A 136,491-nucleotide genomic window follows, 5' to 3' on the forward strand; every position below is an offset into this window, starting at 1 on the left:
AACCACCCACAAGACTCCGCATCACTTTTTCAAGTATTTCAGAGCATAAACTCCAGTAGCACTGCCAATATTAAAGCATTCCTAGCTCTGTGTTGTTAAGAAGCTTTGGTTTGGAATACGAACTTAAATTTGTGAGAGGCAAATTTGGGAGTCTCACCAACATCAGGAGTATTTTTTATTTTTTAGCAAATCAACCCCACCTACAAGCCTTGGACCATCTTGGGTCCCAAATGCTGAGAAGAGATGGGCTGGAGCCTGAGGAGCAGCTCCCTGAGACCTTCTCAGGTGATTCTGTATCCCCACACAAGGGAGCTGGCTGAGATCTGCTTCCCCAGGCAAAGGCTGCAGCAATGGCGGGTTGAGTGGATCTGTGAGCAGGGAGAATGCCCACCCCACAAAACCAGAATTCTCCATTTATGTGGCTGAGCCAGCCTGCAGGAACCAGCTGGTCTTGTCCATTCCTGGGATGAAATGATGAATCACCATCAGCTGAGGCAACCAGTGAAATTTCTGTTCCATCCCCATTTGTCAAATTCTGGTCATCAGTGTCCTGGAAATCTGAGTGTGGAAGGAGCTACTCAGTCATCCACCAGCTGGTGGTAATTTTCACCAACATTGGGAGATGGGCACAGCCTAACAGACTGATACCTCTTGGGACATGGACAAGTGAATTTGGAACCTCTCATTTGGCTTTAGATGCACAGGAAAAGCAGGGATCCCCACCAGCATTCAAATATCAATGGCAAATGAGATGGGACATGACGCAGGCAGCTGAGGCATCATCCTATTTTGACTGCTGCACATCCTCAATTAGCAACTGAGCAGTCTTGATTAAAAAGTCATACTAAAAACTCTTCAACAGGAGGAATTCTTGGTTTAGCAGCTAATATGAGACAGTGAAGATCTGCCAAATGATCGGGAGTTTGAAATGCACTAGGCACAACTTTGCAAAGGCAAAAGAAAGCTTCTTTCTCAGCCTGTCAAAAGATACAATCTTAAACTCTTTGTATGAGTCAGCTGGGATGAAGTGCTTCCAACAGACAACACTTCTTACAGTGTAGTCATTCTACCTCTGATCTCCCAGCCCTGATTCTAAAAGAAAACCCTATAATACATTTTTCAGGTAAATCTGGGATCTGTATCTCATCACTTTCCTGAATATTAATATTTTTGAATGAGTTTCCAACCTCCTCTCTGCACATTTTCCAATAATCAATCTCTCAGTGCTCTACGTCATGCTGCTATTATTCTACAGATTACCTGCACGTCTTTTCCCCTTAGGAAATAACTACCAATATTGTCTTTATATTCCAGAGGTGCTGTCAGATGTCTAGCTCAGGCACAGGTCTAATTAAACCCAGAACAATTGTTCCCCATGTGCAGTTAGGTTTGAAATTCACCTCACCTTTCCTAAGGAGCATACATGCCCCAAACCTCATCCGCTTTCTCCAGCTATATTAGTTGGCTTCATAAAATTTATTGAACCTGCTTAAAGATCTTTAAACCTTTGGCTCTAGCAATACTGCCACACCAAAAGGCTTCACAGACTGCAAATAGAAGGGACAGCATGCAACTGCATCTGGTTCGTTAAAAATAAAGGTGTAACACTATGACATGCTTCACAGATCTTAAATTCTGTTTCACAGGACACAGAGGGGTTTTAGTACAAGTTTAAAATTGGTGTTCATCTTTGACTAGCAACACTGATCCATGGCTACAAACTTGTGTGCAGCTCAGCCTTCCCTTCACTCCTTCAACCCCTGCCTGGAAGAAACACCTCTTCACTTCTTCATAAGGCTCATCTTCATAAGGGAAGCAGTATCCAAGCTGATCCTCAGTTTCGCATCTGTAGAGGTAATGGTCTTCCTCGGTCCTGGAAGACAGGTTCAGTCTTAGCCACTCCAGGCTGCTGTCCCTCCCCCCTGCTTATCCACTGCTCCTCATGTTTGCTCCTGACCATGGCCACTCTCTCTCCAGAGAGCCACCTGCACTGCTCTCCCCCAGAGGTTTGTACAGCATCTCACTGCCAACTTCCTGCATAAGAAGGACCAATACATCCCAGGGCTGCTGCATAATAAGTCTATTGCACATTTCCACAGCAGGAGAGGACTTGAGTCTCTTCCCCTTGAAGCCATGCATCCTGACTGGGAGCTTCAAAGATGGCTTACCCCATGTTTGCAAAGCCTTCGTGCTTCTGTGGCAGCAGCTGCCACAGCAGATCCCATGGAGAAGGAGCACTGCTTATGGAAGGTAGCGGGCAGGGCAGAGGCTGAGGGACTCCCCAGAGTGTGGGCCAAGCCAGTGCTGTAGCACTGTCCCCATGGGAAGTGCTGACTGTGTGGGGCTGGGCGGTGCAGAGGAGCAAGGAGCTCTGGGACCAGTGGGCACCCAGCCTGCAGTGTCACCACAGTACGTATTCATCCCATTTAAAGAACCATCAGAGGAGTAAACTTTGACTGTGGCCAAGTTTTTAAGAAAGCATGGAGACCAGCTGAGGTTTTTCCTCATATCTGGAGTCTTTTAAGCATCTCCTCTCAGGTTGCTCTGTTAGGTCCAAAGGGCTGGGTATATACATCTCCTGCACTCTCTTACTGGATCTCTAGCAGGATCTCTTTCCTCAATTGGACGTCTAATTTCCATATATTTATGGCAGTATAGTAGCTTTAGGATTTAGCTGAGACTGGTGGATGGTTTCAAAAGCTAGGGAGGGAACAACTGTCAAGTAGACACACACCTACACAGACAGCATGACCCCAGGGGCCTCCTTCCCATAGAAAAACAAGCTAAATGCTATGTAGTCATGACATTCAAGGCTCTATTATAATGCTGAAACACAGAAATACAGAAATAATGGTGCTTGAGCAGCCTACATTTTGGCCTCTTTTGTTTGGCTACTTGAGTTTGCAATTTTAGTGACTCTTTCAAGGAAGCATTTTTATATACAATGCAGCACTTCGTGCAAAGGCACATTAACTTTGAGGGACTGTGTTTAGGTGGGGGAAGATCCCTTTTAAATTTCTGGTGATTTTCACCTTATTTGCATTTTCCACACACACACACACACACTTGCCCATTAAGAGTAGATTCACAAACCCATTCAAAAATACACAGAGGATCTGCAGTGCAAAAGCTGTCCACTTCTTTGTCCTGTGCCACAGATGACGGGAGGCCAATGAGTCTGATCCTCGAGCCTTGCACAGACAGGCCTATTGAACTTGACAGCACCACTTGTGTGCAGAGAGATGACTCACTTGAGCAGAGGCTGTGGGATCTGCCTGCCCCCAGTTGTGGAGATGCTTTCTTAGCAAATTTGCTGTTCTGTAGCAAATACTGGCTGTTCAAACAACGCTCATGTTTCTATTTTGGGTCACTGTTTGTAAGTACAGGCGAACGACAGTAGAAGAACGGAAATCTGCTATCAGCCAGGGGTCTCCCAGTGCTCTCAAAAGCAGTTGACAGAAGCTACATTATTGGAGAGGGTCAGAATGGACAGTTGCTTAAAACACCTCAAAAAAGATGCAATTAGCTACCAGAGATATCACATTTCCTAAGAAGAAGGTATCTGGCACTTTCTCTAGCAAGTTAGAGCAGTAATTAAATTAGTGCAGAGATTTAGACACCGACTCTTATCTTTGACAGGTTGCCAAGGATTTCTGAGACTAGGGAAGTATCACATGTTTTCAAAATACCAGCAAATTTTCTAGTGAAGAGCTGCACAGTTATGGGTGCTTAACTGAAGCACCTCTTAATGGCTGTCAGAAATAATTTGCACTGTCTCTCAGCAGAGGCAATGTTTAATATCCAGGCCTTTTGTTCTGAACAGACATGTCAGCTAAACACACATTGGGCTCAAAGGAAATTGCTATCCATTCTTTTTACATTTGCTTCTCTTGGTGTGAAATCTCCTGGTACTCCAACAGGCAAAGTCCCTCATCAAAACCGCAACGGTGGTTCAATCAACAGTGTTTTACAGGAGAGAAAATCACTTGGTCCACAAGTACTTAAAATGGAGTTCATGCCAAACTTACAACTCATCAAAGCATAAGGGCATTTTACATGACCTGCCTTGATCTTCAAATGTTGAGTTTTACTGAGTAGTCATCTTAATGATTTTATGTCGTCCATCTTTCTAATATAGCAGTGGACTCCTTTTCTAAAGGATTCTGTATGCCTAGAAAACCCAAGATGTGCTGCCAGAAAAAGCATGGTTGTACGTCACTGAGATCAGAATAAAAAGATAATAAAAAGCGAATGACAGAAATTTAATCTCAGGTCTGCTACTCATCTCTCCACATGGAAAGAAAATCCTTAAATATTTCCCTTTTTCAACTTCAACCATCTACATGTTGAAAAGTATTGCACAGTTGTTAATGTCATATTGATATTTTAGATTATTGATGACAGAAAATCCTGTCTGAGCCGAAAGAAAGACTCAAAGTCAGTCAAATGAGATTTAAGTGGAAGAAAAATCAGACTTAATTATTCTTAGCACGGTCAGAAAGATGCCTTCTCTCTCACCCCAGAAGTTCTCTATGTGAACAAAGAAAGTTCAGGTAATGTAACCATCATGCTGTTAGGGAGTTATTATTGCCTAGCATAACATGCCAGCAAGTGAGGATAAAGCCTATGGCTGACTTCAAGTCATCACTGTCTCCACTCCTGATCAAAAGGGTTAGGATCTTCAGTGGCAGTCAAGGCCATCAGAGGTGCTGGTGATGCACAGCAGGGACAGCAAAATGAGTGAGAAGCTCAGCTGGGGACAGAGTTGTTCTTTGGTGTTTTTTTATGAGATGGCTGAGTCAGAGTCAGCAACGATAACAAATCTATAACAGCAAATCAGTAAATTAGAGGCAGGAGTGTTGAAGGCTCATAAATGTGATGGCTCATATTGAACTGTTCCTGAAAGGATTATGTTCCTTTTGTTCTCTAAGAAACAACTAGCTAATGTGCCATGCAGACATGAACCAGATCCATGGGGCAAGGCAAGGCAGACAGAGAGAGAATATTCTTTCTCAAAGGACAGCATAGAAAAGCAAGACTGTTAATTTGCTGCGGGATTCTGAGCCCCAGACTAAGGAAGGGCAGATTAGGCAAATGCTCTAATAATAAGAAACCAAAAGGACAACATTACATGTGTTTGATGTAGCACTGGTGCTGCAGTACAGAAAAGGGTTTTAAGAAGGTGTATGGATAAGAATAAGAACATAATGGTAAGGCCCTGAAAAAGCTATAACAACCAGAAAGGTTATTAAGTGAGGAAAACTATGCCTGCTAAAAAGAAGAGCATCTAAGTAACGTGGTAAAATGAGGACAGGAGCTTGAATTCACAGAACAACAAGAGCTGCTGTAAGCCAAAGGGTGAAAGGAAGAAAGGTCTTGCGAGCCATAAGAGCAGGGAGAAGTCATGGGATGAGGTTTACAAAGCTAGTGAAAATACTGCAGGCTTGGAAGGGAAATCTCAGTGCAGTCAGAAATGGCCTATTGTTATTTAAGTTTTTTCTTCTGGTAACTTTAAGAAAGAGTTCAGCATTCAGCTTTGTCACATAAAACTTCAATAACTCAACCTCAGGAGTATATGAAGCGAAGAGTTGACCTGACCACATCAGGACTCCAGAAATGACACTTGCATGTGAAACAGTGTCTGAGCTTCTGGAGGGTGGTGGGTGTATCCTACAAGCTGCAAGTGCTAATACGGGGGCTGCTGTTGCCAAATGCTCGGTCTCCAGAAGAAATTGTTCTCAGTGATAAGCCTGCAGTTTTCAGCAAGAAGCAGACTATGAGGAAATGGCCACTGATAACAAATAATCCCAGAAACATTGCATTTCTTTCTCCAAGCCCCATGTGTCATTTGCCAGAAGATAAAATGAAGCAACGTGAGGCCATCAGGGTTGGCTGCGGTCTCTGCCCCTCTCTGCCCCTGCAATCTCTGCTGGGTCTCTGCCCTAACCATTTGACACATGTTCTCATTGGATCTTCTTGTCCCCACTGGTCTTATTTTCTGTTTTCCTTGGTTCCTTTTCTGCTTATTTTCCTCCCACTGGCTGAAATGCCATTTCTTTTTTTTTTTTTTTCCCCCCCATATTTAACTCATAATAATTATCTGGAAGGCAAAATTTCAGACCTTGTTTAACCTCATCCATCAACAGAAATCCAGTAAAATGTGATCCAATTGTAGGTCTGTAACACTTTCTACTCATTCCAGTTTATTCATTTCCATCTACTGGGAAAGCCCTTCTTTGTGGCAAACAGAATGTACTTTGCTCTGGACTGTAGTAGCACTGTTAGCTTATGAAGTGAGGAGACAAACCACTCTCACATAATCATATTTATTAGATCCTTATCACTGTTTTAGAGAAGTGCCAACAATCAGCACATAGGGAAAAAAAGAGAGCTGACGGCAAAGGCCATTAGGTGGAAAGGTTTTGGAAAGAACCTGCAGGCAGTACACAGCAGTAATGAAGCAGACCTGTCTGAGTCTCCAGTTAATTATCTCATTGAGAGCTTGTTGTGAGGCTCTTCTGTGGCTGAGCTGCAACCAGGTGCAACGGTGAGATAACAGGTTGATGTACACACAATCTCACAATTATATACACCTGCCTATGCTTTCAGCCATGGGCAGCTGCAGGAGGTTGCCAGCCAGTCAGTCTTATATGTGTTCAACCAGTGTGACCCCCTTACAGCAGGCTGGCTGGCGTCCCAGCAGAAGTGTCCTGTTTTTCCTTAGTAGCCATGTAGATTTGTTCTTCTGGTCACTAATGTTGTTTTTGCTCAGCTGAGTCACACAACCTTCTCCTAGTCTCATTGGGAAGCCCCCTCTGCAAATCAATAGTCCGTTAGGAGATAACATATGACAGTAACATACTTTGTGCATTGTCTATACCTACATAATAATGAGAATATCAGTGGCATATAATCAAGTCTGTTTAATCATAACACAAGGGAAATAAATCCATTGCAAACAAATTTTTTTTTGGTAGCTGAGCAGAAAATGCCTTGCTCTTCAACAAGTAATTTGTGGATTCAACAAGTCCCAGAGACAAATGACTGTAGATACCACTGACCTTTTGTGCTGAAGTAGTACAACAACAGACAAAAGAATCAGAAAGAAAGGTAAAGGAGTGGATGACTGGAGAACAGGTAGCACTGAGTTCTATATAACATCTACACACCTACAGTAAAAAGGCACTTTAGAAAGCAACAAGTTGTTCAGGGTTCATATTATCTTTGTACAGTTACTGTGTTGAAAATGTTGTGTGCTTTAAAATCTTTCTTGAGGGACACTGGTGAAAAATACTAGATAATATGTTTTTATGCAGAGAGAGGCAAAAGGTAGCTTGAGTTAAAGAGATAATGTCAATTTTATGGTCACTTTTTAAGAAATTATTTTAAATGAGGTTCAACAAGTATCTCTGAAATTCTCTGACAAGTGTTTTCTTCCTTTTAAAAAATGCAGCTGCATCTTTCAATTCCCTCTTCTTTTTTTTTTTTTTAAATTTTCCTTGATATGGTGAAAATCCAAACAAACTAGAGGCCAAGGTGCCTACAGACAAATTCATTGTACACCATTAGTGTGATGGAAGACATGGTATGGGTGAAACTGTAAGCAAGTTGCAATGCCACTACCCTGAAAACTAAGTGTTCTCCTATGCATAGCATAGATGAATATGTGTGTCTGTAAACATATAGAAAGAATTAAAATTATTAATCAATGAATGAAGACTGCTCTCTGTTCAGAACTGGGGGTTTGTGTTCTGTTTTCAGGCAGAAATGCCATGTTTAAGATTTCATACTGCCTAGCATTGCACTGAAATGGGAGATCTGCCACAATCTTGAAGCTTTCTCACCCTCTGCCACAGAATAGCTTGGGGTGAACAAGTCTGTTATTAATGTGTTGCTTGAAAGCAGTTTGAAAACACAATGACTACAACATATATTTTGGCCTTAAAGAGACACTGAGAATCCTTTGCTGCCTCAGGAAATAGATATGCAGGCTGGCCTGTGCCCTGTTTTGGGAATAAACAATACAGACTTTCTTTTCTCCTGTTCCAGAATAAATGATCATGATCTCCCCGGATGTTTTTTGCCTCTCTGCAGATTATTTCCTGTCTTTTTTCCATCTTACACAGACCACCTGCAATGCAGGCAAGCAAATGATACATCATGTGTGAAGACAGCAAAAGTCTGCTTTCTGCTTATTCTGGCAGTTGAAGCACTAATGGTAGTTATGAGATTTAATTCTTGCACCTCTGCATCTTTGCTGGCTGAAAAATCACATATTCAGGCTGCAGGAGAGATCCTTCCTGGCCAGCAGAGCTCTGCTGATGCTGTGTGGAACTTGTAACAGAGTAGGACAAGCAGCTCTGTAACAATCTCACTCCATTAGTTTTCCTCTTCCAAAGTGAGTTCCCTGCTCACCTTAATTTGTTAATGAGAAGGCTGGCTGACAGGAATGACATCAGAGCATTAGCTGACAGTATAATAGTCTTCCTGGCTCGGTGCTCCCAAATCAAAGTCAGCTTCTGCAAGAACTTCCCTCTGCGCCTGGCAACAGAACTCAGCTCTAACTCCAGACCCAAATAATTTGACCCTGTGGATGCCCAGCACAGCTCCTGTGAACACAGCTGAACTCAGGAACCCTCCAGGTGTGGGCAGCACTCAGCTGTCCTCCAGCATCTGGACCTGTTAGAAAACTAACTGAGGGTGTTACCTCATCCACAGAGAAGAGGAGAGGTGAAACCAGATTTCTGCAGCATCAGTCTTTACTGTGAAAAGCCTTCTTGAAACACGAGAACCAAGAGATGAGGTACGATCACATACCTACCAGGAATCACTTGCAAATGCTGAGGGCTCCCATCACATATGAAGTGTGCCTTAAGGAGGTGGTGATCCTGCAACTTGCTCAGTGCCAGCAGCCAGAAAAGGAGACGGGTGGTCCAGCTGTTCCCTGGGAGACCTGCTCTGAGGAGGAGTGAGAAATCACCAAAGCAAGGTCTTCTAGCTGCATGAATCTAAGTGAACACTTCAGTTTCATATACCGAAGCATCTGGGCTATCTAAGCACATCATCTGGGTTGGGAGACGGCCAAGCTGCATCTGGCCACAGGAAGGAAGTTGTGGCCCCTGGCTTTTAGGGAGCCCAGTTTTTTGGGCTAGTCAGGTGGCCATCCTTATGTGTCTCCAGCCACTCAAAACATTGTGATGGGATGGAGGCTTGCTGGCCATGGCCCAATGCCTTTCACAGGAGGGGGAGACTGTGGCCCAGTGGTGTGGTTTATCTTGCTGGGAGAGCCCATGGCTGGACTCCTGTTGCACATCTGGACTCTGAGTTCCAGAGCAGCAAAACTGTTGCAGCAATTCAAGGTAGGAAGAGGCTTTCATGTGTGTCATGTGATTTCACAGGACCATAGCTAGGAGCTGCAGTCCCTCTCCTCTTTGCCTGTGCCAGACACACTTCACCTTCTCATCCACCATGTGGAAAGTAATAGACAGGGTGTGTGCAAATGCATGGTGGCAGAGCAGTGAAAAGGAGCCAGTCAGCTGTAACTCTATTTTTCTGTCACTCAGGGCAATATCTTCTCTGTTGTCATGCATGTATGAAAATTTTGTTCCTCTCGTTTAGATTCCATGCGCTCTGCCTTTCTTAGAAACTGAAACACAAGTTGGGATCCACCTGCTTGATATAATTCAGTGCTTGTAGTTTAGTGTGATTAGAGTTGATTTGTTTAATCTGGTGTACAAAGCTGTTTGTTGTCTGCTACTCTATCTGAATTACAACGTTTGGGGACATCTGCACAGAGTGCAAAACAGACCTCTGTGTTGCATTAGCTTATAATACATTAATTATTTTGTGCCCTATTTAATTTCTTTTCTACACCAACTGCTTCACTTCCCCAGGTTTTTCTCTGCACCAGGAAAAATATGTTAAAAGTGTAGTTTTCATCAAGACCTCCGATGTTTCCAAAACAGCATCATCCCATAATTTCTTCCTGACAGGCAGGGAATAAGAACTGCTTTGAAGTGCTGTGTGCAATTTTGGGCACCACAAGAGAAAAAAGACATTAAGCTATTAGAGCGCGTCCAAAGGAGGGTCACAAGGATGGTGAAGAGGCCTGGGAGGGAAGCCGTATGAGCAGTGGCTGAGGTCACTTGGTCTGTTTAGACTGGAGGAGACGGAGGGGAGACCTCATTGCAGCCTTCAACATCCTCACAAGGGAAAGCAGAGGGGTAAGTAACAATCTCTTCTCTCTGGTGACCAGTGACAGGACTCGAGGAAACAGCATGAAGCTGAGTTGGGGGATGTTTAGGTTGGATATCAGGAATAAGTTTTTCACCCACAGGGTGGTTGGGCACTGGAACAGGCTCCCCAGGGAAGTGGTCACAGCACCAAGCCTGTCTGAGTTCAAGAAGTGTTTGGACAATGCTCTCAGGCAGAGGGTGTGACTCTTGGGATGTCCCAGTCTGGGCCAAGAGTTGGGCTTTATGATCCTGATGGGTCCCTTCCAACTCAGCATATTCTATGATTCTGTGATTCTATGAATCATCTTGCAACGAAAACCAGTGAAGCTGGAGCAAAGGAATCCTGACCTCTTCAAGAGCTGTCTTTGCGGAGGTTCCTGTTTGGTGCTGTTAAGGGGGCTCAGGAAAAGAAAGTCTCCAGGGGTTGCTGCCCAGCTCTCTACCTGTATATGCAGGTCTCCTTTACTCCAGTGGGAACCATTGAGTCACAAAGCAGTGACCAGCGTGTGTATGAGTGTTGTCCCTGGTTACACCCCTGGGAAGTTGAGCTGAACAGACTTTTCAGGTGTCCTGCTTTAGTGCTATCTAGCAATAAAGCAGTCTTTGTCCACAGAGGATACAGTTGAATGGTTTGAGCACCCTCTCATGAAAAAAACCCAGCAGGTTTTCCCCCTCACCTAAAAGCTCCATTTTATTGCTAAGAAGTGTTTTCAGTGGATCTTGTTTGATGGTGTCCATCTTGGACATCTTATATGGGACTACCAGCTTCCAGAAGCACATCTCCCCTCATTCTTGCCAGGCTTTGAGGAAAGTATATGAGTTCCCCTTGGCAAAGCTCCTGTCAGCTTCAACGGGACAGCATCAGACCTTTCGCCTCCTCTGCCGTGCTGGTTTTCACCCAGCACCATCAGACTGCAGTAATTAGCCCAGTCCTAAAACTGATGAAGAGAAACTTTGTCAGCGATGCTGACAATGTTGCAGACTCTTCATCTCACCTCACTGGACAAGGGGAATAAAAGGAGAGAAAGGTTGTGCAAGCCTGAATTTGGCCACCTCTTTCCTCAGGCACAACATCTGTTTCAATATATGCAAGAAGAAAATGGTTGATTAACACACCGCTCTGCTGCTCAGCAGCTGGTCCCTGGATCCTCCTCCATGGCACTAAATGTGTCCCTGGCAAACACAAGGTTGAGATTTCAAATGAGGAATTAATGAAAATGCACTCTTTTCGTGCTTGTTGTCCCTTTAAATTCAGTTTCCATAGAAACAAGTACGGAAAGGCTGCCTGGAGAGAGCCAGGAGAGATCTCTGCCTGGCCGCCTTCCTCTCTGGGTTGCCAGCTGAGCCACCCCAATTGCCAGGCTTTTACAGAGGTTTTTGCTACTGTCTTTTCTGCCTGGAATATGAATGATGACTCCTCATGAATTCCTTCTCCAAGGAGTCCCGAGGTGGCCAGCCATGCTCCTGTCTTCTGCCACTGGGCTGCTTGCAAGTGGAGCTCCTCTTCTTCCAAGGCACATCTGGTGGAGCACAGGTTCATCTGTACCCCTGTGACTTCGCTTTGCTGTAAATGTCACTCCTGCTAGAAACATCTACTCCACTGTTTTTTCTTTTTTGAAAAGTGGTGGCGGGTGTGATCTGAGCACACAGACTGAGCTGGGAGTGGTGGCAGAGGGACAACTGTTGTTAATTCAATGCTTTTCCTGGGGGAATATTTGAGATCCCACCTGGGGTACCGCATCCTGCTCTGGGGTTCCCAGCACAAGACACACACAGACCTGTTGGAGCTGGTCCAGAAGAAGGATACTCAAATGGTTAGAGGGATGGAGCACCTCCCCTATGAAGACAGGCTGAGAGAGCTGGGGGCCTGGAGAAGCTTTAGGGAGATCTTATCATGACCTTTCAGTACCTAAAAAGGGCCTACAAGACAGATGGAAAGACTTTTCACCCAGGGCCTGTAGTGAAAGGTGCAAAGAGGGTACGTTTAGATTGGACATAAGAAAGAAATGTTTTTAAATGAGGGTAGTCAGACTTTGGAACAAGCTGTCCAGAGAAGCAGTGGATGCCCCATCCCTAGAAGTGTTCAAGGCCTGGTTGGATGGAGCCATGTGCAACCTGGTCTAGTGGAAAGTTTCCCTGTGCAGGGCAGGGGATTTTGAACTAGATGATTTTTAAGGTTCCTTCTAACTCAAACTATTCTATGATTCTATGAGTAGGACCCAAAGCAGACTGCAAAATAATGGTGTTTGTCTGTGTAGATCCATCCTGTTTCTAGGTGAACAAAACCTAAGGGCCTTAGACCTACAATATTTGGAAGTGGCACAGTCCTAGGAATCATAGCTGGGTTTACAACTGTTGAGATGCATCTCCTTCTATTTTTCTTAGCATTTGAGGAGATGTACCTGCTGTGTCTGTGAAAGGTTGTCTTAATGAAATCTGAATTTCTAGTGAAAGCTGACTAACAGTATAAGCTCTACCCACCCACCCGGGTGAGTTCTGCAGACAAATACAGTTCCAATGTAAAAACAAAAGTCATTTTTAATTGTAATTAATCCTAATCAGAATAGTTCAGTGTTAGCTGTTATTTCTTCAGATATACATATAAGCATTGCCCTCCTTGGTTACCTAGATGCTTGCCTACAATTAGAAAGGCAGACTATCATATCTGAGATGTAATACTGAGATCGTTTTCTGCGAGCTAGATGAGCAATTTGTTGCATATTGTACCAGAAAAACTCTCTGCTTGCTGCTGGTACAGCCTCAGATGGAGTACAATCTTCATATTGAGCAACCAGACTTCAAGGAGGATGTAAACCTGTACCGGGGGGATTTCAGAGAGCAGTGGGCATGATCAGAGGTCTAGAAAATATGATCTATGAGGCAGAGTTGAACAAACTGGGGTTTTTTACTATAAGAGGAAACAAAGCAAAGGGAAACATCTCAGTGAAGGGATAAAGTAAAACTGCAGAGAGGAAGGCAATAAAATGCTTTCTATGCCATAAAATCAGAGGATCATAAAGTGATTTTGGTTGGAAGGCACCTTAAAGATCATTTAGTTCCAACCTCTCTGACATGGGAAGGGATGCCACCCACTAGACCAAGTTGCTCAGGGCCGTGTCCAACCTGGCCTTGAACACTGCCAGGGATGCTGCATCCACAGCTTCTCTGGGCAACCTGAGAACCAATAGGTCTATGCCTTTCTTGTGTCCACAATGGATAGGAAAGAAATAACAAGTTTAAATTGCAAAGAGGCAAACCTTCCCCAGGCATAGAGACAGAGTCACAAAATAAGAACTTCAAGAGGTTTATCTAAGCCAAATACCTCCCACCTCAAAGCAGGATGGGCAGGCACTTGCTCTCTCCGGACAGAACATTTTCCATGTCCAAGACACCATCTCACCTTCAAACGGCCTGTTACAACACTTTCCCATGAGTTCCCTTTGTGGAAAGCTAAGCTTAATTCTTTACTTTTTATCCATGTAAAGCAATTCATTAATTGTGTTTTCCTCACTTTTGTGACCTTTGGGCACACCATGATGCTCTGAGCCCTTTTCCGGGAGCCGCTCCTCTACCGGCCATTTCCCTTCCCCACAGAAGAGTACTGCCATGGCGATGCCTCCTCTCTCTAGGTTCCTCCAGTTCCCTAGATCATTTTGCATGCTGCTGTCATTCTTCAGTGTGCTGGGATAACTTATCCCATACAGGGAGAGAATAACTTCCGACTCCACCCTGTGATGGTACAGCCTTATCTTTAATCTGGGTGGAGTTTTGGGCACCGCAAGAACAGTATAAAGCTACTAGAGAATGTCCAAAGGAGGGCTACTGAGGGCCTAGAGGGGAAGCCATACCAGGAGCGGCTGAGGGCACTTTGTTCAGCCTGGAGAAGGGGAGACCTCACTGCAGTCTGCAACTTCCTGACGAGAGGAAGTGGAGGGGCAGGCACTGATCTCTTCTCTGTGGTGAGCTCTAATAGGACCAGAGGGAATGGCCTGAAGCTGAGTCTGCAGGGCTTTGGGTTGGATACTGGGACAAGGTTTTTCAGCCAGAAGGTGGTTGGGCACTGGAACAGGCTCCCCAGGGAAGTGATAGCAACACCAATACTGAGAGAGTTCAAGAAGCATTTGCACAACACTCTCAGGCACATGGTGGGATTCTTGGGGATGCCCTGTGCAGAACCAAGAGAGATCCTTGTGGGTCCGTCCCAGCTCAGAATGCGATTGCATCATTCTGCAACTTTCTGCAGCCACCACCTGAAGGACCCGGCCCCGCCCGCGGCCCCGCCAGGGCGGGGACTCGAACCCGCGGCCCGTAAGCAGTGAGGGCCCGCCCCGCCGCGCAGTGCGAGCGGAGGAGGTTTGTCCGCCGCGGGCCGCCGTGTGCCGGGTGTGCTGTGCTGCCGCCGCTGTCGCCGCCCGATCGGGCTGTGCCGCGCCCGCCCGGCCCCGCCATGAGCGACCGGGCCGAGCTGGACCTCACCGGCGCCAAGCAGAACACGGGCATGTGGCTGGTGAAGGTGAGGAGCCGCCGGCGCGCCCGCGGGCCCGGCCCAGCGCGGCCTGTGGCGGTCGGGCCCTTCCGCTCGCCCCCTCCCCGCCGTGCCCGGGGCGGCCGCCGGTGGGTCCCGCGGCCTGAAGCCGGGGCTGCCCACCCCAGGTCTGCTCTGTACCCCGGGGCAGCCACCGCCCCTCTGCCCCCTCTCGGAGGCAGCGCGGGGCTGGGCCCGGATACCTGCTGAGTGAAGGAAGCACCCCAGGGAAAGTTGGGTACCGGGGGTTGTCGTAGAATCGTGGAATGTGAAGGGGTTGGAATGGGCCTTAACGATAATCTGGCCCAAATCCCTCTCCCCCATCCCCCCCTCCCGCCATGGGTAGGAACATCTGTCTCTATACGAGGTTGCTGAGGGCCAGGTCGAGCCTGGCCTTGAACACTTCCAGGGATGGGACGGTCACAACCCTTCCTGGGCAACCTGTGCCAGCGTGTCACCGCCCTCACAGTAAAAAAATCTCGTCCTTGTCCTTGGCTGGTGCTTTGTTACAAGTAACAAGCATGGCAGCGTAAGTTTGTATCCCCAAAACTCTGAGGCCTGAGGAGAGTTTGAGTGTGCCAAGATTCACATCTTCATTTAAAAAAACCCAAACAAACAAAAATAAAAAAATCAAAAACCAGTAAGGAAAGTGAATGCCAGTATCTTGTCACTTCTGTTCCCTTTGGTGCTAGACAAGTACAGCTGTAGTGGAGGGGCTATGAGGACACTGAGATTGTCTGATGCAGGGCCACACTTACATCTGGCACTTCCTCTCCTTCCTCCTTTAGGAACAGGCTCACACCATCCACTTCAGAGGAACTGTGGGAACAGGGTGGTACCCAAATACTGATCCTGGGTGGTGAGGGGGGCGTGATGTCATCATACTTCAGCTACCAAAACATATTATTACTATGGCCCTTAAAAATTATGGGGGATTTCAGGCTTGATTTGCTGTGCAGAATTGTTGGTGGGCAGATCGCTGCCTCTGCCAGCCTCTTTCGTAATGACACCTGAGTGTCTGGTGTGCCTTATACTGGCATCTGAGTGTCATGAAACCACAAGGAATGCTGCATAGTGCCCTAATTGTAGTAGGTTGTCCAAGGCAGTATCAAGGAAAGCTGACAGCAGAAAGCTGCAAAAGTATATCATGATACTCCGAGTGATGGGATGATGGGATGAAAGAATGGCAGATAGAGCTGAAAAATCTAATCCGACGTGCATGGAGAAACTTTATCCTAGTTATACGGACACGGCAGTTTGGTCTCTGCTGGTTGTTGTCATTCAAAAAGAGATGTAGGTTTTCAGTATATGTGGGTAACTCTGTAAGGATGTCATGTCAAATGAGCAGAGTCAACACTGGACGTGATTACAAAGGATACAGAAAACCAAAGAGAAAATATTATTGCACCATCATGTTACCTCTGTGCGGAATGCTCTGTGTAGTTGTGGTCTCATCCTCCCTGCTGGGGAAAGTGTACAGTGACCTAGAAACAGTACAGAGGAGAGCACCAGGGATGGTCTCGGGAACAAGTAATGATGGCTGTGGAGGGACCTCCTAAATATGTTATTACCTTTCGGCTGGTAAGAGGACTAGATCTGAAGTAACAAGTAATGTCATGTGTGGATAACGAAGAAGCGAATAGGCAAAGAGTAATTTTGAACACAAGAATTAGAGGTGTGTCAGATTAATTCGTCCAATGGGGTTTGGAGCAAACAAAGCAGATGCCATTTTGCACAATATGTAGTTAAATTTTAGAACTTGTTGCAGTAAGAAGTTGTGAATTTCAAAATTGCAGAAGCTCAAACACCATTAGTCAAGTTCAGGCAAAAAAATTCAATTGAGGGATTAAAGATGAATATGCTGCCATAACCCAAGTCTGCTAAAGCATCCTAGAAATTAAAAGAGCATGCTGGGGAAATATCTTTTCTTCACATTTTCTCCTGTTTTTCCTGAAGTATTTGCTGTTGGCTGCGTTTGGAGACAGGACGCTGAACTTGCTTGTCCTCTAGTCCGATACAGTTTGGTGTTTCCAAAAGCAAGCCAGGAATTTTCAGGCACATGCCTGCTTACAGTTGGTGCCACTCTGTGAGTAGAGAGTGCTGCTTGGTTTAATGAGAAAATGGGACTAAAAGGAATGCTTGAGTATTACTCTTCCGAGTAAGTGTTGATGTAATCCTTTGTGTTCTGAACTTATAATTTGTGTCTTCTTGTATAATAGAGATGATAATAAAAAATATTAAAAAGCTAATGGGCCATACCAAGGGACATGCAGGATTTTATCCTTTGATTTCCTTCAGACTTGGAAACAATCATCCTTGTTAGTAGGACTTCTGAAACACTCAGAGGCACAGTACCTGTACCTTTTCACTAGCTGCAATAATGAGGCTGAATTTATCCTTCCTTTGGGGGAGGGAGCAATCAGTTCTGATGGAATAAAAAACCTGGCTTATTTGATTTCCTTTTAGCATGCATTGTGCTAGTATGGGAATTATTCCAGGGAGACTACTTAACAGGCAATAAAAATGCATTGATGAGTGTTTTAGAAACATGAACAGTAAAAGGAGGTACCATAAAGAGAGTGAGTTGCTTTAGTACAAGAAAGGAACTGGATTTTTTTTCTGTGTTTTCAGTGAAAGCTAATAAAGAGAAATACTATAAGAACTTTTGGTTATGTACTTGTGATAAAGTGAAGCCTAATTAGTGTTAGAATTGCTAATTTTTTATTCCCTGTGTGTTGGTCAGGTTTTTTTATTTAATCTGCTGCACTTACCTACAGTTAGAAAGATGATATCTTTATGTAATTATTTTCATATGTTCAAAGGAAAATTAAAACATAGAACTTGACATCAGCCTTACTCAGTTTCTGATGTACACACTGCATATGGATTGCTATATAGAGAAAGAGCTAATTTAGTTTCTTACAGAAAAGTGGAAGTAGTTTGTTACAGATAGGGGCTACTTTTGTATTTTCTCTTGAAGGTTGATAGGAAGCTGTAATAAGCTGAAAGATGTGTGAAGTAGGTGCCCTGATGTCATACACTACCTGCAGGGTGCATTGTGTACTGGAGCCTGGGTGTGTTTGTGCAATGTGAGTAGCAAGAGGAAAGCAGCAGTGTGAAGAGGTCTTGAAGTGATGCTCCTTAGTACGTCAGATTTGTTCTAGTGATTAAATTCTGTATTTTTTTGAGAGAAGAGTATCCTTTCCTACAAACCCCAGAATAAAGGCCTCTTGTCTTGAAAACGTTTAGTAGCCTTAATCCTATTGTGGGATCTTTGAAAATCCTGCTCTGTAAAAGCAGTCTGCTCTTGTTTTCCGTATGCTCTTTCAGGGAGTGTTAAGAGTTTGAAAACTGACTCTTCTTCATAAGTTAAACTTTTATTATGCTGAAGTTAAAAAAAAGGGGCAAAATAAGATGTCTACAGCATGTAAGGCTTTATTTAGTCTTTCCTGTGATTGTTTACGTCATCAGCGTGGTACTCCAGAGTTTAGTATGTGGTTTTGTGAGTACCGTCTGGTTTTATCTGAAATATCTACGGATAGCTACAAGTAATCCTTTGATCACAGTCCTTCATAACCCTTTGTCTTTCTCTGCGTAGCCCTTGATTGCAGGTAGGCCAGCAGAAAGATGATTAAATGCACTCTTTGAGGTTGTTTACCATGCAGCTTAAAGAAGCATGATTGATCTGCCGCCTCTTAATCTGAATAAATTTGCTGTCTGAATATATTGCATAGCAAGTCAGTGATTTTAACAGCATGAATGTCCTTCACTCCTTGTCCACTCATGCTGAATATGCATCTACCTTGTTACCTGGTAGTATGACTTAAATACAGTACATAACCACATTTCTTTTGAGTCAGCTGGAACACATGTCATAGCATTCATCTTGGCCTTAGAAAGAGAATTATATCTGATCTGGCATGGAATCTGCTGTAGGAAATTACCACTTTGAAAACTGTGGAAAAATATATATATTAATAGATGGTACCAGTTCATGGCTCTCTATTGTGCTTTTGTGGTATTTCTGACCCAGTGTCTGAACTTTATGGGGACCTGGACTGACATTTAGTTAGTCTGAACAGCTGGAGGACATCTGGATTTTCTAGCTATTCCACAGTACTTCATGGAGTGCTTTGAATCTAAAGGAAAGTGCTAAACATCAGTTCCAGGATATCTCCTGAAGCTTTTGAAGAACAGGTAAATGCAAAGTTAGTGTTAAATTAATTTGAGCTTTAGGAAGTTAGCAGGTTTCTTTTTGTCAACATGTTCTTGGAACATCATCCTTGCCTGCTCAGCTCTGTAGTGAGGCTTGGCTTAGTTTTGTTCTATGCAAGACCAAAGTCAGACTTCCGAGTGCTTCTTTGCTGCTTGAAACAGAAAATGCCATAGACATAGCTTAGTGTGGTTCTCATTGGCTGTGCCTCACACCATTTTTCTACATGGGCACAGATGTTTTCAGTAGCTGTGGGCTGTGTGAGCCACAATAAGCTTTGCTGTACCAATAAAGAACATTGCTCAAAGTTCTGAAGAACACGCTGCTTCCCAGAGGCCTTTATTGTCCATTATGAGCCCAGGTCACCTGATGCTGCAGATACCAAAATCTTTGTAACTGAAGGAATTTGTGTGGGTGAGTTAACATCACTGGAATAGCTTTTAATCCTTGGATGTGCCACATAAAGCATGCCTCCTTGTTCCTGTTCCTGCACTGACCTCTAATTTGTGTAGCTGTTTGGGAAAAGGGGTTGGGGAGCTCATTTGGTTGTTGAACCCACTGAATACAAAATCCACACAGCTAAAACATAGGAGTCTCCCACACTTCCCACCCAGATCAGTCTGTTTTCTGTATAATGACTAACTGCACACAGACTTTTCCCCATACAGTGGAGGTGTGGGAATAAGTGATGGGAGGTAGATTTGCCTCAGGTAGTTCTGCTATTGGAGAAATGGACATCTGGTACAGTAGGGCTGTGATCTGCTGCTCTGCATTTCTGAGGTTTCCAAACTCTAAGCCTTCCCTTCAGAGGCACCTTTTGGTCTCTGAGTTGTAATTCTCTAAATTCTTGTAACTGTGATTGTTTGGTTCATGTTTTTATTTTTTTTTTCCCGGAGAGATTATAAGTTCTAATAAATATTTAAAAGTATAGTTTTACCTGATAAAATATTGAGACTGCTTAGTTTAAGAATATCATGCTGATCTTTTTCTGCCTTTCATGATTGGATAATAGTATTTGAGACTCAAGTTACTATAAGATTTTTCCCTCATTTGGGACTCTATGTCAGCCTTATTTTTGTGCTACATTGTGCCCTTTGGTCTCCCTAGGAGATCATATCATATGTATACATAACTGCTTGGGAAGTGTGCGCATGTGAACCTCATGAAGTTCAACAAGGCCAAGTGCAAGGCCTGGGTTAGGTGAATCTCTGGCATCAGTACAAGCTGAAGCATTGAAGGGATTGAGAGCAGCTGTACAGAGAAGAACTTTGGGATGTTGGTGAATAAAGGGCTGGACATGACCCAGCAATGTGTGCTTGCAGTCCAGAAAGCCAACTGTATCCTGGGCTGCATCAAAAGCAGAATTGCCAGCAGAGCAAGGGAGGTGATTGTGCCCCTCTACTCCGGTGAAATCCCACCTGGAGCTCTGTGTTCTCCATCATAAGAAGGATGTGGACCTGTTGGATCAAGTACAGAGAAGTGCCACTAGAATAATTAGAGGACTGGAGCACCTCTTCTGTGAAGAAGGGGTGGGGGAGCTGGAGTTGTTCAGCCTGGAGAAGAGAAGGCTCCAGGGAGACCTTATAGCAGCCTTCTGCTACCTGAAGTGGGCTGGTAAGACAGATAGGGACAGACTTTTTAATAGTGCCTGTGGCAATTGGACAAGGAATACTGGTTTTAAGTGAAAGGAGGGTAGATTTAGACTAGATGTAAGGAAGAAATATTTTGTGATGTGATGAGGCTAGTGAAACACTGGCACAGGTTGCCCAGAGAAGTTGTGGAAACATTCAGGGTCAGGTTGGACGAGGCTTTGAGCAACCTGATGTGGTTGCAGATGTCCCTGCTCATTGCAAGAAGATTGGATTTAGATGACTATTAAGGCCCCTTCCAACCCAAACCTGAAGTGGTCACGGTAAAAGCATTTTAAGTATATGCACATAGACAATTAATATAGAATTTTAAAATCTGCTTTTTGTGAAATCTGTCTTCTTTGCTTAGGTCCCCAAATACTTGTCACAACAGTGGAATAAAGCTTCAGGAAGAGGTGAAGTGGGAAAACTAAGGATTGTCAAGTAAGCCTTTAGTATACCTTTACTAGTTGCCTAGTTTACCAGTTACCTGCAGTAAAATAGTTGCAGTTATTGTAATACATAATCAGGTTTCTTGCCAAAAATGTACATATTTCTCTGATACCTGAATGATACTTGCTTGTATATGATTAGGAATATAAATTGTACAGAATTATGCTAGTATCCCATTACATGATGTTTGATTTCTTAAACCTAAGAAATGTAACTGGAGAATTTTCTTTAACTTACATGTGCTATTTTGCTGCTTCTGTTCTCATGTGCTGACTTTTCTCGTGTATTCTTGGGCACCAGAATAACAAAAAATGAGCAGCTGGAATTTGAATTTTCTTTTTTATCAGGAAAGCTAAACTTGAGGAATTAGATTATGGAAACTTTGTTACATATTGTAAATATTTAAATATAAACATACTTATTAAATATTTAAACATTAAATATTTTCTTTTGCAGAAATCAAGGAAGAACGGAAGTAAGTATTTACTAATTAAAAAGACTATGAATGTTTATATTTTGAATTCTAAAAATTCTTTAGAACATGCTGGTTTCTAATGTCATGTATTTTTTGTTACACCTGTACCACAGAATCAGGAGAAGAGAACTACTAGATTCTGCTAGTAGTTCTGCCTGTAGACTTACTGTGGGACTTACATCTACTCTGCCTGTTCCCTCAGTTTGTTTGCCCATCTGTAAGCAGCAATCGTAGTGGTGACTTTTTTTCTAAACATTTTGAGATGAATTAGTGCAAGATTAATGTAGGACTCTCATCCCACTTTTTATGTTTTTGAAATGGAAATATGCTACACTAGTTGTGTTTTCTCTCTTTTTGTTTCCCCGTAACTAGTAAAACAGTGTAATTGAGTCTGTTTAGTAACACTGTGGCAATTGTGACTGTTAGGTGTCATTTACTTTGAATGAAGAGCTTGCAAGCATCAGTGATATTGGAGGGAAACCTGCTTCAGTCAGTGCACCAAGAGAACATCCATTTCTTTTGCAAAGTGTGGGAGGACAGACCTTAACTGTGTTCACAGAAACTCCAGTAGGTAAGTTAGAATTAAAGTTATTTTTTATGATTCCATTATTTATGATTTCAATAAACTTAATACTGTAAAAGAAGAAGACGTGGAAGTAAGGTTTTGGCTCTGTTTTGTTGCTATCTGCATACAGAGCAGTGTTGTAATTTTTGTGTCTGCTGTCTCTTTTCTTCATGTGATTGAGCAACTGATTTACATTCTCCACAAAGGGTTATCATGTACAGTTCAGCTGTGGGTCTGCTGAAGAGAACAGAGAGTGTGGAGTGCAATACAGAGTGCAGTACATTGTGTACATTCCCATTTGGGGTTTTCACTGCAAAAATATTTCTGTGTTCCCATGTGTTTTTGGGATGAACTAGTATTGGTTTTTCTCCTTGAGTTGGTCTCTGCTGTGAATACAGTTTTATAAGTATGTTGATTTTTCCTCTATCAAGTTGAACAGATGCATTTGAACAACAAATTCAGCACATTTTCTGAAAGTATATACATGGTTTAAGTGTATTCAAGCTTCATAAGGTCATAATAACCAAACAGTGCAGCAGTGAGGTTACAGTTTTTCTTTCATTTCAGATGCCTGCCTTAATTTCAGATCAGTAGCTGTATGAGTAATTGAGTAATTAGGATATTCAAGATTGTATGCCCTAAACTGCCTGTTAGACTTAAGGGAGGTGGTAGTGTTATACTGTACAATAAATTCAGCAGACTGCCTTGTATGTAAGTCCCTTATGCTGTAAGGTTTTCTGCTGGAATTACATGAGCAAGTTCTGGATGTTAGAGCGAGAAGGCAGGTGTCTGCAGAAGGTATCCCAGTTTCAGGCATATAGGTTTCGGTGTCCCCAGAAGTCAAATATATTAGTACTGTTTGTTACCTCTGTCTTCTGCAGGGCAAACTACAGTGTGATCAGCTTCTGATTTTTTTGATATTCATAGGCTGGCAAGTAATTGCTGTGATGTCAGTGTGATAAATAAATGAAGGAAGGAGAATTGTAACTCATGGGACAGACTTAGAATACTTAGTAGGTTTGACCACCTCCTTTTTAAAATCTATTTTAAAGCTTTAATGACTGAGCAGTGAGATATTAAGGTACAAGTAGCTTGGCTGTCTCAGTGGGTTTAGAAATAAAAGCACTTATGCTACAACTCAGGGGCTTTTCATTTGTTATCCCTTTCTCTGAAACTAATGTGATAGTGTTATTGGTTTTTCACTTTAAAGAATTTATATTTTTGTGTGTGTGACTTGCAACTTTTTAAAAATGCTGGAGTTTGTAGTTCATAGTTTACAAATGTGGAAAGAGACAGGAAGTAAGTTTTCAAGAATGTTGCAAGCATTTTAATAGACCTCGTTGTTTTTCATTTCTCTGTGCCCCAACCTTAGAATGCTTGACAAAAGAAAGAGATTTTAGGTTTGGAGGTGTGTTTAGAATATCCATGTGGTGACTTTTACCTGTTTGCTGCGAATCCCAAGACACTTTTGATACAAAATATTGCTTCAGAAACCTCTAACAGTAACTTAAGCTGCAGTGAGTGCTGATGCTTACCTGGAATGTGGAATATTTGTCATCATTTGGAATGAAAGTCGTTATGTGGTAGTTAGAAGATGTGCCTTTATTTCTATTTTATCATCTGTTGCTTCCAGTGTCTCAAAACTTTTAGATATTCAGAACCTGTCCATTTTTTTATTTAATCAATTAAAAATTTTGCATTTCTTAGCAACCAGAAAATGTTATTCAAGGACCATGGATCTACTGAGTAGAAATTATTATTTTAATTGGGAGCAAAGGGTAGTTAGTGACATGAGAAATGTTTGGAATGAAGCACTAAGTAAGCATAGACCCTGTCAAAATTGTTTTTGCTTGAGATTAGCAAGCCTAACGTACAGTCAGTGAGTTTTCATGGAACTGGTTTGGATGTGAAATGGCTAAAATCTGTTGCTGTTGTGTTTAAGTTGGTGTTGAGAGTGCAATCAAACATAAACTTTATTGTGCTTTTCTTGTCTGACTTCTTTTGCCTGTAATAATGAATGTGACACAAATATTCCAAATTCCATTCAGATTTCTTGCTGGCACCGTCTTTCTGCAGCCATACCTGTGTGTTTAAATATGTATCACCAATATGTTTTGAGCTCCATGGCCGATTTCAGCGAATTTCGTAGTGAGTGATGGCTAGTGTGAAAACAGGTGTCTGAAGAGTGGACTGAAACTGTATGGATATCCCAGATGAAAGAAAGGCTGCTACCCTGTTTCATGCAACATGGAAAAACCCACTATATTTATATCAACCATGGAAAAACACTCCAAAAAAGTTACACATCTTTGCACATCAGTCAATACACAGTAAGAGACTGTCATAGGAAACTGAAATTCATTAATTTGTAGGTTCACAGACCTGGTATTTGCCTTCATATTATAATTAGCACCTTTTTTCTGAAAAGCATTGGTGATCCTGTTCCTCTTCTTTTGTGAAGTGTACCACGTAACAGAAGCAATATGCTAGTTTGAGCCATGGGCCAAAGATTAAGCTGGTATGGAACTGCAGATGTTATGCATATGGAAGGATGCATCTTGGGAGTTATGCAAATGAAATATGAATAAAAAAGTGCTCAGTGCACTATTGCTCTCAGTCCTTCTTGAGGACTGAATTTACCTAAAATGGAGCAAATGGCATAAAGCAGATTGTTTTATTTTGTAAAGGATGGGGTTTGTTTGATTGTGCATTTGTGTTTTATTCCCCCCCCCTTTTTTTTTTAAGCACATTGAATGCCTTAAGATCTATTCTGTGTGCAGTCCTTTAATTCTGTGATCCTTATGTTGTAGTGTCTTTCTTATGGTCTTTCTGAAGTATGTTGTAATTTTGGAAGATGCTGCAGGGAGTTCATATACCCTGGATAATTCAGCACTTCACATTGACTCATCAGGTCATTTAGAGCAAGCAAAAAAGATCAGATTTGACAAGTAATTTAATATTTTCTGCATGATGTAATTTCTAGACTTCCAAATGGATTTTCTATGGGTTTTGCTTTGCTTTGTGTTAACTGAGCTTGCTTCTAATACCTGTTTTACTGGAACAAATCCTTTAGTTCTTTTATTGTAAACTTCTGCATCTCTGGGTGTCCTGTATTAGTTAATGGACATCAGCAGGCTTTTCTGAGGTGCAATTTGTTATGTCCAACTTTTAATGAATTGCAGTTTCCTGTTCTTCTGCAGTGTATGTAGTAGATCTGAGATAATATAAAGCTGGATGAAGTGGCTCCCATCCCAGATACTATTAAAAATGTGGTCTAATCTCACATGCTGCGCGTTCTGTTTGGACTAACTCTGGGGTTTTCTCCTGTTTCTTTTCTTTTCCTGTTTCTGTATTTTGAAATAGCTCTAGTGAGTAATGCAGAGTAGTACAATGTACTCTGAAAGTAGTAGTTGCAAAATACCTCCCTACTACCTTTGCAAGGCTGTTTGCATATCTGAGACACTGCATTGTCTTCATTGCTGGGCAGATCGCTAAGGCCTGTGGGTGGTGTTCCTGAGCATCGGTGTAGCAAAGCTGGCGGGAAGTGTGGCTTCTGTCGTGTCTGCACAGGGATCTGAAGCACAGTTGTCTCTTGCTGTCTAGGTCTTGCTGTCTAGGCTGGTTTCGGTATTATTTCTGCATTAAATATGAACTACATTCTGTTCCATAAACATGACCATATGTACATCAACGGTTGCTATGCAACAATGCTATTTGTGCTTCTAGTCGTTTAATTTTTTCTTTGTCATCAGCTATCATAGCTGTAATTTTTGGGGTGGGTGGAAAGGAGAGCATCGTGCACATATTTTAATGTATTGAATAAAATGAATCTTTCTTATGTATAGCTACAAAGGGGCAATCTAGGGACAATTCATGGGTCTGGTATATAGGGTATATTTAGGTTAAAATTGTTTTCTGAGCTTCCTACTGGCAGACACCCTAACATAAGATAGTGCTATAATCTAACAATTTCTTTCTTGGTTGAAGGAATAGGAAGACTCCTTTGTTAAACATTGGACAGCAAACTTTTCTGATTGTGACTTTAAAATAGTTCCCTTACTGCTTTAATTGCCTGATGCTTAATTTTTCTGCCATCACGTAGTTTAGGTTTGCTGGATCTAAATATAAATGAAAAATGCAGTTTTGTTAGAGAAAATGATGTTTCTTACTGAGCTGCTTTTTTAGAAAAATGCACTACTAATGTGAGTTGGGAAAACACAGACCTTGGCAAGCAATTGCATCCCAAACTGTAAAGGACTGATGGGTGGAGAAGAAGATTTTACACTGTAGACACAAATAAAGTATAAGATAATTCTGTGAAGTTGGATGATGATGATTCATTTTGTTGAAATTTTGAATATATCTTCACAACTCCCCCTTCATAAGTTGGATTGCCTTAATGTCTATTTTTGTGTCTTTAAAGTCTTTCATGCTCTTTCAATCTTACTGAAAGTAAAACATGTTCAGAGAATTCCATTGACAGAATACCTGCCAGAGCTTTGCTTCTGAGTAGCATTCGTGCATGGATTGTCTCACTGCTTCATGCTTCACAGAACATTTCTGTCTCTTAGCATTGTGTTTTTCTCCTGTTTTCCAAGTCTTCTCTTTCAGAAACTCAATTCATGGCATTCAATTATTTCTTTTGTTCTTCTTGTTCAGTAAAGCACGTAACTCTGCCTATATACTTTAGAACAGCTTCTTTATTCCCACATTCCTTGAAAATTCTCCCATTGTTTTGAATTGTTGGTTTTTTCCCCTTTATGCAGCTTCTCATATACAAAAGGACCTTTTCTGAGTTTGTACATGAATCACACCTGCCATGTAACGTACAATGCGCAATTGTATTCCAGCGAAAACGAATATCTAGAGGTTTTTATTCTGTATTTTGTATGTATGTATTTTTACGCATTGGGTATATCCAGCCATTAAAGTAATGTGAAGGGAAGAAGCACTAACTGAAATCTTCCGTTCAAGCAGCTACTTCTTTAATTACACTGAATTATTTTCAGTAAAATACATAGTGCTCAGAATCTTGATGCCTTGTAATACTACTTCCAATCTTATTAGATAAATATTTGAATTCTGAAGTTCCTCATCAAACTGTTACTTAGGAAATAAACACCCTCACTGTTCCGCCATCTTAACACAGCCTGCTGAGGAGTTTTGACGTTTACCTGCCTGCTATAACAGTACTTCCCAATTGTGTCTGTTCAGGCTGTCACTTAACCACATAATTCCAGTCTGCAAAACACTTTGGGGTCTTAATGCTTCTTTGTGCCGTTATGTACTTTAGTCTTTCATGGACTATTAGCAGAAACAGAAAACCTATCAGCAGCCTCATGATCAAAAGAAACAGAAACAACAGCAGCCTTTCAGATCTCTGGTATTTATACAAATTTCCAGATATTTTTGAGGATCATAAAGATGAAACCTGTGGTCAGAAGAGCAGAATGTGTGACTCAAGCTAGTCTTATTACAGACATCATTTTGATGGCTCAAGATCTTGTGTGTGTTATTGTGTCATAAATTCCATTTAGAAAACAATTGCAATTTCTTACATCATTCCCCTTATCCATGTAAAAAAAATGGAAATTATATTTATTTAATTACTTTATATGCATGTTGGATGATTAAAAAACTACTGAAAATAAGGCTCAGCTGTTTGGTAGGGATAAGCTAATTTTATTTTCATTTCTATTATTAAAACTACAGACTGTTAATTCCTAACAAATTAAAACAATTGAGGATATAACACACAAATTATATGGTATGTTAGAATGAGCTCAGTGTGATGAGAATAGTCTTTCTGCCTACTTTATTGACTTAAAATATCTTTGTTTTTTTTCAGTCTCACTGATGTGTGTGTAAAAACCAATATCCCAACACCCTGTCACCACAACAACAGCAAAAAACCCCAACAAAACCAAAAAACCCCAACTAACCAACCCAACCTGTTGACCTTTATCTGTGACTCTTACCTGTTGTAGAGGAGACTGAGCAGCTGTAGTCTGCATTAATAAAATACATTAAGTAGATGTAGTACAACTTTTTTTACCTTCCTCATGATATTAGTACTGAGAAGATTTTTAAAGCAGAGACTTGTGAACTAATCATAACAAAACTGAGTTGTCTAATGATGAACAAAAAAGGCCACTTTTCTGCAAGGCTTGAATTTTATGTCTTGTTTTGTCTCTGCTGTTGACTGCAGATTCTGTTGATACATACAAATAAGTACCCTTCCCCTGTAGACATAATATCCATTTATTGTTATTTGAATCAAAGATGCTATTAGCAATGTTTAAGTGCGATGTCTTTGGCAATAGTTCTGATTAGGTGGCTGGTCTTCCATTGAAACAGAGTTAGAAATAAAACAGCTTTAAATCCAGCAGCATCTCACATCTCAGTCCAGACAGGCGTGCATATCTTGGTATTGTTCTTATATTCTTCATAAAGTCCTCTTTGCATCTTGTGTGTGTACTGAATGTTTCCTTAAGTAAGTTACAACTGAGTTAGGATATTGTTTGGGTAATAACATTATGATGTAAATGTGCTAAATACACACAAAAAAATAGTGTCAACAAGAAAACACAGGGTTTTCTGCAAAAAGGCTATCCTGAATGTATGTCTGAAAGTTTACTCACTTCCTGAAGGCTCGTAGCTCAGAAGAGACTATGTAGTGATGGTTTCTAATCGAAAAAGCAGGTGCCTTCAGTCACTGAGACTAAGGACAGCCACCTGGTATAAAGAAAGAAAGATTGGTGGGAGACTGATTTTTAGATTTGTATTAGCCTTCAGGCTGTCAACAATCTCAGTGAGAAAAGAGGGACATCAGCCTTGAAAGTCAGCAAGAATTGGTGGCAAGAAAAAGATTTTCCAAAATATTTCTTGTTTTCAATTCTGTTAGTATTCAGCCTGTAAGTGGCAGAAATGATCAACCTAACTGAACTCAAAAATTACTCTCCGGGTTAGAGCAGTAATTCAGTTTTGCCTGTAAGTAAATAGCTGTGACTTGTTTGAGTTGAAAGCCAAGGACAAGTATATTTTACCATTTTTAACTGTATTTCAGGTGGGTGAAAATGTTCTTTATATCCTCTGCCTTAGAAGATATGTAAAAGAGAAATATAGGAGGAACAGTCAAATATAAGATTGACAAGTTTATGTAGGGGTTTAATTTCATAGGACTGTGTAAGTGTTAGAACTCATTTCACCAAAATACATCTACCGTCTGCCATTTCTTGAAATGTGGGATTGGAATTTCTTGCAGAAAACTGTTTCTGAATCTGACTTTGCTATTCACCTGAGTGATAATTTTTTGGCAAGTCACTCTGCAGCACTGTGTCTGTTTCTCCTTCTTACATATCTAAGATTCTCTGCTCTGTGGAAGAGGTGATGTTTTAGGTTATGTGTATTTGGTGTGCTTGACAAGTACAAATATTTGGCAAACAGATAAAATGGGCTATAATATAGTACCATTTGAGGACAAATGTTACAGTTTTGAAAAGAGAAACCCCCTTCATTGTTTGCCGTGGAGCCACCATCACTCACGTGGCTGTGAACAGTTGTTGAGCCTCCGGGAACAGCCTGTGGAGAGCCCCTGACTGTCACGAGGAGCCACAGCAGCCGCCACCTGGGGAAGTAGGACTTGGTTCTGAAAGTTTTGGTTGCCCCACTGTTGCTTATTTGGGTTTGTTATATATATGTTAATAAAGAGATGTTATTTTCCTTTACCACACCTTTCACCTGAAGGCTCTTAATTTCAAAGTTATAATAACTTGGAGGAGTTTGTTGGTTTTTTTTTTTTTCCCCCCAACCCACCCTCCTTAGCAAGCATTTGTGTCTTTTTAAAATAAGACAACAAACGACCAGAAAGGAAAAAAGTTGAAGAAATAAATTTTTGCGTGGTCTGTAGGAAGGGTTGAGAAGAGGTTGATCGAGTTCAGAAATCTACCTAATGTCTATTAAGGGCATTCTTTTGCAAACCGTGATTATTTTTTTAATATACAAAACCTCTATTTGTTTTGTCTAGGCTGACCAGTGAGATAGATTAATAATGTACCTTGCTTAAGCATAATCTTACTACTAATTTTGCATAAATGTGTAGCTTCATTCTTGCAGACCTCAGTCAGAGGTGTTCTGGAGTTCTCTCATTTCTCTCATTTTGAGTTTGGGCACTAAAGGACTTCTTTTGTTGCTCCCGGTGGCAAATTATTCTTCAGAAGGTAAATTTGTAAATGTTAATCTAAGTCCATCGATTGTGATTTTGTCATAATTTATCATTCTTTGCTTTGCAACTCACTTTTCAGATGTAATTTTGAAAAATCAACATAGGAACATTGATTCCTTTTTTGTTTATTTTTTTCCCAGAGAGCCAATCAGAGGAAAAATCGGAAAGTGGCAGTGCTGGTGAGTATGGACACTTTCTTTGAAGCACTTAAAAAATTACTTGGGACTACAGCTTTTCAGTTTTACTTAAAAAAAAATTGGTAGATTAGGGAAAAAAAAGTGTCTTTTTTTTGGTAATAACTAGTTGAATACCATAAAATTGAAAAATAACTTCATAAACTGTTTATCTGCTGTGACCAAAAGCTTAAATTATCAACATCTTTTATTTAAATGAAGGGGAATAAAATGAGGAGGGAGAGGTTTAGAAATGTTCTTTGGTTTGTTTTATTTATTTCTCAAATCTTTTACTTAGGTTCATTGTGAGTATTTTTTACTTTGAATTCTTTCTTTTTGATTGGAAAGTTTGTAGCAAACTTCCAGATGTTTTGTTATTCTATTTCAATTGCATAAACTAACCAGTCATAACAGCAATCCATAAAGACTAGGTTTTATCTCTGATGCACACATATTAAATAGTATTGGGAGTGGGATGGCACTCGTAAGTGCTAATGGCACAGACAGGAGATGGGTGGGAAGAATCTCACACCCCCTACCTTTCTTAAAAGCAATTCCTAAACATAAGACTAATGCTAGTGGGTGTTCAAAATGTCTTCTTGAAAGTACTGTTTTGGACACTTTAACATGGAAACGTCTGTTTTTTCTAATATTTGACTTCTTTTGAATTGTGTTTCAGCATCAAATGTCGCAAGTGTATACTTTGTGTCTGGCTAGAAGTAGGGTTTGGGTTTTGTTTTCTGTTACACGGAATTCTTTGTAAAATTGAGATGCCTTTTATTAAACTGGCTCAAGCATGTCAAAAGACTAGTATTAGAAATGTTAAAGGCTGCAAACTTGTACTGAATCCAAGGTGTTTTTTATAGCTTGCAATTTTTCTCAATTACTTGGTAAAACCTGTTCATTCTGATTCTGTGTTAATTGTTGTGTGGTTTTAAGGTCACAAAGGGCTACTTTCTAAAAATCAGTGCTTTATACCACTTGAAAACTGAGGCTTACTGCTGTGTAATGACTCAGGTAAAATAGATCTTGAAAGTTTAACTGCTAAAATGAATCAGAATGTTGATACTTAAAATTGGTTGTTTTATAGTTTTAGGAATGCACCCTTGGTTTTGCTTGGGTCTTGTGGTTTATTTATTCTGTTTCGGTTTGTTTTTGAATTATTGAATTGTCTGCTCTTTACTCTTGGTTTCTCCTCCTTGTTCTGTGAATATTGTGTAAGATGGCCTCGTGTTTAGTTGTTTGTTTTTTTGCTTCAGCCAGAAGAATGAATTACTCTGTGCTGTGGGCTGTTTAAATATGCTGACAAGATGAGTGCTAAACCCGTTTGATGGAATCAAGCTGGCTGTGGATTCAGTTTCTGAGTGATGGTAGTGGGTTACCCTGGGGCGTGTAAAGGATTCACAACCATCAATTGTGCTTATTTGCTTATTCACTTTTTTCCTGAGAATTGTTGTGGAACTCAAATGACCTTTACCAAACTACCTCTCAAGTAATTCAGATTATTGAGTACTCCATTTTTCTGTTAATCTACTTCATCCTGGCCTACAACAAGTACTTCTGAGGCAAAGATGATGTCTTTCATGTATTTGTGTAGCATTTTATTATATACTGTATATATAATTTATTGTTATTCATATTGTATATTGTATGTATGTAAACATTAACATTAAACATTAAATTTGTATACAGTATATAATAAATCATTATATAAATACATAAAAGACAACAATATGATACATTAATATTATATGATACATTTATTTAATATTGTTAGTAACAAAACTCTTTTGGGTATTACTGTAATAAAACTATGTAAGGTTTATTTGTAGCTAGAAAGTGAAGGAGGTAAATGAGATAAATAACATTCAGAAATTGTTTGATTTATATCCTTAAAAAAATTTCTCCGCATTTTTAGATTGGTAGGGTACTGTTAAACTTATGTCATAAATTATTAGTATTATGTATGGCATTTTAAATCACATTTATTATTGGCATGGTTGTAAACCACTTATAAAAGGCAAGATAGTACCAGTGTTGCTACCCTACTTGATAAACATTTGGAGAGAGACAATGCAATACTGGGTCAGACCAAAGATCATCGAAGAGGGTGTCCTGTCCTCAGTGGTGGTCAATAGCAGATGCCTTGAGATGAGTGTAAGAACAGTGCAAAAGCGTAGTGATACCTCCTCAAAATACTTATTATGGAATAATTGAACAGTTTGGTTTGTAATGGACCTTGTCAAGCCCACCTAGACCCTGCAGTGAGCAGAGTCATCTTCAGCTAGTTCAGGTTGCTCAGATCCATGTCCAACCTGACCTTAAATGTTTCCAGGGATGAGGCATCTTACCACCTCTCTGGGCAATATGTTCCAGCTTCTTCCAGCCTTTAATGATTCATAGTTCAGAGAGAAGCAGAGCTGGGGGTGACAGTGCACTATTTAACAGGATCTCATGGATTTTCCCTCTGTGAAGTGTCCCTCTTGGTTGAGCCCATGTAAATTTTAGTATCCATAATATCTCGAATGATGCTATGGTTACAGTCAAAATATTCAAGAATCAAGATGTATGTGTAACGAGTTTACTTAAACTAAATTTGAACTCTTTTTGCATATTATTATTTTAGATCACTTTTCCATACCGAAATCGTATTTGTTTAGTGCTTGTGATAAACAGTGCTTGGTGATTCAGCCAGTGTTGTTTAGTGCCTGAAGGCTGGTTTATGTTAAATGTGAAAGGAATGTAGCAAACTACACACGCAGCTAAACGAAAAGAGAAATGAGAATTGGCTTTGCTTGGTCATGTATGATGATGAGCAAGTGATTTTAAATCCAAATATATGTATGTAGCTCTTGTTTGTTTATGGCGTTGCTTGCACCTACCTGTAAGTGCTGTCGGTGGTGACAGAAGCTGTGAAAACCAAGCATTTGTGCCAATATAAAGTGTGACCTGCTCCCTACCCCCAATAAAAATACCCAAAAGCTGTTGCTCTGAGCCTGTACGGTCTGTTAAGAATGATACAGTAAAGAAATGCATTCTCACGTAAGAGGAAATGTAAAGAGGTGTTGTCCTTGTGGAAGTGTGTTAAATGGAAGTTGCATGTGCAGCAACCGAGTGTATAGTGTTGCCTAAGCTTTGAACACGTAGACAGACAGTATAGTGTGAACTTATTTATTTACTTATTTATAATAACTTATTTATAGTAATCTATTTATTTATAATGAATTATTTGTATTCACAATTTTACCAGTTGTGAATGTACTTGTTTGACTACAGACACAGATATACAACATTTGAATTGTCTGTAGATCACACTTACTTCATTTTTTGATATTGCAAAAAAAGATTCATGTGTTGGTTATACATGTATTGGAATATATGAAATTCAATGTACACACTATGATAAAACACTAAACTTCCTGTGATAAAATCAGCAATTTTTTGTTAAAGGCACAGAGTTCTTATGTTAGAACATGGGGCTGTATAAAGCTGCTCAGTGCACATTGGAGTTTATCCTCTTTGAAGCAGTTAACATATATTAATAATACTTCAAAAGTGAAACAGTAACTGAAAACTGATTGTCAAGAGGAGTAAAACAGTAATTCTTAAATTAAATACTAGCTTGAAATTCAGTGTTGAAGATAACTTAGATATGGGTTCTGCCATTTTTAAGCCACAGGAACTGGAAATATAACTGATTTTGTTGGAACGTAAATATAACAAAACTTAAAATACAAGCTTTCCAGTACTTTTCCAGGAGTTGTAATCAGTGAGACTCCATTCGTAGCTGTTGAAACACAGTGAAGCAACAATTCCTGGTTTAAGGTATCTCATACCGGTTATAATAAATGTTATGGAGGAACAGGGAAGGTGCACTAATAGAACAGCAAAAAGGGTATGGATTTAATTAAGTTCAGCACTAACTGAAGTTAAATTTTGTAACAACTTGCATAGAAACCCTTGGTGTCCTTAGGGTCTGGCTAATTGTTTCAGTATATTGTATGACTATTCCAACATTTATGCTTGTCTGAGCGAACTGATGTATTTGTTGTCATACAGTTGCCATCCTGAGAACAGGACCTGATACAAAACAGTGGGGGTTAATCCCACAGTGCTGTTCTGTCCTTCAGTGATGTCCAAGTAGAGCTTGTTGAAGTACTGAAGTAAGCAGAAGTGTGCTTTTGGCTCATATCAGAGTTTTCACTTACGGCTATTGAGAAATCCCAGGAATGTCAGCCATGCCTGGCACTGCAGATTGTGACTTCACAAATTGTGTTTGTGTTCTGTGAGGGATTTTGCTGATCACTGCAGTTCCCCCACCTATCAGCATGATCACATTTGACAGGTTCAGACCTTTGCAGGGTTGCAAATTAGAGCCCTGAATGATGGATCAAAGGGGCAGAGGAACAAGACTGACGAGTAGCAGTTGTCTCCTAGCAGGAGGCAGTTTCAAAGTAAATAAAATGAGGTGGTTCTGCATGCAGAATGTAATTGAGCAATTGAATTTCTTGCCAGAAGATGTGGACATGAAGGTGGTATTTGCTAAAGCTGTACACAACCTTAGAGGAGACGAAAAGATGTGCAAAAGAAGATCATAGAATGATAGAATGGTTTGAGTTGGAAGGAACCTTAAAGATCATCAAGTTCCAACTCCCCTGTTAGGGGCAGGTGCAGGGACACCTTCCAGTAGTCGAGTTTGCTTAAAACCTTGTCCAACCTGGTATGGAACACTTCCAGGGTTGTGGCATTCGCAGCTTCTCTGGGCAACCTGTCCCAGTGTGTCATCTCCTTCAGCCCGTCTTCACAGAAGAGGGCTGCAGCTCTCTAATCATTTTAGTGGCCCTTTGCTGGACCTGCTCCAAGAGGTCTATGTCCTTCTTATGGTGGGGCCACCAGGGCTGGAAGCAGTATTCCATCTGGTGTTTCAAGAGAGTGGAGAGGGGCAGAATTACCTCCCTTGACCTACTGATCGCTCCTCTTTTGTTGCAGTTCAGGATATTATTGGCTTTCTGGGCTGCGGGTGCACCTTGCTGGGTTACACTGAGCTTGAGTCAATCAAAATGGCACTAAGATTGAGAGGACATCAGATTTAAGAGACCCCAAAACACAAAAGCCAGGTGGACACTGGGATGCATACCCAGTAGATGAATCATACATGGCTGCACTTTTTGTGGATATTCAGCTGTGACCACTGTACTGCTGGAGTTATGATGCTGAGCAAAGCAGCAGACATTTAGTGTGATCCAGTTCTCTTACTCTCAGGCTCTCTTACTCTCTTGTCCCGTTCCTGCCTCTCTCCCCCACCAAATTCTGTTCTGTTGTTACTCAAGTTCCATCATGGATAGTCAGTTTCTTCTTTTTAGCCATGGAAGTAGCTTTTTTGGGGGAAGGCAATGAAGGCAAGGGCAAGAACAGCTCTTCGAAGAGTCAATTATTTCTGCCTTTGCTGACTGCAGCTACAAGAACACTGTAGGCTGTAGTGGTGTAGGGCCTGAGCTTTCTGTATGCTTGAGTCTGGACACAGTCTATCAGAGCACATTTGATGCTCTTCCTGAGCTTACAAGGCTTTTCCAGGCCCAGTATCTTGCCAATATCAGTGGTGGTACCAGAGCAGGAACAGTTTGTAGCTGTGTTACAGCGTATTGTCTTACTCATGCGCGTTGTCTTGCCCTGTACTCTCTTGGCAAACTTAGAAATCATAATCTCTGCATGGCAGAAAAGTCTTATGGAGGTGGACTCTTAGCATCATATTAGAAGGCATAAAATAGCCTGCATGTTACATTTCTTCCTGTTGGGAAAGAACTTTATTTGCTGTTCATTTTAGAAAATGTGTTGGAAATGTCACAAGATGTGGCAATGCTGCAGTCTGTAGATAACATTAGTATTGATAAGACTCCTAACTTGAGAGTACCTTTTTCTCTGTTCAGCTGATTCTTATCAACCTGCCTGGCAGGACCTTTAATTTGTCTCCTCTGAGATTACCAGTTTCAGCATTGAGAAAATGTACTGTTTTATCCCTAATACTTGCCAAAGGCTTTATTTAAGTAGTAGAAAGGCAATAAATGACTGGGTTTGGCATTAACAGTTGTTTGTTCTGTTTACGTTTTTTGATGCTTAGCCTGTTCATTGCTAGGTTGTGTGCTTAATTTTTCTTCCTAATTAAGAAAGTCGGTCCCCTCCTCTGATCTGGTTTTTTTTTTTTTTTTTACTTCATCTGTTCCCTATAGTACAAAATCAAGAACCTCCTATGAGCTAACAAGCAGCCTTCTATGGAGTGCAGCAGTAGATTTGTAGCTCAAAGTTTTGTATTAACAAATTTTTAAGAGTTAATTCCTCTGACATCTGTTACAATATAGAAAATTGCCTCTTTGAAACCTGATATATGAAAAGCCAAAAGAGAATTTTTTAAAAACTTTTTTTCCCCATATTTTATTTATTAATTTCAGGATTATTAGACCTTACTTGTACAACCTCAGTGTTGCACTGTGTGGGCATCTGCCTTCTCCATAAACCCAAGACCCTCAGGTAACACCAATTCCCTTCTACTTCATCTAATAGTGCCCAGGTGTCGTAGGCTCTCTCACCACACTGGTCCCTCCCCATCCTCTCATCTCAGGGAGTCCAGCACTGCAGACTTCCTTGAGCATCAGACTCCAGACTCTAGCAAGCCTCTTGGACCTCATCTTCCTGGGGTGTTTCCCCAGCAAGAAGCCTTGGGTTTTTTAATTAGAATTCTCATCTCCTTGTTGGGCTTCTGCGACTGGTGAAGTGCCACCCCCCTACATACGGTGCCAAATCTCTCTTCAGGAGATGTGAGCAAGAAAACCTTGTGCTGCCTTTTGGCTAGGCTTTCCATACCTGGTACAAAGCTGCTGCTGAAAGCTTGGGGTGGGGTAGTGGCAAAGGCAAAAAAAAAAAGATATATCCTGGAAAAGCATAGAGATCTAGCTTTTCACATAACTGAAATAATGCTTGAGGTGGAACTAGTGGAATCCCCCTTTAGTGATCACAAAGATGACGGCTTTCCTGAACTCTCTGTAAACCAAGATTGTGTCCCCTAAAGTCACACCACTGGTAAGCAAGGCAATATTGTTGTAAATTTTGGCATTACCAGGAGAAGTTTACAGATATTCAGAATGACTCAATTTATAACAGTCGTCTTCTAACTACTTGGTTTTGAAATCTTAACGTCTTGAACTTGCATATTATTGTGTCATAATAGTATTTTAAATTAGTAGATGCTGTTTACAGTTGTAATTGTTGTACCAGCTTTGTGAACAGTTTTGTTTCTGAACTGCCAGAGCAGTACTCTTTTCTGAAGCTTAAAATGAACAAACATGGTATTAAGTGATAATGGTAATGATGTTCATCTGTTACCGGCGCCGATAGAAACAGCTTCTTGGGAGGCTGTTACATTAGCTGTGTGTGGTACTCCTACTATACACGTTTTTAGGAAAAGCAATCAACTGTCTAGTTCTACAGAATATTATGCAATTTCTTGCAGAAAGAAAGGCAACTGCAGTTTCTTTTTCCGAGTGCTTGCTCATCCGCATTCCTCAGGTATCATCATACATCTTCCTCCTGCCTTCCCCTGTCCTTGCCACGCGGCTTGTTTTCTGGCATTTTATTGTGAATGATGATGATTTGCAGAGACAGTGTTTTGAGACAATGTTCTCTGTGATATGCCACCACATAGGAGTTACAGAGGTCTATTTCAAAAGTAAATAAACCCCATAACGATGTTTTTCTGAGCCTAAATTTCTTGTGCCTCATTTATTGATTTTGTTTCAATCTAGTAGATTATGCAAACCTCTCTCTTCATATAAAAATTCCTTCAGGTTTTTAACTAGTAGTCACTTTCCTGTGAATCTCCCCTGTGTTGCAGGGCAGGAGATAAAATTAGGATTATGTAATAGTTATTTAGCAAAGATGATCTAGCCTAGGAAAATAACATTTATTTTGTTACATACCCAAGTTAACATGTCCTCTTCATCCCCAATCCTGATTCTTGAATCAACAGAGTAAGGGCAACATGACCCTTCTACCCAAAATAAATGAGACACTGCTCTTATTAAATTTTATTATTTATTGTCTGCCATTATTCTGCTTGTATACAAATGGGGAGCAGAGGAGGAAGATAATTTTCTCAAGCTGTTCTCGTCTTACTGAATGGAAACCTTGCAATGCTTTTAAAAGGTAAAAATAATAATGCCAGTGATTGCTGCAAAAGATGATGTAATTTTTTTCTCCTTTATGATCTAGAGGGGCATTACCCACTGTAGAAAAGAAGAGACCAATTGTCACTTAAAGAGCTGTAATAGGTACAAATAGAAAAAGGGAAAAAGAAGGCATGAGTGTTTAAAAATGTCAATAGTGCAATTATGGTGCTATGAAACTCTGGTCAGTGGGTGAGGCAGTACTGAAGGTGCAGAGTTGGAGCTGCAATTAAACTTTTTGCTGCCTGTGTATTTCACAGCATCAAGGCTCGTGCTAGAAACCGAATCTGACTCTGGAAGTCATTGGGCAGTAAGTGGTTGGAGACTGAGGAAATACTTCGAGGGGGCATAGTATATGTTTTTTCTAGTTTTCTGTTCTTTCCTAGGCATCCCTAGGAATGGCCTGGTGAAAGAAAAATGAGAAGTAGTTGTATGATGGGAGGAGAGAACAAGGGAAAGAATATGAGGGTCAAAGGATCAAAAATGGGGATTCTGCCCAGGGATGGGAAGGCTCAGGGGTTAGAGACAGTTCACAGTGACCAGGGGACAGCAGACTAAACAGACCTTAGTCTGGTGTAGTACAGCCTCGTAGCTTTGTCCTCATATAGAAATCCATGCAGTGGGTACCTATGCCAGTGTATTGTCAAGTGTGATGAAGAGTCCTTGGCTTCTCCTCTACCAATGCGGAAAGATGGGCATCCAAGTGTCAGTAGTTTGGTCAATTTGGCAACTATTTATATTTTTCCATGAGCAGTCATTCAAGGAAGTAATAAGGGCAAGGATATCCTTTTTGTAGTGTATAGGGCTCAGTCCTACCTTCAACTGCCTCTGTCCTTTCTGCTTAGTGGCCCTTTTTCTCACCCAAGAAAATGGACAGGAGGCAAGTGGAGCTGACCAAGCCTGGGAGCAGGTTAAGTGCCTCCTTGGGGAGAGGGGAGGAAGTTCCTTTTTACTCATACCCAAGCAGTTGAAGATCATTTGAGAAATTATGGTAATTGTAATTCCTTCCTCATACTTGCAGGAGAGTTCTGGTAAGTTCATTGTGATCCAGGTCTTAATGACAGAAAGAAAAATAGAAATACTTTGCATGCACATTGTGTCCTAAAGGACGTTGTTAGAACAACTGTTGGTATTTCTGACTTAAGCACTTGATTTTGCAGCTTTCCTACTGTCATGGTAGTTATTGATTTTGAAATTTCCAACCTTAAAGAAAAGAAGAGATAGCTGATGTATAACTGGTTAACCTTTTCTGGCACACCCTACTGTGGTGGAACACAAGTATCCACCTGACTGACACAACATATGCAAAATATATTTAAGTTTTATTTAATATCTTTATGGAGTAAAAAGGAAACATTATTCACAGTATGGAGATTTTATGTGATCATTTTATTCATATATCAGAGCAAGACATGCCTCCACCCTAGTTTGAAAAATTACTCAAGTTTATAACTACTTTGAAGCGTTTGTAGCTGATATGGCAGCTGATGTATTCAATATCCTTGTTTATTTGTTCAATGTGAACAGGGATGAGAATGAATTTTTTACCCTATGTTCCTTTCTGCTGTGTAATTCAAAGAGCTGAGTGAGGTGCCTTTGATCAGAGATGGTGTGTAAAAATGTCAAGCCCTGACACTTGCAGAAATGCATGAGTGCTCATGAAAATGGGAAAGGAAGACAGCATTGAAGTTAGTGTTGCGGCAGTTGACTTCACGTGTATGCCACAGATGCCAGTGTTATTTACACAGAAATATAAAGCCACTTAAAAGTGTGTAAGGTAATGAATCATTGAATTAAAAAAAAAATAAGGCAACAAACGAACCAAACAACACAGGTGTTTATTTTTACTAATGATTAGAGATGTACATTTTTCACTTAAAAGGGTTTCAAGTTCTCTTTTATAGGTTAAGAGGGCAGTAGGTACTCTGAACCGAAACCCCTGACAAATAAAGGCTTTCTGTAAATCTTTTATGATAGAATATTCTGTAGAATATTCTTAGAAGATGCTTCAGATGGTTTGCATTTTACCTGTGATTACCAGTTTATGAATAACTTTAATTCCAAAAGTATTTTCTACAACAAATGCAGACCCATCAAATTCTCTACTGGTTTTTCATGAGTGAAGTCATGCTCTGATAAAATTCTGGTACTGCTTTCTGATATACTAAAGTGCTAACGATTGATTCCTTGATGTTTGGCACCCTAAGAGCCCAACTGAAAGGCAAGCAACCACAACGTATTTTAATTAACATATATTAATTGTTTGAAATCAAAATTGATTTTGGCTTTTTTTCTTTTCAACTGCAATGACATTTTAAAACTCAGTCAAAGATCCATTACAAACGAAGGTTATAACCACAAGCATTTAAGTGAAAATGGATGATTTGACATCCTAGGAGCAACAGCCTCCTCCACTTTGTGCTGATGCAGGCTGTGTATTTGACAGCACTGAGAGCATGCTGCTTTAAAACTTCTAGATTCGTTATGGAGCTTTTTTAGACTGTCATGTCACTTTTTCTTGCTCACGCAGAGAATTGTGTCTACAAAGGCCTTTTAGTGTAATTGTTCTGGGTGATGGTGATGGTGTTTCTTGTTCTTGTCCTTGAAGATCAGCAGGATTTTGGATTTCTTTTAGGGGAGGTTTCACATTTATTTTCACAGTAGTTCTACAGATTCTTATATGCATAAGATTAGTGGTTAATGAGTCTTTTTTTTTTTTTAAATACATCAATTTGAAATGAACTTGGAGGGGAAGGAGAGATGACACGCTGATGGCATATGTAAAGAATAGTATTTTACTACATTATACCTCTTGTTTGTACATAGTTAATGCATTTGGACAAATTCAGAAAAGTTTTGGGATACATGGACAGTTCTTCAGCTTGTATATCTGAAATGTAGAGGGATCTGATTTTTAGACAGTTGAGTTTGGAAAAGTTCCACTTAGAACCGCATCTTTTATGAACTGTAAGTCTGTAACGTGGGGACAGTGGATTCATTCTGAGAGAGTATTCTGGAGAGGTTGAATTTCCCCATTTGATAAAATCATGTTGGAATATGGTTCAGTCACTGCTGCCTGGTCTAGAGTTGTGGAGTCCCTGTCATAATTCATGTCTGGCAAGGAACCTAGTTAGCAGCACCTGTTGTATGTTACAAGTGAAACAGCTTCATGTTGAAGGATAAATGGACCTTGCATTTATATTCATAATCCCTACTACTAAGAATTGATTTGTTCCCTCTAAAATCCAAACCAAAACTGTTCTCAACCTGTCTTGTGTTTGCTGTTTTCCTTGGTTGTCACTTCTGCTATGGATTGTACTGCATTTTGTTGACATTCTTAGTATTTTTTTCTTTACAAAATTGATGTTTTGGGAAAACTGCTTTGTTGGGGTTTTTTTAATTTATTAGCATTTTACCTGAATTCTCAGTTCATATGAGCTGTGACTGATGGTTGTGTTCAGTGACAAACAAAGCTTAAATTTAGATTTAGTGAAGCTTCTTTTTACCTTTTGTGATGAATTTTCAGTTTGCTTTTGTGAAGTGACTGGTTTGTAATGCCTGTGGTTAAATTAGTTACAGTTGCTCTGTAGAAGCTATTACAACTTTGTTTAAAATATAAATGAAAATATTTGATAAATAGTGGAGATGAGGAGAATGAAGGTTTATTCACTCTATTACTTAGATTGAATAATCTTAAATGCCAGCAGGTGGTCTATTCAAAATTGATAGTACTATTTGCATTTAGTAAGCCATTGTGCAAAGCAAGGGTTCTGGTAATTGCCCGTCCTTAAGAGCACAAATGATTGCTAGGAAATAGAGACTGTAGCATTGTAGGATGTCAGTACTGGAAACCTGTTACATTTAACTTTATGTCAAATATTTTTATTAGCCATTTGATATGTATGTATATTAGAAAATGTAACATTCTGTGCAGATTTAACTAGTTTCCCATAATAGAATGAATCTCCCCCAGCATTATTTTGTTGGTTTACATCTTTTTGGCATTTGTTATTAGTGTGGTAACACAGTATAAATTTGGCTGTCAGTTGAGAAATCATTTAACTTTAAAATCAAGTTGATTAATAATTTTGAACTCTGTTGCAATCTTGTTTTTTTGCAAATGCAGTACAATAGATTAGCATAAACACTAATGAACAGTCAAAATCATTTATTCCAGTTAAAATCAATTCTGAATTTGTTATAAGCAAAACATATTTTAAGCCTGTTTATTATGTGAAAATACTGTCACTGCTGTTCAGCAGAGCAGTTAAGTCATGTTAGTCACACAGGTACACAAAAATTCAGCTAGACTCTCTGCTTGAAAGACAGCATTGAGAAAACATATTACAAAGAGCACAAAGCATACAATCTGTGTTTACAGTGTTAACAGGTAATTTTTATTAAATTCAGGCATAAAATTTTCATTCAGCTTAAGTAAGCCAGAGATAGATGTCATTATGAGATTTACATACCATTAGCTCACATCAGTTGATTAGCAGCTGAGCTCTGTGGTACCAGGTTAGTTAGGTATATTATTTGTGATGCCAGGAGCCTGCAGCTCAAGGAGGTTTAGAGGCTGCATGCTTGTTTCCTTTGCCTTTGTGATTACTTGATAAAATGCAGTGCATCACTGTGAACAATTGACCCTTTAGAGCAATCCAGACTGGTCAGCAGTCTAAATCCACATTTTAAAGCTGTCATTATAGCCTCAAACTTAAGAGTTTCCAGGGTGCAGACAAAGGTGTTATCCTCCTTCAGTACCAGTCTTGTACCATTTTCAGACTTTATGAAGTACTTGAATTGAATAATATTTGAAGACACTGAAAACTCTTCTGGAAATCCATCCAGCCTGCTTTTGGACACCAGTACAATTCTGGATTTTATTTTTGCAATGAAATCAGGAGCATTACAAAAGATTCTGAGTCCTTGTGAACGGTCGTGGCTGTCAGTTATTTCCAGGAAAGTAGTCTCTCGAGATGCTAGCTGTTCCTTCTCCCACCTTGATTTCACTGCATCTGAGAGTACCTTAAGCTGGAAAAATTCAGCTTCTTGTGCCAAAAGTTGATTTTCTCGAAACCCCTCCGGTAGAAGAAGTTCTCCATTTCGTAGGAAGTTGAGTATGTGTCTGAAAAGGAGTCCATCTCTGTCTATGAAGTAATGACCGTCTGCATCGAATGGGCACATTATTCTTCCATTTATGATCCCTTCCAGAAAAGAATCTGGATACTTGGTTAGTGTCTGTTTTTGTGTGATATATAGATAACCACCAACATTCAGAGTAACCAGAGACGTTTTATACTCCTTTTCTTGCTCAGAGCCTTCAGAGTTGCTGTTTTTTTCTTCGCATTCATTTTCTCTTCTGCTTGCTTTTCTCTCCATTATTGAAACTGAGACAGAAAGCCAGCTATCCTGCTTTGTTCTTCTCAGCTTGTAAAGGGGATGTTTCTTTTTAAAAAGCACCTTTATTCAGCTCCGGAACGATGTTGGAATGGAAATGCTGCTAGCATTGCTCCGACTGTCAGCTTGGGTTTGCAGTAGGTGGCGTATCAGCTGTGTATGCAGGGAGATAGCAGGAATATGACTGTAAAGGAGAATTTGCATTTAACTGTATAAGGGAAGAAGGGTATAACAGCTGTTTGTCTCCTCCTTTCCTTTAAGTCTTAAGAAGTTTATGTAGCTTCGGGGGTTATCCACAGAAATACATACTACTGTTCTAAATGACACCTTATCTTTAATACTTGAGGATGTATTTGTAGTATCAGCTAGCCAAATCATATTTAGTGCTTAAGGTGTTAAACAGATAGCTTCATTTATGTTTCAAGGATTTTAATTTTCACAAGGCTTCTTTTCACATTGTTTTTGGTACTGAGTATAGTACTTGATGCATGCAGCAGGACAGTAGTGAAAGGACAGGTGTCCCTGTCTGTACAAGGGGGCTGTCATCTCTGGAGGGTGCGCCCATGTGTGACACTCATTTATTGGACATGTGCACAGCAGTAAGATGTTTCCACAGAAGATACTCTGGAAGTGATGCTTAAGGCTTGTTGGTCTGCCTGTTTTAAGTTTGTGGTGAAAGCTGTCATTTGCAGTCGCAGGGAATATCCTCACCAATGCAGGAGCTGCAGCCTGACTAGGTTTTGCTTACTGCCTGTGTGCCACAGACAAGAACTGTTTTAGAGGGGATATTTACTGTTTATATTGGTGATTGCCTTTAAGTCACCAAGACTGTCTAGCATCAGTTTGTTGTTTTTCGATAGAAGAACTGAGCTGCCGTGTGGAACAAAGGGTTATTGTGCCTAGAGATAGCTGTGAACATCACATAATATTATAGCTTAGCAACACTTGGGTATGGGGAGGCAGAAACATCGTCGGAATCAAATGGCTGTCTTCCCTCCTGTGCTTTCAGCCTCTCTCTCAGTTGCCTCTTAAAAAAAGGTTTCCCCTTTAAACATTTGCAGCTTGGAGCAGGAAAGGGAAGGCTCTCCACGCATCTCTGTGTGTCTTTCCTTGGGGAAGCGGATAGATGGGAGCCACAGCATGCATTCCCCAGCACGGGTGGAAGCTTGGGCTAGACCTGGAGAGGAGGTCCCATCTTTCTCAATATGTATTTTTTACTTTACAGGTAGATCTGTCCTACTTTGCCCGAATAGCAGTGGAAAGGCAATTATTCTTATGTAAATTCTTCTGCTCTATTTCTAAACATTTTATTTGTACTGCTTCCACTGTCTCTGAGGCTGTTTATTGATACAGTAGGGTAATCACTGTCGTATTTTATTAATTGATAACTGAATCTAGTGCAAATAAATGCACTTTTTTTTTTCCTCACTATTCTTCTTGCCAGGGTATCTCTAGCACTTACACACTAAATTTTTCTGCTGTTGTATGGGATATATTAAGCAGATATTATTCATTAGGTTTGATTTATCAGGAATTAGTCATGGTTTTGTTTTTAACTCTTTGATACCATGGATATGTTCAACATAACTTCAGTCGAAGGGATTTCAACTAGTTTCTAACTTTTGAACATTTGACTTTTTTCAAAATTAACTCCTTTCATAGTTATTGAATTAATAATTGAGACAGTGAAAGAGCCAGTTAGTTTCAAGTATGATTTTTTTTTTTTCTGTTACAGGAGACATCCATTCAAATTTAGTTTATTGTCAAGTGATGGAAAATTTACTTAATGGGCTTAGATCAGGCATAGCTACAATACTGAACCACCTTATTGTCTGTTAAACTCTAAGAGAATGAATTCTGTGGCACTTGCATCTTACACATTGAACTTGAAATACTCTGAAGCTGAACTAGCAGTGTCCTGGCATAGGTGAGCAGGAATTTCCTAGGAGAGCAGGGATTTGTAAAAAAGAAATTTTCCATGGCCAGTTAAGCTGTCTGCATTTTAAGAGACAGAAGTTACAGAACAGTATCTGCTCAAATCATCATCTTCTGCAATGTTCTAACACTTGCAGATGAAATTTTCCACTTCGGTGAACAAGTAAGTATTCTTTGAAAGATCATGCAAAATCGTTCTAGTAGTTTGTATGATAAGATATTCAAAATGGATTTGATGTGGAAAATATACTCTGTGGAGTTCATGAATATTTACATTTAAACCTTTGAGACTTGAAAAATTTAGAGCTGCTGTAAAATTTTCATCACCACAAACCCATGTAACTTTATTTCACTTCAGCTGACAGTCATCTGTGATACAAAACTAAAGCCTGGCATTTCTTGGTGAAAATTTTCCATTTTCTGTGCCGTAGTACTAGACTTTTCAAAAAAACTCTGGTTCTTCCTGTGCACTCAGTGATATATATGGTATTGTTATGCATGTAGTTTTAGTGGGGTGGTTTCATATAGCTCACTGTTTTTTGAAGGTGTAGCTATGCTGGATTTCCTTTTTTCTGTCTTTTTGTCCATGCACTGGAAGATCATCCAGAAGCTCATTTTGGCAAAGATATGGATGTATTTCTTGCAATCAAGTTCAAGACTTTGACCATTTTTGTGCTCTGAGAGTCTTTTTTTGTTGTGTACTGGTGTGACAATTGAGATGTGCTAAGTGCATGTCAGATATTCTTGCTTGCAGCTTGGATTGAGACAGAGTAACTTGTTGCTGGGTGCATTCCCTTGCTGTGAGCGAACTGTTTCTGCCCTATCCAGCTGGTGTGTCCCACTTGCCAATGGTGGGTAGTTAGCAATCCTAAAGTGACGGCTGCTTCACAGATTATCAGTGTCAGCTGTATGCTGGGATTGGCCAGCATTCAGGTAAGGAATAGTGCTGGAATCCAGCAATTGAAAGGACATTGTTTTGGTTCCAGATTAAACCAGAAAATATACGAAGCACCCTTGCACACACTTAGGAGAGTGGCTGTAGAAGTTTCCAAGTTAGTCCCCCTTTGGGTTGCACTAAAGGGCAATCCACAGAGCTTTTCCAGTTTCTTCTCAGTCAAACAAGCCATCCTGGAGACAGTGAAAATGCAGTATTATTCACCTAACAGAAAAACAAAACCAAGGAGGAAAAGGCTAGGCATCTGCCCTTCATTCTGCCCTACAAGTTTCCTTTTGGAAAATGACCTCAGTCCTACTGAATTTCTGCCCTCTTCCCGAACCTCCTGGTCTGGAAGCTTGAGCGTGCTGTGGAACTGAGAATTCAGGACCAGAGCACACTACAGAAAAGCTACCAATCGTTCAGCTTACCTATCCAAAGAATATCAACCTCACTGACAGTCTGCTGTCAGTGAAAATAACCTGGATTACAGAAAACAGCTACTTTTATTTTTTACAGTACAAGAGGATATGAGGAGAAAACTCGACTATAAGAGGGAGAGAATTTTAGAAATGTATTAGGAAACCATGCTAATGAAATCCATTTGGTTGTTGAGTCAGCTTATTTTCCTTACGACATTAAATTGTCGTAACACAGAAAATTGGCCATGTTGTTGGACAGTTAAACCATTCAGTAGCTCCTGTCTCATGATGTTGATAGCATAGACATTCTCATTCCAATAATATCTCCAGATGTTGATTAACAGCCATTGAAGCTGTTACATAGTAACAGCTCTACATAGTAATTAAAATTGAAGATTTTCAAATCAGCAAGTCTGAAAAATTTGCATTCAGGAATTTTCAAAGGGCTATCTAAGAAACTATTCAAGATGCTGTTGATATTTTTAATAATTTTTGAGCACTGCAATGCTACAAGGCTGGAAAAGCAAATGCTGTGCCAGTATTTGAAGGGTGAATTGGATGACATGGGTATTTAAATATGAAAAAGTACTGTATGAAAATCAGTAAAACATCTGACTTGGAAATCAATCGGTTAAAAATTAAGGGATAATAGTATAATACTAATCAATATGGGTGGAAAGAAAATGGGTGGAGCCAAATTTTTTTGCCCCTTTTTTTAATTACAATTTGTTCAGAAAAGCAGGTGATGTTTTTTCTGTTAAATCTTTCAGTATGTTTCATTTGTCATTTTGTATTAGAATGTATACCATATTAGTTTTCCTGTCATTTCACTATACAAAAATTGTCGGCAGGCTTCAAACTGGCAAATGTTAAGCAGAGAATTATCACTCAAATGTTCCCGTGGTTTGGTTCTTGGTCCTGTTTTCTTTTAGTGGGTGATCAAGAAAGAGATAGTTACTCGTGATTTTGGAGATGATACTGATGAGAGTGTACTCAATAAGGCAATACATTGCTGATGCAAAACCATTGGGATCGTTGGTTAGGATAACATTTTAACATCACCAGATATGAAGGAATGCACCCTAGACAGGGCTTGCAGTGTATATGTTTGCAGGAGAGTTAGGGCAGAGGCTCTAATCTGTGTTTGATACATCACTGGCAACTGAGCATAAGGTCACTGGTTCTGTGCAGTGGTCAGTAAAAATATGTAGGATGTATCCTTGGATGCCTAAGTAAAGGAATGCCAAGTGAAGACTGGGTGGTCCTCTGCTCTAGTTGCATAGCTACTGGGGAAGGGTGGTTTGAGAAGGGCACCAGCTTTGAGGCTGCCCTTTGAACGCAAGAGAGGTGCTGTAAAATGCCTTTAGTCTGCAAGAGCAGAGCTGAGGTCTAGTGCAGGAGAGGGCTGTTCCATGTCCAGCCAACACATGTAATAGCTGCACAGCAGTTTAAGTGAGCAGAGTGGGCTACCAGGGCTTCCAACTTCGATGCTGGTGTGCTGGTTTTGGCTGGGGTAGAGTTAACTTTCTTCGCAGTGGCTGTTATGGGGCTGTGGTTTGGATTTGTGCTGAACACAGGGTTGATAATATAGAGGGTTGGTTTTTTTTTTATTGCTGAGCAGGGCTTACACAGAGCCAAGGCCTTTTCTGCTCTTCATACTACCACGCTGGCAAGGAAATTAGGGGTGCATGTGAGTCTGGGAGGAGACACAGCCGGGATGGGCAACCCAAACTGACCAAGGGGATATTCCAGACCATATGACATCACACTTATGTATATAAACTGTGGGAAAGAAGGAGGAAAGGGGGGACATTTGGAGTGATGGTGTTTATCTTGCCAAGTAACTGTTATGTGTGATGGGGCCCTGCTCTCTTGAGGATGGCTAAACACCTGCCTGCACATGGGAAGCAGCAAATTAGTTCCTTGTTTCACTCTGCTTGTATGTGCAGCTCTTGCTTTCCCTATGAAATTATTTTTACCTCAACCCACAAGTTTCCTAGCTTTTACCCCTCCAATTCTCTCCCTAATCCTGCTGGTGGGGGAGTGAGTGAGTGGCTGTGTGGGGCCTGGTTGCTGGCTGGGGTTAAACCATGGCAGTCTTTTTTGGTGCCTAATGTGAGGCTCAAAGGGTTTGAGATAATGACAAATTTGACAGGAATGTGCTAGACTGAATTTATGGCTATTAGTGGTGTTCAGCTGGAAATGAGCAGGGTCCTGCTCAGTCCATGGGGCTTGGTTGCTGACAGGTTAAACCATGACAGCTGGGAAGCAACAGCGCAACTTCTATCAGTCAAGGAGCTGGAGGCACAAATGCCCTTAGCCTGTCCTTACTGCACTTTCATCTGCTTTTTACTGCTGCCTGAGAACTGTGCATACTGAGAAAGGTATTCATCTCCTTCTTTGTTGGCACTGCTCACAAAGTGGAGGAGTTGCTAAAGGACCAGATCCAGTGCCTGGAAATTGGAGCTGAGTGCAGTCAAATAGAAGACTGATAAATAAAAATCTTCAAGTCAGTCCATCTCTCTCCAAACTTCAACAATCCAAACCCTATCAGACCATATTCTGCACAATTTCAGTAAATTTCTCTCATGCCTGTTTGTGGAAATTGCCTTAAATGCTTTTACCACATTCTGTTAATTTGATAATGACAGTCAGCAGGACTTGAAAGTGGAATCGGCATCTCCCCAGCATCTCTCTCGATCATCTCACTGAGACAACAGTTGAAATTACTTTATGAATTAGCACCAGGGCGTTTGGGCAGGGAGGTCAGGGTGAGCGTGCATTTGGCAGCTAATAATAATAATGGCCAGTCTTTGCGAGCGAAGATCCGGGGAAGGTCTTTACACCTTCCAGCCTGCGCATTGGATTTTTTAGGTGAGACACAGTGTGCGCGGAACTGAGCCCACCCTTTAATCCTAAGGTTCATCTGCTGGGGCCAAGCGAGCTTGGACGGTGGCAGCAAGGTCCTCAGGACGTAGGTGGGTTGCCTTTTTAAGGGCTAACGAGCCCCACCTGCCCGGGAGTGGCCCTGACCGGGAATCGAACCCGGGTCTTGGCGGTGGCAGCGCCGCGCCTTACCACTAAACCACCAGGGGCTCCATTTGGCAGCTAATGATGAAGCTATGGGTAATATAGACTAGCCTGTTGGGAGCCACACTTACTGTGTATTTGTACCTGCCACCCCATTTAGGGCAACTGAGAGCTTAAGACACTTGGGAAGATGTTTTATTTTCCCTTCTCATCATTGATCGTAGCTAGTCTTCCAGAGCTGTTTATTTATCTTGTACTATCTGCATTAATTTGAGTAGGGAATTGCCTTTTCCCTAACAGGGAATTACCACTTTCATGCCTTATTCATCCGTTTCCTTCTAGGCTGATGTGACTATGGAAATACCAAGGCAGATGTGTAGCACTTTGGATATCTTTTCAGTACAGCTCTGGTCCTGCAACAGGAGAAGACAGACCCAAGTCTCTGAATTTGAGTTTGGTGAATGAGGGATAATTGCGCTTTAAAGAGAGTAAAAACTGTATCCTCCACTACAGTCTTGTATCAAGGGGTTTGCATGTGTCTTTGCAGATTTATTCTGCTAGACTCTCTGGGTGTGTTAAAATCCCTGAGAGGGTCCAGGGAAAATGGGACATAAACCTTGGCTTTTGCACAGTGGATGAGCCTAAACAGCAGACAAGTTTTAGCTGCAAGGCAGTGTTCTTGGAGACTGGACAGCCTTGTACTGTGAGGCAATTGGAACATTTTGTCTGGATTTGACTGAAGTAGTCAATCTGGATCAGTGGTAATTAAAAGAGAGTATTAGCCAAGACATCAAAGATAAGATATCTCGAGAAGCTGTGGATGCCTCATCCCTGACAGCGTTCAAGGTCAGATTGGATGTGGCTTTGAGCAACCCAGTCTAGTGGAAGGTGTCCCAGCCTATGACATTGGGGTTGGAACTAAGTGATTTTTAAGGTCCGTTCCAACCTAAACCATTCTGTGATTCTATGATAATACTGAGGATAAGCATGCTTAATTGGCAGGTTCATTTCCTAAACAGTTGGTATGAGGGAGCTCTCAGCTTTACCTATCCTAATCCTTAAAACTTAAAAATAATTTGAAAATTTTGCAAGATGCGGGGAGATTGATGGTGACATGTCAGTGTTTGGGCAGCTGGATGGCTCAGATGAATATAGGTTAGTGAGCCTTGAACCTGTACCACAGAAACTAGTGGAAAAATTGTTACAGAGTTCAAGAGATAGATAAGATTGGAAATATGACAAATGCTAGCAAACATGGCTTTGTGCAAAGGTTTTCTGTTCAAACAAACTGAATTTTGTTTATTTGTTTATTTTGAAGATTGTGAGTTTAAAGTAACAGCATGTCTGCAGCCTGCTTAGCATTTCATATTGCACATAGAATCTTGTGACATTCCGGTTTATGTATAAAAAAAATTAGCAAGCACAGAACAAGATTAAAAACTGACAGTTTTCAGAAAGTAATTATGAATAGGAAGCCACTGGAGTTGTAGTTTGAAGGGCTTCCTGCAGGATTAGCAAGGAAAACAGTAGTAGTAAGTGAGAATCACTGCTTTATAAAATGTCATGATTGACACAAATGCTGGTCAGACAGTGAATAACTATGACAGGACTGTCATGGTGTGACTGGGATCGTGTAATTCACAGAATCTGTTTATAGACAATGCATTTTAACCAAGCAAAAGGCAATTATACACCTAGGAACTGAGGACGCAGAGCACATAGATAAAATGTGAGTTTAGAAAATACTCAAAACAGTTGTGTTAGTAATATAATAGCCAGTCAGCTCCATGAACGCTCAGATCTTGATTTTTAGAGACAAATTGATCTTAACAGAGTTTAGCCATCTAAACATGAAGTGGTCATGGGACACAGACAGCAATGTCCTGCCCACCCCCCCTTGAAGCCCCCACCTCCCCAAAACCAAACCCCTAAAAAAACACAACAAAAAAATCCAGCGCAAGGCAGATAACTGAATTCTAAAAGAGGTGGGACCAATTTTCTTTCAGCAGTCCCTTCCTACCTCTCTCAGCTGAATTCAGAGATTGAATTGAGATGTCTGAAGTGAGGTGAGAGAAATTCTAGCTCCTGTATCTGTTATTTAACCTCCATGTATGTTTTTTGTAAGATCAGTACAATAGTATTATGTCTGGTTTCTGGTCTCTGTATTTAACTTCATTTCAAGATTGAACAAGACACAAATAAGAAACCCAAAATTGATTTAAGTGTGCCACAAATGCCTTATGATGAGATAATGCATGGGCTTAAATTACTTCATTTATTGAAAAGATGGTTGAGAAGTGACTTGATTACTGTGTATAAGTACTTTCAAAGGGAGAAAACACCAGGTACTGAAAGGCTCTTTACAATAGTATAGAATCATAAGAAGAACCAACTGCTAAAAGCTGGAGTCAAATTCTTATTAGAAATTAAACAGTAGTATTAGTACCACTAGCCACAAATAAGTTGCTAGGTTCTATAGAAAAGAAAGACAATAGAATTTTTCTATATGTAACATATAGGAAGTCAGGCAAATTTGCCAAGTTGTCTCTCCTGAATGTAAACCTAGAAATCTGCAAAACCAGAAGTGTTTTAGTACAAATTTTCTTTGCTTCATGTAAAACTATCTGAAAAAAATATGGCATTCTTATTCCCTTCAAGGATTACCAAAAAATTTTAGATTAAATCATTTTAAAATACATGATGTTGAAGTAATTGCTCTCTGCATTATTCAGGGAGAGCAGACTTAGATTTGCAGATGTAGTAATATTTTAGTCTATAAGGCAATAGAAAAGTCAGAGGCGTGTCAGAGTGCCTTGTGTTGCTTGGCATCAGTACTTCTAAGCATTCCTGTTATCGTCTGTGTTGCCAGCTGAAGGTGACAATGGCAGTGTGGTGCCCCACCCCAATAGCAAAGACTTTGTTGGAAAGACATTTTAAATAGTGAGAGCTAATCAAGCCATTAAAGCTCATCGTTTGTTGTTTGGCAAGGCTGTTCCAGAGGTGTTTGTTTTACACATATTGCACTGACGATGTCCAAAAGGGATGAACAAATTGACAGGCTCCCCCTTCCCTCCCCTCCCCTCCCACATTATGCAATAGAACATTGTAGTAGAAATGCAGGTGTTTGCCCATCATAACTTCTCTCTTCCTTTCTATATCAAGTTACCTTTAATTTTTGGGCTTCCCTACCTTTATGGAGTCGGCTGTTACTGCTCTGTTGGTCATCATTGCTTTAGGCAAAAAGGTGGTCGCATTGGATAACAGTGACTGTCACAGAGGTGAATGTAGAGAGACGAGTATCAACTAAAATACATGTATGTTATGTCCCAGGTTATTAACTGAAAGTTTTTATTTCTTTTCCCTGAGTGTTAGCATATGTTGTATTATTACTTTATTGCATCGTGTTCCTTTAGTGAACTTCTTTTTAATATTGTAATAAGATGAAAAACTCTTTTCCTGAGGATAGGAGTAAAATTAACTTTCATTTTGCTGTCCACTAATTTTGGATACTTGATAATTGGTTCTTTTTGTACATTATGTTCTTTATAGTCACCGACTGTATTCATTGCACATTTCCAGAAAATGGTTCCTAGATAATCAGAGTGCAACATCTAGAGAAAGGCGTTGCCACCTTTTACTTCAAATTTGATCTTTGTGATTCGTTCTTAATATATAAAACATCTGAAGGCAAAATAAGGAAGTCTAGGGTATACCAGCTGTGCAAACATGTTTTTCCTGCTTATCTCTTTGGTGTCTAAATAACAGAGATTTTAGAACTTTATTTGAGAACTTATAATTACATTTTATTTAGTAGATTCTTAGTTAGTGAAAAATAATTCAAATGCTGACCATGTTGGTGGCTTTCATTTTAATGTCCAGTTTTGCTTTTCGTTCTAGATAAACTTGCTTTGGAAGGAATAGTGGTGCAACGTGCTGAATGCAGACCTGCAGCTAGTGAAAATTATATGAAGCTGAAAAGGTAGGAGTGCTTCATTACAAATGAAAATGTGATATCTGACTTTGATGATTTTATTATTGCTTTACTAGGGGTGGATGACTTCAGTATTATCATGGTCTTACACCACATTTATACAGGATTGAAACTGGTCTTACTTTTGGGATGGATTTAAAGTAGGGAGGAAATGAAGGCTGGCATACCTTGCTCTGGTTTTGTCTGGGGGGGATGATGCAGACCTCTCTGACCTATCATAGGCAAAGCTCTTACTAGAGCACATGCTGTGCCTCTTCATGCCTGAACATATGAGTGTATGACTATATTCAAATATGATTGAAGCTGAATTTCCTGAAGACTTAAAAGGTTTACAATGGTCCGTTCAGGACACACTTCTCGAGTATGGGTTTCACTGTGGATCATCCAAGTTTAATTCCACTTAATACTGTGCCATGTTAGACAAAAAGGACCTCTGAAAAGATATTTAAAATGTCCAAAATAGGAAAGAATTTGTAGAGAAGTGCTGGGCATAAACTGGCATGCTTGCTAGAAAAGGTAATGACTGAAAGTATCAGAAGTGGCATGGAAACCACAACACATACATTTAAAAAAATCATTTAGTGACTACTGAAAAGTTCAGCAGCTATGTCTGGAATTTACCATGTGATTCATGTATCTTATGGATAATTAACTTTATGATGTTCCCTAGTAATAAATCAGATTTGGGATTGAAATGTGCATTATATTAAGGGCATCCTTATATATAATAAGCATGTGAGTTTTCATTAAATCACTCTTTATACTGTGAGTTTGTTGTAAATAGAGAAATTCAAAGCAGGACATTTCAGGAAGAGAATCATCTGTAACTAGTTTTAGAATTGTCAAAAGAAATGCAGAAAAGGCAAAGTGATGTTTTTCTCTAATTCCCAATTTGTTTTCTATGTATCATATACATTTTCAGTATCTTATGTTTTATTAACCTTCTCTGTCATCTGAATTGCTCCAGTATTTCCTTACTGCTTTCATTCATTTTAGAGACTTGATGTTCTAGCTGTTCGCAAGTCAGTACCATAAGTTTGTTCCTGTGCAGTGAACTATTTTATTTCAGACTGAGTTTTGTGATTGCTATCACGGTTTTTGTCATCAGGGAGAAATGGAGTATGAGGCGAATGTGATGGTGGCAGAAAAGGACTCATTGCAATCTGGCAATTTTAAATATACATGAATATAGTCTGTGGGATGTATTTGCTTCATAATTGTTCTAATTACAGGTTTCCCAATCCAACTGCTTTTTTGCATTTTGCACATAGTTGATCTGATAAGCTGCTTCTGGTAAGGCCGCAGCAGGAGACTGAAACAGAACTGATAGCTTTAATTATGTACTACCCAAACTTTGAATTTTTCAGCATTCTGCTTTCTGTCTCACATGCATGCAGCCCCTCCTGGTCTTCAATTTTGTCATGTTCAACTCCTATAGGAGCAACACAGGCACAAACGTGAAGGCAGATTTTGTGTTTGCTAACAGTGACAGGTGAAAACAATGGTACTGTTGTTTTTTCTTTCCTGTAGAAAAATTGTCAGGCTCTGTATGCCTACTTTCCATGTTTTTGAAGATTTTTTTGCCTTTTACCAAGAAGATTTAAAAAAAGTAATCTGATCTGTTGGGAATCAGCATGAGATTTAGCAGATCTAGCAGTCACAGCTTCAGAAGAAATTGGGTTTTGTCCAAATACTGTCTGGTATTTGAGTAGTAGAATCAAACTTTTTCACTCCCTTTACGCTCTCCCACCCTCAACATGCTGCAGTCTGTATTTGTGCATAAAAAAGGGTGACAGTATTAAAGATAAAACACATAAGTTATACAACCATGTTATATTAAACCATTTATTCATTTTTCTGTTTACTGTTGTGCTTTATATGAGACAGACTCTCCAAAGATGAGCTTTATAATACTGACAGAATAGCAAGTCTATTGTGTGGGCTTTAAGTGTTACAATTGAGTTGGGAAGGAAATAAAATTAAAAGATAAATACAGTTGCTTCAAACTTTTAAGATCTAGAGAATGAAATTAAGCTTCACGCTCTCAACAGCTGTAATCATTTGTTTTCTGAGAGCTGGCAATGACCAAAAGGGATTATATATCTCCTGGTATTAAATGCAGATATGGATCCTGTCTATTTTACCATCTGTATCTGGGTCAACAAGATCAGCTGATGGATGCGTGGTATTTGATTTCCCTGCTGCTCAGAAGAGTTTCAGTGAGAGGACAAAACGATGGTCTTGTGATGCAGTTGCCAGCAGTTAGGTGGGAGATAAGTGTGACATGTGGGTTTGAGGATGAATAATGAAAGCACAGAGATTGGTGACACGTGAGTGAAAGTGTTATCAAGTGTAGTAGCTGGGAGAGGTTTTTCCCCAAGAAGCAGCTTTTGCTTTGATTACAGGAAGGGTGTAGATGGCTGATTTTCATAACTCTTTGAATACAAGGTACAAATGTGTGTCTAGGGATAACTTGTTGGAAAGGTAAAATAAAGGTTGTGTGACCTTCACTTGGTATTTTCTATTTTGAAAGTTTTGTTGTTGGTAGGTTTATTTAAATTTTTTCAATTTTCCTGAACTTCAGGTTCTAGAAGGGTAACAAATACCATGAAACTCCTGCTATCCTGCACTAGTAAAGCTTTGTGCTATTGAATTTCCTAGAAAATTTTTATTAGCAATGTATTTGTTCTTTGTAACAACTTAATGATTAGTTGTACATTTGCAATTACCGCTGGTGATGCTATTGAGTCTAGCTGGAAAATAATGTGTGGTTTCCAAGCACCTGTCCTGATTTCTGTCTTGTGGGAGTGGATCTCATGATCCCATTTAAAATATTTTAACTGTGTGGGTTAAAAACCGAGCAGTCTATTCCCAGCTGCAGACAGTTTTACTGTGCAGTGGTCACAGAAAATACTGTGCCTACACTATACTTACTGTTTGATAGTTCCCCGCTTTACATCTTCCCCAGCCAGTCCCACCCACCTAGACTATTTTCTTCATCTTACTGCAGTTGGCTTTCCACCATGAAGATGCGTTATATGTACCTTTATTTTGTCTTTCTGAGGCACAAGAGATTTTTGCTTCCATCACATTAATTTCATGATCCTAATGTTTGACCACCTTGGGGTTAATGGCTCCTCAGAAAGAGAGATCTCCCAAGAGGCTTTTTTGCACTGGGAAATATGGGGCACAGGGAGAGAGGAGTCTCCCAGGCATTCAGGATGGCTTAAGGCTCCAGATGACTTGAGAGGAGATGAGAATAAGATTTTTGATACTCACAAGGGGCTTTTGCTGTTTGCAGAAGAAGGGAAATGGGGGACTGGGATGCACCCCATCTCAGATCCTTTCTGACAAATTACCTGTTTCTATCCTTCACTGGTTCTCATGTGCATTCCCTTCATCCCTCTGATCATAACAAACTCCCTTCTTCCCCAATTCTTTCTCTGTCCCCCTTTCCCATTTTTGTTTGCTTCTGTTTCTCCATTTCCTCACAGGAAAAAAAAATCAAAAATATTTGGAACACATTGCTACAATATACACTCAAACTACATTTCATTTTGAGGTAAACTTGAGAAGCAAAAAAAAATCTGAGAGCGACTTCTGCAAAGCTCCAATTCAAACTGATATTGCCAAGTTCAGTAGCTACAGAAAGCTCTCCAGGACTGCTCAGGTCCTCTACAATGGGATGGCCAGGCACCAGACTCAAAATTCTCAAGCAGGTTTTGAAGGTGCATGCAAAGTGCAGCTCAGGCAGTTGTCGAATGCACTGTTTGATAGCGCTTCCACAACAGCAGAGGATGGCAGGCAAAAACTGAAACAAAATCAAAGCCCTTGTTTCATTCTCAAATGTGCTGCTGAAGTACTGGTCACCTTTCAAAATGGATTTTGGAAGACTCTGATTCAGTGATACCTAATCTGAACTACCAAACTATCACAAGCTGTACAAAATGAAAAAAAAAGAGTCCCAGGATTACCTAACACCTGCAAGAGCCAACATTTAACACTGCAGTGAGGCTGGTAATGCCTGTAGTTCTCTTAAGTAACTTAAAAATACATCCTAAAGTATGGTTAGTCTAAAGTGGTGATTACCTATATGGCAGCTTGTAACAGGATTGCAAGAATTCTGTATATCTTATTGCTTTTTCCTACAAGAGTTTTATACAAAGAGTATGATGAAAGTCCTTAGAAAGAGCTACTGGAAGAAACATGCACGATAGGGTTTTAGGAAAAATGAGCTGCAAAATGTTCCGGAACAGTTAAGGAATTTCCATGTTTGAAAAGTCACGTGTCTTTATAACTACACTATGGAGGCCTCTAGAAGTTCCTGACAATTGGTGGTCTGGGTTAAGCAAGTGAAATTTATTTGTGCGTATAAATTGCTCGCCTTCTCTAAAATACTGTGAGAGTATTGACTGACTGACAGTTCAGTATATTGCTGAAAATGAGCATTATGCCAGTTCTTTTTTCACAAATAGCCCCTACTGGCAGAATAAGATTAATAACTTGACTAGCATGCTGCTTCATATATGTTCTTGTAGATATGCATAGTTGGCTATGAATTCCTTTCCAAAATGAATATGTATGCATACATTTGTGCATTTTCCTCAAAAGCTGATATTCTGCACAAAGACTGCTCAGCCCGTTTGGGGTGGGAAGCCATTTTTACACCAAGCTGAGATTGCATCTACCTGTGAGTCAATACAACCTTGATTTTTCAAATATCGAAGATCATTTTCTATAGCTTGAAGTAAGATTCGGCATAGTACAAAAATACATTCCCTGGGATGTTTTGAGTTACTCATCCAGTACAAAAAATGTAATTTTTTTCCATGTGCTAAAATGTTTCCAATCACAGTTTTCTGGAGAATTTTGTGCAATTTGTGGAAAATTATCTATTAATCATGGCCCTGAGAGTACTGTTAAGAGATGTATTTCATATTATTTTTGTGTTCCTGGACACCCACCAGTTTTTACAAGTCAGGCAAATACTTTTCTGATTGTGAACAATTGAACTGCAAAGTAACAGCCACACTAGTACTCAAGTCTCTTTGTCCGTTTTTGGTCCATTTTTCACATTTTTTGAACAGAGTAGCTGAGAGAAGCAAGTAAGAAAAATAAGGTTAAAGTGAGATCAACTCAGCAGCACAGAGGAGTGGTTATTCCCCATTTCAGGGGTCAGGAGAGTTGCTTTTGTTGGCTTGCTGTATATTGCTTTGTAATCTTAGGTCCTTTTCTCTGTCTCTTGTCCTTTTCATTTTGTCTGTCATGTTTTACTGTTCTTACAAGAGGTGTTCCGAGACTGGATTTTAAATGGTCTTTTATATTACCATGCTTTTTTGTTCAGTGATATGAAAAGGTCGTAATTTTGATCTCTGCTTCCAGCCATTATCATAATGCTAATAAATAAGGAATAGCCTATGGTTGGTAATGCATCAGGCATTTTATCATGTTCCTCTTAAATCTGCAGCTGGATGCAGAAGGTTAGCATGTTCTTTTTACTCCATTGTTGTCTTCAGCTTCTAATAGCCAGGTGTGTATGGGCTAACTGGGAGGCAGAGTGGGTTTTGTAGAGAAAAAAAAAAGAGGCATGAAACATTGCTTTCTTCTTTTTTTTAATAAATTTTCTGGCATATGAATTATATTAGTTATGGAAACTGATACTTTCCTAAATTTTGGAGAGATCGTTGATCTGATCACTGGATCTCAGTTTCCTTCCTTTTTGTAAATGCCTGGAGACAAAAGATGAAAAGTGTAGGCTTACTTGCTGGCTCACTTACTCTTCTCCTTTTGTTTTAACGTAAAATGACTTTATTACAGCGTGACATGAAATTTGCCTTCTTTCTGTTTTTTAAATATCATAATTTCCAGGTTAGAGTCACAGAATCACAGTATAGTTGAGGTGGAAAGGGACCTCTGGAGGTCGTCTAGTCCAAACCCCCTGCTCAAGCCAGGCCACCTGGAGTTGGTTGCCCAAGATTGTGTCCAGGCTCCCCCTTATTTCTCTGGAATTGAAATAGTTTCTTAATAGTGAACATAGTGGACGTGTTCTGTGCCTTTTTAGAAAGGCATGTCATTGAGAGAAGCCTAGCATGAAGGTCATTTTCAGAAAGAAGAGAGATAGATGCATATTTCAGAGAGAAGATACATATTTAAGATGAGTTTATGGCAAATACTGCATGGATTTTTCCTTATACCTCGGGGAAGAAAATCAGTAGTTGTGATTGGAGAGTTCTCATTGTCCTGTTTTTTTAACACCAGAGTTCATGAAACATTCCTCTTCTACTGGTTATTCTACTCCCTTTCCCCTGCCATCAGAGGCATTACATTTAAGAACATATCTAATTTGCTTTTGTGGTAATTAGCAAAAAAGCATCCATTTCCTTTTTATCTGCTGAAACGGTTGAGGCTAAAAATAGTCACCCTGGAATATGTTCAGGCTTCAGTTGTAGCCAGCTTCTTCAGGCTGAAAAAAAGCCCCATTCAGTACCATTGCTCAGCACCAGAAATTCTGAATATTTGTAATTCCAGTAAACCTAAATTCCTGTCAGTTGCACAGATTCCTTCTCTTGAAACCAATGTCTTTGGTGTCATGCAGGGCTGGGGATCTTTTAACCTTACGTTAGCAGGACTACAATAATTATGAAGATGTCTCTGCTGCCAAGGTGCTTTGCACATTTCAGTGAGGGACTTGTTTAGTACGTAGGGACATCCTTTCTCTTCCCAGGGCAGCACCAATTCCTTCTTTTCATCTCTTTTCCATCTGTAATATGAAAGTCACACTATAGTGGGTGAAAATCTGAAACAGATTCAGTTTTAGCTGTCATGACTTATATGTTGTTACTAGATGTGTTAACCTTCTATTTTTCTCATTCATCATGTTTGACCCTGCCAGGGAAAGTGGGATAGCCAGCTGATAGAAAAAGGGCCATTTCTGTATCGGTGTTAGCCTTTAGATATGAATCTTCGTTTTCTCTGTTGCAGAGCAGAGCTCGCTGAAGCTCATGGATCTCTTCCTGGCCCCCATGCCAGATGCTATAGTCATGCTGAGTACTGCTGGTGTTCTGGGTTCTGCAAAGCTGCTTTGGCAACTACTAGGCTGACAAGTTTAAATTTTCACAATATGTAGAATGTCAGCACCATAGCACGTCTTCTATTTTTAAGCAACTTTGCTCACATACTAGTGATGATATTTAGAGTTTGTGACATACTACTGGTGATATTTGGAGATCAGTAGACTAGTATCGTCCAACAGTAACCCTGCTGCCAAGGAGCTCCAAAAGTTGTATGATATCACTGAATACTAAAAGTTATCCTTGTGCAAAATCAAATGTTAGAATCAGGTGGCAAGTTCTGTTGGTGGCATAGTAATTTCCTGGCTTATTAAAGTATTTCTGAAATTGATGAAACTGCAGGAAGGCAGTGAAACAATGGCCTCAAGGATGACAGGGTATGTATCTGTCCATCCAAATAGCACTTGTTACTTGGGATGTCCCCAAGTTCAAAAAAAGTTCATAGATGACAAACCCTCTGGTTTCTGGTTCTTTTTTGAAGGACTGTCTATCTGTAGGACTCCAGCACTTCTCAAGTGGGGGTTGCCTGTGATCTGTGGGTGATTTAATTCCTGAAGACATGGCAAAACTCCAGCAGGAGCTTAACTCCCAGAGTGCCGCAGGACCAGCTACACCATGGGGGAAGCAGTGGTGGTATCTGGTGCTCCTCAAAGGCTCTGTGGGTGGAAAAGATGCTAGGTTTAGAAACTAATCACAGCATTACATTTTATGGAAGAATCTTTCATTCTCTAAATATCTCAGATATTAATACAAGATACGGAAGCGCTGCAACCATCAGTTAATACTCAGGCACAATCCTGAAATATTTTCCAAAGGAGAGGATACTGTGCAGCCACCTGCTAATATTTGAGTCTGGGATGTTATTTTAAAATGGCTTAGGAGGTGAATTCAAATGAACATCATAAAATGAAAAAGGATAGTGAATTACTTTCTTTGTCATTAGGCGAGAGATAAAATGTAAAATTCTTTGAATTTCCCTCATCCTAGTATACATAAACTCACTTTTTTTCCCCTTGAGTCATCTGGATAGAAAATATGAGATTGCCAGTGTCAGAGGCCAACAAATTATACTTCAGTTGCAAATAGAGTGAAGGAACTTTAAAATCCTAAGGGACTTATTCATATTTCAAAACAAGTGAGCATCATTTTCAGCAGGATTTTTCACAAAAGGTCTTCTACAGAATGCTACTTTCCCACAGCTTGAAAAAAGCAAAAATGAATGCAAAGGACCACTGCCTGAAATCTTTCTCATGTACATGCACATGCATGCACAGATTTAACAATATTATAAAAATGATGGCTTTCAAACTCTTTGTTCTTTCCATGCCTGCATTTAAATACATATATATCTGCTTATGGCCTTAAGAAAATGTATGCTGCTATTTTAATTCTGTTTCCATTGCAAGGCAGACGTGACTCTGAGAGAACGAGATGGTTTCTATTTGAAATAGTATTTTATCAACAGAATGTGACTTAAATGTTAGTTTTAGTGATGTGTAAATCATGAAAGTATTCCTTCCTTTCAAGTCTACACTGAGTTTGAAATTTGCTAGTTGCTTTATGCTGTTTAATGAAATACATTTTTAACTGAACCTTGTATTTAATAATTGCAGAGTTCCTGAAGTTTAATATGGTGTTTTTGCTAGGCTGTTGCCTCCCTTGTTTGCAGTTAGTGGTTTTGGCTGGGATTTAATCGTTGTCATTTCAGTATATGTGATGATTCGCTGAAAATTTTGCACTATATGCTAAGCCAGTACCATCGTTAGGACCTGACACAAATGCCTCTGCACTAGTAGAGAGTATTACAAATGAAATGTCTGTAAGTATGTTTGTTGAATAGTATAGTGTCCATGTGAAGCTGTTGTAGGGCTGATGTGCTTTATCTATACCCGAGATTGAAATTAAGGTTTTTTTCTGAATGCTGTGATGTACCCCAACAGGAAAGCATAAAGAGTGCTTGTGGACTCTGCTGCTGAGCTCTCCTTCCCTGTTGCCCAGGGCAGAAAGCTGGAACTAAGCAGCTTTCTGACAACTACCTGTGATCATTTCTTTTTAGGATCAGTGTTATTTTACATTACGTTTTTGTATATGTTTGTTCTATAATACAGGTTCTGTAGAACGCATAGATATATGATAATATGCAAGGTACTGCACCTGGGGCAGGGCAGTCCCCAGTATCAGTACAAACTGGGTAATGAGTTGACTGAGAGCAGCCTGGTAGAGAAGGACTTGAAATACTGGTAGATGAAAAATTGGGCATGAGCTGGCAAATGTGCACTCACAACCCAGAAAGGCTGTTGCATAGAAGTTGCAAAGATCTGTTTTGCCCTGGAGTGCCTTGTTCTAGGTGACTGCTCTGTGCTTTCCCAGTGCCTCACAAAAAGCCTGAAATGTCCAAACACGAAGTTAAAATGGATAGTGCAGCACCTGGGAGTTGTCAGCTTCTCCTGTTTTCAGGCACTTGCAAGCCATGAGTTGGAAGCAAGGTATAGCATAAAGTAGTGGAACTTAGAGATTGTATGCTGGTATTTGAAATTAAAGTTTCCAACAGAGTATAATTAATATAGCAAAGCCACTAAATGGAAATAATTAAAAGAAGAGAAGTATGCTCATCTTCACCGAAGTTTCTGACGCACCTCAACGTGGATAATGTTATGCATTAATGTTGATTCTGCATGACTGAATTAATATCATATTGATATCCATGTGTATCATATTGGTAGATACTGATATATGTTACCTGCTCTATTGAAATTTGGGATCCATTGTCTCTCCTAAGGTGGTGTAACATAGCTGTCTAAAGCCATTTCTAGTTGAGCTGTGTCTGAACAATTTAGAAACCATCGTGTGCAAAGACCAGAATTTAGACTTACAAGATGATTTAGACTTACAAGATGGAGGAGAGGCAATAGTGAAACCTGAAGCGGCAGACAGACTGGATTTCAGATGTTTTTGAGAACAGACTGACTTTTTTCAGTTGATCACTCTGTGTGTGTGTCCTTTTCCATCCTCCATCTTTCCTTCCCTTCTCTCATCCGGCATATTTTTCTCACTGAAACTTTAGGTGTGCTGAATGCTCCTAGTATTGTCAAGCACTGTTGAATATTTGATAATAGAAGATTAGGGTGGCCTTTTCTGACTCAGAAGAAATTGCAAGTGAGTTTATTCAGGAGTCATCTTCATCAGTACTTTTAAAATATAAATCAATTTAAATCTGTGCTCAACTCATGATGAGTTGATAAATATTAACAATTTACATTTAATTTTCCAAATGGCAGAGATAGCAAACCTCCAGCTTTATTAATGTATCAGTCCATTGTGACAGACAGTTCACAGAATTAATTCTGCAAGTCCAAAAAGACCTGTCAGAAATTAACAGGTACAGCACTATCTTGTAGGTCCTGAACACACCAAAACAATAACAGAGAAAAGTGTGAACAGACTGGGTCCTAACCAGAGTTAATGCCAATAGAATATCTCTGTTAGATCTTTGAACATGTCCATGTTTTTGCAGGAATAACTGACTAACCTCTTTTTTAATGATGGTGGCTAAATCAGGAGGAATTGTGCTCTGTGACTTGTAATACAAATTTGAATTACTGCCTTGCTGTTTCCTCAGACTGTGTGTGTGTGCTTGAGTGCTGACTGAGACCTTGCCAAGGAGGAAGATAAAGAAGAAATAGTAATGAATTAGGCAAAGAAGCAGCTCACCAAAGAGCTTTCCTCTGCTCCTTCTGCTCTTGGACTGTATTCAATTCTGAGGCTTTCTGCAGCACTCCAATTAATGAGCATGGGGAAGTTTGAGATTTTACAGGGTTCATCTCTGTGTATAACATAAGGTTCTGAGTTCATGATTCCAGTCTGCAGATGGTGGAGACTCATGGGCATCGGTCCTTCTTCAGAACTGGTGGAATTGAACACCCTGAAGGTGAAGACTCTGAATTTAAAAAACTAGGCTAACACCAGTGCTTAACTCCTTCTGAACTGAGGCTCTTGTTAAAATCTTAGACCATCATGACCATATGACAATGCAACCACTTCTGCTTTAAAAGCAGAGGGAGGTGATAAAATCACTTTCGAAATGGTTCAGATTAAAAAAAAAAAGGTGTTTAGTTGGGTCTAGAAGCAATGAGACACACATTCTGGCTGCTAAGTTCATTTTTAAAAGTTCTTGTGTTATTTCTGAAAAGATTCTAGCTCTCCAGCAGTGTTAACTATATCTGTTTCTGAGCTTAAAGAAAGCCCTGTGTTCAAAACCTGTTACAAGGTTGAACATTATCTGTATCATAGTTCACTCCATTTTTTTTCTAACTGGAAAACAGACAGGAGAAACAGGAGCACAGAAATATCCATGGCCAGATTTCTTAATGTAAAAAAAGAAGAAAATTCCTGCATTATGGGATATATTTTGAATTGAGAAGTCATCTTGAAAGAGAAATTTCAGTGTATGTGAGTGTAGGCGGGAGTATAAAAATGTGATAAAAATAGCAGACTACATGGAAATCAACACTGATATGTGGATGCATACCTGAAGGTATTACATGATAACATCTGAGAGAGAATTATACTTTAGAACTGTATTTATATAATACATTTCAAAATTCTAAAAAATGCCTTTATATGATTTTTAAGTTATATTTCAGATAATATCTTTATTTTGAATTCTAATTTTGACTCAGACATTGGCTCCTGTTCTGACTTTGTGAACTGCTTAGAAAAATCAAATACTCTGTAGTTGGTGGCACGTATTGACAAAGAACTTTACAGCAAAGTCCTTGAAGAGTAGGCACTTTTTCTCTGAAGTAAAATACAGGGAATAAGTACTACACCCTAAAAGTTTGAAAAATTATCAAAATGCTTAGAGCATTAAGAAATTGCTGTATTGCAGAAGTGACCACCCGGTAAACAAGAGGTTAATTGATCCAAATTATGACTTTCAAAGCGAGTGTTTTTGTAGACTCTCATAAAGCACAACTATGGGTACAGCAAACTGAGAATTTTTTCGTATGTAGTGTTTATAGTATTGGAAGCAAAAGATAAAAGTTTTGTCATTCTGCGATGGATAACTTCATGAGGTTAATTTGTACTGTATAAAATAAACTGCCTTTCAAGTTGGTATGGTAAAGCAACTGGGAAAAAACATTGATACTTTTATTCAGCACTGTTTTTCTTATTCCTTGACTGTATCTAATGCCATCAGAAAACCATCCTTCAGATGTGCTCTTAAGTATCAGTTGTCTTTGTTATTATCAGCATGATGCAGGAGCAGCATATGGCTCTGGGAATGCAATTTATGATAAAATACACCTAATTAAATCCCTTGAGGATTTATATTCACGCATGCTGTGAAACTGAATCATATGAATATTTCCTATTAAATTGTAGCAGAATTGAAGTATCTGTTTTAATTTCTAACTGTGCACCTAAACCCTTTTCCCCTGTCTTTATACCAGAAATGTAAACTAACATGAAATACGCTTTATTGCTGCAATATCGACCATGAGGTACTCAGGGCAACTTGGAGAGAAACACAGAACAGTTATGCTGCCTCATATTAAGAGTAGGAGTAATGGTGTAGGTTTTGTAAATTGATGCCTAAATCACCTAGTTGGAGTAGATCATTAAAGCTGTTTTTATTGCTATTTCTTCATTTAACTCTTTTAAACTCATATTAGAAGACAAATATCTGATGTAGTATCGACTCTAGGGGGGAAAAGTACTTCCCACAAACTGGTATAGTTTGTGGAATCTCAGCAAGGACAAAGCTAGCAAATAGTCCTTCCGAGTTTGATACATTTTATTACAATCATATGCAGATATTTTTTCCCACCTTCTCTATTCTGAACTCTTTGATATGTATGGTGTGGTACAGAAAGAATTATCAATTAATACATCCTTTTGCTGCTTCTAAAATAAAAAAAAAGTAGCTTTGAATGTCACTTGGGTATTAATTTGTACTCTGTGGAGGATGTTTATTGTATACCATTTAGATTTTTATTATTATTAATTCATTAAGCCGTATGTAAGTGAAATGCGAGGTTAGTAAATGATACATTAGTGAGCACACTGATTTTTGTTCCTGACCATGCCTAAGAACCAGTGCTTGTGAAAAATGAGCTGTGGTTTTGTGTATTCAGTGAAATATATTAGTTGCTGCATAGCCTGTACTTAACGTAACAAAATTTGGCAGATCATAGATTGGAATATGGCAGTTATTTTGTTTAATTGCTTTATAGGATCTTAAAATCTAAGAAGTCGTTTTCTATTACACTTTACTTCATGTTTGTAAATGTACATGAACTGAAAGAGGTATTTCACATGCTTCAGTTACCTAAGCACAGCATTTGTGGAAGTCTAGAAACTGGCTAAATGGAGTACAGGATAAAGTTTTTTGGAAATAAATAGGATTGTATTTTTGTCTTCGGTGTACATATTGGGACTTCAGCTGTATGAAGGAAAGTAAGATTTGTGAAGACTGCTTGAAAAGCAGCTGCTTGGTCTAAACAGGGCACAGTTGTTCATCTAAATTGATGAGAAGAGAGCAAACAAATCATAAACTGATCTATTGTTACTATTTTCCAACAAAGATTTCAAACTGCCATTTCTTTAAATATGATTTTTAAAAATACTTTAAAATGGTGTATAAGGAATCACAAATAAAGCGTTACCAGCTTTAGTGAATCCAAGCTGATATGTTTTAGCTGTGGTTGGGAAATAAAATGGCAGACGTACTTTACTTGTGGTTTTATTTCTCTGAAAGGGTCAGTAAATTCAAATGAGTTTATACACCTCAGGGACTTTTTGGTCTCTGAACATCTGGGTGATGAGCCTGGAACAAGGCCCTTGAAAACCATATCGTCAGTTCTGGAGGAATAGAACCAAATGAAATGTATAGTATTAGTGATTTGTTCCAATCTATACATGGGCAGCTCTATGCTTGATGCTGTGTAAATATTGCAGAAATAAACATGAGTAATGAAAATCAGGAAGCGCCTAATTATGCATGAAGTAATTTGAAGATTATGGGCAGATCCATTTCAGAAGCTAATGAGTGAAGCACAAGTGTCCTATGTGTCATCCAGAGAAGATGAAGAGGATTTATAAACGTATTTGCCCACATGTCGCATATGCTATTATTTTAATAAAAGAATAAACGTTGAATTCAAGTCTAGGATTTAGGAAATGTGTAGAGTGCAGCATAGAAGTAATACATGGTATAGGTGTCTGAAACTTACTAAAAAGCAAGTGCACAAACTCCTACTAAGTTCAGAAAGACCTGTGTCCTTTTTGGAAGCAAGGGAAATCATCTTGTTACATGGTCGGCTTTGATGTTTACATGGGCCTTTGGATGTATTTCTCTGTATAAAAAATGACTTGATGCACAAGACATTTATTTAGCAAAATTTAAAAGGCAGAAATCAAACAATGTTGTCAATTCATGACACACTACAGCAACCAGGTAGTTAATAGGAGCTTCTAGGGCTTGATCCTTAATTCCTATCAAATCAAGGGGGAAGGGTGTAGCAGTTATTAAATCCATCCCTTTAATGGTGGCGCAGAATCCACATGTTAGCTATATTTTGTGGTCATATAATACTTGGTTTGCTTTTTCAATTTTTTTTTTCCTTTTCTCATGGGTCTGCTTCTATTGTGTAAGCCAAGAAGATACTGCTATAGTAGTGCTTTTCCCGCTGGAATAAAATGCAAGGTGGAGACCACCCAGTCTGCAACGCTGCCTTCAAAATGATTAAGTGTTGTTTTGTCTCCCAAGCGCTCCTCAGATAACCTGGCTTCTCCCGGGTGCAACTGGCTTGACAGTTGCATTTCTTCTCTTTATTAATCACTGTGAGCACAAGCAAGTGCAGTGGACTCAGTTAATGTCAGAATAAAATAAATTGAACCTGACTTTGTCTTCAGTTTTGAGTAAATTGGAAGTCCCCTGTGAAAGGAACTGAGGCTAAAAAGGGCCAGCTCTTCGGAGTTCTCAGGGACCGAGCAATTAGCACACACTGCTTTTTTGCCTTCTATTAAGATAAATCAGTAGTTTCATACAGAGTACAGGCATCTTCCTTAAGATTTAAGAAATAAGGTTTTGCCTTGGTTTTGTTTAGAATTGTTCTTGAGTTAAAGCCAAAATATTGTTGAAGGTTTGGCAGGATGTAGGAGTACTTCCAGTTCATTGCAATATTAATAAAGAAGGGAAAGAAAAGTCCGTTTCAGAGGGTTTAAAAGCCAGCTGACAAGATGATTCTTGTTTAGAGACAGCTTCTTGCTGCAGTAGATAGGAGGTTCTTGGAAACAACTATGTCAAAGTAAATGACTTAAACAAAGTGGCTAGTAGCCCATCTTCAGGGAAGGTGAAGCTCTGGACATTAAAAAGAAAACAACCAAAAAAACACAAAACCCCCCTCAAGATTACAAGAAAGAAGTACTCAATGCCATCAACAGTTCCTCTTCCTCATTGAAATAGTCCCGAGGATGCCCTATTTTAACTTCTGGATGGAGACTGAAGTGCAATAGTACTTCAGTGTCTCCACCTACAAATGAATGTGTTTATCCAAGAACCCCAAGTATACAGACAAAGTTCTGTCTGATATCCCTAATCTCCTATGTCAACTACAGAAAATTAATATCTCAGGAATGCTGTTCATGGGCCTCTCTTTTCTATTTGTTGGTTATCTTTTTTCCTTCCTGTTGTGCCTTTTTTCCTTTTTGAAGAAATCCTCTTTATTTATGTAATTGTGACTTCTTAGTTATTTAAAAAACTCTTCCAAAAAGCTCCCAGTTTTCTGTAGTGTGTTTCTGTCTACATTTTCATTCTTCATTTTCTCTATCTTTACGGATAGGCCTGTCTGAATATCTGTATGGATGCCTGGGGTTCCCTGCTTGAGACTGTCCTCATCAGGTCATGACTATGTTACTTCATCCTAAATAAATGTAGAAACTTGTCAGATTTTTTTTTTACTCTATTTTAGTTATTGTAGTTCTTTTCTATCACAGGTGTAAATACCCAGCTTTGTCAAGTATGTCCACCTGGAGGTAATTTAATTTCCCTGCACTTTCACTGGCCAGCCGGAATAAGTGTTTCATTTTTTTCCTTTTGTGACTGTTTTTAGCTTAACTGTTTAGCTTGCACGTTATTCCAAAGTGGTACCTCTGTGTTTATTCACTTGTTCATGGCACGGCCCAGTGGGGCTTGTTAATAGTCTATAATATGCCTGTATCCAGGGGTCATGAAAGGCTTTGCATTTCTGATGGTCAATTTCATGCTGTATTTTCAAGTGGGAAAATAGGCATATGAAGAAGCTGACTAGCCCAGCTTTGGTGAGTGAACTGATGGTGTTCTTCTGCATGTCCTCACAGAAAGTCTGTGCCATCATCACTACCCAGCTTCAGGCAAAAAACAGGTTCATCTTATTTTCCTTTGTCTGTATGGGTCATATGAGATGCTTCTATCCCCTCAAGACTCTGAAGTCAGAGGCCTTGGTTTTGAAATAATACTCACTCAACTCAGAAAGTCCTCCTTTCTGTTTCTCTTCTATCTCTCAGACTTATTTCTAACAATAGGATTGCAGCAATATATGCCTTTGTGTCCTTGTATTGGATCCCATCCTTCTGCTAAGAAGTACCTTTGAGGAGAAGCTAATTAAATCTGTACACATTTAGGGTGATATTAAAATTCTTTTTTTTCTTATTTACTGTAGCTGTTTTATGAAATACGATTACTGGCCCAGTAATTAACATTTCTCAGCATTGTCATTTCAAGTGAGTGAGAAAAAATCAAAACAGTGTCTGATGTGTTTTCTCATTCTGGAGTGGCAATTTTATTGAGCTGGAGCTGTGCTGTAGTTATGAAAAGGAGACTCTGCAAAAGCTCACTATTGATATGTGAGCCACTCCTCAGTGCCTCACTCTGCTCAAGGGAAGGACTGACTGCATTATCTCTTCAGTTTTCCTGCGAAATCCAGCATGTTGTGCTTATCCTGGGATACACGTAATGTTATATTTGATGCATGTAACATGTTTAATGCCTGAATTTAAGACTGTCTGTCAGGACAGGGCAAAAGCTGTCTCACGGAATGTCCCAAAGAGTTACCAATAATGGGTGGCTTAGAGAAAGAAGACTATTGGAACAGGGAAGGCACCTGATAATCCTTTCTCAAAACAATCCCTGAGTCTGCAGCAGCTCATACCTTAAGGACTGTTGGGTTGTCCTGGTGTTTAGCAGTCAATAAAGTTACTTTTTGGGAACTCATATGCAATTTTAGCATCCATAATATCCTGCATCAAGAAGTTCCATCATTTATTTACAAGTTGTGTGAAGAACTGCTTTCCTCTGTTTGCTTTGGATTTTCGTATGGGTTAATACCTGCTAGTTCTGGTGTTCAGATCATATAGTTGGTTCCTATTTGTTGTCTTCCTGGGCCAAACGAATTTATAGACCTCAGTCATACTTTCATATCTCTCTTTTTTTCTTTTTCAGCCCTGAAGGGTGCTGCTCTTTATTTTTTTAGAGCCTAACTTGTTCCATACCTCTGTGCATTTATCCTGGGGCAAGTTAGTGCTTCAGTAGTTCTTGTTTCTTTTACTGTCCTTTCAAAGAAGAGAAGATCACAATTTTTAGTGAAATACTGTTTCATTAATTGTATTCAGTATCTTACTGGCCTGAAAATAATGGTCCTTGCTACTGAGGATGCACAGAATAATAATCGTGGAATCTCACCCTGGCTTCTCAAGGACTTATCTCAGGTTCTTTTTTGCGATGCTGGTCTATCAGTGTGTCACAAAATGTCACACCAGTGTGCCAGCCTGACTTTTCAGCTGCTTATAAGAAGAAGTGGTCTAGTCTGTGAAGTGTCAGTGGTTCTGGCTGGTTCTGGTGGTGGGTGATGTGGGGAGCAGGCTGGCCTGGGAGTGCAGGGCTGTGGCATTCCTGAGCAACTGGAGCTGGAGTCTAAGGTAGTTTTCATCATTTTTGTCACCACAGCAAGCCATGGAAATGGCACTTATGAAATGACAAGAATTACATTAATTTCAGTTAGCAGCTGCTGAGGATACTGGGAAAGCATATCTTGTTTTGGGAACATGATGTATGGATTTCCAAAACAAAATTTTCAAAGATTCCTGTTCCATAAAAACTTCAAATGTTGGCGTACTTCCTGATTTAAGTTTGTTGTTGTTGGGTTTGGTTTTTGGGGTTTTTTTTCCTTGAAAACACAAAACCCATGTAATAAAATCCAGATTTCCAAACAGCTCTCCTTAAGCTTCAGTTGGGAGATTCTCTTTTTTTCCAAATGTTATTATTAGTAAGAAACTTCATTGCATCTATGCCTTTTGCATTTGTATTTCTTTCATCACTGCAACAATTCTTAGTGTCCCAGTGTGCTGCTTAAATTTTCTTTTGCCTAATTTCATTTCACTACTTCATTGCACATCCTTCAATAATCCACCTACTTTTTTGTTTACACCCTTGACATTCTCAAATGATGATGCTTTTCAGTTACTCTGTAGCTAAGCTAATCCTATTTGTCTCAAAGTCTTCTGATTACGGAGTAAATATGCAGCTATAGAATACACATTCTCTAACGTATATTAGTAGAAGCAGATGGTGCAATCTGTTCATCGATGGAATTCAGTTTCTAAAACTGATTGAATCTAGTTTGCAGCAAATACCCATTCCAGTACCGTCTGTCATGGAACAAGTGCAAAGGGAGATGTCCCATTCCAGGTTGTTTGTATTTCATTGCAGTAAGGTGTTTATTTCATGTGTTACATGGGGTATGCCATAACAGAACACCTGCTGTAAAAGCATGTTGTTTCGATGCACAAGACCACTTTGTTTGTTATTTGATATTTTTATGTATTATTATTTTTCCCTACCTTTTTTGCATTACAAAGCTGTGTACTGATGGTCCCCTTGTAAACCTAATTTTCATGCAGCCATTAACAGAATTTGCACTTGAGAAGAAACAAGGGAGAACTATTTTCCTAATTTGTGGAGAGGAATCTTAAATTAATTACAATAGCATTTTACATAAGTTGTCATTTTTCCCATTGTGAACATGTTTCTTCAGAACGGAGGATTTTCCAAAATTAGGAAGGCTATATAAACTGCTGTGTTCTGCTTCTGCTAAGCCAAATGTAGAAGAGAATATAGTGTGTAGTATCTGTCTTCTTTAGCTGAGAGATGTCCTGTAATCTCTAAAGCAGGAATTACTTGACCTGAAATGTTGAATTGCCATAGAAGTCTTGAAGCTTTGTATAGCTGGAGAAACATGCCAGCAGAGAGAGTTTTCTTCTCCTCACTTACCACAAAATGTTTGCAGCTTTAGATACAGATTTTGCAAGCAGTAAAGATGGGAAACTGGTAGGTAATTTTTATTTCATTTCCTTCTGCACTGAAGGATGTGTAAATCCTTCAAAATCTTGTGGAGTTACTAAATTAAAGGGTGTAGCGGGATAGAGCAAGTAGTCCAAAAATTATTGCAGAAGTAGCATGGTATAAAAGCATCTGCTTAGAAAAAAACCTGTTAGGTTTCTTGCCTTTCTGGTTAATTGCTTGATTGTTCCCTGCATTTTGAGATTTAAATATTTGCTACAGCTGCTTTTTTCTTTTAACTAATTCTGTTTTCCAGTTCTTTTCTCTAGAGTGTCTTCATCTCCTCTGGAGCTAGAATTCCAAAAACTGATCTGCCATGCAGTTTAAACCCTGTCCACCAGCTCCAAAGCTTTCAAGTGTCACAACTGTCACAAAAGATGGTTTGTTTCCCGGTTCTCCTAAAGCTTTTTGTACAAAGCCAATAAAAAATAACGACAAAAATTAATATGGGTCTTTCAAGATGATAATATTGTGTAAACCAGAAGGAACTTAATAGGAGACGTGTCAGTGGAGAAAAGAAACTTCCTTTTTCATCTAATCATAGAATGGTTTGTGGTGGAAGGGACTTTAAGGATCATATGAGTCCAACTCCCTACCATAGGCAGGGACACCTTCCACTAGAAGGTATATTAAGGTAGTAAGTGTATGTGATATACAGTGATTTTTCCCAGAAGTACACCATGTATGCACCCAGCAGTTCACATCATTCTGAGCTGAACTATATTTACTGCTGCATATTCTCTGCCGACAGCAGTGTCTGTGTTGTTTCATCCAGAGAACTTCTACCACTGATGCTAAAAGTTTTTAAAACCTTTACAGCTCTAAATCTCTCTAATACCAAGGTAACTTTTTTATAACGTTACAAATTTTTTAGTGTTTCTAAGTGGGATGTTAACCTTGCCTGGCTGGCAGACACCCACCCAGCTGCTCTCTCTCTCACTCCTCATCAGAGCAGTGGAAAAAAATAGTGTGGAAAGTATCATGGCTTGAGTTAAAGGCAGTTGAAGGGCAGAAAGCAAAGGTTGTGTGTGGAAGCAAAGCAAAAACATAGATTTATTCTCTACCTCCCATCAACAGGTGGTCGCCAGCCACTTTATGGAGAGCAGGGCCCCAGTATGCTTAGCAGCTGCTTTGGAAGAAGAACACCTTAGTAATGAATATCATCCTCCTTCTCCTTTCTTTTAACTTTTATTGCTGAGCATGACATTATATAGTATGGCATATCCCTTTGGACAGCTGGATCAGCTGTCCTGGCTCTGTTACCTCCCAACCTCTTGCCCACCTCCAATCTGCCAGCCCTTTGGGGTGTTGGAGAGACAGCCTTGGTGCTGTTTTGGGGCTGCTCAGCAGCAGCCAACACATGGGTGGGTTACCAACACTCTCCTAGACGCTGTAGGGGCTGCTGCTGGTGTAAGGTTCAGCCCATCCCATTCAGGTTCAATACAGTGAGATACAGTGTTTTGCACTGCCATTTGATAAGTATAGGCACACTGAATTAATAATTGTAGAAGGTTTTGGAAAACTAATACTCTTTTCTCAGTAATAGTAGTTTCACATTATATTACATTTCATGTTTGGATTACTGACTAACAAATTCAGTTCCATGCAAGTTAATGAGAAACCAATGAAACTTGTGGAGCATTTCTTCTTATATATATGTGTTTTTTTAAAATTGCAGCCTTAGGTAGAATTAGGAAAAGAGCTATGCAAAGCAAGCTTTAAAATACAATGGTCCTAAAACTTTTTTCAAGACTTTTTCTTTTTTTTTTTCTGTGGAGGACTCATCAAAATTACACATGAATGGAGTCTCCTTTCACACAGATCGTATGGAAAACCCAATTATCCAGCTTCCTCTTGTGGAGCTAGACAATGTTTGTGCTTCAGCTGTTAACTGGTTTCGGAATTTGTCATGCCATACAAATCTATAATCAAATCTTCGGGTTTTTTTATTTAATAACAGAATAGGTATGGCTTCACAAAGCCTGAGTGAGTTTCTTTGTGTTCACAAATAACAGGAACTTTTCTGAAAATCTCCAATTAGGAGGAGAATATTAATGTAGCAGAGCTCAGAAGTGCATGGAGCTAAGTTTATTTCTTAACAAATAAGCTCTCTAGGGAGTGTTCAAAAGATAATGTTTTGAACTACTAAGATTATGATAGTTTTTTCTTCAAAGCAAAAGGAAAGTTAGTTTATAAATTATATTTTTCAAATGCAAAATCAAATCTTACACCTTCTGGACTCATCTCAAAACCTAGATATGTCCTTGTGCTTTGTGATCATCAGTGTGCTTTTCAAAGAAAGATATTTTGAAATAACTTTGAGGATTGTTGGTTTAAGGCTATAGAAGAGCTGAAAGCTGAGTCTGGAGCCAGAGTCTCCAGATCGTGAAGGTATTTTCAGTTTACTGAGTGGGAGCTCCTCTCAGGGCTAAGGAAGCTTTGGTGAGCACCACTTTGAAGGTGATACAGGGAAGCCAAGTAAGGCTTTTTAAGAAAATAACACTCACATTTGCCCTCTGCAGCAGTATTTCCAAGAGCAGACCTTGAGGAAGGTGACTCAGACCAAACTGTGATGCAGTGCTGGTATAAAACCATTCTTCACAACTTGACAAGCAGGAGCAGAGTCCTGTGGCAGGTGGCCCTGTGGTGGCTCTTCTTTCTCCACTGCCATCACCTCCCAGCTGCAGTGCAGCCCAACAGCTCCCACCCATATTCCTGCTTTCTGGGCTCCCTCTACACAGCTGGTTTCTGCCTCTGGCTTTGCTGCAGCCACCCCCCCTCCCCCTTGCTCTGCTTGTGGTAGCACAGTTCCCACTTGAACAGGTGAGGAATGTTTAGCAGGGATTTTCCAGTGGAGGTGGGCAGGTATGTAATGTGTTGGAGAGGGAGCTGAGGGAGCACTTGTTTTGCAGAATAGAAGGTGGTAAAATGTGGTTAAACTGTTTGAACAAATACAGCAGAGCAGTAGTGCTATACAACTGGCAAAGGAAATACAGTTGGCTGAAAGTTGTTTTTTTAAAAAAACAACTCAGTTTTCTGATTTAACTGATACATCTTTCAGTCTGCTTTTTGATTCGTGGTGTTACATTTATTTATTTTTTTCTATGTTTTGCCAGAGAAACTGGTAAGTTTTCCAGTTGGGGGTTGAGCAAGACTGCTTTTTTGTGTGGACTAAGGAGAAAGGTTCTTTACTGCATTTGCTTTGGGTTTTATAGTGTAGAGTTTCTGGGGTTGCTGAACCTACACAGCTCATCTTAATATAATGCTGATTCTGTTTGGATTAAGGGTGATCTCAGAGCTCAGTTGAAAGCAATTTCACTTTCTTTGCTTGCAGGAAAGAATGTTGGGTGGGTTAATTCGGCAGTTCAGTGTGAGCTAATTCGGCAGTTCAGTGCAACCATATGTTTAAGCTATTGCACAGTAGCTGAACTGTGCAAGATTCCCCTCTAAGCTGTCAAAGGCACTGTGTAGTCATTAACACATGGTTGTGCCCAGTGTTTTTTCCTAGCAGCTTCCTTTCGGTGCCCTTTGCAGCAGTCCCTTGCTGGTTGTCTCCAGGTTTATTTTAACAGAAGGGAGGTGGAGGTCCTCAAAAAGGCATCCGCTATCCAGCGTTTTAGGTCTGAACAATAAGGAAGGAAGAGGCAGAGAAAATCCTCAAGGATTTGAGCCAGCTAGGTTTTTTAGGGAAGCAGTCCAAATGTTTCCCAGATTGCCACAAACTGTTAAATTGTTTACAGTAAATTTTAACTGGAAGATCCCCAATGGAGCCAGATGCCGTGGCTGTTTGCAGAGCAATCGGAGGAGTGGTGAAGTATCCAGGAAGTGGAGTTTTAGAGTTGGGAGCATGTAGTTGGAGGCAGAGTGCTGGCAGCTGTAACTTGATAAAGATATTTTGCAGAAGAGGAGGAGAGGTTCAGATTTAGATTTAGCTGAGATGCTGTAAGGATTTTTTTTTTTTTCATTTGAAGACTTGTAGCCAAGAGTCTGCCTTTTTCTTTCCATCTCCTCTTTAGCTGGGAGCACTCTCATTGCAGAGGGAGTTGACTGAGCTTGTAAATCATCCACCCTTTTACCAATAATTCAAGACCTAAGCCTTTCAGGGTTTAGTAAAGATGTACCTTTTCTGTCTAACAGACTACTTTTAAAATTCTCTTTCTTGTCTCCATTAGCAAAGTGTTGCAACATTTGTGGATCTGCAGACTGACAAGAAGTTTGTGTTGCCTGGACTTAAAAAGCCCTGTGGTTTCAAATGTGCAACAAGTACAGCAGATTAGTTTTGGCAGGAAAATGAAGATCATGTCATTTTGAGACAAGTCTGTTTGTTGTACTTTAAAAAATAATTAATAGTTGAGAATTTAAAATTCCTCTTCTAAAATCTAAATTGAAAATAGTGTCTAAAAATTAAATCCATTTGTTATGGAGAAATTCGAGGACTGAAGAAACTGGGAGCAGAAAAGGAAACTGCATCTTTGAAAAGAGAAGTCGGAAGGGATTTAGAAACATGATAAAAAGGTATAGACATGCAGTGTTTCTTTACAGGTTTTGGTTTTTTGAATCACAACAGGATGTTTTTCTATAAATGATGTAGTGTGGCAAAATTGAAATGATATCACTGGATATTCTTCAGTCAGTAGTGTACGGAAAAAAGATTAAAGTATTGTTTCATGATTATAATGGTAATTTCTGTTCTTAACATATAAATACCTGAAGGTAATTAATTTTTAAAGATCTGTTTTGACTTGGTTTTTACTCTAAGATGTTAGATTTTTTTCTTCCCTCTTACCTCCTCAGGCACTGAAGCATAATATTGGCACTAATTTTTTTATGACATCAAAGAAAATATTCAAGTTGAAGTTCTTAAACAAGAAACAGTTTAGAGTTGCACATACAGGTGCACACACTTTCAAATACATTGTTTATTCATATTGGTGGAAGAGTGGGCAACCCAAACATCTGATTGCAAAGCAAGAAAAGGTCTTGAGCCAGAACAGGGGAGATAAAAGTATTCCTGCACTTTTGCCTTAAAAATAAGAAGTACATTTCTTAATATGTTTTTGCATGTTTTTAAGCTCACGTGTATATTTTCAAGAAGTCTGACCCCTTTTCCAAAACCATGCAGTCTTCTATTTTTTTCAACTTGCCTTCAAAACCATCTAGAAGCATAAAAGAAGAAGAAGTGATGTTGTATGGTTGTTTCCTAAAGGTTCTTTTTTGATTAGGAGCAATTAAGATACGTATGCATGCATAATTAAAATTTTATGTGATTCTTTTGGAAAAGATTCATCTGGCTTTAATTCAGGAGATAATCTTCATGGTAAAATTAAAGGGCTGGGCTTTTTCTGTCCTGCTTAGATTGCTAATGAGTCAGTTTTCCTAGATCTCCAGTCTTTACCTTCTGTAGTATTAGTAATGGGTTTGTGAGACTCCTGGTGCTTCCCCCGAAGTGAGGAACCGCTCTCTGTGGTTATTCATCCCTACTGACATTTAAGGTGCTGCCTGCATTGTATAGACTGCTGTACAGTGTTGAGTGGTTAGCTCAGAGGTAGAGGCCTGTGGGTCTTGGTAGAGGCCTGTGCATGTCTTGGCTGAACAAACACAAAGGGAAACGAAGTCTTTTCAACCTACTTTTCCCCCTTCCTTGTTGTTATTCAGGAATATGTCCATCAGACTCCTGCCTATCCAGCCATTCCCATTGTGTTGTGCTGCTATTGCAGCCTCTGTGTTGCCTCCCTCTCTTTTGCCATGTGGGACTGACATGTCTCTTCACAGCTCTCTCTCCAAGATTTCACCTACATTCCTGTTTCTTCTGGCACGCTGCTTAATTTTTTATGTTTGATGTACCTTGTCACTGTCTCAAGCCTCATCTCGTGCCTGTGGTTGAGGTACCCTACATGTTCTGGACAACATAAAAGGACATCCAGGTTTTATTTAACCCTACTTTTAGACCTTTCTGTCACTGGAATAAGCCACAAGTGTAAACACCCTGGTATAAAAATGTACCATGTCCTGTAGTTTTATCCACTTAGAAATTAAGATGAAGTGTCCCACAGCAAGATACAGCATGTAACTGAGCATGCGTGGATGGACTTAGTCCTCAGGGAAGACTGTCCCCTTTAGCTCTACTTTTGTTTGTTCTTGCACTTAATCTTCTTGCTTGTGTTGGGCTGAAAGCTGAGTGGAGCAGAGATGTTTGTGGTGTGTGTATCAATAAGAAAATGGTAAAAGTATGGCAGGAACCAATAATGGAGAGCTTGTTTCCCTTCTGGGCAGACACTAACTGATTGAATATGACCGTAGGGTCGAAAGGTCTGCAGAATCCTGACATTTGTAACAACTGCAAAGCTGCAAACTTCTCTGCTCCTTCAGAGTACATGAATTGTAATAGGGAAGTGTTCATTGCTTTGCAATAATTGATAGGACAAGAGGAAACAGCCTCAAGCTATACCAGAGGGGGCTTAGATTGGATTTTAGGAACCGTTTCTTCAGTGAAATGGATGTCAGACATTGGTACAGGTTGCCAAGGGAAGTGATTGAGTCACTATCCCTGGAGGCATTTAAAAGGTGCATAGGGACTGTTAGGGACATGCTTTAGGGATGGACTTGTCAGTGCTGGGTTAATAGTTAGAATTGATGGTCTTTTCTAACCTAATTGATTCTATGATTCTATGGCTGGCTGTGCAAGGCCTTTCCATCAAATCACAGCCTGAACACTGCTGAAAGGGCCTTTTTACTTGGCAAGGGGCTGATATTGTGACCAAAGTCCTGCTGGAAGGCCAAGGAGAGTGCAGAGGCTGCTTTGCTTCACAAAGGAATGGGAATCTGTGCCCTTAAGGATATCTGGTCAAGGACCCTTTTTGCAGTGAAAAGGGTCCTTGACCAGATATCCTTAAGGGCACAGATTCCCATTCCTTTGTGAAGTTGTTGAGTAAATGGGGAAGCAACAAACCAAACATGCAGAGACACAAACCTGGACAGACAAACCTAATGGAGGAAGAGACAAGAAACAAACTTTGTCAGCCACAGTAATTATGGGCTACTTATAACTTCATTTAACAGTTACATTGCATAGAAGATACCTCTGAGTTATGATTCCTTTTTGAGCTTAGCCTCAGATAAAACACTTCCACCCACTCCCCAGTGTGGACCAGGCACTGCCAGAGCCCAACTTCATTGGTGTTGGAATGCTTCTAGAGGAAATATCTATAGACACGTGAGCTAGATTAAAAATATCCATGATGTCAAGCAGATGTTACAATTTTCTTCATGCTAATTGCATTAGGATATCATTTAATATGTTTAAAGTTGGGCATCATATAAATAAAGAAAATTATTCAATTATATCACTCCTAGAATGCTGAAGTAGGTCTTGCTTTATCTTTACGTGATTTGTTCTCACAATCTCAGCTGAGAAGGTTTTAGTCATTTGCAATGCTAAATTCGGAGAGGAAAAATGGGAGTGGTTTTAATCAATTATTCACATTTTGTCAATCCAGAAAACAGAATGCATAACGAATTGTTACTTATTGTTGAATTGCCATTTATGCCGTCTCATGTTCTGTACTAGAGAAAGATATGTAAAACTGGAGTCTTCAGTTGTGATGCCTGTCTGAGTCTTAGACATGAAATTATCATATATTCATATGATTCACTGCTTAGCCTTCAAGATATATAGTTGAAGATGTCAACTTCAGAAAAATCGAATACGTTTCCTGAACATATAATAATTGTAGCACTTTTCTTGAAATGTCAGGATTTCAGGACTTAAAATTAGTTATAAATCATACTCTATATTAATAATCTGAAACATTTCACTGGCAAATGCACTTCTTAATGTCATTTCCATTCAGCTCATGCTCTTCTCTGTCTGCCTGTCTCGTCTTAATAAATGGGGACAGACTCACTTTGCTTTGACTGTGTGTTTGTGCACTGGAGTAACACTCAGCATCTGAAGAACAGTGGATTCATCCGTGCAAGAGTGGAGTCATCCGCCTCCATTTAACGTGAGACAGTGGGACTTCTTGCAATGAAATGCAACATGCTGAATTTTCATGTTGCTAGTTCTTATCTTTCAGAATATATGACAGATTGTTTTGTGTAACAATAGTTTGTCATTTTTATTATTAGATAATGTTTATTTTTACCGGTGTGGCCATTCTGGTAATTTCTTCCCTTGTTTTGTGCTTGGGCATGGCCATGGGGTTGTTTTAGCAGGATGTGCCCGACAGGGTGTTTAGTTCCCACAGAATTACAAAAACTTTTTAAAGTTTCAGTATCTTCTATGAGTGTTCATCTCTTGCCCATCTCGCTGCTTACATTACTAATATTCATGCTTGGAAGAAAAGTCAAAAGAGATGCTACCTGAATCTCAGCAAGGTGCAGTAGTCCAAATGAATACAAGAGAAGTAGGTGTGAGGCTATATTGTTATATTTATTAGTTTGTTTTGGATGAGGTTTTTCAGGCTATACCTACCTCTGTCATGTTTGGGATGCTTAGCAAAATAGGGAAGCAAAGAAAAAGCTTTGTGGTCCATATCAAGTATGATGAAACTTTATGTCATACACCTGTCAATGTCTGGTTCAAGTACATAGTTACTGAGTAAAAGACTATGAGAGCATTAGTCCTTGGCTTTCAGTTCCCTGGTATTGGGCTGGGATCTTCTGTGAGCAGTTAGAAAAAAAAGCTGCAAAACTATGCAGGGCTGGAGAGTTTGTGTTTCTTCCCCTCCAAAGTTTGGGCAGTGGGCCTACTCTTTTCCAGTGCACCTCTGCTGGTTGATACTGTGGAGAGAGAAGCAACCTAACTTTTCCTTTTTTTGCAAGAGTAAGGCTGGCTCCTTACTTACTAGTGCCCTATAGCCAAGGACAAAAAGTATTGAAACTTTCCTCTCTTGTTTGTAAAGTAATTTCTTTAGAAATGTAAAGAATTCAAGCCCTAGCAGTGTTTCTGATTAATACCTTAATGCTCCAAATCTTTGAAACATTTGTTTTGTGACAAAAGATTAATCACAGTAGATTATCAGTTCTAAAGGTCTTTGATTTATTTCTTATTGCTGGAAATTACATTGGTTTAAAAACCAATGAATATCTCCTCCTAGGAGTGTACATACTGTCTTCATCTGTCTCCCTGTATGAGCCTGCTGCATGTTGACAAGTCCTATAGAATTATTTCCAGACTGTTTGAGTGGTTTTTTCCTCCTATTCAACTGTAGGAGCAATGACAAATCAGAGCTGCAGTATAAAATGTATTTTGCTGGGAAATGGCTGTGATGAATTCGATGCCGTGCTGGTTACTTGCTGTATTTCAAGGCAGAAGAGCTATATTTGATCTTGGGGGTGGAAGAGAAAACCACAGTGTGCAGGCTAGTGGCTGCTCTGTTGCTAATTTATTGGCGTTTTTTTGGAAAAAAGTCTGCATTCTCTTTTGATTTTTTTAGGCCAGATATTAGCATGAATTATGTCTCTAGCTATTTCAACGGGAGTTCAGTGGAAAATTTATTTCCTTGGAGAGTCGTGTGTAGTTCTGAGACATAACTAAGTCTTTTAACTCCTGCAAATCATAATAAAGAGTAATAGGTAAAAAGCCACTGCTCCTTTAAATCAGTGTCACCAGTGACTCAGAATATCTATTGATTTTTTTTCTTTATTCCTACCAGCAGTTTCAATTAAGATTTAGCAGGTCCACTCTGAGAAAACTCTGCATAAAACACTGCCTCATATTTTTGGTTAATACTGCTTTTTAAATTGTCTTTAAGAAGTGAACAATTTAAAGTAATTTTACCTGTAACACATTAAAACATCAATCTAAAAGGCTAGTATAATGCCCAGTTCATAGCTTTTGTTGTGTATTTTTGAGTGTATAATTACTGGAATGAGTGTGTGTGTGTATATATATATATTTGATCAAATTTTTTCAGACAACAGCTATACAAATTTATAAAGTCAGTTATATTCACTCTACTTTCTGAATATGAGAGAATTGCAGTATGGTTTTGAAAAATAAAACCAAATACTTTATTTTCCCTGCAAATAGTGTCTGTATCAACAAATCATCTGGACAAAATGATTACAGGCTGTTTGTCTTCACCCTTTGTAATGCACTTAGCAAATTTCAGTGCTTCATCCACACGTGAACCATTTGATAATTCGGTGTTTATACCACATTTGTCAGTCCCTTTATTTGTATTCGTGCATTTTATGGAAGCTAATTCCAGATGTGCAACAGCTGTTGTTCCACACAGGATTGTGTGATGATATTCTGCATGAAAGCCTGGTGGAAGGAAGGTAACCTGAGGCTGTGTCATTCTCTGTGCGATCTTGAAAGCTGCAGAAAAAGAAATGAGAAGGGCAGCCATTAGGGAGAAGAGCAAGATGCATGTATAGAATAAATGCTGGTAATAAAAAGGTTTCCCTCCTGATTCACCATGCTTGCCATATAAATTCACCATGCTTGCCATATAAATTTCCATATTGGCATGTGTCCACTGCTGTAACTGTTTGCATTAACAAGTAATACCAGGAATGCAGTATATTTTTAGCTCTCACTACAGCAGTTTGTCAACTAGAAACAAAGAAAAGGTTAACATTTTACTGTAAGATAGTTTTCTAAAGACTGTCAGAGATCTATGAGATTTTGTGGATCCTTGTAATTTGGAAATCTTTGGCAAGAAGTCTCAAAGTACAACACAAACATCTCCAAAATTTTAGAGACATACATTTGTAGCTTATTAATTTGTTACTTGCTGTGTGCAGATCTTCCTGTAGTCTTCTGCCATTTCACAAACAACCTTTCATTATTCATTTCCATTTTTACTTGGTAGGCTTCCATTCTGTTTCCTAAGCAGGCAGTAAGTTTTTATCTGCATTCAAGGTTGTATGCTAGGGCACTTGCCTTGTTAAATGTAACTTCACTGCCCTCAACCTTTGGAAGAAGGCCTTTCAGAAGTGTATTAACTCTCCTACATGTTTGGGTTTCTACTGGTTTGAAACTGGCAGGTTAAAATAAAAGAGCTGAACTGCATATCCTGCATGATGAGTGAAAAATGTTAAGAAATAAGGTGCTGATGTTCTCTTATGCAAAGAAGGATTAATTTAAGGGAGCTGCACTGAAGTGGGGCTTGAAATGTCCTGTATTGTAATTTTAAAATGCCAGAACAGGAAGAGACCTTTAAGATTGAATGGTGTCTGATGTTCATGACTGGCAATTCATTGTTGAAAGGCTAATATTCTTTGGCTATTTACCTGAAGAAATGGAGGATGTTGTAAACTCACATTGTAAAAAGTTATCAATATAAAGCCCAGTGCAAGGAGAATTATAATATAATGGCCAGTCTTCGCGAGCGAAGATCCGGGGAAGGTCTTTACACCTTCCAGCCTGCGCATTGGATTTTTTAGGTGAGACACAGTGTGCGCGGAACTGAGCCCACCCTTTAATCCTAAGGTTCATCTGCCGGGGCCAAGCGAGCTTGGACGGTGGCAGCGAGGTCCTTAGGACGTAGGTGGGTTGCCTTTAAGGGCTAACGAGCTCCACCTGCCCGGGAGTGGCCCTGACGGGGAATCGAACCCGGGTCTCCGCGGTGATAGCACCGCACCCTTACCACTAGACCACCAGGGGCTCCGCAAGGAGAATTAATCATGAAGAAATGCCACCAAAGAATGCCCAGCTCTCCCTGAAAATATGACACCAACTGATTTGGTAGCTGAGACCAAAAAGAAAAAAAAATAAGCAGTGAAGAAGTGCAGAAAAAGACAGATTTGTAGAAAAGATATTGATTTAACTTTAACCTATGCCTCTTTGTGAAACATGCATTTAGAAGACCTTGGGTAACCAGATCAATAAAATCTTTAAAATCATTTAATTAGATTGAAGGCCAAAAGATAAACCCTAGTGATAAGTAAAGTGTTCTGTGTTCGTTTACCTTCCAACTAATGTTCCTTCAAGCTAAGAAAGAAACCTGCAATATTTGGACAGAAGGCAGCATTGATACAGAAATGTAGAATACAAGGTAATGGTTGCTTAGGGGTAGTTAAAACTATAGAACAAATGACAAATCTGCCAAAATTCAAGAGGAAGCAGGTTTATATCTATGTATGAATCAAAAGTGTCCCCACCTACTGTCCAACAATATAGCTATAAAGGATGATTGGCTTCACATCTAGTTACTAAAACTAGAGAATTTAATTCTGAATTTAATACTTATTTCAAATTAATTTACTTAGGTTGTTCAGGTGTCAAATCAGAATTTAACACTCGAACACACTGAATTCAGGTTTTAGCTTTTTGGGTGTACATTATATCTTTACAAAAATAAATCAGTGATCTCAAACATTTACAGGGGTTTTTAAAGAACTGTTTTATCATTTTTATGTTTTACACTAGTAAACATGCAGTTATTATTTGAATTAATGTACCATATTAATTCTTGTTTGGAAAGAAGCAAGCATCACTGTACATTTATTGGGCTGTAAGTCTTATATTGTAGTTAGTGAAAATTGACTGTTCTGCCTAGAAGATACACCTTTGGAAATAAAAGAGCTTCACTGATGATGAACATATTAATTGTGTGTGCCATAAAGCTATTTGTCTGAAGTGACACCGTCCTGTACTTTTCTGGAGCTTGGTGTCTTGTGTCTTCATTTCAAGTAGTAATTCTTAAGTGCTAAACTTGAAGTGAATGGGACACTCCCTTTACACCATCATACCTAAGGTTTAAATTACATAGGGATGAGCTTGACAAGATACCTTCAATCTCTGACCTTCTGAGAGTCTTTCCTAAAGAGGACTGAAGGTCACCTATTGTTGTCTCTGTGATAGGGCCTTTATTGCACATTGGTTTGAGGTTGGCTGCATATTTTTAAAAGTGCTCTTAAAACCATTCTTTGTGCTCTTTTGATGTAATGCACTGTAATGTACTGTAATGCTAAAAGAAAGGTCATAGAAATTTATGTTTTTACATTAAAATATCTAAGAGAAGGTCATGAAGTCAGCAGAGATGGATAAAAAGCTTTTTCATCCCTCAGCTGAGTAAGCTGTGAGATTCTGAGTTTACTTGGGTTGGGTTTGATTATTTTTAAGAGCAAGGGCTTTTTTTCAAACTGAGCATTAGGCTTTTGGAATTAAATTTGTGTTCGGACATTGGTTTTAGTACCTTCCCTTCACAATTGCTTGGTTTTCAGCATTTCATTGCCTTCTGTAGCATATAGCACCCTAATAATTCAATGCCCTCAAGCAAAAATAGGGAAGAAAAAACCTAATTCAGAAGAGTGCATCTGTTTTGCCTTATGATTTGTTTGCAGCTGACCTTTGATAATGGCTTGTTCATACTTGCAGGTTTTTAGAATTCACTTTGAGCGTGTGCTTGTCTGAACTTTTTATTAATTCTTTTTTTGGTTCCTTTTGCAGATTACAGATAGAAGAATCTTCTAAACCTCTAAGGCTATCACAACAGCTGGACAAAGCTGTAACCACGAACTATAAACCAGTGGCTAATCATCAATATAATGTAAGTAGCTTTTAGTATTTTCCCTTCTTCTCTTGGGGAGGAGTTTGGCTTAGGACTGCAGAATTGCTCTACTGCAGTCCTGCAGCTCTTTTGCTCAGAGTTGGCCACTGTCTTTGGAAATGCTCCATGTTATCTTGTTTTCTCCCTGATTTTGTCTTCTGGGGATCTTCTTTCTGTCTCATGACCAGTATCACCCTTGGGGCTGAGATCTGCCAGTTCTAACTGTCTTGTGTTACCTGATGGAGGACAGACCACCTTCATCCAAGCCTTTTTAGTGGCTTCATTACATTCTTCCTCTAGACTGTTTTTTTTTTAAATGCAGTTTTGAAGTTTGTGGATAAAAGGCAGTTCTGGCTTTGTGCTATGAGATGTAGAAGCACTGCTTAAAACCAAATAAAGTATCATTTGGAGGAGGTTAAAGGACTTGAAAAGAATCATTAGTTTCCAGTCCTTTGTAGAAATTAACAAGTAGAAAAGAATAACAGCTGATAATTTTTCACAGTTTCATACCTTCACAGTACAAGATATTGGCATCATTGGCTTTGTCAATATTACACCCACACCGCTGTTCCAGATCAGTTGATGTACATACAAACTATAATGTCCTTTTCCTTAAAGATCCTCTTTGAGTAATTTTTATTTGTGCATATAGAATCGCTGTTACTGTTGAATGTGAGAAATGTTAAATCATACTTGAAATGAGTCACTGTGTTAATCACTTAAACTTTTACACTTTTTATTAAGATTTTATTTACATAAAACAAATGACAATATATTGGGTGATATTTAATCCTTATTATGAAAGTCAGTCCATTTCCACAGAACCAAAAATAATCGTTTCTCTCCCATGGGACTGTTTTGTAGTAGTTACTGTTCAGAGCCTGATCTATACATAGACGATCATACCAATATAACTGTTGCAACTGAGGGAATGACATTTAACCAAAATAGTCACACTGGTATGTCCTGCTATGGAGATGCAGTTTTGTATGAGTATGTTCTTTTATGATGCTACTGTTATACTACTTCTTTAATTCTGAAATAATCTTCAGCGATGTACAGCTTCTCTTTTTAGTAGGATGCTGTACCATTTCCCTGACACTAGCATAATTACAGCACTATGACTTCAACCTGGAAACAATCTTTGTATCTTTATTCCAGTTGCAAACTGCAGTCATCATGTCTGCAGAAATTAAAGTCTCCTGTGAGCTTGAAGGGGTATAAATAGGACATAACTGGGCCTCTTAAAAGTGATGATGCTCTTGTAAGGTTTTTATTGGTTACATATCTGTCCATGGTAATGGAAATTCATTGGCAGTGTGTTTACTTTTCGTGTCTACCTTAACGGTGTTCTGATGGGAAAACACTCATAAACTGTACTTGTACTTGAGTCACCCTTGACCTTGCCTTGACTCTAAAGGCCCAAGCACAACTACCTTTCGAAAACATCTTTCTTTTCATTAAGTCCTTTGTTAAGGTTCAAGTTAGATGGCTGGGAAAAAGTCCATGAACTTTTTAAACCTCTTGTTCTCTTGTTTGAATTTGTCTGCTGTGTTCAAGCAGACTTAAAACTTGCTGCATTGCATGTAGTCATATGACTGCTGTGTTGGGGACAGGACTTCTCACAAGAAAGAAGAAAAAGCTATCATATACTGATACATTTAGTCATCATCTGGCCAGTTTCTGAGGGTAGAATGAGTATCTACTAAATAAGAAAGGGTTAACATTTCCTGAAGGAAAGAATATAAAATAGGGCTTAAGTGTGGCTGCTCTATGTACCTATAAATTAACATACAAGAGGAGGGATGAGGGAAATAAATTATATGTGGATGGGAAATAGCAATAGCTTGTTTCAATTCAAGGACTGGGAAAGTGATTAGGTTTTTTTTTTTTTTCAAGAAATTATATTAAGCCTACCTTTTTTATTAGAAGAAATTGCAATTCCATTACGATACATGCCAAGACTGTAACTTAGTTTTTCTTCTCTGGGAAAGGCACCTTCATTTTCTCTGTCTGTAAGTGTTACATGTGTTTGCAAGGTTAATATTCTTGCAGCTGGATTCTTCACATCACTGAATTGTAATACAGCAGAAAAATTCTCTAGTGGTTCTGGTTACTCCTTCAAAGACTTCTTTGTGATCCCCTCTTCCCACTGTCCTGTACTGTATAGATTGGTACCCATGCTCCAGGAGATGGGAAAACCTTTAAGACTACTTTCAAGTATCTTCAGATGAAACTTTAGATTTAGATTGCTTCTCTGTCACCTTTGTATTAGCTGTCTACTGAAGCAGCTACATCAGCTTCAGTGTCAATGGTACTTCAAGAAGGCAATTTTGACACCTTTTCAGCAAGCTTAGCAACATCCTGGGAAGGTAAACAAAGAGAAATTGATTTCAGTATGAAGTCTTGCAGGGATAAACTCACAACTTCTACGCTAAACAGCTTCTTCTAAAATGGTCCTTCCTTGAAGTCAAATTGGTTTTGAATGCTTTTTAAATTAAAAAACCACACAACTTGAAAACAAATCTAATTAGTTTACAGTGTTGGCGCTTTCTATAACATGACTATCCAAAAGTTAAGCCTACTGCATAAAAGATTCCATTTGCAAAGAAAACAGGAAGAAAAAAATGAAAGGCTGCATTGTCACTTGCTATGAACAGTTTTTTCACAAAACAGAAAAAAGAAGAAAACAGAAACAGAAGATACCATGCTTTTTTTTTTTTTTAATAGCACTTCACAATGTGCTCTGTGTTTTTAGACAACAGTGGGAGCTGTCACTAAAGTTGGAGGGAAACGCTAGAGTGTTGCTAATTAAAATGTGGGCAACTGGGACACCAGCTGCAAATAACTTTTCAGTGAAGGGATATTCAGTTTTCTATGTGAGTTGATTTTATACATTAATGAATTAAGAATATGAGAATATTCACATTGCATTTGTATAAGGAATACAAATACTCTTATCTGATTTACCTTAGCTCATCCAGAGAATGTAAAATAGAAGCTCCTACCATGGAGAGTGTACTGAGGCACTAAAATAATACAGAAAGAAGAATTCTGGGCAGTACAATTTACTACCAAAAAGAAAGAGTGTGCATTGGTTAAAAAGACAATTTTGTGTTATTTTCCAGGAGACTATTGATTGTGTCATAGGGATTTTATAACCAGTCATGAAATAGTTGTCTCAGAGACAAAGTGTCAGTGAAGAATTTCCGTATTGTTATTTTGGTTTTTTGTGTAGGAAGCATCAATTTTTAATAAAGTAGTTTTTTTTCTCCACATGGAAAGAGTTATAGCTGGTAGCTAGTTGCTAGCTAAGCACATTTTCACTATATGTCCTTTGAAGAGGTACAAACAGTACAGTGGATTTTTTGGTGTTGTTCTTAAAGATTGCCTTGAGAGTTCCATGAGCTTTTCCTATTATAACCATGTTGCTTACCCATTATTTCCATAGCTCTGCCTCATACAGAAGGAATAACCTCGGTGTTTCGCTCTTGTTCTTGGTCCTTAAAAACAAACCAAAAACAGAAAAGGAAGAAATCCGTCTCTTCCATCACTTCAGCTTAACCTTCCACCTGAAGAGGTTCCAGTTTGTTTCTGGTTTTCTTCTTGTTCATTTTGATTTTGTCATTGGGGAGGTAGAAGACTTCAGAAGGGTTGGTATAATAGCTACTGCTGTGGCACAGTGATGCAGCCTGTGACTGGCTGTCTTCATCTTTTATGCCTCATCTTTCAACTGGTGCATTTTTGAGTCAGAGAAAAGTTACTACCCTGAGAAACAAATGCATAGGTCTTTGCACTGAAAAGTGGCCTCAGGTGTACACAGGAACCCGGAACTCAGTCAAGCATTGCAAATACAGATGCCTTCTTCTCTCCTACCATTTTCTGAACTTCAGCTCTGAAGTGTTGGGTGCTTTTCTGGCAACAATTTAAGGCTGGATAATCCATCTCTTCTTGTAAAATGTTAAAATGTGCATGTATTCAAAACATTTTTAATGTACTCAGTCCTAGTTTCCCATAAACCAGTGTATCAAATGTAACAGGGCTTCAGTGAAAATCCAGTAGAGTGTTCTTTACTGATGTCAGCTGTGACCTGATCAGCAACTACACAGAGAAACTGGAAAATCCTGTGGATCACTAAGTCAGAAAAGGCTGAAAACTCAGGCTCAAGAAAGCCAGCTGCAGCTGATTGCAGTGGCTAATTAGGAAACTGCTTCCAGGAGAATGCAGTGTCAGTGTCTTGATTCCATGAAATTGTAGGTGTACTTTCCTTCCCATGTCATACAACATGTCCTACAGGATGGTAATTCCAATGAACTACCAAGGAAAAAATAATCTGGAGCAGTTTTCTAAGAGAACCAAATATATTTGTTCTATCCAACTAGATTAGGTTAGAGAATTTTTAAGAAGACCTTGACAGGTTGGAGAGATGGGCAGAGAAGAACCATGTGAAGTTCAGCAAAGGGTCCTGCACCCAGGGAGGAATAACCCCATGCACCACTACAGGATGGGGACTGACCTGCTGGGGAGCAGCTCTGTGGAGAAAGACCTGGGGGTCCTGGTAGACCACAAACTATCCATGAGCCAGCAATGTGTCCTTGTGGCCAGGAAGGCCAGTGGTATCCTAGGGTACATTAAGAAAAACATTGCCAGAAGGTTGAAGGAGACGATCCTGCCCCTCTGTTCAGTCCTAGTGATTGGTCGGCTGCATCTCTGGAGTGCTGCATCCAGTTCCGAGCTCTTCAGTACAGGAGAGACAGAGTGCTCCTAGAGCAGGTCCAGTAGGGGGCTGCAGAGATGCTGAGGGGACTGGAGCATCTCTCTCACGAGGAAAGGCTGAGAGAGTTGGGCCTGTTCAGCTTCTGGAAGAGTCAACTGAGAGGGGACCTCATCAGTGTACATATTAATACCTTTTTGACACTCAAGCAGTATATATATTTTGGTGCCACTGCAGTTCTACTTTGCCTGTTTGTGACTTGGTGCAGTCTATGTGCATTGTACTGCATGGTGAGATTGTACCAGTAGAGAAACAGAAATGGAATCCACTGCAGGACTTCCAAAGCTTGCCGTTTAGACCTTTTCAAGGCTACAGAAGCTCCTAATAATTGTCTCTTGGACTTCTGAAGAAGCAAGTGTTTTGACACACTATGGTTTATAGGAAGGCCAGTGTCCTAGGTTTACTTTCCTACTCTCGTGTCTGTGGTGTAGCAGTTCTGCTGTAGATCATGACAAGCAAGGTGATGTACTGTGAAGTTGGCTTACTTGAAGTTACAGTTTGCTATTGTTGCAAAGCTATTACTGTTTTGATTTGTTCTTCTTTAAATGCAGAGGCTAAAGAGTTAAATAATTACACAAACTTGTATTAGTGGATAAAAATCAATTGTCTGGTGGGTTGGTGTGATTCGATTGTAGCTTTTATAACACTAATGTGCAGTTGGAAAAGCAGACAAGTATTTGGTTGTGCAAGCCCCTTTTAGGTTTAAAGCAGAAGCAACAGACGTCAAGGTTTATAGGTTTGTTCAAACTTAGAGGTTTGGAACAATTGCTCTGCATTCAGTTTAATGATGTACATCTGGTTCAGGATTTGAAAGAGAGAGTTGGCTTTCTGGAGATCTGTGAGCTATGGCAAAGGTGGTAATAGTCTTAACCTGCTTTGGGACAGCTACCAAGAGACAGGCTATTTTCACTCTGAGAGTAGGAGGGAGTTAGCTGGCAAGGAAACATAGGAAAAAAAAATAAATTGTGCCATAAAACCAATCTCACTTCTTAAAAATAAGATTTTTAGTATCCAGTAGAACTGTGAATTTTCATTTCTAGGCTTTTTATCCAAAGGCCTTCCTTTTGCGGATCAGGTTTGAGACATCAGAAGCAGAACGTCTGCCATACAAAATTATCGCACTTACAGCCAGGCACGTGTCCCTCATGCATCACATGCATCTTCTCTGCTGTACATTGTGCCGCTATGGATTCACCCACGCAGTTTGCCTGAAAGCACTTGATGATTACATGAGTTACCTTACCTTCTGCATCACTTTTGTTGGTTCTGAGGAGCTTGGTGGTTTTCAGTTATCGAGGGTGGTATTGGGGGTGGATGGGGTGATGTACTGGCAGGTGTTGTGGTTGGTGCTCTGTGGTGATTTGGGTTTGTTTGGGGTGTGCTGGTCTGTGCAAATCATACTTTTAATGATGAATCAGAGGAAGTATTTTTGGAAGTGATAAAAGTTTCTGCAAAAATACATGGTCATCTTGTGCAGATTATAATGGTTAAATAATTTTTAATATGCGATTTGAAGTAGGATGATGTGTGGCAACAAGGAGCCTCTCCCTGCTTAGAAGGTTTGTGTTTTTGGACTGTTGTAACTTTGGGCGTACTACTGGGATTTCTCCTGAAGAGAAACCATCTGCATCCTCAAAGCATGTCTTCCATTGCTGAAGATAAATTGTGTATTGACAGGGTGGATGCCTTGAGTGCTGTTTCTGAAGCAGATGAGGCAATGTCCAAGGCCTGTCTGAGCATCCTTTGGGCAGGCGGTTGTTATGATTGCAGATGTAGCCATGTTGGTCTGGGGATTTTCCCAAGTATGGCAATTTGTGAGATGTTTGACATTTGTCATTATACTTCAGAAGCTGATGTGGAGGGAGAATCCCATCTCAGTTTGAATTCCTGTCCTATTAATAATTGTCTCTCCAGGTTTGAGAACACCATGCAGGCTCTGTTTCTGCATTTTTTTCTGGTTAAAGCAGAAATACACATCTGAAAAGCTTACTGGGCTGAGGACAAAATGCTTAGTTTATGTTCATAAAAGAACATTTGAATCCTCAAAAGAAAATTTTCCAGATGAAAACCACTGAGTCATTAAACAGTGTTTTATTAAATAGAAGAGGTTTTTTATATCTTGATGTTCAGCACTGAGAATTACATATGAATGTCTTCAAAATGTGTTTTGTAACAGATTGAATATGAGAAGAAGAAGAAAGAGGATGGAAAACGAGCTCGAGCTGATAAACAACAAGTGTTGGACATGCTTTTTTCAGCCTTTGAGAAACATCAGTATTACAACATTAAAGACCTGGTGGACATAACCAAACAGCCCGTGGTATGTACTAGGAGTCTTGCAAATACAACCATTTTCAGTAGTTACTATTGTGTATATTTTACATATCCAGAAAATAGTTGTGTGTGTATATATATATATATATATATTATGTGCCTTTGAAATAGCTCTCTAAATACAGTGGACTGAAATCATAAGTTTTAAGTTTGTTATTGTAGGACAGTGTAGGATACGAATCATTGAAGTGAGTGTGCTTTTTCTTGACAGAGATGGTTTAAATAACCTAAAGGATGACTTTCTTATTTAGGTTTGCTTTAATACTGGGAACCAAATTCTGTAATGCTCTCATGTCTCCCCTGCTACTCTCCTCAGTGAAGCCTAGTTCTTTGGGCTGTAGACAGCTTGTGTAAGTGTGTGGTCAATCCTTCCTTCAGCTTCTGAACTTTATCTTGGCAGAGCAACAGCAGTTGCTCTTTTTCTGTGAGTCTAGAAAACTGTGTTTCATGGAATTAGTATTAAATGCAAGCATTATCCATGTTAGGAGCTCAGGTGTTGTGTCAATGTCCCCAAAATCACTGGATTTCCTTTACAAATAGAATAATTTTTAGGATTGATAGGTGGTTGATACTTAGGATTGATTTGGGGTTTTTTTAAACCCTATTTTGATACACAAAGAAGAAAAGCACAAAGGTATCTGCTTATGTAGTGGTTTTGTTGTCTTGCAGAGTCTGCCAGCCTCTTCATCTGTGAACCCTAACTTTCCAGTTCTTTTCGTTCTTCCCCTGTTCAAACTTCCCTTGAACAGACCTGTTGGGATTGGGAGGGAGATAATGACACGTGAAGTATCTTTGATGTTTTTGATATTTTTCACCACCAACTTAAATATCTGTCCTCAACTCGGCTGCAGATTTCAAAAAAACTTTAAGGGATTTTGAGTTTAAATGAAGTGACAATGTCACAAAAGCTAAAGCAGAAGAAAGAATACCAACAGCTGGATTATGGAAAAAATACTCCTATGTAAAAAAAAGGGGGGGAAATGAAGATGCTTACTAGTTTTGCTCACTTCACGCTTAGAATTAAGTATGTCTGTGTCAGAGCATTGGTATAAGGTGCACAATCTGTTTAGAAAATGCCCGAAGATGTTACCCAACTCAAACCATGTAGGTTCACTGTATTCTAATACCTTGAAAGAAACTAGTTATGTATTTTAGTTGAGTAATGTATTTTTGTCTTCCATTCCATTCATTTATCTCATGAGTCAATTCCTTATCTGTGTGGCAGAGAAGGTGTGTGGATCATGGGAGCTGAGAAGGAGGAAGGAATAGGAGGAAGATACAGAGGAAGTAGCAAGAAAATTTTAAGTTTTTTGTTTGTTTGTTTTGTGGTTTTCTGGTCTTTTTTTTTGTTAGAGAGGTGTAAATACCACTGTCTTGATCACTTTGAATGTAAGTAGGTGCAGATTTATCCCATCTAGCATGACATCAGCTAGCAGTAGTCACCCACAATTCCCACTTAAATCACTGGAGAACTTGAAGTTACAAATAAGTAAGGGTATTTTTCTATGATAGTAACTGTAAATAGTAAATTAAACCCATGCTACAGAATATGTTGCATGTTACAAAGGAAATTGCTGCCATCTTTATTTGTGATCATAAAATCACAAAGCAAGTCTGTTCTGAATACAAAATATTAGGGTAACCTGGTGGGGTGGTTTGGACCTGGCCCTCAGCCAAGTACCCAAACCCACAGTGACAGCTTCCTCCCACCCCCTTATACGAAGACAGGGAAGGCAAGGGAAGGACAAAAAACTATCAGAAAACCACAATAACAAAACCAAAATGATATCTCTCTATATCTATATATATATCTATATATATATTTACACTTATATACAGTTCAAACCTATATACATATTAAAAAAAAAAAGGAACCCCAACACCCCACAACAGAGAAAGAACAGATATACCCAGTCAATGAAGAATTAGCAAACAAAACCTTAATACTTTCCTTAAGAATAGCAGAAGTGACTCAGCCCTCTCAAATCAGAGGAAAACAGCAGCCTCTCAAGGCCTACAGGCCCATACCCCCACGCAAGGAGCCCAGCCGTAGGGAGGTTGCTGTTCTTTCCAACTTCTAACTTCCTCCCCCCTGCTATTTATATTTCTGCTTATGTAAAGAATAGAATGGAATATTGGGATATGGGTACTTCCTTAGTTTCAACGTGGTTACCAGGAAGAGGCCTAAAACCAAACCATTACACCTGGGTTTATTTGTTTTCCATAACAATTTGCTTGGCTGAGAACATAATATGGTTTTCTATGAGAAATCAACTGTTTGTGAAGAACAGAACCAGTATGGAACCAGTGGTCTAAGATGAACTGTCTTTTTAAAAAATTACATTTTAGCTTTAAGTAATGGTTATCCTAAACACAGTGGGGTTTGTTTTCCCCTCGAAGTTTCAGAAGAATTTTCAGAGCTTGAAATTGCACTCCTTAGTAATTTCTATCCCATGATTCTCTAATAACATTTCACTTTTTATGAAAAAAAATCAAGAGGGAAGATGGAACAGAGCAGTGGATGCCTTGAATATACAAACAGGTCACCTACAAATGAGCTTCTGTGTTAGAATCTATGTATATAAGCATACTGAATCCCTTTCTGAGAAAAAAAATTGTGGGTCCCTGATAAGTTCTCACCAGGCTCTAAAATTCAGTATTTGGCATCACTGGGGGAAGTGTAAAGTTTCTCTCTATGGTGTGATGTCAGAGTAGTATGTTTCATGATGTATAGGCCAGCCTGGTGCACTGCAGACCCAGGTGGAGAGTCCTGGGTTCTAGAAGGAGAAGTGATCCTGCAGGAAAAATCCTAACGTCTCCTGAACTCCTCTCATCAAGCTGCTTGCTCTCATGTAAGGTACAGCACAGCAGGATTACTCCTGATTTGTAATTTGTCTAAGAGCTCCAACAGATCACTGTTATCTGTGCACATACGGTGATTTTTTGGGGCTGATGTTCTCAACTGTCCTGCCTAAAGCCACTGCTACCTAGTTCTCCCCTGCACCAGAGATGGCAAATCCTCAGTTGCTGCAGTTTCACGGTTCCACCTTGAAGTTCTGTTACTTGTGGCACTTGCTATTCAGTTTGGGTGAGTTTTGTTCCATTTTGATATGCTGTTGAATCAAAACTCTTGGAAGTTTCGCCCTGAAGCAGAACTGCCTGGGGAGTTAGGTTTGAAAACCAGCTGAAATTAAAAGTAACCCTCATATAGCTGGGTGGGCAGTTCTGGGTGAGTGAGCACCGGGAGCTTTGGAACGTGCAGCCACGGTGGTTTTGCTCTGCCTTAGCCCAGCAGCACCATCACGCCTTGTGACCTGGCTTCCCAGATACAGACCTGTCAGCCCAGGAAATGCAGATGGATGTACTTCATGAGACTAAGTGCAATTATAGGATTTTTTTCCAGTTCTCTGTTCGTGTGGTCTAGAGCAGAATTTAACCTTGCATCCAAGTGTTCCTTCCACGCTCTCTGCCATGTTTTGAAGTCTTTGTCAGCCACACTACTGAAAGCTACCTCGTGTGCATGCACAGGGATTGCAATCCAAGCAGTGGATATACACCTTTACACATCTACCACAACCCATGTAGAAATCGCTTTCTCACCTGCTTTCAGCACCTTCCTGAAAGGTGCGTGGCACAAAGAGAGTGCTGCCCTACAAAAACGTTTGTGCACTGATTGCTCTTGTAGTGAGCACGTTTGCCCTGGGTACCTGACTCTGGAGTAATGATGGCATCTCTGCAATAGGCAAGATGCGGAAAGGTGTGCGAAGGGATGTACAGCGATCTGCTGCTGCCACCTGCTGGGGTTGGCATCCTGTGCCCTCGAAGGGAATGATCTCCCTGCTCACAGCTCCTGTGCTCAGCCACTCCGCTCCAGGAAAAGACCCTAAGAAACTAGTTCATATATGCAGTCTGGTACGATCACCTTTCTTACCTGTGGGACCAACACCGCTCGTTGCTTTGAGATAGGTTTTTAAGAATAATTTTGCTAGATGAGTCCAAATGAAGTGCCATCGTTGGTGTGGGATCTGAATGTTTATTTTGTTTTGTATATTTTTGATGTGTACCTGAAGAGTAACGATTGGTTTCTCTAAAAGAGACATTCTTTTTTCTGACTGAGAACATACTTTTTATTTGTGTATTTCCCATCTTTTCCATTTAGCAAAAAGGGGAAGAGTGCAAGGAACAGACTGGGCCATCAGCATTTCTTTTTTCTGTGTCCTCAGCAAATATTTGCTGATTTTAATGAGTTGGAGTATATTGATATTTGCACTTAGTGGAACTGTAGATGCAGAAAGTACAGGGTTCCAATAACTCCAGTACAGTGTATGCACTCCAAGAGGATTAAATTGCTCAAACTAAAGCAATTATGAATTTAATGTGGGGATTCTTAAACTGTGGTCTGTGGTTGCCATGGCAATCCATTCACATCAGTCCCGATTAATATTTAAACAAACAAGCAAGCAAATGGCTCTTAAGAAAATTACTGGTGTTTATTATAAAGAGTAAAGCAGGCTCATATTAGTGAGCTGTGTTTTCTCAAAGGTTATACTACTGGTATCATAGCTGTACTTGTTTTGGGTATTTTTCTTTCTCTTCCAAGGCTAAATAATTTAATGCATTAGAAAATCCTCTGACACCTACTCTATAAATGAGGCCATAATTAAATGCTTAAAGCTTTGCAAAATGGCATGAAAGCCAACAGCCTGGGGCTTTGATTGAGTCTGAATAAGGCAAGGAGCTTCAAGATGATCCCAGCCCAAGCAAGAAGAAAGACCACGAGCTTTTAGCTCAAGTGGGGGAATTCCAGCAGGAGGATGTGTGAGATAACCTCAGCATCACCTTCCCAGGAGGTTCTGGGAGCTTCATTTTGGCAGCATGTGCTGCATGGAGCATCCATCTCATCTCACTAGTACTTGTCTCTCACAGGGGACTGCGTGGGAGCCGTCACCCCTGCGGCTCGGGTGCTCCCTGCTGCGTCCCTGGCGCCTTGCACCAGGCGTTACACCCAGGCTGCTCTAATCCCTGTTGGAGCCTGAGGGTCAAAAACTGTGGCAGAGTTGTTATTGCATCCCTTAACGCCAATCAACCAGCCTTGCTGTGCCCCCCCTTGTGAACTGAGTGAATGCAGTTGAGCAGATCTGTAGGAACCCTGGCAATTGCCTGCCTCTATAATACGAATTTTTGTTTTCTTTCAGATATACTTGAAAGAAATTTTGAGAGAAATAGGCATCTACAATGTGAAGGGGACCCACAAAAACACATGGGAGCTGAAGCCGGAATACAGACACTACCAAGGAGAAGAAAAGAGTGATTAACAAGAAAATTTCAAAACTAGAGAGAATTACAGTGATTGCACTGAGGGAACTGTGATGGGTTTACAGGCAGGACTGAGCACACTGCAATTATGCAAGGATAAAGATAAGTAAAAGCAGCTGATACTTCATAATTTTCTGTAGCTCTTTTCCCAAGGAATATTTCTTGTATGTTTCTATAAGTGCGTTGTCTTTTGACAGAAAAAAAAAATGTTTATAGAATAAACTTGTATTAGATTTATCTTTATTAGAAATCTTTTGAGCTCTGAACTTACTTTTTCTTTGTAGCTTTGTGGCTTTTCCAAGCCTCAATGACTTTGAAGGAAATCGTGTCTAGAGGAACCCAGGACCTTGTGGTTTTGCATTCCACTATAACCAGGTTAATACCCTCAGTTCTGCTGGGATCTGCTAGGGCTTCACCTGGAGGGCTGCGAGGAAGGGTACACGACCCTTTGTGCGGTGTTTGGGTGGAATGGACACGATGCTCCTTTTGGGATCAGGCTTTAGGGAGAACAGCCACAACCATGGTGCTCATCACAGTCCTTAGACTCTGTGGGAACAAATCAGTACAGTTAAAAACGCGTAAAGCAAAGGCTGTTTGACACACAGGTCAGTGGGAAGAGGACAGTCCCCTCCAGGTGATTACTGAAAAAAAATTGAAATGCCTGTTAGGTACAGCAAGGATTAGTTTTATTTTTCTGTTGTTTTTATGCTGATACCTATGTTTTGTTCAAGCATATCAATAAAATCGTTATTTTAATTTGTACCATGCAGTGTTCTACATTACTGACTGAACATGTGATTTAGGTGGCGTAGGTCTGAAGGGTGTTTTCAAACGAGGGGGTTTTTATTGCTGGCTTTGCCATTTGGTTCCTCTGTGTTTTGGGAAAGATTGCTGAGTTTATCTGTGTCTCTGTTCCCTAATTTTTGAAATGCATATTGCAAGGGTTGTCTGTTCAACATCTTCTTGGGAGGGAACTATTTAATTATATTCTCAAAGGTTTTATGTTAAAGAAAGAGCAAAGAACATGGTGGAAAAAATCTCATTAGTATACCTGTAAGTGAAGCAGGTGAGGTTTGATAGCACAACTTTCACACTCTCAGGTCCTTCAAACTGTGCATCATTTCTGCCCAATCTAATGAAAGGAGGTCTATGTGAAAAGCCAGCCTCCCATTATTGGTCCACTTAGAAGCAACAAAAGGCTTGCAAGGGTGTCAAATGCCTTTGGAGGTTTTTAAAACAACTCTGACCCCAATTTTGCTTTCATTTTTTTTAGAGTTGTTTGTGTAGTTATCTCTGTCCAGATACACTTCCTGCTGGTGCTCAGCTTCTTGGGGCATGAAGTGTTCAGTTCCTAGGAGGTGGTCTGCTGAGAGTTTTGAAGAGCAGATCACATTCTAGAGATATGTGTGGGCTTTCATAAATACTGCCATCGACTTGTGTCTCCTCAGGCTCTACAAGCAGGACCCAGCTTGCTGACAGTTGCAGGAGACATCTGAGGATGCTGAGGAACTCAGGAAGTCAGCCTTTGTGTCTTGCTGTGGTACATGATGTGCTCCCCAGCAATAGCCAGAGCCTGCACACACTGCTGTCCTCATTGGGCTGTTTGAGTTCCTCCGTGGGCTTGTGTTCACTGATATGTAGGATGAGAGCTCTTGTTTTTCATGAGCTGGGCTCCTCTGTTGGATTTGTGTCCTATTTTAGCAGCTGAAGTACCTAGCAAGTCTAGGCCAGCTTTTCCTTTATGTTGCTCCTCACATGCTCCTCTAAAACCATGCAGGGGAATGCAATGCAGTCCTGATTTAGGGGTGGTGTAATTCATTGCCACAGGTAAAAATGACCATGCTCTTTCAGAGTGCAATGGTTGCCTTTAGTGGGATACACAGCAGGATTAGCTTAGCAGGAGAGTGTTTTGGATCTGCTTTATTTTTGGCATTATGAGCTGCTTCACAGTTAGACTTCAGTTGAGAAGGACATAATCAGTCAGTGTAGAATGCCAGATGATCTAAGTAAAGGAGGTATTTTATTGATCTGTAGAGTGCCTTGGACAGGGTAAATAAGGTCTATTCAGGTGCAATGGAAAGTGTACAGAGCATTTTATGGGATTTATGGTTTTTACAAAGATTGGGGTTTTTTTAAGGAGTATCATTAAAAACGTGGAAAGTGCTAGAGGTGGATTTTTCAACTGATGAGCAACAGAAAGTTTGAGGAATGGCAAGGTGCACTGGTTTGCTTGCAGCCTTCTGTGTAATAGCACTAGTTATAAAAAATGAGGAACAGGACAGTGAGGATACATCATTTAAAAAATGGAACTGGGAAATGCTATGCCAGGGTAAACAAAGAAAAGATAACCAGTGGACAGTCTAGAAGCCAGGCAGCTTGTGAAGCACTTTCTTACCTCCTTCCTGCATGATTTTGAAGGCTTCCTAGCTTGCTAGGGTGCAATTGGAATTTTAGCCCCAAAAGCTTCCACAAAATCCAAGTGGCGTGAGAGAAGGGATCAGTGATCCCACAGAGATGCTGATGTAGAGCATGAAAAATGTGCCATGCATTCGAGGACTCTGCTGGCTCCTGCCTGGTAGGAGTGCATGGTAAAGGTGAGGGTGGAGCTTTTAGGTGCCCTTGGCAGGTCCTCATCCAGCCTGCAGCCAAGCCATGGGATCTTGCAGCACAAACTGTCCTAGAGACAGAAGCAGCAGGATAAACACGCTGCTATGGGCCCCATATTCTCCCTTCTGCAGGAACACAGGGCACTGTGGGATGGGTCTAACTTCATGCAAGGCCGCGATAATGACTGAGCATTTGGGACATTCTCATTTGGATCCACCAGTTAATAACCACCAAAAACTCTCCAGCTCTGCTTCACTGGTTCTGCAAGTGCTGTTGGCAGGATTGCCATCTGCCAGAAGATAAGAGGAGGCTTGTAGGCGTTCGGGTCTGATTCCCTGGCCTCCACATTTGGATTAATTTAAACTCCGAACTTAGAGCGGTGATGAATGCTGATTCTCTGCTGGTCTTCCCATGTGCTGCTGTCTCTGCTCACTGATGAACTGTTTTTATGGACTTCTAACAAACTGCTTTTCTCACTAATGCAGTATCAGAGCTGAGCCATGGCTCCGGGCTCATCTGAAAGACAGCTCTGCGTCTTGAGCTTTTCAAAGAGCTGTGGCTGGGTACAACCTGACCCTCTTCTCATACCAGTGGCAGGACTAGAACTTTCTTGGCTCTCCTAATCAAGGCTGTGTGTGGCTACCAGGCTGTGGGGTCAGCCTTTCTCAGGGAGTGTTAAATTATCCACACAAAGATGACAAATTCCAACACAAAAGATAAAAAAAGACACCTATAAGCCAGAAGGGTCAATGAATGCCACTGAGCCTTTCTTCAGGAAACCACACCTAGGGCTTGTGTTATAAGTGACAGTCACAGACTTAACAATGGAAACCCCCTTTTCCTGTCTAGCTGAGAAGACCTCAGCACAAGGAACTGCTTGGGGCTGGTCTTATGAGTACCTCAGCCAAAATGTATTCCTTGGAGAAGCAATGCACCCCCAAGAGGGCTTTCTGCTCCTGATGCTGTTTAGGCTTTTGCAGGCAGTATGTTTGCAACTACAGGCAAATAAACAGGAGAAGGTGCATTAGTTTGTTTGTCAGTCTTGAAAGGAAGAGAACAACTGTTTCTTTTCCTCTCTACTCCATTAACTGGCTTTACCTCTGGAGCTCGTTCTTGAGATGGGACCTGTGTGCCTCCAGGAAACAGGGAAGGTTTTCAGCAGCTGTGAGACAGATAGCCAAGTACTGAGCACCAGAGGAATGGGCAAGGGCAAATTAAAATGATTAAAAGCAATGAACAAAATCATGGAGAGTCCTTCCTCAGCCTCCTGGGGCCCATGCCTGCCCCTGCCCAGCTGCTCCCAGGAGTCTGTGGGAGACTCACATAAAACCAAGCATGGATTCTCAAAAAGCCTCCCTCTGCCACCCGGCCAAGCCCAGCCTTGGGAAGAAGCTGTTTATACTCCAGCAGTGAGAGAAGCTGCCAGCAGCAAGGGCTGTAACCACACAGGGCCCACCACCCCAAGAACCCCCAGCCACAAGATTTTCCCCTTCCTTGTCTTTCCTGCAGTGAGGTGGCCATGAACATGAAACCCTTCTACTTGTGGGCAGCTGCTATACTGCTCGTTTGTCTTAAAAATCAAGTGTGCTTATGGGGGTCAAAGCACTCTTAGGCCAAACACAGCAGGTGTGTCACGTGCTGCCAGGAGGTGGCTGCTGGGCTGGGGCATCTGAAGGTGATGGGTGAAGGGCTGCACTGACTCCATGAAACCCCTTTTTGTGGGCAGTGTGAGGAAGCACCAGCAGCTCCTGCCTTGACTGGAGGGGCCTGGCTCAGGTGTAGGTAGAGCTGATAAATCTCAGCCCTTGAACCAGACTATTCCAATAGCAAGCGGGGTTCTGCTAGATAAGCATCCATGGTGAGCAGGGAGGGAACATCCAGCTTTACAGGGCTTTCTCAACTAGTCTGTAACAAAGATTTTGAGAAGCTAATCTTGAAAACCTTTCTGGACATCTACTTCTATGGACATTCTGTATTTTAAAAAAAGAAAACAACAAAAACAAACAAACAAACCCCACAACAAAACAGCTGCACACTTCAGCACTTGGGTGAAGATAGGAAGAAAGTGGGCTGCTCTCCGAAGTGCTAGCAGTGCTTCCTCCTGATGCTGCTGGCCACAGATGGGAAGGTGAATCCCTGCTGTTAGCTCCCAAGATAAAGGGAGGGCTGCAGAGAAACAATTGCTCAGCATTTTTATCACCATCCAGCTGCTGCCTCTGGCAAGACTGGCATCACACAACCAATGTAGTCTTAAAAAGACCTTCAAAGGTGTTTGGCTCCTTTCTGCCTGAAGTGGAAGGCAATGAATGCAGCTCTAATGGATTAAAACAGCAAGCAGCTATGCCCATCCTCAACAACATCCTGTGCATTCCTGCAGAACACACTTGCAGGGCTGCCAGCACTTGCTGGCACTCAAAAAAAGCTCCCTTAGGCCACCAGCCCTGCCCACAGCCACTTGGCTTCGATCTTTGCACAACAGCTTCCAGCTGCAGCTTCAACCAAAAGGCGGCCAACACCGAGGGACTGCAAACCAGCACAGTTATGCTCTTGGCAGTGGATTTTGTACTGTTCATGGCAAAAATTTTCAGGCTTGGCTAGGGGCTTTTTCCCCCTCTCACCAGGACATTTTTCTCTGAGCTAAATGAATACAGTGTTTAACTGCTGCTCTCCCACCGTGGGCTAGCAGCAACAGAGATCTCCTGTCTGGCTGGTCCAGGGCTAAACATCCCAGCTTACAATTGCTTGGCTACGTGCCAGGGAAGTAGCTACAGAGCTGAAGCATAGATGGAGGTTCACAGGAGCAGAGGGAGGTGTCTTACCTGCTCCAAGCCAGCAGCAGCATGTGAGAAAGCAAAACTATCTTGATGCAGATACTATTGCTCATAAATAAAAGCATCCTCTCTAAAGGGTTGTCACTGAAAAGACTGCCAGGCTGGCAACAGCCAGAAACTTGCTAAGGGAAAAAAACACAATTTACAGCTTTTTAATTTTTTACCTATTTTTAAATAAATTAGTCCAATTTTATTTCTCTGACAACAACCATGTTCTAAGCTTATGTTAATTCCCTCCTGGCCATGAGCTAAAACAGTTTTTAAAAAAATTCTGCAGAAAAAGCCCCCTAAACCAACCAAACCTGTTTCCTACATACTTTCATTTGAAATTTTCCCTTTGCAGGTTCTCCCTCCTTGCCCCAAACTGAGGGCTGCACAAGGCTCCAGGACCATCACCCACTTGGGCTTTGGCATCCACCCCTAGCCCAGGCTGAGTGGGAAAAGCCAAGGGATGGAGTGGGGCTGGCTCAGCTGGGTACTCAAGAGGGGGCAGTGGGGCCACAAGTGCCTCTTCCACACACCAGATATTCCCTCCACTGCATGAACATCCCCAGGTCTGCTGTACCCTTTGTCCTCAAAGCAGGCAGCCAAGGAGAAACAAGCTGCTGCAGCAGCAGCATTCCAGTATTAACATCACTATTACTGGCTCATGGGGAATGGGGTTTTTCTTTGCTTTCAGAGGGCAAAGAGAGTGGATTTGTAGATGGGGCAAGACCCAGCCGGGGTAGAACAACTGTGAGACAAAAGCAGGCATTGAGGGGGAACAGTGGGGTGGGAAGGCAAAAGGTCAAGGGGACCATGGGACATGTGCCAAGCACAGCAGCTGCTTCCTCCAGCCCCGAGACATCATTCCCTTAATCAAGCACCACAAAAGTGTGAAACTAAAAAGGCAGGGTTTTTTCCCCTCTTCATAAGCAATCAGCCTTTGTTCCCCTGTCAGCATCCAGCTCCTAGTGGGTGCAGGAGACCTGAGCCAGCAGTGAAAGGTTTCTAACCCAGCTGCTTAACCTGCTCCATGAGGCGCAGGGGAAAAGCTATTTGGATCCTTCCCAGTTCCACAGCCCTTCCAGCCACTGAAAATATCTTTCCAGGAATGCAAGATCAACCCTGATAAGCACATGCTTTAAAACAAGACAGGCATAGGTTTTAAAGCCGTCCTTCAATTCAGGCTTGTGTTTAAGCAGCACCAGGGCCATTTGTTATCATTGGGGATTTATATCAATTAAATAACTCCAGAGTTATTGTGTGAAGTGCAAAGCTTTGCCTTCCCAAATCACCTCAGCTTTTCAGCCCCAGGGAACAGCTGCTTGAAATGAAGGTGGGCCAGAAGAGGAACTGGGTTATGAGGAAATACGCTGACTTCCTTTCCAACTCAGAGTTGCGTCACAGATTGTTGACAAGTGCATTTACCAGCCATGGACCTCCCACTTACCAGGATGCAGTGACTTCCCAACTCTCCCTCACCCAGGCTCCACAGCAGGCAGCTACCACAGCACTGTGGTATTGACTGTGGTTTAACCTGTCCTCCCTGGTGACTGACAGACTTGACACTGCAGAGCAGCAGGACTTGCCCTTTTCCCTGAGAAACTGAAAGACAGCAATACATTTTTTGAGAAGTGCAGCAAGTGCAACAAGCAGCAAAACCACTCCTCTTGCAGTTCACTGAAGAAAACAAACATAACCAAGTCCCTCATCTCCAGAGCCTTTGAACTGACACTTCCTTTACAGCAGGCTGGAAGGAGACTTCCCATCAGAGGCTCTGCTGTGCAGGAAAGCACAGGAGACTCTTTGGAGCACAGAACCCTCTAGTTAGGCATGTTTGCACACACCAATTTAATATCCCAATTAGCCTGGAAGAAGATAGGATGACACACAATTTGCCACTCAACCAAACAGCAAGGCTGTGCTCATCATGGTTTGAAGCACCTGCTTTTTAAAGCAGCACCTCATCTGTACACAGGTGCCACGTGGCAATTTGCTCCAGGCTGGTGCCCGGGGCTCCCAACCTCAGCACAACCAGCCAGGAAGGGGGAGGAGCCATTTCCACTCCCACATATCAGCTCCTCGCAGTTTTAAACACTTATGATTCACTGAAAATTGGAGCCAGGGCTATTAGGGGCTGCACAGCCATACCAGCACTGCCCTTCCCACACTAACTTTAGCTCAACTAAGCACCTGCTTCCTCTCCCTTTCCTTTATTCTTCCCAGTTTTTAATGAGGATGCAACAGGAAAGGTAAGATAACAGCCTCACGTGGTCCCATTAAACAAATCCTCTGCAAGGAAAGCAAGAGTTGTCTCCCAAGTGATTTTATTTAGGCTTTGAACCTTCTTCCCTGCCCTTTCAGCCCCATTGGGTGAAGGCAGGTTACACCATAATTGTACCTCATCCAGAAGCTCAGCTGGCCCAAGATCCTTTCTTGGGAAAGTTTAAAAAAAAAAAAAATTAAGTTCCCACAGACCTAAAATAGGGTGTATTTAACCAGACAGGAACCTCAGAGATAACTAGGGCACACTCCACTCCCTCCTCCAGTCTCTCACTCCTCCCTGCCTGCTGCCACATCTATCTCACCCCTGCAGAAATGTACCTCCACCTCCACCCTGCAGTACCAGGGGCCAAAAACTGACACATGATAGCGAAGATGCAAAAACTCACAGCTGGTGAGTGGGCCATGCCCTCCCCTTTCAGGCACCTTAACCTCCTATGCCTCTGCCATTGCTGCAGTAGGAAAAAAGTTAATCATTTGCAGTCCAAGGCAACATCCCTGGTCAGGCACGCACACACAGTCAGCAGCGACAGCTGGGGCTGTGAAGGCATTTGTGTTCCTTTATTCAATCCAAACTGCCACAGGGTCGGACAGGTAGAAAGCGCAAGGAACCTGTTACTGTTGCATCTCAGAAAGAACCAGAGAAGCAACGGTGTTTGCTCCAGGTCTGTCAAACAGATGCATTTCCTAACGAGGAACACAGCAGGAACAGCATTTTATAAATACTCAGGTCTCAAGCACAGATGTGCACCTGGTTTGGAGGAAGGCTAGGGCTAGGCCATTCCAACAGCTTTCTCCAGGAGCTCAAATACAGAAACCACCCCAAATCCTGCAACTCAACAGAGCTCTAGCTAACATCATCCCTTCAATAGCTGTCAAATACAAAGGAGCCAGTACGACAGCCAGGCTGTGTTGGAAAACCTAGTCATTTCCCCCTCTCCCCACAAAGTTCCCAGTACCTAGGCTCAGAGAGTGCTGGTGTTAAGATTCCTGCTCCCTCTGGTCATCTCCTACCTTGATCTTGGAGCCATATGAGAACTGAGGACAAACTCAAGTATTCTTGTCTGACAAAGAAGTTCAGCCAGCACTCAGCTTGAATAGCACATTTCCGTTCTGGGTTTTTATTATTTATTTCTTATCTTTTCCAGAGATAAGTCTGTGCAATCATGAAAGATGAAGGTGGTCCACTCCATTATGACATTTCTTGGACTTTGCCTTATCGACCTCAGCCTTCTCTTGCACTCCAGTGCCACAGGCAAACAGTGAAATCTGTCTGGAAACAGTCCAGTTGTAGCTCACTAGCACCAGGCTATGCTACTGACAGTACCAAATCCTTGCTGCAATCTCTCCTGTAAGTCACCTTAAGAAACACATCAGACCAAAAGACATTACCTAGAATGGGTTTAAATGAGTTTTATTTTAGACAACCTACATGATAGATGTTTTTTTTCGTTTTTCAAAACAATGCCTCCACTCCAAATCAGGGTCAAAATAAGTGAATAAAGCTCAAGATGACATCAGTCCAGTTGTTAGACATTGCCGATTCCTGGTGTTGTGCCGATGAAGAAGAAACAGCAGCCAGCTATGAAGACAAGTGATCCAAAACCATACTGTTTGATTTGTTACTGAAACGAGAGTAACAAGTGTTAGCTCAAGGGTCACGACAGTCACAGTAAATTCCTACAACTTATCTGTGTTTTCCCTAATTCAATCTGAGCTGCCACAGTCAGGCAGGCAGAAAGCACAAGGAAATTGTTTTCGCATCTTAGTGCAAACCAGAGAGCAACAGGAAAAGTGCCCATGGTCTATCAGAGGATGCTGATAATTTTTACAGTCATACAGAGCACCTGGCACCAATCAGCTGCTGAGCAAGCTGGACAGAATACTCATTCATACCCTTTTTGCTTGACACACCAAGGTTCAGATTCCCTCTCATGTAAGAGCACATCCTAAACGTGTACCAAAGCATACAATGTAATCTCTTAAAACTGGAATACCCTGTCAATATTCTTTTACTCCATCTTGAAGCAGACGTAGGTTACCCAAACGGCACATCCAAAAGGTGTGCCCCTGTAGAGAAGATGCACACAATCTTCTGCTCCCAGGAGGTGCCTTCCAGGTCTGGCCTGTTCTAGGGCCCAGAACAAGCATCACCCTTCCATCAGGCTGCAGGAGGTGCCAGGTCTGTTTTGGCCAATAAACGCATTCCTTCGTTTGCCTACTGATCCACACTAGAAGCTGGCTCATCTTTACATGATTTGCATACCAGAAAGTTTTTAAGAGGCTTTACAGATAAATTTAGCTGGCTATTAACAGACTTTGTAAGTCCACAGTGACTGGGCAAAGCAATGGATGATCCCACACTGCAGTGAATTCCACAGCTGTCCAAATAAGCAAAAGAACGTGAGTGCTGGGATCCAAATACTGCTTTGTTGCAACCATATTCTAATATGGAGTAGTTAAAGCAGACCACAGGAGCTGTCTTGAGCTCGGGTAGTTGGAGATTCCAGAGAGAATAAGGTTGAATACTCGGTCAAGTATTACTGCGTTCCAAAATTTAGGGCAATATTTAAACTGACAGTTCTTGCATAAAAAAAAAAAAAGGGCATCAGATTAAGTGAAAGATGGAACGTGACCACGCAAGGTAGTACACAATTAAACCCCACCAGAGGGATCCAAACTACAAGTGCTTCATTTCAGAGCACATTGTCTTTTTGATCTAATAGTTTAAACCATTCCCAATTACACACATCTCACCAGGGCAATTCCTTCTGCATTTCTTAGCCATTAAGTCACCATGAATCATTGCTGTGACACCACATGCCCATTTAGTACACGTTAATAGCGTTCAAGGGAAGTTTCAGGCACTGCGCACAATACGAAGCGCCAAATAGGCTGTACTTACACAGACTTCTCAGTTTTTAAACTGGCAGCTACTGTTCAACTTACACAGGCATAAGAGAAAACAAGCACTGCACTGAAGGAGCTCATCACATAGTTAGGCACATTCATCCAGTTCAGGTCAGTACTTACACATTTCTCGATTTCTAAGCCGTCCTTAAAGAAAATCATATATGGGGTTACACCATCCTCACGGAAGTCCAGGAGAGCCACCATACCATCTGGATTCATGTTCTCTCCTACAAAGAACTTCAGAGCAATGTGTTACTGAGACATTTAATCAGCCATTTCCAGGAGAAAATGCATTTTTATACAGTGACAATACAAAGTCACCAAGTTCAGTTTAAAAGCCTCCCTGACCAGCTGTGGGGACTTTGCTCTCCACGGCTTGTCCATTTCAGTAGCACAGGAGGGAAAGGATGCCATCCAAGGCAACAGGCTTGAGAGGCTGGGCCCAAGGAACCTTATGAAGTTCGACAATGCCAAACGCAAGGTCCTACACCTGGGTCAAGGCAATCCCAAGGACAAACACAGGCTGGGCAGAGAATGGATAGGAAGCCCAAGAAGAAAGACCTGGGGTACCGTTGACAGAAAACTCAACATGATCCAGTAACATGCACTCACAGCCCAGGAATCCAACTGTATCCTGGGCTGCACCAAAAGGAGCATGGACAGCAGGTTGAGGGAGGTGATTCTGCCCCTCTGCTCTGCACTGGTGAGACCCCACCTGGAGTGCTGCATCCAGCTCTGGAGCTGGGACCCTAAGGTAAGAAGGATGGGGACTTGTTGGAGCAAGTCCAGGATGGCCACAAAGATGATCAGAGGGCTGGAGCACCAGTCCCATGAAGACAGGCTAACAGAGTTGGGGTTGTTCAGACTGGAGAAGATTCCAGGCAGAGCTTAGAGCAGCCTTCCAGTACCTAAAGGGGGCTACAGAAAGTCTGGAGAGGGACTTTTTACAAAGGCACACTGCAATATAACAATGGGGAATGGCTTTAAGCTGAAAGAGGACAGATTTAGATTATATATTAGAAAAAAATTCTTAACTATAAGGGCGGGAGGCACAGGTCCAGGTTGTCCAGAGAACCTGGCGATGCCCCATCCTTGGAAACATTCAAAGGCAGCTTGCATGGAGTTATGAGCAACCTAGTCTATGGAAAGGTGTCCCTGCCCACAGCAGGGGGGTTGGAACTAGATGATCCTTTCCAACCCAAACCATTCAGTGATTCTGTAATTTTACCACACTGCTACAAACAGTGTAAGACACAGCAAGGGCCAAAGTGATCCACATTTCAAGTCTTTTAACTCCACAGTCCCTAAACCACAATAACAACAAACGTAGCTACCTACAAGCACTACGAGCTGAAATGAGATCACCAAACACCTACCATCCTTTTGCTGTTTTTCCTCCCTAAGTCTCAGGGAAGAGCAAGTTGCACATCCTCAAAAGAGGAGCACTCAAAATCCTCAACAAGCCAGTTCAGCAAGTGAACCAGCTTGTGACACTGCAATACTACTGTAAGGAGACACAAGTTACCTGGTAGTTTTTGAAGTTGGCAAGGATGTGTTTTATTTGTTCTGCAGCCCCAGTCATGAAAGGCTTTACTCTCTCTGGCTTGTGTTCCTCAAGTCTGGCTTTGATTCTGGAGGGGGGAAAAAAAGATAATCAAAACTCTGAAAACATATTCTAATTTTAACTTCACTGTGTGACATCACATCATAGCAGAAACAGTTATGAACTGTCAAACTTTAATTTTGCTTTTCCCCCACCCCCTTTCAAAGCCCCCAAATTTTAGTTTAATTTTGCTAGTGAAATAGCAAAACAGTGCTTGCTACTCATATCATTTTATTTCTAGGCTAGTTGTAGAAAAGAATCAGCAACTCATTTCCACAGCACCAAGAGTACTTTCTGTCAGTGTCACAAAGCGTTTTCACCTTTAGTAGCAATCCACTGAACAGAGATCAACAGAAAGTACATCCTGAATTAGCAAAACATCCCATTCACGCACGGTTTTTTTAGGTATTTGCCAGCTTAGAAAAGCTTCAGAAAGCTTTTCTTTACCACCTCACTCCCATCCACAGGAAGGTTTGGCATAAAGAAATACAGAAGAAAACAGCAAGATTACTAGGTCTAAAGCATGTGATCAGGACCTCTACCTCAGCCAAGATAAACATAGATATTCCAGCATCAATCTTTGGAGCTCCAGTTCTGCCAAGTATTCAGACATTACTGAAGTTCACAGCCAGTTTCGCACCTGTATCAGAACTAACACCTACTAGGAATAAGTCCAACACTGGTTTTAGAATCTCAACCACTCTGCAATCCCATTCAAAGGAAAAGCCTACCAACACTTACGCTTTCATGTAATCCTTGATGTACTTCTTGTAGGATTCTTTTGTGAAGCTGGTCTCCTGAAGGTGGTGGTTAATTACTATATCAACACCAGTTATGACCGTGGCTTCTGTTCCATCTCCCTCTGGACCTTCAGCAGAGGCATTGCCACCAATTAGAGAGTCATCAATTTGACCCTCTGTCCTGGTGACCATCTGGATTTAGAGACATCAAAAAACTTAACGGCTCTGCAAAAAACCTCAGTGCTACCACTCTTACACACCTATGACCTGAGAGCAGGACCTGCCTCCAGAGCCACAGATCAGTGCAAGCAACCTGACTGCAGCCTGAGCACTAATTTCCCAGTGACAGGAGAAGGGGGTCGAATTGAAAGACAGGTTTAGATTAGACACTAGTAAGAAATTCTTTACTGTGAGGGTGGTGAGGCACTGACACAGGTTGCCCACAGAAGCTGTGAATGCCCCATCCCCAGAAGTGTTCAAGGCCAGGTTGAATAGGGCTTTCAGCAACCTGGTCTAGTGAAAGGTGTCCCTGCCCATGGCAGGTGGATGGAGCTAGATGGTCTTTATGGTCCTTTCCAACCCAAACCATTCTACGATTCTGTGACTGCCACGCCGGGTGCCTTTCCTGGTGCCTGACCCAGACTCTGTTACGATCTAGCACGGCTGACCTGGGCTCTCTCAGGCACCACCCGGGCTAGCAGTCGGCCCTGCCACGGCACAGGCACCGGGCCGTGGTGGGACCCCCCTCCCTCCTCCCTCGGGCCCCTCGCAGGGACGCCGCCCCCGCTCCCCACCGGCCCTGAGTCACCGCAGCATCCCTGCCCCGCTCCCTCCCTTCCTCCTTCCCTCCCTCGGGGCGGACGGGCACTCACCTTCCCCTCCACTTCCAGGCACAGGCCGTCCGCCACCTCCCGGATCTTGTAGATGTCGGAGAACATCTCGTCCTCTGCGGAACACACGCACACGCAGGGTCAGGCCCGCCCGCCCCGCTCCAGGCCCCGCGCCCCCGCCCGCCCCAAACCGCACATGCGCGCCGGCACCGACAGGCCCGGCGCCCGGGCCAACCCGCTCTCCCCCACACACCCCGCGCACCCGCCCGGCCGCCGCTCCCGGCCGCGCCGCGGCCCCACCACGTCCCCCGCGGCCTTACGGCTGATGCAGTCCCGGTAGATGATCATGGCGGCGGCGGGAGGGCGGCGGGGGCGCAGGGTCTCAGCGCAGCTACCCGGGCGCGGGGCGGGAGCGGGGCGGAAAGGGCCGAGTCAGCGCCTGCCGGGGCTCATATAGCGGGCACGGCCCCGCGCGTCACCGCGCACGCGCACTGCGCGCGGCCCCGCCCCGCCGCGGGCGGCGCCCCCGCGCGGCCGCTGCCGGGAGCGCCCCGTGAGGGGGACACGGGCCGGGCGGTCCCGCAGCGCCGGCCCGGGGGAACCCGGGGGAACCCGGGGGAACCCGGCGGCTCCCACCGCCTCCCACCGCGCCCGCTCCGCCGCTGCGCCCCCGCTCCGCAGCGCTGGCTGGGGTGGCATCCCCCGCCTCTGCCTCGGCGCCGCCCAGCTCAGCTCCGAATCCTTCGCCGCGCCTTGCGGTGCCGGAGCAGGGGAGGACCCTTCCAGAAAAGGGGCACCAAGGAGGGCAGGGAGCTCTGTGAGACCTCATCGCAAAAAATCATAGAATTAAAGGATATGCTACGTGGGAAGGGACCTATCAGGATCATCGGAGTCCAACCCTTAGCCCTGCACAGGGCCATCCTCAAGAATCCCACCATGTGCCTGAGATATCATCCAAACGCTTCTTGAGCTCGCAGGCTCGATGCTGTGACCACTTCCCTGTGGAGTCTCTTCCAGTGTCCAACTACCCTCTGGGTGAAGAACCCTTCTTCTAATACCCAACCTAAACCTCCCCTTTAGTCAACTTCAGGCCATTCCTTCAGTTCCTATCACTGGTCACCACAGAAAAGAGATCGGTGTCTGCCTCTGCTCTTGTAGTTGTAACTGCAGTGAGGTCTCCCCTCAGTCTCCTCCAGGCTGAACAGACCAAGTGCTCTCAGCTGCTCCTCACATGGCTTCCCCTCAAGACCCTTCACCATCTTCATTACCCTCCTTTGGGCAGTTCTCTAACAGCTTAATATCTTTCTTACATTGCAGTGCCCCAAACTGCACACAATATTCAAGGTGAGGCTGCCCCAGTGCAGAGCAGAGCGGGACAATCCTCTCCGTTGACCAGCTGGCAATGCTTTGCCTGATGCACCCCAGGACATGGTTGGCCCTCCTGGCTGCCAGGACACTGCTGACTCATATTCAGCTTGCAAAATGGGAAGGAGGGTTTCATCCTTCCCAAGTCAGAGGGGGTCAGGGCTGGCAGGGACCTCCGGAGATCAGCCAGTCCTGCCCCATGCCAGAGCAGGGCTGGTGCCTCTCCCTCATTGCCTGTCCTCGTGTTTCATGGGTTTCAACACCAATTTTCCTCTTTCTTCTAATCTTTTAACCTATCAGTAACACTCTTCTTTTTGTTTAGCTTCTTGTGATGTTTCTGAGATATCCCAGGCCCATTTCTCGTTCCACAGAGTCACTGAGCTGGGCCGATCACATTTACATTTTGGTTTTTCCAGTTGGTGCAAGATGGAAACAGCTTGGGCACATCTATGCATCCCTTCTTTTTCCTGATTTTTTTCCCAGGGAGAGAATTGCTCTCTTTTCTTTCTGTGGTATTATAAAACATCTTTGCACCCACATATTCCAAACCAGTTTCCCATTTAACACAGGCATACTCATAAATGCTGTATGGTAAAGCATATGCAGGTATTCTTCACAAGAATGCCAAGGCAGTGGAAGGATTAAAAAAAGGTTTATTTTAGATGCAATGGCCACTTCTTAATGATGCTGCACACACTGGGCCCCCAGGGAAAAAGGCAATGCCCCACCTTCTCCAAGGCTTTTTGTATCTTTTTTCTCTCCTCCCCCACCCTCTCTTGCTCCAGTAGGCCTTGTACATTTCTGCAAACATGTTATCTCTCTGCATACCAGGGACAGAGAGAGATTGCTCACAGCTTATCCCTGCAACTTTCTCTGAAATGCAGAAGGAAGGGGAGAAAAAAATCTAACCCATTTGAGAAGGCATTTCACAGTCTTCCTAAACAAAATGGAGTTCTAGCTTTCCATCACAAATTCTTCTGAAATTGTACCTATCCCTACAAATACATACATTGACTTTCCAAGGAGAAGTGCTCCCAGTCTTTCCCAGACACCCTGGGGAAGCGCTGCTGCCCGTGTCCTGCCGCAGCTGGAGTGTCACCTCCATGGGCAGCATGGCAGGTGTGTGTGGGTGTGGGTGTGTGTGTGTGTCTGCTGTCCTGGGCACCTCCAGCTGCTGCCTCCTCATTGTGATCTCCATCATCTGGACAGACTGCCGCAGTGTGAGCCCTGCTCACACACTGCAGGGTGGCTCCGGACCCTTACAAGGGCAGGACACTGGGACATGGACATTCATTCGCTGTACTGGGTGCTGCACCTTCTCCAAATAAGGGATGTTTTTCAAATGGGCAAATAATTAAGAAGCCGTTCGACTCCTTCTATTATTACTCCCTCAGGTAAATCAAGTTGGGTATGTTCAGAGACGCCACTTCTGCACTGGCGAGAGGGGTGGTTAATTTTTGGGGCAGGTATATTTTTCCAAGGATAAGTGAGATTTAGCCCAGTAGTCAGGGTCGAGATGAAAGGTGGAAGGACAGTAATTCCTAGACCTCTTTTTCCCCCTTTGGACATACTTCTCTGCAGCAGCCTGTCAGAGTTGAAATAAATCCAGACCTCACTTGAACCCTGATTCTTAGGGGACATTGCTAAAATACCTTCAAAAGACATCATGGGACCTAAAACGCTTAGTGCTGCTAATGATCCTGGACTTGACAGAGACATCAGGGCACAGGATTCAATTCCCTGTCCCTCAGCATCCTCAGGCAGTAAATTACTCATTGCTTTCTTTGTGTGTGCCAGAGGAGCTCCCGTTTTATCTCCTCCCCTGCTCTTCCTTCCTTTGCTCCAGATATCAGTGCCCTTTTTTTTTTCAGATGGTCTACCTGCTTACATAATCTAATGAAGTATATAAGTCATTCTCTGCTGGTTTTCACCTTCAAGAATACTGCTGCTGTTTCAGGCCTGAAGAAGGGGCTTCTGCCCAAAAGCTTATCTGTCTTTTTTTTTCTCAGTGACATCTGGCCTGATAAAAGATAGCCCCTCTTTTTACAAACCACAGTAGAAAAAGAGCAACTTACATCTTCAGGAGTGGGTTGAGTGACAGGGGAACATTTGGCTCCTTCTACGTAGTGTAATGTGCAGCTAAAAACATCCAGTTAGTAGGTGTACCTCAATTTGGTTATACTTTGAAGAGACTATTCTAGAAAAAATGAATATTTCTACAGTAGCGTGGAAACCTCCTAAAATTCATCGACTCCATTTAACTGGAGTCAGGGCAAAAACCCTTTAGCACAATGTGAAGGTAGATGGACCTTCAGGTTGCTTTGCCTGTAGGTCTGTATTAAGAGTTGCAATTGTGAAATGTGAGATATTATTTAAAAACGCATCTGTTAAAAGTAGGTGAAGACTCCTGTGTGAACACCAGTTTGATGTGGTGTTAAGCTAAATCAGTATCAAACTCAACAAGCTTTAAATGAGACTAGGAGTGCTGAAAAGGTTTTGCATCCTTTTTACATGAGTTGCTTCTAAAACTGATTTAAACTCAGACAACTGAATAAATCCCAGGACTAAGTTAGCAGTATTTTAGTTGGCTTTCTGTGCAGGCAGCCTCTTCAAGCACTTCTTGCATCTCGCCAGAGTTAATACATTCCACAGTGATAGTTTAAAATGGTGGTGCCTCTCTCCACCTTTTTAGGTGCTGACTTCACATCCAAAATGATGTGACAGGTTTTCCTGCCAATGCACCTCGTCTTTGCGGATGTGTAAATCCCCAAGGACTGATGGAAATTCTGTGCTTTTATAGATGAGTCTTTTAGTAGTGTTTGAGGAGGATTTTCCAGGCAGGTGTGTGCAGAGTCTCACAAGAAGCCTTTCTCATGGAAGCCACACCTCAGCTAGTTGTGAATTATTGCAGTGTTACTTTCATGAAGTATTAGCATCTGGATATGACTGCTCAACTAATTGTGTCTTGGATTAAAATGCCAGATGAGAGCTTACACTATGCCATTCTTTCCCTAAGTAAACAGTACATTTTCAGCCCACTGTGGCAACTCTCATCGAACTGCAAGAAAAGGGAGGAGATCCTGCCTGGAGCTAAGTCTCCTGCAAAATGCAACCAGTGGAAATAAATGAGAAGTGAGGCTGGAGGAAGAGAGGTGATGCTGGGATGGCACCCGTGTGTTCTTCTAACCCTTGTAAAAGGCTGTGAAAGTCACACAGTAGTGGTGATATTTTACATCATTTACTGGGTGCAGGGGAGCAGGTCCTAAGAATATATCCTGGTAGAGAGAAACTGGAAAATTGAAGACTAAACGACTGACCCTGGCACTGCAGAGAGGCTGTCAGGACAGTCTGTGCCCAGTGTCCCTTTCCCCAGTGTAGCTTCTGGCATTAGGAGAGAGGATGCATGATATGCCTATGATCAGCTTGTGTCTTCACAAACCTGGCTGGAGTTCAGGACTGAAACAGGAGCTGTAACTTTGTATCCCCTCCTTCCATCCATACAGGTGGAAACTGTCGCTTTGACTGGTTTTGATCAAGTTCTCTCCTCAGTGCATTTCAGGACAATAAAGACTGATCACTAGGTGTTAAACCTTCTTATTAATTGGGAATTGAACTCTCAAAACAATGCCATCAGTTTGATTCATTCAGGTGAGTTTAGGTTATGCAATATAGCCAGCCTTTCAGTTGGCAATCCTTGGACTCTTCTGGATCTCGAGCCAAAATTCATACTTTAGATCTACGCTGGTAGTGTACAAAGCCAGAATCCCAGATGCCAAGATTAGTATTTGAAAGAGTTGAGCTTTGATCATCTGTATAACTTATCTGGTGTGATCTATTCACAAATAACTGACTCTGTTAGACTAGACTAGATAGATGAAGATACCCCAAACAAAGGCATCACTTTTTAGAATATAAGAAAGATCTTTGGTTCAGCAACAAACCCTCTTGCACTCAGAACAAATGCAGGTGTTCTTACACTTTTTCAATATTTACAATTCCTCCTGTTGCAGCTGAGTCCCTGAAAATCCTTGGCATCTTCCTTGGCTGTACACCCACAGCTCTGTTTCTGCTGGATGGCTCCTGCACTTCTTTGAATGGACACAGAGGTCACTGTGCAGCCACAAACCCCTTTTATCTGTGACATTACATGCACCAGGTCAGTTCACCTAAACCCTGCCCTGGGGATGTGTGAGGATGTCAGCTGGCACTGCAACTACTGCATTTTTAGGAAAAGCAGGACTGCAATTGCCAAGATAATACTTTGGAGCCAGGTGCTGCTCACCTACGATTTTAGACTTAGTAACCTTATAAACATCCACGGAGTCAAAGAACTGTGGAGAAAGGCCTGCACCTGCTCCTTGGGTCTGCTACCCATCAGTGTCTCACTAATGTGCTGATTGATGGAATAGAGGGTGCGTTCATTAATGTTGCAGATAACATTAGGTTGGGATTAAAATTGATCTTGACACGCTGGACGAAAGGCCTGAATTGTTAGAAGGTACTTGGACAAGGCCAACAGGTCAATGAGCATTCAAACAGGTTTACTAAAGGAAAATATATCAAAGCTTTTTAAATACACAGGTGCAACACAACATTCAAGCAAGCTCTGAGCCATACACTATGAGGAACTGAGAGAGCGCATGGGGGAAGTGCTGCCTTGTCCTGGCCCTGGTCCTCTGCTCTGCTATAGGCTTCTGCCACTGGCAACTGCCAGGGGATACTGAGATGATGATAATGATGATGTGCTCCGAATGGGTGCCCTGCTGGCGCGCTCTGGAGCGCAGAGCAGAAATGATCAGCTACGGACAGGACAGAGAATTGGGCAGCAGTTCTGCAGAAACGATCTGGGATACTGGTGGATCCAAAGCTGAACCAGAATCATAGAAACATTTAAGCTGAAAAAGGCCACTAAGATCATCGAGTCCAACTGCATACCCACTACTGCCAAGTCTACCACTAAAGCATGTCCCTGAATGCCACATCTACACGTCTTTTAAATACATCCAGGGATCGTGACTCAAACACTTCTCTGGGCAGCCTGTTCCAATGCTTGACTACCCTTTTGGTGAAAAAAAATTTCCTAATGTCCCTTATACCTGTTTTGAGAAAAGCCCACACCATATTGGAGTATATAAGTGATGATGTCATGTAAGAAACCTCTTCTGTTGTATAGAGGTGAGAAGCTGAGCTCTGTTTGGTGGTGCTAGTATCTCCTAGAGCACTGACTTAAGCTTAACAACACATTTTTAAAAAGGTATGGACTGATCAACAAGGGTTCAGAAGAGCATACGGAGTGAGTAGAAGGAATATGAGTTAGGTTATTTTGCTGTGAGGGAGATTTAGATTAGGCATTGTAAATGCTTTCCAGTACAGCCAATAGAGAAGCAAGGAATAGGCTGTCTACCTACTTCTAGAGTTGGACACTGTGATCCTTCTGGGTCCCTTCCAACTCAGCATATTCTATGAGTCTCTGTCCCTGCAGGTTTTTGAGAATAGTCTAGAAACCTGCTCATGTGAGATCAGAAAGCAAGTTAAATGCATCATTAATGACACAGATAACAGTTGATTCTGCCCCACAGTAGAGGGACAGGCTGCCTCTAGTTCCTTTCTAGGCCTGTTCATCACCCCGTGATTTTTGGGTGAACTATGTGCTCTCATTTACACCTGTTTAGACTGGTTACACAACTGGGATAAAAATAATATCCTCATATCCCTATTCAGAATGAACAAGAGGGTTTGGAAAAGGGACGTTATGAGAGAGGAATGTGTTTGTTGTGGTGCATGGCAAGATGAGTCTGCTTAGAAATCACATGTGCTCAGATGGAGAAGCATTCAGATTCTACAGTGCCCAGAGCTTTATTCCTAGTGAGTCCCTACTGTAGTCCTATTTAAACTCCATGTGGTACAGTCCTTTGGCTCAGATTAGAGGTATGCTGCAGAAGGGGCTCCCTCCATGGCAAACCTAAGGGAAAGGTGAGCAGGGATTTAACTAGTTGTGCTGGCTGAGACTTTGCTTAATCTGTGAGCATTAAGCCTGACTCTCTCTCTGCAGAGAGATCTGCTCTTACACCAGAGTGGAAAATTTATACATTCATCCACAGAAAAAAAAATCAGTGCATGCCTGCCCAGTTCAATTGTTTTGCAAAGAATGGGAGTGGAAATTATCCTATTTAACCTCCAGAGCAGAGACAGCTCACCACTAGATCCCTTTGTTAAGTGAGCTCAAGCTGACTTCCCATGGAGCAGCTAGGCCTGCTGCATAAGGGAAGAGGAGCTGGGAGTGTGGGTGATGCTGAGGCGGGCAGGGGAAGTGCCCTTCCCAACAAGGGCTCACCCTACGGTGCCCCAGCCAGGCCAGCAGTGTGGGACCAGGATCTGAAGTGAAGCCAGGGCTGGGATGAGCAAGGCACAGGGTCAGACACAGCCTGGCTGCAGCACAGCACAGCACAGCCAGGGAGTGAGGGACAGGCCAGAGCACAAACACAGCGGCTGAGCCATGGGAGAAGAGGGGCCCAGCGAGGCAGATCATGGCTCCATCCCACATCACAGCTGGTTTTACTGCTACATGAGCCAAGGTTACAACTTCTGTCTGCAGGCACCATTCCAAAGTTAACCATCTTTTTTTTTCTAAGGCCAATGCCTCTGCCTAGTTTTCCACTCTGAAGACGTTGAGTTGAACTGTATCCTCAGTTAACTTAGTGATCCCCATTGAGAAGACTCAAAGAAGACTTCCCGCAGTAGGTCTCTGTGTTTTCACGCCAGATGTAAGACCTTTCTGAGTGCCTGTGATATATGGAGACACCCCACTAGATGGCAGGACAGGAGCCGGTGGATGGCAAGCAGGGCTCTGCTCACCTTGGTAGGAGGCCAGAGCTTTTTCCACTGCTGAGGGTGTCGTTCCCATGTCACCTGAAATGCCCCAGGACCAGTGCAAGTGAAATTCAATCTTGGTCCCTGTAACTGGGCCCCTCTGGGCTCCTGGCCAGCTGGGTGCTGCACACAGATACCATTCTCTCCAGATAATTAGCGTCCACATGTGATGAGCTGGGGTCTCTGAGTTTTTAACCATTAGAGGGGCTACTCCTGCCGTGCTAAACTCAGTTGCCATTTTTCAAAATGTCATTTGCCTCAGAAATGTTTTAAAGCCTGAAATTGAGTTCTGCCATTTTGATCCATCACTGTGTGCTCTTTAGGTCATTGTTATATGATGTGAGGTCTCAGTCTTGTCAACAGAGAAATAATCATCAGAGCACACAGAATGTTAATGGTATTATTCCTAAAATTATGACACTACCAGCAGGTAATAAATAAGAAACAGAGTTATATTTAGAAAGCAAACTTTGCTGCAGATGCTCCAGGAGAATGGCAGGATTTGATACCCCTTATAAGGAAATGAGTAGATGAACCTTTTGATGTCTCAGTTATGCAAAGCATCACTCTAAAATACTGTAGGGGAAAGCAGGCAACAAGACTAAAAGATGGCATTCTGGAAAACAGCCTCTTAAATGGAAATCCAGTAACTTGAGGTCATAACACTTGTCAGCTTCAAATCCCAAGACAGATTTGTTATTTATTATTTTCTGATAAGGATTTTGTGTCCACTGTATTTCTCCCTTCTGTAAAAATCAAAAAGGGACCTGATCAACAAAGGATATATTGGTGGATTAGGAATTATCTCCCATTTTCTGAGTGATTTTGAATTGCTCTGGTTTCTATTGTTTTAGGAAGGTAGGGTAGTGCTGTAAGACCCATTATGAAATGGAAGAATGGTAGAAGAAGCTGTATGCAAATTGTCCTGACAAATATGCTTTGAGGAAAGAGGGGCCAATCTGTTTATGTATCTGTGAGATGGCTGATAATCTGAAGCACTTCAAGATAAGGGTAGGAAAGGACCTTGAGAGTTCAATAAGCCAGTCTTCTTTCATCAGAGGGTTAGTTAGAAATGTACTTCTCTGGGGAGATGTTTGCCTACCTTGTTTTTCAGATTTCCTGATATTGGAGATCTCCATCCTTCTCTGCAAAACAAACATTTACTGAGTAAGGGCCTGGGCCCTCCTGTTAGCTCAGCTGGTGAGAGCCTCGTGCTAATAACACTGAGGTCATGGGTTTGATCCCTGTATGGGCCATTTACTTAAGAGTTGGACTCAATGATCCTTGAGGGTCCCTTCCAACTCAGAATATTCTGTGATTTTCTGCAATTCTCCTGAGAGTGTTGTGAATATATGATGCATCATAACCTGCATTAATGTGGATTTAGAAGTCTGTCTGGTGGTCAGATCCTTATAAAGTTCAGTGTGCCTCATTCTACATGGACACTTGGCTACATGGTTTCCATATTTATTTAAAAAAACCCAGCTGTATTATTTGTCACTACTTTCACACAGGATGAACCAGTGTGTTCCTCAGTGTTTAGTTCCTCCATTGTGCCAGTGGGAACATGGAAGTCTATCTGCATAGCTGCGTGATACTGTTAGGGAGAGAGGAAAAATGGAAGAACCAACCCATCTTTTGTATTTCTAAAGGAGCTTTACATATAAAAAGTAATTTAGCTAATGAATACAATTCAGGGCAGAGTTGCCTGAAGTGATAACAGGTACTTCTGCGAAAACATAAGAGCTGTTCTCAGTGCTGCTCAGAAAACTAAAGTGTTAATGAAATTTTAAGAAATAAATAGAAAATAAACCCAAAAACCATCCCTGCCATATATATGTCTGTATACACACACACATGCACACTCAGTAAATATATACATGTATATATTTTAGTTTTTTTTTATATAACTGCTGTATGCTTAAATGTCCAATGCCATGTGCAGGCCTGGCCTCTCCGTGTCAAAAAGGTGTGATAAAAGTGGGACTGGTACCAAGAAGAGAGGCAAGGAGCAAAATATTAACCTGGAATAGGACACATCAACTTTAAAAAGAGATATTTAGGGTGGTAGGTTTGATGGCAGTCTTTGAAATCAACAGCAGCACTGAGAAAGTTAAAAGAGATCAATTATTCCCTGCCTCTCAGCGTACAGGAACTATGGGAACATCAATAAAATGATGAGGTGACAGGTTCAGAAGAGTAAAAAAGGCTACTTTTAACACCCTGTGTATAGTTATACTGTGGAGCTTATTGCTGGAGGATGCTGTGGATGCCAAAATTTTCAAATATTGCAAAAGCAATTAGGAAAAAATGCAGAAATGGATATTAAATACTCCTGGTTCAGGAAGAAACCCTTCAGCCAAGGACTGCTGGAGGTCAGGAAATTTAGCACTGAGATGTTATCTTCCTTTGTAGGTTTTTCAGGGAGGGGTTTGGAAATGATCTCCTGTATACTTGAATCCCATTTATTAACTTGTCAATCATGTGCAGCCTTCAGGGAAGGACATTTCTAGGAAGGATGAGGGAGCAAGGAAATCATAAGGAGGCTAGGGAATCATGTCTGGCTGTTTCTCTGGCCTGAAATAACCTTCGGTGAACTGTGGGACCGTGCTGAGGTGAGTCAGGACCACTGCCCATTCTGCCTCATCAGTGCCCAGCCATGCCAAGTACATTAGCTGCTGCCCTGAGGATTTCTCCTGCTCTAATTTTGTTGCCTTATAGTTCTGACCTGGTTTTGACATTTGAAAGAGCAAGTAAAACCCTTCTCACATGTGTCAGGTCCTTTAGCTGCCATCAGCTTCCTTAGTGTTTAATGACTGTGCTCAAATGCCCAGCCAAGGAGGTGTCGGATGTCCCTGAGTAAGCAAAGGATTACAGAGGTGCTGTGAGGACAGGCTGCTTTGTTTCAGCTGTGCCAAGAAATCACGGCTGTGCTCCGCAGTCTTTTGGGCAGCCACAGGCCCCCTCCTTGTGTCTTAAAATTTTTGGGTTGTTCTGCAATATTGTCTAGTCCTGTGTTCCTTCAGCTGTGGCTCCTTGGGCATTAAATCACAGCAAATTTCCCATCTGGGCCATCGTGCCATACGTGGACACCTCAACCCACAAACAATTACATGTGTACAAGCACATGAAGTGCATCAGGAGGAAGAAAAGACATATATGCACAGCCAAAGTTAAGCATAAATACTTTTCTTTTGAAAATAAAAACCTCTGTGGCTATTTGCTTCTGTTGTTTCTCCTAAAAGGTCATGCTGTCCTTCATTTTTCAGCAGCATGGGTGGAAGCACAATATGCACCTGTAAGGCAAGAGAAGAATTCTGTGTGTTTACAGAACTGGTGTTTACAGCCACTCTTCTCTGTGATGGCAGTTCGTATGCAACCTTCCAGTCTCATATTCTCCATGCATGAGATGAGGCTAGTAATGTTTATCCACCCACTGAGAGGCCCGATAGAACAAATCATTACTACTCTATGGGGATACGGAACCAGGAAGAAATCCCACTGAAATAATTAATACATACAGGAGCAAGTGAACACAGGGAAAAGAAGGAGGTGCGGGGGTGTATGCTCTTACAGCACAAAGCAAATGATTCTCCACTGAGAACAGCATGAATATGGAAACCATGCAACAGATGCACTATGCTGAACAGCAAATATATGTAAATTACTCTACTTGTCTTTTTAGAGCATTTCCTCACTATTCACGAATGGGTTTGTGCTGAACATCCAAGAGAGAAGCTGAGAAGCTGCTTTTGGGTACAGTGGGTGTTGCAGACACACAGTGAGAGCATGCGGGGTATGGTGTGTTGGTGCTGCCCAGAGCTGTGGTTGGCCCCTAAATAGCAGGACAGAAATCGGTTTTCTGCTTTCAAACTCCTCTGAGGCAAGGCAAAGGTTCGAGCTCCAGCCAGGCACTTTAGAGCAATGACATGGAAGTGGGGACAGTTTTTCTTTCTTTCCATTAATCTAAGTTTATTGTCTGCTTTGGATTTCTGCTGGTGTCCAGTGCTATTTAAAGACTTGGCTTTTATCCAAGGCCCACACTCACATGCTTCATATAAGAAACACAGACAGAAAAATAGCAATTTCTCCATTAGTTCATTGAACAGTTCTGCTGCTGCTGAACACAAAAGGCACCATTTCAGTTTCTGCATGCAGTCCTGACTTATAAGCTGCTTCCCTGAGGGTCAGCTTTGCCAGAGGAACAACATGACCACTTGTATGTCTGCACTGCCTGCAGTTTGACCTAGGCAGACAGAGACTCAGGGCAGTGATTTTTACTTAACAAGTCTTCATTTTTTTTGGAAAGGATTTCACATGAAAAGTGCAAACAAGAAGGCTGGGCCTTCTGATTGTTGAATTTTAATTAAGGGCCAGGAAAATTCCTTTTCATAATATCCTTGATTTCTCATTATATTCTCCATTCCCAAAAACAACCATGATGATTCGAAGATATATTGACCAAATATGTTTGTTCATTCATAGCTTCTCTTCTGATGTAATGCAGTTTCAGAATCAGAGAATCACAGAATGTTCTCACAAGGATTCTGACGAATTATTATGTTATTTCCATAAGTAGGGAAACAAAACTATGGAGATCATGGATATTCAAGACGGATAGTGAGAACCTGAGATCTTGCCATGATAATAGTATTTCAGTGGTGCTGATGCAGCAGTTTGGTCTTTGAAGACCTAAAAGGTTTGTTTTCACAGCGTGGCATTTGGCCCAAGTTACAAAATGTTAACCTTGACAGAGAAGAATGAAAAAGGGCTGGGTTTTGGACTGACAGTCAGGAGGTCCCACGTCCCAACCCTGCTGGAGCCATGCTGCATTCTAGGGTGTTCAGGGCTAAACCTGTACATCTGTATTTAGGAATCTAAGTGATTTTCTGATTCTTAGCAGAAGTAGAAGCTTCCTGTGATTCTTAGGTCTTGTTCTTGGCATTCAATTTGGGTTTCCATCTTTTGTCCCTTTATTCATGACATGTAACAGACCACACAGAAATACCCTGAAGAGTCACTGCTAACAGCTCAGAAGTGTAGTCTATGGGATGAGATCCTTTTAAAGCCTCGAGGAAGAAGGCTATTACAAAGCATTGCACTCCACAGCTCAAGCCCAGCTACAGAGATGTGAACAGCAGTAGGCACTGGTACAGCCTTTTTTCATTATCAGTGCAATTTCAGCCATATCCAGAATTTTGAAGTACTTTATTTGCACTTTTATATCATAAATATGAAAGACCTACTAGCTTAAAAACTGTAACTAGAAATAGCTGTGAATTTACTGGAAGGCACAAAGAGGAGAAAGACAGACTTGTGTTATCCCCACGATATTTCAACAATATGTAATCATCCTTATGTCTGTCTCCAAGAAAAAAAATTATATAAATATGCATACAATGTTAACTACTGTTATCTAATGAATAATTTTTATATGAAAAATATGAGAGCTACAGACTGTGAACACTGCACATCTGGACTTGAATATTTAACTCATGGAGAAAGTACTTTAGTCTTTTAATGCAAATGTTCATTAGACATCTGAGAGCTCAAGACACTTGAATACATATGTTCAGGTTTTGTCTGGTGTTTGAGTCAGGAGTAATATTAAGATGCCTGTAGTTGTTATTTTTATTTTTAATCACATAGTTTGCAAGACAAGAGCTCTGATTTCAGTGCAATGTTTTATTTTTCATGCTCTGGCAAGTGACACCATGACTTTATTGTTACTTAGTTCAAACACAAATTCTTGTGTTTGTCTTACTATACACTGTGTTAATATGTATAGTAAGAGGAAATGAAACCAAATAATGAAGATTTGCAAAACTTTAGGAAAATTCTTCTATGATTTTCCCTTTATTTTTCAATGCTTGCTCTGCAAGGAAGTGCATTTGATCATTCGTAAACTAAGAAAAAGAACAGTCTGAATTATTACTGTGTACAAACAGAGTTGGCATAATATTTTAGCTGATGCATCATCATTATTACCACTGTTATTAATTAACATGTTGCACATCTTGAATATATTAAGGCATAGTAAGTTCATCTTCTGTAGACAAGGTTTATTTTAACAAATATTTGTGATTAATTTACATTAGATATAAAATACAGTACTATATTACCAAAAGTGATGAGAAATTTGCTACAGGACTTATGCATTCTGTACAAATACATAAACAGCTTTAGTTTGCACTACTCTCCCTAGTATTCTTGTGATCCCACATTTATTTTACAAGTGCTGTATTTTTTCTTTTCATATTGCTTGCAGGAACTCAGACATGAATCCATTCATGCAATTACAGAAGCACAAGGCAGAAAGCAAAAGACTTATTTTTTAATACATGGATGCAGACTCACCCCACGGTAAGGTCACACCGCCTGCACTGGTTCCTGTCTATGGTCCGGAGAAGTCTCTTGGAGCTGGTTTTGGAACCTGGCACGAACTCGCTCTGTTATATGCCACTTGGGGGAAAGTTCAGACATTCAAATAAGGACTCAAAATAGCAAGAACTAAGATGCAGTTTTGTCAGAGGATGTTTATTATAATTTTTTATCTGTCCCACAAAGCTCCTGAGTGCCCTTTTGGCTGTACTTTTTAAAGTCCATGTTTGCAAGTGCTTCTTCAAGTATGAAGTAAAGTTGGGAGTGAGGTGGAGAGTACCTATATCTGTGTATGGGGCGTTCCATGATGGAAAACATTTCAGTGTACACTTCAGAAGATTTTAAGATTGACACATACTGGAGCCAAGGTGGACCAGTGCATTAGTACAAATAAAACCAGCCAAGCTGAGTCATCAAAAATTCAGAGTGACTACTATTGTGCCACTGACTCCTCACTGCAACAGCCACAGTCAACTAGAATCAGTGGAGCAAAGCCTCTATGAGCTCAGAGCAGTGTTGGAACACACACCTCTGTATTTACAGTGCAATACCTAATGTCAGTGTCATGGCATGTCTTTAGGTGTACACTAAAAAGGATCATCTGGTTTTTAAATCCAGCTGCACATTTTGCAGCAGCACCTTAAGTGCTAGTGCACATTACTGTGTCTAACCTAATGTTTGAAGGCCAGGCCCTCAGTTTAGTCATGAGCAGTCATGAATATTTTGCTCTTGATTTTCATTCAAGACTTTTTTCCCCATTTTGCTACCAAAAGTTATGGCCTGAGAACATTACAAGATAACAATCAGCCTCCCACCACCACTCTCTGGAATCAAACTTCCGGCTTTTCAAGAATTTTCATAGTACATTGCTCACACGGCTTTTAAAAGAGATTAGCTAAAACTTGGAGGCAAACCTAGGTCCATGTAATGAGCCTGTAATTCATTAACATTTACATGGCCAGTTCTTTCAGTGCACTTGAAGTAAACAAAACAGGGAAAACGAAGGAGAAAGAACTGAATGCCAGTGAGAAGCTCTAGAGCCTGATGCCATTACCACTTGTCAGAGGATGGCAAATATCTCTGAACCTGGCAGATGCACTCTAGGGTTGCTGAAATTGTTGAAAGAGAGACCACTGTATGGGAGGAAAACTGTTGTGGCCTGTCTGAACAATTGTTTTCCAGAGAACTATTTTGCAGTGGATTCACAAGAATTAATAAGACAAAAATAAAAAGCTGAGCTTTCTGGGTAAACTGATTTTGACCAAGAATGCCATTTATGAAAATGCACAAATGTTGCTCACTTTTTCTAATGCAAAACAAAAAATTGTGTCACAGGCAGAACAGCTTTCATTGTAAGAATCCTGATTCTGATTTTCCTGCTATAAGAAGTGCTGCACTTGTGACAGCATGCTATGTATTCCATTCTTAATGCTGTCCCCCTCTAACATGTAAAGGAAGTTTTGAAGGTGTCAGTGCTTCTGCAGCTCTGTCTCCTATCGCAGTCAGTAGGGGATTAGAGCACAGTGTAAAGCTCAAGTAAATTCTTAGAACCATTTCTGGGCCAGTATCCAGGAGCCAGTGTCTGGCTTTTCAGACACAACTATGTGAAACTTGAAACCCTTGAAGTAAGGTGTGTTAACATTTAGGATTGAAAAGACTGACATATTCCAATGTGTTAATGTGGTCAGATGAGCTTGGTTTGGGAGCGAACTCCTTCTGCAGGGGTGACGTAGGCAGTCCTTAAACTAAGATCTTTTCTGCTGATTAGAGACTTGCTGAGCTACTTGAACAAGCTCTGTTCAGATAACCAGGTGGAGCTGAAGGAGTCCGCACACCACTGTGATTTTTACCCACCTAGTCTTTAACCTCACCATTTAAATGACTCTACGATGTCCTCGATAGTATGGAGTGAGTAAGATCATCTATATTGCACACTTCATTGCTCACTCTTTCAACTCTTCCATTCCTTTCAGATGCTGTACACTTACTGATCAAAAGCCATTGTCCAGGGTTCCCCTACTTCTGGAACTGCTTCTGTACTCCAAGGTTTTAGAAATATAGAGCAACCTGCTTGTAATCTCTAAAACTCTAAAACTCAATGTTACAATGGAGTCTGCAGCGACAATCAACATCAGGAAAAAGTGTTGTCATTTGCATATTACTGAAACAACATTTGGAAAATGTTGTGGAGCTTCATTTTCATACACCTACAGTTACCTCCATTATAGAAGCCTTTCAGGTAGGGACTGTATAAAAATATAAAAGATATAAAAATAATAAAAATAATAAAAACAATGGATTTTGGAATCACATAAAATCCAGGATGTCTCAGAACTACAAGAGCCAGCCTAGTTTCCTATTAAATTTACAGATATTACAAACACACAAAGTTTAATTCCATCCAGGGGGAAGTATATAATCTACTGCAAAGCCCTGCTCTCTAAGCAGCCTGGAAGGATGGCCATGCTGCGTCTCCTGGGATGTGACTGCATAGTGCTGTGACCTTCCAAGATCCCTCAAGACCTCTTCCAGGAAACTCAACTCAACCTTCAGTCACTTTCCTTGGAACATTTAGGTTCTCAGACTGCTGAAAGTGTCAGAAGTAGCTTTCACCGGTAGTGCTTTCCTTTGGAACAAGCTACCAAAATGTCTTAATCCTCTCAGCAACTATTACAGAACTGGTGGACCATCTGTTTTCAAAGGATCATTTATTCTTTCCACTTACAAAAAAACCTCTCATCATTTCAGGCAGTCTAGCACCAGTAAAAGCGTTTATATATGCCTGTTCTCCTCATGTCTTGTCTCAGTCTTCATTTCCACTGTCTCCTCCTGTTCATCTTTGTTACTCTACTTTTTTGTCTCTCTTCTCCCTGTCTTTTTCCTGGCTTTGCATTTGAAATGGAAAGCAAGAAAATTTGTAGGCTGGTTCTTTGATTCAACAGGACTGGATTCCCCATGGCCTTAGATCTGAAACAAGGCCAACCCATCTCTGGCATGAATTAGACTCTGCATTTTTAGCTGTAGTGTAGGAGTCCACCCAAAGTCCTTGGATGAGGTTTTACACATGGTCCAGCTGGCAGCCAGGCTCCTGGAGGCTGCAGGGTGGCTCTGTCTTGTCTCTGTTCTCTGACCTTGAAGAAGGTTAGAAAAACTTGTTAGCGAAGTCCAGGGATTAATGCCACCTCTTACTCTCACTGCAAACCACACAGGAGGCTCAAGGTATTAGGATGGGGTGTTAGAGGCAGGATGAATACTGCAACCCTTCAAACATTTTTGCTGTGCCAGGCACTTGTAGCTAAGTCCTCTGAGATGCTGGGACATCCTAATATTTTGATGTTTCCAAACAGGCTGAACACACTGCAAGACATGCACTCCTGCTGCTTCTGTTACATTGGTGCTGGGGCCAGTGTGAGGCCAATTCAGCTCCATTAGCTGGCAGAAGCTTGGGTTTTGATGGGTGCATTCTACAAACTTAGTGATTTCATGACTCATATAAAAGCCATCACAGGCCTGAGCAAAGGGCCAGAACTGTGTGTCTGGGAATAGAAGGGGAACGTGGATAGTGAAGGGACCAGCCTCCTTTCTGGCAATGAGCTGCTACATCAGTGCTAACATATTGCAGAATTCCCTTCTCACTGCTATGAGGCCACACTGCCGTGCTCGCTGGTGCTGCCACCCAAGGCATGAGTGACTTCAGAAGCTGGCATCCACTGAATCCTCTGTAGGGAAGGATGACTGTGGAAAATGGAGGGAGGTGTTTGAACATGTCAGCTGCCATGTTTCCCAGAAGCCCAGGATCTCTATCACTGCAGTCTGCACCTCTTCAGCCCCTGAAAGAAAACAGTTTTCCCGCTCTGCCAGACTTTGTTACTAGGAGTCAGTGGAGATGTGAGTTCCTACTTGTGACTGATTGCTTTGCAGCATCAGCAAGGAATCCTACTGCAAACTAAAGATCCTGAGTGACTTGTTCAAGATGTGTTTTTCATGACAGATGACTACCTTAAGAACAAAATCCTACAGTTGTTTTCCCCTGCTGTGCAGAATAATCCCTGTTGCTCAAGATTAACAGCAATCAGCTCATCTTGGCCAAACACAGTGTTAGTTATGGTGCTGTCATACTTTGGATCAGCAGGCCTACAAAGCAAGAAAGTACTTCTTCAGAAAGCATCCTGCATTTTCAGAACTTTTAATTTCAAAAATGTGATGTTGCCTAAATGCTTCATTTAACAAAAATTTGTAAACTACATTTTTAAATTTAAAGAAAAGGAAAGGGTATTCAAATTCCGATAGCAAAAGCTGGGTTATCCAAAGCCAGACTGCGGTAAACAGAAAAAAACCTGGATTATTTGGGTAATGATTTAATGCAAAGTATTCTGCAGATGCTATGGGAAAATTATCAAAACTTGGGAATCAGGAAAGAGAATAGTGCAGCTCCTTTAAAAAGTAACAGCACTACAAGTTTGAAATTTTTTCTACATAGGCAGTTTTGCTTTCTGATCAACCCAAATCCTGCACTGAAGGACATGTGAAGGACATGTCTTGGGGTCACCTGCCACCACATTCCATTGTCCATTGTCTTGTATAAGTCACATTTCTGTTATTGTAGAACTACTTCAACTGAACCTCCTCTTCCACAGGATAGTCAAGTGCAAATATGTACTTCCCCCAGCAGATGCTTCCACAAATATGTGTCTCCCCAGCAGATGCTTCCTACTACCCCTGGAGATTGGGTACTGCCAAGTAAGGTATGTACCTAAAGTGGCAGAAAATGTACCATACGTAAAATGTTATTTGGTGTCACATCAACCTCTCTGTCCTTCATTCAACACTGAATCATCTCCCTTATGGAAAAGGTTAGGCTGTGTCTTACACCATGTTCTGCCTGGTTTTTAGTAGGACACAGAAAAATGTTTTCTTTTCTTTTTGTGGCATCTACCATCATTCAAATTTGCATTGTTTCTTCTAGTTACTACTTGTTTAGCTGCAGTGCCATGATGTCAGACAAAAACCTCTGTGAAGCAACTGTGACTGATCTTTATTTAGCAAGGATCTAGAGGACAACAGATGACCTGTTAAGGTGGGAAAGTATTTTTATAGTAGTGAAAAGCCTTCTATAGTGCCTACCTATCTGAGGAACGTCAACAGCTTTTCATTTGCCTCATTCAAATAACATCAAATCTAACACTGTGACGTACACAGAAATTATTATCTCTGTAGGGAGTCTCGGAAAACACGAGAAATCAATGTCCCAGGACCTGTTGCAAGATTGCAACACTTTCAGAAAATTTTGTACGGTTTACGGATTTACATTTACTAGAATTGCCTTGCTGGGACCTTATGCTGTATGACTCTCTTGTCCACCTAAATTCCAGAACTGTCCTCAGTTTCTTTACCCTCAAAGGGCTGGAACTGCCCTCTGCTCCTTCACCCTTTACCCACTAAAAACAAATAACATGATATATCCACAAAACAATGATACCGTAAAGACCTTTGGCTCTTACTAATGGCAGAGACCAAATCAGATTTCTAAAAAAAAAAAAAAAAAAAAAAAATTAAAAAAGGCTACAAAATAACATTTATCGCTGCTCCTGCTTTCACTTTCCTTTCTCCCTGAATTCTGCACAGCAGAGTCTAAGTTAAAAACTTAAGTTGTGTTGTCATTGTATACCTATATGACATACATCAGTAGCAGGAGGAGGAAATGTCATTGAATAATTACAGAAAAATGGGCTGGAAAAATCCTTGGCAGTCCATCCCAACGCTTGGGTTGCATCACCCAGACCAAAACTACATCTGGGAAACAGCTCCTTAACAGTAATTCATTTCCTCTTCATGGATAACTTTCAGTCTTGAAGTTTAAGTCATCTTTTTTTTTTTTTTTTAAATAAACAAGTCTATTTCTTTCAATCTTTTCTTCCAGATTATGTTTTGTATCCCTAACCTTATCCTCCTCTTTACAGCCCTCCTGAAATGCACCACACAGCTGGATGTGGTACTCCAGCTGACGCTTTACCCCAACAAACACAGTGGAAGGATTATACAATGTCTTTTATTTTTACACATGCCAATAGCACACTGAGTGTTTATTTTTCCAACAAAGTCATCTGTTGTATGACTGAGCATATGATGAACTCTTTCTCAGACAGAAAGTGCAAACACTGGAGATGAAAAGGCTGTGCCAGGGCAAGAAGCTGTTGATTCCCATATCCTAGACTTGCTTTCAGCACACAGCCAGTGGGACACAAATGAAACAAGTGAATTATGTAACTTATAATTGTGAAAGTTTCCAGGGGACAAAGGAAACTCTCCAGTGGCTACTACTAGTGACAAAATGACAAGGCAGTTTGGACAATGCCCACAACCATCCGTCACTTCACTAACCAGTAGGACACCAGGCAAAACTGTCTTCATCACTGCAGAGACCAGAAGAGAAATGATTTTCCATTATAAGCAGCAATGTAAACAGTGAAACAGGAATCAGTGCCTAGAAAGCAGAACTCTCTGGTAGAATTGTTTGAGGGAGGTCCTCTTTTGCTTAAAAAAGAAACATTAAAAATGTGCAAGGAAATTCAGGAGCAGTAAAGTTAGGGGCCTGGGAATTCATGAATTAAATCCTAGCTCCACACAGCCCGTTGGGAAAGAACTGGCTTTTGGACAAAACTGTTGTAAGGCTATGTAATCAGTAGCACATGGATTGTTCAGAGGCATGTGAAAAGATGCTGAGCACCAAAGTCAACTACTGATATGACGCAGGTATCAGGCTCAGGGCACCTTGCCAAAAAATAGTCTGGCTGTTGATAAAAGCATTACGTATCTCACAGTACGAATTGGGTTGAGAATAGAAGAGAAGACGTTACTCAGAGGACCCATGCAAAAGTCAGCAGCAGTAACAAAAGTTAACCTGAATTTCTCTCTATTCAGAAGTGCACTGTTGAGAACTAGCAGGTATTTAAGGAGATGTGATGGGGTGCAAGCTGTAATGTGTGAGGAGGAACTGGTTTGCATCAGAAATAATAAAACCCAGCTTCCTGTGGAAGGAACTGACCAAATTCCGGGAACAACTTAATGTCAAACTGGAATTAAGGCCTTTCTTAAAGGAGATAGAAATTTGAGAAGTCAGAAAACTGAAGTGGCTGCACAAAAATCAAACAGTGTTAGAATCAGTCCAGATGATATGCAAAAAGAAAAAAAGGAGCCGTTCAAAGTTTACCTCAAGTAAGATCCTACCTGCTGTAGATATAAAACCTGGAAAGTACTTGAGAGTTTCTAGGAGTTTCAGGAGCAGGTCTGAACAAGGATACCAGTTCTGAGGTGGGAGTTTATAGCTATCTTCTGAGAGGCCTATCTGCAAAGACAACTTTGCAACACTGTGATTGGAACGTGAGTTCTTGGGCTGCCTTAACCACCGAAATGTAAACTTTCTGGGAGGTCTGTAATGGACTTGGATGGTTATAGAGAACTATTTTCATTGTATGAAGCACTTACAGCATACTGGAACACAAGTTTTGGATTCTTTATGTTTTACTGAGGGTTGCACGCAAGGCCGCATTCAGTTTCTTAGTGAGAGCTGAATGGGTATTATCACCTTTCTCTACCAGCCAGTAAGCTTAAATAAAGTTTTTCAGCTGGCAGCCTTGCCCTGAGATTAGTTGCCTGATTATTGCTCCCCTCAGGGAGCAATACCACAGGATGTTTTGACCTTTCAGGGGGAAGGCATGCCGTCCACTTGCAAGGCAGCAGAGTGACAGCGGCAGCAGGGCTGCACCATGGGGTAGGTCCTACAAGCACTCCTGGCAGCTCTTCAGTCAGAAATAGAAAGCGCCGAGTTGCCAGAACACTCTGCCTTGGAGGCAAAAAAGCTGATTCCCACTGTTTCTAGGAAGTCCTGGGCTCGGAACCAGAGTAGTTCTGGTTCTTGTCCAGTCTTCGTCAACTGGTCACTGCCACCTATACACCGCCCAAAACCTTTTGGATAGCCCCTGTGTTCCTTCTGGACAGGCACTGGATTTGTATTTACAAAGCAATGTAAAGCTTATGTACTGAGTGCATCATTTCAGTATCGGTAATGCAAAGAAATATAGTTAGAATCGCACAAAACTGAGTAATAACAAAAATAATAATAACACCTGTGTAACTGCTCCGTCAAAAACATCCAACGGGGCATTTTAAAGAGCAAAGTAGCTCTTTAAGCCCACCTTGTTCCTTTCTGTTCCTCCACACAGCAGGTAGCTAGAGGTTCCCTGCCGGCTCGGGGAAGCTGCGGCGTCGCTGGCAGCACAGGCGTTTACGACCGTA

At 41.0% G+C, this 136,491-nt stretch overlaps 3 protein-coding genes and 3 non-coding genes across 6 annotated transcripts; 1 reads left to right on the top strand and 5 right to left on the bottom strand.

Moving 5' to 3' along the window:
* Window positions 1-14,593: 14,593 nt before the first annotated feature.
* Window positions 14,594-100,553, top strand: GTF2F2 (general transcription factor IIF subunit 2). Its single transcript, XM_050334079.1, has 9 exons — window positions 14,594-14,748; window positions 20,972-21,045; window positions 21,511-21,529; window positions 21,956-22,100; window positions 30,459-30,497; window positions 54,323-54,404; window positions 87,268-87,367; window positions 94,318-94,461; window positions 99,671-100,553. The coding sequence occupies exons 1-9, from the start codon at window positions 14,683-14,685 to the stop codon at window positions 99,788-99,790; spliced, it is 789 nt and encodes a 262-aa protein (XP_050190036.1). The 5' UTR covers window positions 14,594-14,682; the 3' UTR covers window positions 99,791-100,553.
* KCTD4 (potassium channel tetramerization domain containing 4) lies at window positions 42,354-44,253 on the bottom strand. Its single transcript, XM_050334080.1, has one exon. The coding sequence runs from the start codon at window positions 44,084-44,086 to the stop codon at window positions 43,313-43,315; it is 774 nt and encodes a 257-aa protein (XP_050190037.1). The 5' UTR covers window positions 44,087-44,253; the 3' UTR covers window positions 42,354-43,312.
* On the bottom strand, window positions 50,420-50,491 carry TRNAG-GCC (transfer RNA glycine (anticodon GCC)). Its single transcript has one exon. It is a non-coding gene; the product is annotated as a tRNA-Gly (tRNA).
* Window positions 100,554-108,043: 7,490 nt separating the features above from the next.
* LOC126649794 (small nucleolar RNA SNORA31) lies at window positions 108,044-108,178 on the bottom strand. Its single transcript, XR_007631175.1, has one exon. It is a non-coding gene; the product is annotated as a small nucleolar RNA SNORA31 (small nucleolar RNA).
* A 714-nt stretch (window positions 108,179-108,892) lies between these two features.
* Window positions 108,893-114,073, bottom strand: TPT1 (tumor protein, translationally-controlled 1). Its single transcript, XM_050334082.1, has 6 exons — window positions 113,901-114,073; window positions 113,623-113,696; window positions 112,752-112,942; window positions 111,933-112,038; window positions 110,528-110,644; window positions 108,893-109,119 (listed from the first exon to the last, which is right to left on the bottom strand). Exons 1-6 carry the CDS (start codon window positions 113,926-113,928, stop codon window positions 109,117-109,119), a joined length of 519 nt encoding a protein of 172 aa, XP_050190039.1. The 5' UTR covers window positions 113,929-114,073; the 3' UTR covers window positions 108,893-109,116.
* On the bottom strand, window positions 109,186-109,315 carry LOC126649793 (small nucleolar RNA SNORA31). The gene has a single exon (XR_007631174.1). It is a non-coding gene; the product is annotated as a small nucleolar RNA SNORA31 (small nucleolar RNA).
* Window positions 114,074-136,491: the final 22,418 nt, after the last annotated feature.

This window comes from Myiozetetes cayanensis, unplaced genomic scaffold (genome assembly GCF_022539395.1).
Source record: "Myiozetetes cayanensis isolate MyiCay16 unplaced genomic scaffold, myiCay2020 scf5-8, whole genome shotgun sequence".
In the NCBI taxonomy this organism is placed as follows: domain Eukaryota; kingdom Metazoa; phylum Chordata; class Aves; order Passeriformes; family Tyrannidae; genus Myiozetetes; species Myiozetetes cayanensis.

What these genes read in the sequence shown, in the direction of transcription:
- GTF2F2 (XM_050334079.1), top strand. Translation starts at nt 14,683, where the DNA reads ATGAGCGACCGGGCCGAGCTGGACCTCACCGGCGCCAAGCAGAACACG. An exon ending in ATCGGAAAGTGGCAGTGCTG is followed by an intron (nt 30,498 to 54,322) that starts GTGAGTATGGAC and finishes TTTTCGTTCTAG; the next exon opens with ATAAACTTGCTTTGGAAGGA. An exon ending in ACATAACCAAACAGCCCGTG is followed by an intron (nt 94,462 to 99,670) that starts GTATGTACTAGG and finishes GTTTTCTTTCAG; the next exon opens with ATATACTTGAAAGAAATTTT.
- KCTD4 (XM_050334080.1), bottom strand. Translation starts at nt 44,086, where the DNA reads ATGGAGAGAAAAGCAAGCAGAAGAGAAAATGAATGCGAAGAAAAAAAC.
- TPT1 (XM_050334082.1), bottom strand. Translation starts at nt 113,928, where the DNA reads ATGATCATCTACCGGGACTGCATCAGCC. An exon ending in CTACCGGGACTGCATCAGCC is followed by an intron (nt 113,697 to 113,900) that starts GTAAGGCCGCGG and finishes TGTGTTCCGCAG; the next exon opens with AGGACGAGATGTTCTCCGAC. An exon ending in ATCAAGGATTACATGAAAGC is followed by an intron (nt 112,039 to 112,751) that starts GTAAGTGTTGGT and finishes TCCCCCCTCCAG; the next exon opens with AATCAAAGCCAGACTTGAGG.